Below are 121,896 nucleotides of genomic sequence, written 5' to 3' on the forward strand. Positions count from 1 at the left end.
AAATAAACTGAAGAGCAATGATGCAATCTGATCACAATACAATTTGTTTATAATATTGTCTTTCAGTATTGTCTTTTGTTGAATGTAGGGATAATATGTAACATTTTTTTAAAAGTGTTGCAAGAATTTGATGAAACCATTTTCTCTCATTGTGAAGCATTTAAACACAGACTTTCATTGCGATTTGTATACCTTATTTGAAACTGGAGCTACATACATACTTATCCATCATGATATTATCTTGAGTTAAGAAACATTGTGCAAAGAGCAAGAAATAATAAGCAAAATAAAATGTAATCCCAAAATAACATAATAAGACATACAGCTAAATCTAGTTTTCAACACCTCATTTATTATACCTTTCTAATCTTGCAAACCATCCATGTTTCCATCATGTCCAAGCACTGATTTATACAATATAGTGACCTTTGTTCTTTGAACTTCTCATATTTCCTAAGGATTTCTTCAAATCCATCCAACTGCAGGTTTGCTTTTTCCTTCTTCTTAGCCCAGTCACCCTTCTTTTTATATATAGTATTTGAGTTGCAATTAAGACCTCATTTTCTCTGTGACAAATATCTTCAACACAATTCTTTCATACTGTTCATTCACTTTAGCATTCAGTCTACATTTATGTATCATCCATTTATTCTTTAACCTGTCTCTTCTTTTATTACATTCTTCTTAAATAATCCATTCCCACTACTTCTAGTTTCTCCTGAAATACTACTTTTATATAACAAACTGAGCAGAAGTAAGTTGCTATATATAGCCATTTTGCTTCTTTCAAGACACATTCATTCCTTACAACATATCACAAATTACCCACTACTTTTCTTTCTGTAGGTACACATCTTTCTTCACATTTTAGTAAACATTTTAAAAATATATGCTTGTTCTATTTTTTCTATTTATGCATAGCCTAGAATTGTTCACTTCACTTTCTCTATCAAACAGAACTACCTTTGTATTCCACATTAATTTTCAGGTCTATACCTATTTCATCACAATCTTAAGAGTTTGCTGTAAACATTTGGATTCTAAAACATCAATATGGCATCATCAGCATTACAAAAATTCATGGACACTCTTGCTTCTGATCTATACACCTCTAATGTTACAAGTATTTATTATATGTTTATCAATTATGAAGTTTAAATTATTGATATAACAATGAGAGCTGGTTTTAGAAGGGGCCATTTTCTCATTATTACTGAGCTACTTAACATAAGCAAAGCCGTCACCTTTACATCTTGTCCATGAGATTTAACTGGCATATGATTGGCTATTATCTGGAATAGAATGCTGGATTATATGGGTCAAAGACATATTTATTTTCAAAGAACAGAGTATACAAAGGCATTGACTGAATTTGTTGTCATAATATTACTCAATCAAACAAGTTATATTTAAATTGATGTGAATTCTGTTGGGAATGGAGTATTTAAATACTGTGTTCACTGCAGGAGAGTAACTGATTAGTCCTTAGAAAAGACTAAGTCACAACCAAAATCAGTAATCTGGAACACTAAATATTTGCCCCCTCAGCCCGATCCTGTGAACAGTTCTAAAAATAGTTTGATTTCAGACGTAACTACTATCTATAGAATGCTGAATGAGCAAAGGAATTGTTGAATAATTCTAAGTCTAAAAGTACACGTCAGCCTATAATTTAAGCATATGTATTGCTCAGAATTAGAAAGTTAGTGAAACTAAAGACAGCTTTTAATATAAAATATGCAATCAGTACGATTATAGTTCAAATCATAATTGTGATGGCTACTGTCAATTTGCTGAAAGTCTAGTCAGAATCTAGTATTACTATTAAGAATTTTTAGAATATTCCATGGTTGCCACTGTCATAGGCAATTTATATCCCACTTTTCAGTATTTACTTATGAGACTCACAAATATAAAACCTACAATTTCATAATACAAAAAAATGAAACTTAGCTTTACATATTTATGAAAATGTCACATGATGATTTTGGTGCCTTTGAGTAAGTTTTGACTCCTGGACTGGTCTGTCCAATTTTTTTGGCAAGGTTTATTGGGAGTAATTTGCTATGATCTTTTTTCTAGGGCTGAGAGAGTGCCCAGTGCAAAGTAGCCCAGTTGGATTTGTACGTAAGATGGGACTACAACTCCCAACCTCTACTCTGGCATTTTAACCACTACCCCAACTCTCCTCAAATGATTATTACTCACTATTATTCGAACAATTTATAATAAATAAAATACTATTTATCTGATATCAAGAAAAGATAGACTTGAGCAGAAAAACAATAAACAGAATTATGTGGGAAGAATTTATTATAGTCTACACTTTTTGTAGCTAATTAGATCATACAGAGCTGATGATTAAAGAATCATCTTTATTTGTTCTAAAAACAGATAGCTAGAACAGTTTTTCAGGACATTGGTAATATTTTCCCCATAGCTAGTAACAAGTCATCCATTTGACCACAGCATATTGGTTTAGAAACTCTTATTTCAAAATGGATAATCAGGAGATATAACAGGAAATGATTGATAAAATTACTTCCACTAATATGACCTTAAATAAATTTCATTTTTAGCACTGATAATCTTTTATGTGCTTAATGCAGTAAAGTTAAACATATTTAATTGCAAAATATTTTTAATACACAAACTGTTGTAACAGCTCCCTTGAACGCTTTAAGCCAGTGATGGCAAACCATTGAGACTGAGTGCCCAAACTGCAACCCAAAATCCACTTACTTATCGCAAAGTGCCAACATGGCAATTTAATCTGAATACTGAGGTTTTAGTCTAGAAAAAACAACTGATACATTAACATCTTTTGTCTTGAAAAAAAAACCCACAATAACAAAGCTTTCAACAATACAAACAACTTTTTACTGAAAGGTAAAAATTTGCCTTTGGCATGCTTTTGAACAAAATGGGATTTTTGCTGTTGTATGCATGCTGATAATTTGTCTAACCTTGGCTTATACTTTGTAAGTTTGAGAGCAACACATGCAGCACTCAGGTCATCTGTTAGTCTGTTTCTGGTGTCAGATTTGATATAATTCAAAGCTGAAAATGGTGCGCTCGCTCCGGAGGCTTGTTTTGGCTAGGAAGGGGCTTGAGAAATGGCTTTTTCCTGCAAAAACCTAGCCAAAGAGTGAGGTGCACATGCTCACAGAGTGGGCTCCAAGTGCCCCCTCTGGCATGCATGCCATAGGTTTGCCACCACTGTTCCACCACCTCTACTCGAGCTTGCTAGTTGGCCGCTTCGCCTCCTTTGTGCTAGGTGGGACTGCTGCTCCAGGTGGCGGTGGCAGCAGCTTAATGCACCTGCACAAGCTGCTGGCAGCAGTGACACGCGTGCCCACAGAGAGGGCTCTGAGTGCTGCCTCTGGCACACATACCATAGGTTCATCACCACTGCTTTAAGCAGTTATGACATGGCAAACTATTTTAAAGAACAAGTATTTTGTTACCATATATCTATCCCATTAAAATAAAATGTCTTCAGATCCCCTCTTCTCTTTTCTGCTAATACTTTTGGAAATGATCCAGAAAACACTGAAAGAAAAAGCATGACACCTGACAAAGAGTTTACAGAGTCAATATTCTGTTACGTATTGTGTACTGCATGGCAATGAGTTATTCATCATGCCAAATGCATTTCAAGTAGCACCATTTCTGGAAAAAATAACATCTTAATAGTTCCATAGAATAGTGATTTTAATATTGCACATGCATTGAGCTAGTGTATTTTGGTATTCTTCAATTAAACAAAAGTTTCAAGCAGTCCAATAAATGAAGAGATGCGTACCACTTGCTTTAATTACTTTTTTCACTCAGCTGGCCCTGTTCAAGGACGCCCGACGCAGGAGGCAGTCAATCAGGAGTAAACAGAGGAAGGCAATGGGGCTCCTCAGAAGGAGGCAGAGAGAAGCCACGCCCTGAACTGTATTTAAGGGGGAATGCGTGGGAGGGCTGGTTTGCTGAAGGCAACCGCTTGAAAAGCTCCTGTTTCTTGGTTTGTGTCTTGTTCTATTTGTTTTTGTAGCAATAAATTTGGCAGGCGTAATTCCAGCCTCTTGCCTTCTGTAAAAGGGGTTGTCCCTGCCTTTTCTGCAGGGCCGGTAGCAGGCTGGTACAGAACACTATCTTCCTATCATATGAACTTTCTCTTTCTGCTGGGTAACAAAGGAAAAAAGGCAATCAGAATTTCATAATTTTGTTCCACTAAACCACTAGTAAAAAAAACCCAACAAGAAACACAATTGAAATTTGGATACAAGAAGTTTTAGTATTATATCAGAAAGGAATTGCCAGGATTAGAGGTAGCAAGCAGATCATATTAGCAGTGGACATTCTGATTTAACACATTGGGGAATTCTAAAAGCATTTTATATATATAATCCTTTCTGTGTTATATAGAAAACAAACTATAATTCTAAAAGTAACATTCAGGTTCATATTTCATGAATTAGTATTAATGAAAAAGAAATACAATACTGGGCTTGGTAGATTTCTACATTGTTAGAAGAGAGAATTACATTTAAAATTTAGATTATCTGAGAATGGTAACATTAACTGCAATTAAGCTCAGAGAAATGTGTCTCGTAATTATGTTTAAAATGAGGAAAGGAACTTGATTCCAAAAAGGAAACAAGAGCATTAGTGTCCATTCTCGTATAAAAGCTATTTTTTAATTTGCAATATAAATGTTAAAGTACATAACTAGTAATCATTTTTAAAGCAATCTACTATTTGAAGAAATATTTACTGGCATACAAACAGTATCAATACCTGTTGCTAGGAAGACAGATACAGAAGGACAGATACAGACAAATATAAAAATACACATTTATTCACAATCAGTAGTTGAATTTGCTTTGAAAAGGAAACACATCAGATATAAATCCCAAATTAACAATATTTTATATAACTTCAAGTTCATAAAAAAATAATTTATGTTTTTATCATCTCCATTGCAATTAAGCTGTGACCATTTGTTTTATTCACATTAAGTCAACTTTGTTCACCATATAAACAAATATATCACAGTGGCTTGGTTCAGAGAATAGTGAGCCACAAGCTAGTAAATCAGCACAATGGCTATGTAGTAGAGAACTCAAAACTCTCTTCCACCCAGCTGTCACGTTCATAAATCCCTCCCCTTACCACTATAAGCATCAATTTAATGCTGTTGCACTTCAAATTTTGAAGTGTCCTGACTTTCCGCCACCTTAAGTTAGTCAGCTCCACACTCAGTGAGGCATTGGGGAACTGCTAAAATGAGTACCTAGCACCCATTCTTCTGCCAACCTAGCAGTTCGAAAGCACATAAAAATGCAAGTAGAAAAATAGGGACCACTACGGTGGGAAGGTAACAGCGTTCCGTGCGCCTTTGACATCTTGTCATGCCAGCCACATGACCACGGAGATGTCCTCGGACAAGCGCTGGCTCTTTGGCTTTGAAACAGAGATGAGCACCGGCCCCTAGAGTCGGAAACGACTAGCACGCATGTGCGGGGGAACCTTTACTTTTACCTTTAGCAGCCATTATTTTCATGGGAACAGAAAGTGCAAATGTGAAAGACAAGGAGATAGTGGCAATGCAAGAAGTCCTGGCAATGAAAAAGCACCAGGCTTTCAGTTAGAGAGGAATTGCTGCAAAATAATTGAGAGAGAAATACAGGTGGTGGTGCCAATCTCAAGTCATATAGACCACGGCTTAAGCAATGACTGGATATATGAATATTCTACGACAGAAAATAATATAATCCTAAGTGAAATTGTCAAATTTGAAATCAAAGTATTTTAAAATAGAAATATAAACAACTACAAGTTTGAGCACAAATGTAAACGATCACAAATGAGTCCTGTGATGCTTCATAGAATTAATGGGCTTTTAAAAGTATTTGTGGAGGAGAAGTAAAGCTTGAAATTGTGCCAAGGACACAAAGATTTGAGAACAAATTAGGGAGAGGGGAATGATGAAGACATTCAGATATGGTAGATTTCCAAACTAAAGAAAGGCTGTGAAAATAAAGGATGCATTTTATACTCTGAAACGCCATGATGCAAAGAAACAAAAGCCATAATAATTAACTATTTTATTATGTTTCATCAAAACAAGTTTGTTCCTTTTTTAAAATGTGGCTGTTATTTCTGTATAAATGATTGGAAAATGTATGTGTACAGCTTTTTTATTATAATTGCATAGACATTCCTTCTTGTCTAAACATACACACCCATTATGCAACTCTTTTATGCTAAGCGACTTTATGCAAAGCTTAGAAAAAGTTTAAACATATGTTTAAACCATGTGCAAATATAGGTGAACTGAATATGATTAGGAAGCTCTAACATAGAAACAAGATACAGCTCTTGCTGAGAGCACAATATAGATTTGTTAATGCTCTTTATTTTTAGAACATACAAAAGCAGTATTAAAATTATTCTGCCACTATACTGTACTAAGAAGGACATTTGATTGCCCTTGCATGTAATCACACCATCCTCTTAAGGGATGTGTTGTACAAACCTCTTCTGAATCCATTCTATTAAAAAGCAGTTGCTCATTTAAATTTTCCTGGGTTTTGTTTAAATAAAGATAACTTTTAAAATAAAATAAAAATGAACATTTCCCCATCTTTATTTTAGAAGACTTCTATGACTTCTTTTCATCCAATGCTGCAGGTTTAATCTCATTTGATTATTTTTTGAAAGAAGCACTTTTTACAAAGTCTTTTACATTTTACCTACCCTTCTTCACATCCTACTTGAAGTAACTGCAAAAGCTTTTTACATCATTTTTACACATCCCCATTTATTTCTTCTCTCCATGTCTAAATATAGACTTTCTATACAAGTACATCCCAAGTATACAAAATCTTACAGAGGGAATTACACCAGAAAATTAAACTATATGAAAAATCTATAAAATAACAAGAACCAAACTAAAAATCAGGAGACTGTAAGTTCAAGTCTCATCTTAATCATGAAAGCCAGGTGGGTGACTTTGGGCCAGTCACACCATCTCAGCCCAACTCACCTAACAATGCTGTTGTGGGGAAAAGAGGAGGAGGAAAGTGTGTTCGATATGTTCCCCACCCCAAGTAATTTGTACAAAATAATAAAGGCAAGATACAGATAAATTAAATTTAAAAAAAATAAAATGTCAACTTGCTTTTCTCAACTACACTTTTTAAAAACCAACCCCCCCCTACAATACAACAAAATAGGTACAGTCACTAAAGATTTTTTTTGATGCAGCAAAGATATGCATACAAGTAGTTATGTCAATGCTGCAACTATTTTGGTTTTGTAAAAGTTTTGACTCTAGTTTAATAGATTTTGGGAATTACTTGTTTTACCCTTCCAGGGAAGGCCTACAGAGAATTTTGACAAGGGAATTTTTGTAGAGGGTTAGGCTCTTTTCAACAGTAACATTCCGTAATTCTGATAAAAATATCTCAGGAATATATTTTTGTTCTCTAACAATTGCAATGCTTTAATGTGGAGTAACAGGTAGTGAAGTTAAAGCACAATGACCGGAAAAGGTATTGCCTTCGTGATTAAATCTTTATCTAAGATAGGAAGAAATAAACAGGAGCACAACCAACACCCACTGCCTTCTCCTCACTTACATTTTCTAAAAGGTTAGCACTTTACAAAGGACATTTGGGGCTTTTGTGTGTGAGTGCTGCTTGTCAACTTGTCAAAACAATACATCTCCAAATTATGAGGAGGCCAGCAACTCTGGGAATTTTTAATCCGGGAATCGCTAACAAATCCTTTGCTAAATCACCAGAAAAGCTTGACCGAACCACAGAGATAAACCAGTTGAAAAGACTTTTAAAAGCGGGAGGCATCAAACCTTCCCCCCCCCCCCCCAGTTCACAAAACCTCCAACATTAGCCTGAGCCAGAGCTGGGAAACCAGGAGGAGGAGGAAAGAGAAGTAGGACTGATGGGCTAGGGCAGGGGTCGGCAACCTCGGCTCTTTTATGACTCGTGGACTTCAACTCCCAGAATTCCTGAGCCTGGCTCAGGAATTCTGGGAGTTGAAGTCCACGAGTCATAAAAGAGCCGAGGTTGCCTACCCCTGGGCTAGGGGGAAAGAAAGAAAGAAAGAAAGAAAGAAAGAAAGAAAGAAAGAAAGAAAGAAAGAAAGAAAGAAAGAAAGAAAGAAAGAAAGAAAGAAAGAAAGAAAGAAAGAAAGAAAGAAGAGAAAGAGAAAAAGAAAGAAAGAAAAAGAGAGAGAAAGAAAGAAAGAAAGAAAGAAGAAACAAAAGAAAGGAAGAAAAGAAAGAAAGGAAGAAAAGAAAGAAAGGAAGAAAAGAAAGAAAGAAGGAAAGAAAGGAAGAAAAGAAAGAAAGAAAGAAAGAAAAGAAAGAAAGAAAGAAAGAAAGAAAGAAAGAAAGAAAGAAAGAAAGAAAAGAAAGGAAGAAAAGAAAGAAAGAAAGAAAAGAAAGGAAGAAAAGAAAGAAAGAAAGAAAGAAGGAAAGAAAGAAAGGAGAGAAAGAAAGGAGGGAAAGAAAGAAGGAAAGAAAGAAAGAAAGGAGAGAAAGAAAGAAAGAAAGAAAGAAAGAAAGAAAGAAAGAAAGAAAGGAGAGAAAGAAAGAAAGAAAGAAAGAAAGGAAGGAGAGAAGAAAGAAAGAAAGAAAGAAAGAAAGAAAGAAAGAAAGAAAGAAAGAAAGAAAGAAAGAAAGAAAGAAAGGAGAAAGGCCTTTAAAACGACGGTTTGGGGCCGGGCCTAGTTAAGGACACCGCGAGGCTTCAGTTACCTGCTCTTCCTCGAGTTGCTGACTCCCCAAAAGAGAGGAAGGATGGGGGGGGGGAGAGGGAAAAATCCTGAGAAACTGATGGCGCGGATTCCTAACCGCGGGGCGGCATTCTTCTGCTCGGGCTGCTTCGCCGAGTAACGCGTAGCCAGGATCCTTGGCAATTACTCCCCCAATGTACACATCCAACGTCTCCTCCCCCCCCATACACACCACCACCCCAAGCGCCTATCACCCCCCCTCGCTTCCCCTGCGTACGCCCCCCCATTCCCGACAGCCTGGCCCACGCCTGGCTGCTCGCAACCGCATTGCCAGCCCCGGTCTGCCCCGCCGCCGCCGCCTCCGCAGCCCCGTCCGGCTCGTTCGCCTCAGCCCCTGTCCCGCCGCCTCCTTACCTGCCCGTAGTAGGGCTTCCTGAGCCAGGCCCCCGCAGAGACCCTCCTCGCCATGGCAATGGCACATCCCCGCAGCGGGCTGCAGCAGTCGGGAGGCTTTCTTTTCGTCCCGCTTCGGTCAGCCGGCCGGCCGGCCGGCCTGCCTGCCTGCCTGCCTGCCTGCCTTAGGCAAGGGCGGTTTGAACGACGGGCACCGGCGGTCTGCGGCTCGGCTGCTCGGCTCGCCCGGCCAAGGCGGCAGCAAATGTGCCCGAGCGAGGCGGGCGGCTCCTCTCGCGTCTCTCTTCTCCGCCCCGCCCCCTTTGGCAACTGTCAGAAAGCGCGGCTTTCTCGTGGCCTGAGCCTCTTAAACGGGAGGGGCCCCCGAAGAGCGGCTCCTCGTCCTGAGGGAGGAATGGTGGCACCTCGGCTGCTTCGGCCGACGCGCCAAAGCCCGCCTGCGCTCGCCTTTCTGCTTCCCCCTCATTCTCCTCGGATTAAAGGGGAGGCTTCCGGTTCTGGAAGGGCGGCTCGGTGGCGCGCCGCCCAGAATTTATCCGCCTGCCTTGCGCCTACCTCGGCAGCGTCTTGAGCCCTCCAGGGGGTGGGGTGGGGGGAGAGGAGGGCGGAGGGTGGGCGGCCTCCCTCGAGCCTGGGAGCGCTTAGCTAAGCGCTGCCGCTCTGCAGTGAGAGGGATCGTGCCCACTCGAGGGGCAGAGAGCCACGAAACGCGTGGAGTGGGGAAAACGAATCCCGCTGAAGTGGGGCAGGAGGTTCAGGTCCTGGGGCTCGTACCCCGATACGACTAAAGCTGGATCCTGAGCTCGGTAGATCCAGGGGTTATCCGGATGATGATCCGGGCAGTGCCACGTGCTGGTGATGGTCAAGAAGCAGGGGTCTTCAAACTTGGCCCTTTTATGACTTGTGGACTTCAACTCCCAGAATTCTTCAGCCAGGCACGCTGGCTGAGGAATTCTGGGACTTGAAGTCCACAAGTCATAAAAGGGCCAAGTTTGAAGACCCCTGGTCAAGAGGCTCAGGGTCCACGCGTGGAGTGGCGTGGGCGTGCTAGGGGGGGGTTTTGCTGTGATGCTCTCTCCAGCACTCTTTCTTCACTGTTTTTCTAAAAAAAAAAGATGACAACCCCCCCAAGTGCTATGTGTGTATCCAAATAGGGACATGCCGTACTGTACCTGCTTATAGATAACTTGTTTTAATTCTATTTTAACTCTTATTTTGTCTTTTTAACTTTGCCCTGTAAACTGCCCTGAGTCCTTGGGGGGGGGGAAATAGGGCGGTATATAAAACTAATTAAATAAATAAATTAAATAAACTTGTAATAGTTAAACTTTGCAGCCAAGTGGTGCTTAATTTCAAATAATCTATTTCGTGTCTCAGTGACAGAAGTAAATATCACTTTGTGATGCTATGTACAAACTGGCAGGTGTGGTTTAAAATGTCAGGTGAACATTTTTTTAAAAAAAAAAAAGACAAAGGCAGGTGCCAGGCACCCGTTTGTAGACTCTGTAGTACTTAAATATGTAATTTATACAACTGAATTGTATTGATATGATTCAATGTAGTTTATTATTGGACTTTAATCTATCCAACTGCAAGAGGCAGGGCAGATAATAACATTAGTTAATATTTAAGAAATCCAGAGAAAGTGACAATTTGCTTATGGTGAACACACTGTGAACTAGCCTCTTTTTAAATATTAAAAACATTTTGGTTTCCCATTACAGCCTATCGATCCCTCCACCTCAAAACCTATCAAATATTTCTTCAGACTACTGCAAATCTGATTTAATTTTGGTGGGTTAGAAACTCATGATACCCACTTTCAAAACAGTATTCTGGTCCCAGTATATTTTGTGTGTGTGTGTGTAATTCTTTCACTATTAATGAAATACTTCCGTTATTAGTGAAACAAATAGATTAAATCCAGTATTCTATAATAAAGCAACTCCCATGATTTAGTGTATCTGTCTCCTTTTGAATGTACTGAATGAATCTGCTTGATATCTGTCATTTCTTCTTTCATAATACCTGATGGAAATCCTGAATAACTGCTTTCTTCTGAGAACAGATGTAGGCTTCTTTTTTCACTCCAACAATTTTTGATTAATAATAGACGTTAGGATGATTAATCACAATGTACAATGGAGAAAAACAATGAGAGATTTACTGATGACTGAATAAAATCACACTCGTTTCCTTATATGTTCATGGCCCAAGTTTTTTTTTACATCATTAATAAATGCAATGACACTGACAGTTCACAACAGGCTTTATGTACATTAGCAAGCCACAGTGTGGTCTTAGTTTTCATGTCTTTCTGAAGACAACATGAAATATTTCTTGCTTTTAATAAAGATACATCAAAGGGAAAAAGGCATTCATGTTCATTTAAGTGGTGACTGTGAAGTTCATGTAAATATAATTTTATCTATACTTATAACCTAAGAAGAAATATCCTTCTAACCAATCAGAGTTTCCTTAGAGTGAAGTTTGAATCCTGGTTTCATGAAGAGGTCATGTTATTTTCTGGCAACAGGGTGAAAGTGGTTTGTTGTTGATTTCCGGAATGTTTTGTTGACTTCCAAGGCTTTGGAATTTCTTGATGGTATGTACAACCAGGTCCATCTTTTCTTTCCTTTTCCAGAATTACAAAGGTCAGCTAAATACCACTACCTATTGTTACTCAACACCTGTTATTACTAAATAAATGTAGATTTAGGTCAAATTCCATCAAGGTTAATGTAATTCACAGTATAGTTTCATCACTACAGGGCAAATGCATTAAAACAATGAGCAATTAAGGAGGTGGCACATAAAGTATTTTCCAGCATATCTTTTCAAGAGGAATATTAACAATTCCATTTTAAAATTTTCATTAAAAAAACCCCAAAACATACATGAAGCACAGAGTATTTACCTGAGCAGCTGTTGCCTGGAACAAACCCAAATAATTTAGCTACAGAGGCAGTTGGATTAGCAATTTAATTTTACTTTAATGTTGATGAAGCAACTGCAGAAACTTAGGTAACCCAGGACGGCTGCATAGAGGGATAGTATTAGTGTTAATTCTGATGTATTGGGACAAGGAAATTGCAAAGGAAAGCACAGTATTAATATATAGAAATGCACACCAAATATATATGTGAAACTACATCAAATTTTCACACATCTTTGGTGATGGATATGATCTCCCCTAAATATTTATTACCTTGTGCTAAAACTGTTTAAAATGTATGTAACACTGTCAAGTCAAATGAACAGTGTCACTAGGAAAATCCATAAAGATCAATTCATAAGTAAGATTAGAAGTACTTTATTGCTGGGTAGGTCTTTGAGTCAACTTCAATAAAGGGCAGAGGTTAGTCGTTGCAGTGAAACTGTGGTGTCTATGATGCAAATGTAGTAACCCAGGGTTCTAATAAATTCAATGCTATAATTTACAGAAAAAAGATCTTAATAGTGTATTTTTGTGGTTACCTTAAATCATGAGTTAATAATTTATACCCATTCCAGCCTTTCTGTGCAGTCCTTAAGATTCCTTTAGTTGCTGCCAATTTTTCAGTAAATTGAAATTAAATTTTTAATTGTTTTAGTACTGGATAAAGTGGCAGAGGGGTAGCAGTGGAAATCCAATAGGAAAGTCTATATTGTCCTAACGTTGTCCTATGAAGACCATCATTTGCAAGGGGGGCAATGCAGAATGAACATATTTACACCCCTGCACATAACAGTCTCTCAAATAAACATAGAGTTGCAGAACAGTTTCTACATTTTATGCCCTGCAGCCATCAGCTCTGATATTAGGAAGCCATAAATTGTATGGAGTAAAAAACCTGCGTCAGAACATTAGATTTTGATTTTTTTAGACGTTTTACACTTCCTAGACAGCTATTATTCAGTGAGACTTTATTATGATGATAACCTAGCATATGGTAGGGTATAATTGAGAAGTCGCATAAAAATCTAAAAATAGTGAATCTCTAAAAAGAGTTGCAAAAACATAAAAATGAGATAAATTTATAAAAAGTGTATAAATGAAAAAGCAAAAATCTAAAAAGGGTGGGGTCTTTAGATAGGGTATAGGAGAGCACAGTCATAACCAGAAAGCCAGTCACTCTCTCTCAGCCCAACTCACCTCGCAGGGTTGTTGTGGGGAAAATGGGAGAAGGAAGATGTGTTGGATATATTTGCTGCCTTGAGTTATTTGTAAAAATAAATAACAATAAATAAGGTAGCATGTGGAAGAATATATCTATTAGTTACAAAGCACCTTAATATGACAAACTCAGTTCAAACTGAAACCTAGTTTACAATGTTGAGCCCTAAACCCAAGACAGAAATCATCATTGATTGAATTTTAAGCTGTGCTGAACTCAGTTTAGCAATATCTCACTTGATGTTGAAGCAGATTAACATCTGAAAGCCACAGGCAGATATAAAATTTCCTATATGCCAGGGGTATCAAGCTCGCAATATTACGTGACGTGTTGCGACGTATCGCAACTTTTTTTGCTATTTCTGGCAATGGGGTGGGTGCAGTTTCACTACGATACATCCAGCCTGCGGGCTGGCAGTTTGACATCCCTGCTATATGCCCTGGTCTTTATGTAATAGTAGTAAGATGAGATTAGTGTGAATATTATATGTTTCTTTTCTGTATTTTTCTGTATTTATTTATCTCCTGCCTTTATTATTTTTACAAATAACTCAAGGCTGTGAACACATGCAGTATTCCTTTTTCTTCCTCCTATTTTTCCCACAACATTTCCCACAAAAATTTTCCCCGTGAGGTGACTTGGATTGAGAGAGAGAGAGAGATTGGTCCAAAATCAATCAACTGCCTTTCATGACTAAGATGGGACTTTAATTACAGTCTTCCACCTTCTAATCTGCTGCCTTAACCACTAGATTTGTGGTGGCGAACCTATGGCATGCATGCCACAGGTGGCATGCAGAGCCATTTCTGTGGGCACGTGCGCCCTCGCCCCAGAAGCACGAGCTTGGTGCGCCTGGCTGGCTGGCGACAGGCTGGAGAACATTGGACAGCGGTAGCTGCCCCAGGACGAGGGGTAGGTGGGGTGGGCGCTCCCGATGTCTGCAGGGGAAGAAGCGGTGAGGAGGCTCCGCATGTAGCCCAGTCCAGTCCAGCCCCAGCATGGCAAGCGAGGCAGCAGCCCCATGTGCGTCCCTGAGCACGAGCGTGCCCCCACCTTGCCAGGCAAGAGGAGCTGCGGCATCTGCGGCAAAAGAGCACAGGCGGGCAGCGGAAGGCACGAGGAGCCCCGATCCCAGCACAGCCACTCCCCACTCTCCTCCTCAGAAGAGCTGTGGGGCTCAGGAGCCTCCCCCCATGCCCCCCACCCCTCCAGGGAAGAAAATCATTGTGAGACACTCTTCTGTTTTAACTTTTTTTCCTTGTCACTTTTTGGAGTTTTCATCCTGCTTTCGTGAGACAGCAGCGTTTGGGAGGGGTTGTAGATGCCCCCTTCCCCCCCAAGCCATCAGCTGAGCAAGACGCCCTCCTGCCCACTGCCCCACCCTCCAGAGATCCCCTGGATCTCCCACAACCCTGCCCAGCCCCCACAGGCATCCCTCCCCAGGAGCAACATCTAGCTGGCCACACCCACCCAGTCTGCCATGACCACCATAGCCATGCCCACCCAGCGGGCCACGCCCACCCAGAAGGCCACGCCCACCCAGCACCCGGCAATACATAAGTGGGTTTTGGGTTGCAGTTTGGGCACTTGGTCTCTAAAAGGTTCGCCACCACTGCACTAGATCAAACTAGTTTCTAGTATTTATTTCTAGTATAGTATTTAAACCTCATTTTATTTTGTGTACATTAACTTCTTGCCTATTTGTGTGAACTTAAAAGTTTTGAACAGCATGTCCCACCCACTATGGATTAATATGCTGTTTGTAATTTTATCTGGGCTAAATACTTTATGTCAATCATTTGCAATTGCTGTGGGCATTTTGACTTTTTAAAATACAAACGCAGTTTTCCTTTTCATTTTTTTTAATGAATTGGATTTTTAAAATACTGTTTAGAATTGTTGCTTTGTTTCATCGCTATTTTAAAAGAAGTTGAGCCTATTTTCTCTAGCGACACACCTCAAAGCTATAAAGGCCAGAAAGTGATAATATAATTTTCTATCCTCAAAATCACTGGCTAGTTAATGTTTAAGGTTTTAAAATCTCTTTTTATCTCATAAACTAGAAGGAAGATGGATCAAGATACTCCCTTGCCTTAGGAAAGTAGGTGGTGGTAGCCTTAAATTACCCAAAAGTGGAACTCAGTGGAATTCTAGGAGACAAGGGTTAAAATACTTCACCATTCACATTAGGCACTCAGCCGTCTCTTGCTACACTTTCCAATTGGGAAAACAAAACAATTATTTTCTTGTGTGAGGAAAGATAATGCAAGTCAAAAGACAGGAAGGGCAGTACATGTTTACTTAAAGGTAAACTGAATCTTAAGTGCAATATCCTTCTGCATAATTGTATGTAAGAATGTAGTTGTAAATAAGCCTATTAAACTTAATAGTTTTATTTTGCAGTTAGACAACCCGTGACCAATTCGGTCATAGTCAGTGGTGGGATTCAAATATGTGAACAACTGATTCTCTGTGTGGATGCCACTTCCGAAGTCTATTCTGGGCCTGGGCAACAAAAACCTAGCTACTGGTTCTGCCAAACTGGCGCGAACTGGCTGAATCCCACCACTGGTCATAGTTTCAGAGATGTTTCCTTACCTAAACAGAGAAGCAAGCAGACTGAATGTGGGCAGGCAAAAATCAGGGGGTGGGATGGCTTTGGTGATCTCTGAGCTTGGTTGTTTTCTTGCAGATGGTTCCTTACCCAAACTAGGTAACACCATCAGTGGGGTTTTCTCTCAGTTTATATTCTAGTGGCTTACAATCAAGTAAACAATCCCCCAATCAAGGAGCTGCCAAACAAGTCAACAGTAAACACCCCAACTAAAGAACCTCTAAGGTCACCCCAGGGCAAGCCACTAGAACAGGGGCTCTCAAACTTGGCCACTTTAAGTCTTGTGGACTTCAACTCCCAGAGTTCTTGGCTGGCTGGGGAATTCTGGAAGTTGAAGTCCACAAGTTTTAAAGTGGCCAAGTTTGAGGACCCCTGCACTAGAATATAAACTGAGAGCAAACCTCACTCCTTACTACCACTGATAATATTACCTAACCCTAACCCTAACCCTGAGCTACAAATATTCTCCTTTATTAAAAAATCAGTGGGACCAGGAGAGACATTTAACTTCTTCCTGGTTCCCCATTGAATTTTCTTGTAGGAAGTGGGAAGTGTTGGAAAGGATGATCACATGACTGCAGCCCACTTTGGAGCCGCACAATTTTGCCAAATTTCAATCCTATGGCAATCACGGAACCTGGATTTTGAACACATTTTTTTAAGTTAGTCCATTTGAAGTACGTTGATTCAAATATTGTTGCCCTGTTGGTGCGTTGTTTTGGCCAATTGAAGGTCACAAACAAACAGATACAAGAGTTTTCCTGGTATAAATATAGATAAGCGTACATGGAACTTGACTGTACATTGCAGTCCTATACATGTGGTTTGCAGTCTGATGCATTTTAATTGAGATGAAACACCTTAAATATGTGCTGTCTTTTTATATCACTGAAGAGATTCCAGCACTAATAAATAACTTATTACACTTTAATAAATAACATATCATTTAAGTTCCTTTCAGATACAGTATTCTTACTTCTGTTACTTAATTATCCTGGCAGGGTTACATTCAGCCTTATTCTTAATATATCTAGGTGTAGTGAATTGAGTTAAAAATAAGTCATCCTGAGACCTGAGAGAGAGGCATCCTAGAACCATATTTAGAATTCATAAAACTTCAGAATATTATTATTATTATTATTATTATTATTATTATTATTATTATTATTATTATTAATTTAATTTGTATACCGCCCTTCTCCCGAAGGACTCAGGGCGGTGAACAGGGCAATACATAAAAACAAGATACAAAAATTAAAAATATGGCTTATTGATAACCGAAAAGCAAAGTTTACACATTTAAAGCAAAAATCAAAATTTAAAAATATAATAAAATCCAATTTCCTACGATTTTATTTATTTAACTTTGATCATTGTTATAAATAACTCAAGTTGATGAACATTCCTAATACTCCTTCCTCCTCCTATTTTCCTTATAGCAACAGCTCTGTGAGGTAAGTTGGGCTTAGAGAATGATGTAGGTGATGTTACCTAAGTAACTGAACCATAACTGTAAGATAAGGCAATTTTACTATATATTTGTGTATACCAGAGATGATAGGTTTAGAACTTGCCAGGTTTTCTTTTTTTTCAAGTAGAGATATTATTTCCATGTCATAATTCCGAAACAGCTGTTCTAGAATGTTTATGTCAAGTCAATCTTTATTGCAATTTTCTTGCAGGAATTCCAAGATAATTCCTTGATATAACTTTAAAAGCTTTTTTTTTTTAAATAAACTCGAGTTAGAATTTAGAAATTCAAATTTAAGTACGTTAAAAAGCAATATTTATTGACTTGTAGCAATTCTTTTTTCCATTATGAACTATATGACAACTATTGCTAAAACATAATCTTATTCCAGAGAATCCCAATAGCAATCCAGAGCAATTTTGAGAATGAGTTCTTCATATGTTTGAAATCTTGTTGCATCAAATAAAGCAGCTGTGGAAGAATTGGAAGCATCTGTGTGGGCCACTATATATTTTCCTGGAACAGACCACTCAAATTCTGTCCCCATAGATCAGAACAAACAATAATGGAAATTTTGTAATTCCAAGGGTTCTGATAAGTTCCAACTCATATACTCTCCACTAGTTCACTGGGCATAGGCTAAAGTGCTGCCTGTAAAACTTTGTCTATATTAATTATCTTTTTCTGTATATTGAATTGTTTAGAAAAATGAGAAGATGAGAATTTTATACAATAGAGTGTTTCAGCAAGACATTCAGTTTTGCAAATGGTTGCTTAGCAAAGCTGTGCAAGCCATACATAAAGAGTAAAATTGTAAAACCTCATGATATTGACTATGCTGCAGTCTCTTCATTTACACCTAGCCATTCTATAGTGCCCATTTCCATTATTATTGACACTTAATATTTTAGACAGACCTCCTTTCAGTGCACTGATAAATTTAATGGAAAGGCCTTCAAATACATTCTGCTCACTTATATTCTTGCATTACTCAAATTCCTGGTATCTTAAGATATCTTCAGCAGACAGTTATTGCAGATGTTACCAATATCCTGAGGCTGTACGTCGTGCTGGCTTGCAAAAATAGAACTATACCAAATTTATCTGGCCACAGAATGGTTTAAACCTGAATGTAGATAACTATTGAAGAAACTATATTAGTCAAATGCAGGCAAATTCAGTCGATCATTTATGTTCCCTGGGTTCATCCTATAAAGCTGTTTTGAAAAGGTGGGGGTGGGGGGGTGGGATTACAATGAATCACCATGAGAAGAACATGGCATATTTTAGAATTTCCTTTCTTAGAGTTTAATGGAAGACTGTTAAAGAATTCACAGATCCTAGCAATAACCATTTAAGTAAAACCTTGGGAACCAGGAGGCATAGAAAACTCTTTAATCAGTCCCATTTGCCTTATAGCCATAATGTATGAATTTAAGAGACTTTCTTCTGAGTTTTTTCTCTGTTTGAGCCAAGTATGCAAGTCTGTGTGCCTATCCAGATGACATGGTTTAACTTCCCCCTGCCCAGGTTTTAAAAATCTCTTTCCAGCCAGTTAACACTGCAGATTCAAGGTAAAGGTTCCCCCGCACATGCGTGCTAGTCGTTTCCAACTCTAGGGGCCGGTGCTCATCTCCGTTTCAAAGCCAAAGAGCCAGCGCTCGTCCAAGGACGTCTCCATGGTCATGTGGCCGGCATGACTAGACGCCAAAGGCGCACGGAACGCTGTTACCTTCCCACCGTAGCGGTCCCAATTTTCTACTTGCATTTTTACGTGCTTTCGAACTGCTAGGTTGGCAGAAGCTGGGACGAGTAACAGGCGCTCACTCTGTTACGCGGCACTCGGGATTCGACCCGCCAAACTGCCGACCTTCTGATCGACAAGCTCAGCGTCCTAACCCACTGAGCCACCTGTACCTTAATTATCCCAAACCCAAAGTTATGGTTTTTAGGAAGATCTAAATCTATTTGATTTACAAAGAATAAGCTCATTGATCAGTGCCATAAATATATAAATATATATTTTCTACCTTTGCAAAGCAGTAGCCCAAATTTTCTACGGTGCAGAAGTATGCAGCTGCAGTGATCCATCTATTGACATTACTAGTCACTATCCCCGTGCAGTGATTCAGACTGAAATCACTCTATACTAGTCAGTATGTGCTTTGCCCCCTCACTCTCCCTGATTTTACCGTAAAGCAGGGGAACCTCCCTCCCTCCTGCCCTACAGTTCCACAGGCCAGCTGCCAAATTGCTCCTCTTAGATCACGGGTGTCAAACTCAATTTCATTGAGGGCCACATCAGCATTGTGGTTGCCCTCAGGGGGCTGGGTGGGTATGGCCAGGGTGGGTGTGGCCTACTGGGTGGGCGTGGCTAGAGTGCATATGGCCCGCTGGGTGGGCGTGGCCAGCTCTACATCATTGGCATCAAGGGTGCCTATGGGGGCCTGGGCAGGAGTGGGACAGATCTGAGAGTCTCTGGCAGAAGGAGGGTCTCTGAGCCAGGGCCAAGGCAGTGGGGGCCATTCCCTCACTGTTTCCAGGATGGCTTCGTGGGCCACATGAAACCACCTCGCGGGCCGGATCTGGCCCCCAGGCCTTCTGTTTGACATGTCTGTCTTAGATCATTTTGTTACAGCCCCACTGAACATAGTCAGACTTAATTCTTAGTCTGGGTTTATGTTTTTTTTCCACTGGAGGAAAATGTATTATTTTAACAAATAGCTTGGAATTGCCATTATGTGCATGATTTTCATTATGAGATATGTTAAGTCGGGTTCGCGGATCGATGAGACGCAGGCGTAGGTGTGTGCGTAATCTTTATTGGATGATAGTGTGGTCTGAACAGGGGGACAACGGTTACCTGGGCATGCTTTATACCTGCCCAGGTGAATGCCTGGCCAATAGGTTTGAACTTTGGTTTCCCGCCGGCCAGGCGGCCAATCCCTTTAAATCCGGCGTTCCCGCCGAACGTAGTTCCTGCACGGAGCTGTCCAGCTCCGCGCCTCCTGATGCGGCTGCTACACGTGTATGCCAGCCCAGCATACACTACAAGTTACATGCACTGTTGGGGGGAAAAAAGCAGCCAATTCCACAGTGAATAGATAATGCTTAAATAGCAAAATGCTCTCATCAGCGGTTCTCTAGAGTTTGAACACTGTTGCAAAGCTGCACAGTACAAAGATTCTGCAGAATACGCACTGCCTGGCATTGATTAGGAATCCTGCGTGAAAGCTGGGAGCCGGCTGTCACTGCTGAAATTCCTCAAAAGCAACGTCAGTCAGTGTAGCTCTATGAATAAAATCTGGCACCCAGCAAAATTATTCTGCTGTTGGCAAGCCTCAGTAGATTTATTTTCAGTTATCCTTCTTAACTCCCCTGATTCCTTGCATTTTGCAGAAATGCAAGGATCAGCAGAAGAGCAAAGTAGCAGGACCTCCTTCCAATGTCCTTTTCTATAAGCTGTGAACCCTCACATCAGGTGAACTTAAAGCTGGGCAAATAGAAATCTTTCACCAGCATCAGATGTACTGTAGCAAAATGTGTGAATCGAGGCTCCAGCATCTTTCGCATTTCAGTTTGATAGTCTTGTTCTATATTAATTGAACAACCATAATATTGTGTAAAGAGTTGCTGGAAGGCAGGGAGGCAGGCAGGCATGAAGGAACCTGGAAATAAGCCTGTATTTAGTTCAGTAGCGTGACGCAGCCGATTACAAGTGTATCTTCCAGTAGAGAACTAGCTGAAAGAGCAGAAAAAGCCATTCTGTCACTGGATTCACACATTGCACTAAGCAATAATATGTTTAATTTTGGCAGAGCTTGTGTTGATTGGGTAAAAAAAAAAAGTCCTGGTTTGTAAATTATGGTTGATAATAAACCCAGCCAGTCGTTACTGCAACTTTTTCCAGCCTGGTAGGATATTTATATGGGCTGGGCTTCAAATTCCAACTTTTCTAACTAGCATTTGGACCCTAAAATATCAGGAGATCTGCTTGAAGAAAAAGGGGTTGACACCAGAATTTATTTCGCAATTAGGGGGCAGCTTTTTTATATCAGGTCAAACTATTTTTTTTTAATCCCGCCCTTCTCCGAAGACTCAGGGCAGCTTACAATCTAAAGCACAAATCAATGTGCTTAGCAATAGCCTTCATTCTATGTATATGCCTGCTTATTAGGGCTTTCACCCCCCCAGCGGCATTATTACAAAGTCAGCTTATTGCCCCCAACAATCTGGGTCCTCATTTAACCTACCTCGGAAGGATGGAAGGCTGAGTCAACCGTGAGCCTGGTGGGACTCGAACCTGCACTAATTGCAGGCAGCTGGTGTTATTTAAGGAGGCATTAGCCCACTGCTCCACCAAGGCAGTGTTCTTTGCTGCAGCCTTCTTCAAGTGGGTACTCTTCAGATGTATCCAGCTGTTAGAGCATTCAACTTGCCCAGCCAGTGTAGCTATACTGGCTGAGGATTATGAGATCTGTAGGCCTGTCAGGGCCCCATGACAAGGTTGGGAAAGGATGGGCTAGTACAGGGGTAGGCAACCTCGGCTCTTTTATGACTCATGGACTTCAACTCCCAGAATTCCTAAGCCAGCATAGCTGGCTCAGGAATTCTGGGAGTTGAAGTCCATGAGTCATAAAAGAGCCGAGGTTGCCTACCCCTGGGCTAGTAGGACTAACAAGGGTTCTCACACCAGATATTTCAAATCATGGTTACATGATGTTTAAAGTGGTGTTGCTAGAAATGGAACTGTAAGTCCTCTTCGTATAAAGCACATACTTTTCCATTGAGCTATTATTTGTTTCCAGTTATTACTGGTACAAAGAAGCAAAACACTCAGTTCTCAAAATCCTTTTATGGAGCATTTTCAAATTCTCAGACTCTTTTATGGAGGCATCTTGACATGGTGAGTGGCTGAAACTACTTCTATTTCCTGCCTTTCAATCATACTTCCCTCTTGAAGTATGCCAGACATTGCTGGGAATGAAAAAAAATCCTTATTTGGGGAAATTAAGTTGCATGATGTAATTGCATAATTTCTCCCGTGTTTTGACTTACACATCTGTCTCAAAGTGCTAACTGGGAACTCTGCCATCCATCTTGTTGTTTTCAAACAGATTGATTTTTTTTTTAAAAAAACAACCTTGGCTCAAAATTTGTAATATGAGTAAGTTCTGATCTGATGCTAAGTTAATTTTAGCTTGTTCTTGAATTACCCAATATATACAGAAAAAGAAAATCTTGGACTAGGTGAAGAAGCTAATATAAAATATAGACCACCCTAATACCATTTAGATTTGCAAAGTTGATGTAATTCTGCACATCAATCTTTCTGCTCAGGGTTCATTAGAGGAAGAAATTAGAGGGGGAAAGGAGTTTGTCTTCATGACCTATGATCATAATACTGAAATTTTAGAGAAGGTCAAATGTAAGTATAACTTCTATTGGGATTAGTGTTCAATGTTCTATGCCAGTGCTGGCTAACCTTTTAGAGACCGAGTGCCCCAAAACCGCTCCCCTGCTCTGCCCCCGCCCTGCCTGCTCCGCCCACCCCACCCCACACTGCCCCTGCCCTGCCCCTGCCCCTACCCAGCCCCCTGCCCTGCATGTCCACAGGGCCAGTCACCGCCTCCACGGCTTGCCGAAGATTGCCCAGGTGGCCCAGCAGCCATGCCCTCTGCCTGCGCCCTGCAGCATCAACTGCACACGACAGGGCGCGAGGGCGGAGTCTTGTCCCCGCTGCCCGACTGCCATGTCCTTGGCTGTGCTGCTCCGTGCGGGCCGTGCTCAGGGGCAGCACTCCTCCAGGGGGGCTGCTGGTAAGGAGGGGACACAGGAGGAGGTGGGGCTGGGGCGACAGCATGCGTGCCCACAGAGAGGGCTCTGAATGCCACCTCTGGCATGCATGCCATAGGTTCACCATCACTGTTCTATGTAATAAACACTTGCTCATGTAATAGAAGATACAGATCACAAGTTTTGGCAAATTGGAAATATTGAGTTGTTCCATGCTAAAGAGTTAAGAAAAGGAATGTGCCGAATTGTTCAATTTTTTTAGTGTGGGACTTTAAGGAATTTGGATACCAACTTTTTGTTAAGCAAGCCACTTATAAGAGTGAAACTTTATAATATTAACAATATTGCTATGTAACTTTAAATAGGAATGTTTAGAATAACTATTAGGGGTTCCAACAGAAATTTTTAGAACTCAAATGAAACAAACCTGCTTCCACAAAACAATTGAAAATGAAGAAAAAGAAAACAGGATTATAAACTCATGTATTGTATTCGGCTAAGGATATATCACTTTATGGATTTTTTCCCCTCCACATAATAAAACAACATTTCTAATGTTTACTCAGCAGTAAAGTCAACTCGTATCTCTATCTATTTGGGGTTATAATGTTGCTTTCCTGAGAATAAGTGGATATTAAATATTTAGAAAGTGGCCAATAGTTTGGGAATAAAATAACATGAAAAAACTTCAACTTGTCACTTCCAGGTTTAATATGCAAACACAGCTTCTTAAGAAAATGACAAAGCTATGGCTAAAATTATTAGTACAACTACGATTTCAAAATTAATCTGACAGCATTTTGCACATGATGTCCTCAATGCTTTTGCCATTGTCATTCTTAGTAGCACAGATTATACCAGCTTAAGAGACAACACAAAAATGTGTTTGTCATAAGCTAAATTGAAATGGATGCATACAGGACAGAGAATAATACTTATGCAGAACAAACATTCTTGGGAAGACCGGCAGTGCACTTTCAGATGAATATATCAGCATTTCTCCTGTCACACAAACACCTTCACAGATGCTATGAAGATATTTCTTTCTCCAAAGACCCAAATGGAAGAAGGATGTGGAGAGACATCCAAGGTCAATTGGGAAAAGGTATATAGAGTATTGTTTGTGGGTGTGTCCCATTTCTTGCCTGCCTGCAAATCCTTGCTATCTATAAGAACACTGGGAAAATTCACCTCAGGAGAAAATTTGGCTTTTCAGTGGAGAGTTGTACATCCATCAGTTCTCTACACTAGGCACTGATTCCATGTAGGTGTTTGAACTTTATAGATATAGATAAGAATCATTCCCTCAGTGCAAATTGTATAGGGCTATATGGCTTTTTTTTTCAAGCAACCTTCAGTTCTGAAATATTTCCAGTCTCTAGAGTGACAGCTTTTACTCAACCCCACAAACCTCACGCTTTCTTTTACCTCAGGGCCAAATTGCATATGGTATTAAATGTGCAGCAGCTGCTGAAGCCAGCAACTAATCCCTTTCCTCTGTTGTGCCTAATAGAAATTATCCTTGGCCTAAGTCGTAAGCTTCTATATGTCTGGGTCCACCAGAAATGTGGAGTGTGGAGAGAAACATAACAAACAACATAGTCACAGTCAGGGTGTCTCTTTCTTAAACAGAACAGTCCTGTATTTGAAGACAAAGATGTTTGAGAATTTGTTTATCCCAAACTCATTTTATCAATAATACAAGTGGAAACCAGCTGCTTGGAAGTAGTTATAAGTTGCAATAAAATGGGGAGGGACAGAGATAAGTCACTTGGTCACTGTCACTTGTTAGGGAAACCAATTCTATATTTGTACCCTAACACATACAAAATATTGACATAGGCCAACATTGGCATAGACCAGTATTGAATTAATGCTTATCCTTGGAGGAGATTAGATGTTTCCTTTTTTGGAATAATAAATATGTTCCAAGATTTTTAAGTGTAGTCAGCGTTAAGGAAGAAGAGGGACCCAGAGAAACTGCTGTTCCTTTTAGCAGTTGTGTTGTGCTTTATTGTTAACTTTTGGGAGATTTTGGTACTTGGTAATTTAACCAATTCAATCAATCAGTAATAAATGTGCTGGAGTCTAATTTGGCTGCAGGGCAGAATGAAATTGGTTCTTGACTAAGAAGGCCACACTATGCTATGATAAATGATAAATAGCTTGCCTCCAGAAATCGTGGGGGCTCCATCACTGGAGATTTTTAAGAAGAGGCTGGACAGTCATTTGTCTCAGATGGTATAGGTCCTCCTGCTTGAGCAGGGGGCTGGACTAGAAGACCTCCAAGGTCTCTTCTATTTCTGTTCTATTCTAAAAGGTAAAGGTAAAGTTTCCCCTGCACATGTGTGCTATTCGTTACCAACTCTAGGGGCTGGTGCTCATCTCTGTTTCAAAGCTGAAGAGCCAGTGCTTGTCCGAGGACATCTCCGTGGTCATGTGGCTGGCATGACTAGACACCAAAGGCGCACGGAACGCTGTTACCTCCCCCCGTAGTGGTCCCTATTTTTCTACTTGCATTTTTACATGCTTTCGAACTGCTAGGTTGGCAGAAGCTGAGACGAGTAACAGGCGCTCACTCTGTTCTAATGTACAGTATTTGTCTTTATCATCTACCAGACTCTCATTTCAGCTAGGTGCTCTTACAGACTTAAAAAGGCAATGGTGAGTGATCGGCAGAGGGTACCAGCCATTGACTGTGTATTCAGTGGCATCTATCTCAGGGGTCTGCAACCTTGACAACTTTAAGACTTGTGGGCTTCAGCTCCCAGAATTCCTCAGCTGGCTGAGGAATTCTGGGAGCTGAAGTCCACAAGTCTTAAAGTTGCCAAGGTTGCAGACCCCTGATTATCTCAGCCAAAAGAATTTAGAGAAATAAAGCATTATACTTTCTAGGCATATCAAATGGAAAATTTAACATTGCAATAAAGCAGTTGGTTTAAAAAAGAGAAGGTAATTAAAGTGAATGTTTCAATTAGTTTCAAACAGTTTTGGTTTGCAAAAAGTAGTTTTATAAAGTGTAAGATTGCAGGGTCGCACATAACAGGAACACTCAGGTGGGCGTGAAATGTTCTTTATTGAAATCAAGACTCGCAAGCTTACAAGGGGTTTACCTGGCGTGCTTTTATACCTGCCCAGGTGAATGCCAACCAATAGCTTCAAACCTGGGCTTCCCGCCAGTGCAGGTAGCCAATCGTTTTAAACCCTGGCTTCCTGCCAGGTCTGGCTATAGCCCGGGGTTGTCAAACTTGTTTAAACCAGGCTTTCCCGCCAAATGCGGTTATAGCCTGGAGCTGTCCATCCCCGCGCCTCCTGCTGTGCTGACAGTTCGTGTATGCTGGGACTGCATACACTACACCCCTTCCCCCATAGTGAGGAAGTTCATTTTCTTGACTAGTTCCCTTCCCAGAACTATATACAATATTTACATTTTTATTCTTCCCATGCCTGCCCCCCTCAAGTCCGCACGTAGTCTGAGAGGTAGGCTGGGGCCTTGTGTGTTCTGTTGGATCTTCTCAGGGTTAGCCCGCCTGTTGGTGTGTTGGGGTTTGAGTCCGTTTTATTGTTGTCCGGCCATTCCTGTTGGTTTGTTGGGCTGCCTTGTGTTTGTGTGGGTGACCCAGTTGCAGGGGGTTCTGTGGGCCTGACAGCTGAGGGACTGTCATTGTAGTGTTGAGGTGTCCTTATTGTGGTTGGGTCAGCTGTTGCCCTGCTCCCATTGTCCCTTCCCTGCCTGGAACAGGTTACACCTTGTGACCCCCTGGTGACTCTCCTGGTCTGTTGTGGTGTTGGCTCCACTTCCTCAGACCTCTCTTCCTGATTGTCCCCCAGGATCCTTTCGGGAGCCCTTGGTCTTAACTGGTCCAAGTGCCGTCTCCACTGGAGTCCCCCCTCCACCCTTAATTTGTAAGAAAGGGGACCAGTTTGGTCCACTACCTCCCCTGGTACCCATGGGTGGCCTGTGCCATAGTTTCTTGCCCAAATGGTATCTCCCTGGTTGAAATTTTTGTTGAGGTTTGGGGTTCCTGTGTCTGCAGCCACTCTATCTGGGTGAAGTCTGTCCAGCATGGTTATCAGACGCCTGCCCCATCGGAGTTCGGCTGGGCTTTTGCCTGTTGCAGTGCACGGTATGGAATGTTGATGGAACAGGAAGGTGGCCAGCCGCTGCTTCCAGTCCCCCTGGATGATGCGCTTGAGTGCGTCCTTTGTTGTGCGCACGAAACGTTCTGCCAACCCATTACTGGCCGGATGAAAGGGGGCAGAGGTGACATGTCTAATGCCCAAGGTCCTCAGGAACACCTGAAAGTCCGATGAAGTAAATTGTGTTCCATTATCTGATACTATTAAATCAGGAAGCCCATGAGTCGCAGAGTCCCCTGAGTACTTGAATTGTCCCTGCTGTGGTCATGTTACCTACAGGTACCACTTCTAGCCACTTCGAGTGGCTGTCCACCACAACTAGGAAAGTATGGCCTTGGAATGGTCCCGCATAGTCAATGTGTACTCTGGACCATGGGGTGTGTGTCTCTTCCCATTTGTGAACTGGGGCGTGTGGCTGCTCAGGCCGTGACCTTTGGCAAGTGTAACACCCTGCCACTAGCCCCTCTATTTCTTTGTCCAGGCCCGACCACCAAAGATAACTCCTGGCCAGTGATTTCATTCTGACTATCCCTGGGTGGCCCTCATGCAGGGACTGTAGGACTCTTTCCCTTAGCCCTTGTGGTATGATAACCCAGCTTCCCCATAATAGGCAACCCTTATGGGTAGATAGCTCGTGTCTCCTAGAGAAGTATGCTACAAACTCTTGGCCTGGTGATTTGTCCTGCCATCCTGTGCTCACCCATGACTGTACTCGACTCAGTATTTTATCTTTGGGTGTTTCTGCAGCCACGTCCTTGACGTTAATGGGGCATTCTAGTAGGTCTTGAATGGCCAGTATTCCAACTGCAGGTGCTGGGTCTGGTTCTGTGTCCCTTAGTGGGAGTCTGCTGAGGCCGTCAGCGTGCCCCATCTCCTTGCCTGGCCTATGTACTAGTTTGCATGAATATGCTGACAGGAAGATGGACCAGCGCAGCATTCTGGGTGACAGAATCTGGAGTGTTTGTTTGTCTGTTGTGAACAGACCTAGTAATGGTTTGTGGTCAGTGAAGATTATGAAATCCCTCCCATAGAGATAATCATGGAACTTCTTAACTCCAGCAACCACTGCCAGTGCCTCTTTGTCTATTTGGGCATAATTCCTTTCGGCTGCTGACAGGGTCCTGGAGTAATAAGCAATGGGGGCCTGTGTTCCGTCCCCTTCCAGGTGGCTGAGTACAGCCCCAATTCCATAAGGGGATGCATCACATGCGATGCAAATGGGTTTGGATTCTATGAAATGTGTGACTGTGGCATTTCCTGCCAACAGTTCTTTTAGAGCATTGAATGTGTCTGTGTTATTTGTAGACCAATTCCAGGGTGTCTGTTTGTCTAACAGCCTGTGCAGGGGTTCTGCTATTGTTGCCTTATGTGACAGAAAGGCATGGTAAAAGTTGAGCAGGCCCAGGAAGGCCTGCAACTCTGCCTTATTTTGTGGTATTGGAGCCTCCTTGATGGCACTTACCTTGGATGCTGCGGGGTGGATGCCTTGAGCATCAATCCTGAATCCCAGGAACTCAGTTTGTCACCCCAATTCTGCATTTGTCCTTCTTGAGCTTTAAACCAGCAGCCTTGGACCTGCTCAGTACAGCCTGCAGCCGGTCTGCCAGAATGTCCTCAGAATTCCCTGCGATGAGGACGTCATCAAAGTATGGGCAGACCCCTAGTATCCCCTTAAGGGTTCATTCCATGACCTCTTGGAAAATTCCCGGAGCTACACTTACACCAAATTGCAACCGGTCTACCCGGAACGCCCCCTTGTGGGTGACTATGGTCTGTGCTTCAGCTGCCTCCTGGTCTACCGGTAGCTGTTGAGAAGCTTGTGCTAAATCGAGCTTTGTGAATATTGATCCGCTTTGCAGGGATGCGAGGATGCTGCTGACCGCGGGGACGGGGTATGAGTGGGTGCTCAGTGCCCTATTAATTGTCCCCTTATAGTCCGCGCAGATCCTCACCTCACCATTCGGCTTGAGGGGTGTTACGATGGGGGTTTCCCAATTAGCTCCTTCTACCGGAGTTAATATGCCCTGGTCTACCAGCTTGTCGAGCTCCCGTTCTATCTTATGCTTAAGGGCGAACGGAACTCTCCTGGCTTTAATTCGGATGGGTGGAACCTGAGGGTTTAGCTTAAAAGTGATTGGGTGACCTGTGTATTTTCCTAATTTCCCGTCAAAAACGTCTGAGAACTCTTCGCAAATGGTCTCTAGCATGTGGCAGCCCTGCATCTGGTGAATCCCCACGATCCTGATCCCCAGTGCCTTGAACCAGCCCAGTCCCACAAGGCTGGTGCATTGCCCTTCAACCACCGGTACACCCAACACTCCCTTGAAACCCTTGTACTGCACCTCCACTGACGCCTCCCCCCGGACTTTTATCGGAGTGTTCTGGAAGTCAGTGAGGGTCAGTCTGGATGACCTCAATGGGACCCGCCGGCCGCTCTGTCTGCATACTGTCTTAAAGGTTTCAATGGAGATAATGGAGACGGCCGACCCTGAATCCAGTTCCATTTTGCATGGAAGTCCTTGCAGCTTTACTGCCAGCTTTATTTTCAGGGTGATGGGGTTCGGACCCCCCGTTGTAAGGACGGCTGCCCTGCCCTCCGTATGGCTGACAGTCACTCGCCAGTGCCATTCCCCAGTACCTGTAGCTGTCTGGAACTCTGCTTCCACCTCGTGCAGGTTGTCCCGTAGCTTACTTCGGCAAACAGACGCAATGTGCCCGGTCTTTCCGCATGCCCAGCACTTGGCTGACTTGAACCGGCAGGTAGACCGAGGGTGCTGTCCGCCGCAACTCGAACATCAGGTAGACCGGGGGCCGCTCGCACCGCAACCCAGGCACTGGGTAGATCGGGGTTGTCCGTGTCCACAGCCGCAGTGCTGGGTAGACCGGGGGCGGTTCGCTCCGCAGCCGGGGAACTGGGTAGACCGGGGGTTGTTTGCTCCACACCTGCATTCCGGACATCTCGGTTCCGTCGTTGATGGCCTCGTCTCCCTCGCGTTATCTCGTTTAGTGTCGGATGGTCGTGGGCCGCAGTGGATCGCATCGACTTCGATCGCTGGTCCCTCGTTTCCGCTGCAACCATTCACCTGATGGATGGCTCTGCCAGTGCTGCCACCTTGAGGTTCCTTCAGGTCCGTCCCTTCTGCAACATCCCAGGCTAAGAACTCCTCGTGGACTTCCCGCAGCGTTAGCTTCGGCCTGGCAAACAGCTTTTGCTGCAGTTTTTTTTCACGCAGGCCGAAGAGCGTTCCCTTAGCCTTACTTCGAGGTTCTCGAAGTTGCAGAGGCGGGCTACCTGTCTGAGTGTGGCCATATATTGCTTAGCCAACTCCCCCACCCGTTGGTCCTGCTTCTCGAATCGGTACCTCCAAGCAATTTCGAACATGTCGGGTCAGAAGTGTGTGGTCAACTTGTCCAGGAGATCCTTGTAGCTGATGGAGTCGATGTCCTCTGGTGAGCACAGACCGACCGCCAGTTGGTAGGTGTCCATTCCGCAGCTACACAGCAGTGCCGCCGCTTTCTGGCCATCGTCCACGACCCCATTTGCTCTTAAGTAGCATTCTAGCTGCCCTACGAACGATTCCCATTTTTCCGGGTGACCGCTGTTAAAAATGGTATACTGACCAAGCTGAGCCATGCCTCTGTCACGGGTTGTCCTGCTCCGACACCACTGCGCTTCCTCGGTTGCTGCAGCCGATCGTGATGTCCTCCGCTGTTATTTCTTGTCGGGGCAGGATCCCACCTTCATCGCCAGTGTAAGATTGCAGGGTCGCACACAACAGGAACACTCAGGTAGGCATGAAATGTTCTTTATTGAAATCAAGACTCGCAAGCTTACAAGGGGTTTACCTGGCGTTCTTTTATACCTGCCCAGGTGAATGCCAAGCAATAGCTTCAAACCTGGGCTTCCCGCCAGTGCAGGTAGCCAATCGTTTTAAACCCTGGCTTCCCGCCAGGTCTGGCTATAGCCCAGGGCTGTCAAACTTGTTTAAACCAGGCTTTCCCGCCAAATGCGGTTATAGCCTGGAGCTGTCCAGCCCCGTGCCTCCTGCTGTGCTGACAGTTCGTGTATGCTGGGACTGCATACACTACATAAACTATTTAGTGGGCATCCGAATTTTTGAAATCCAGATGTGTTAGCCTTTCTTTCAGCACAACCAAGGCATGTAAAAGCCAGGGAGACTTCCAATGTTTCTCATATCTGAGGACTCAAGGCTGCGCAATAAGAGATTATGATATATTAAAGCAAAAGAAGCCTTTGACCACAAGAAATATACCATCTTTTCAAATAGTTTTAAATAAAAGAAAATAAAATCATGTAAGTCTCAGGCCAACTCTGAACTGAAGATCAAATAGGTAAGCACGGGGTGGAAGCAGGTTGACTGCTCAGGCTTGGAAACTAAATAGGGTTGGGCTTGGTCAATATGTGGAAGGGAGACCTATGGGGAATATGTGGGCTGTAAGCTAGTCTCCACTAAATTCTCCATCCATTAAACTCTTAACAACTGCTTGTCATAAGAAGAGGAGATCCAGGAAGTTGTGGTTTTGAGTTCATAATAACAGCGGAGCAGGAAAATTTAATGTATTCTTTACTTACTGTGCTTCTACTCCAAAACAATTGTCTTCCCCTGAAAGCTGGAGAGAGGAAACAATCCAGAGTGATGTGCAGTAGAAATGTAGTGGAAAGGAGAAAATGTGGTGCTCCTTTCCCTCAATTTTCCTATCTGCTTAGTTCTGACATCATCCTTATTTATTTTTAAAGTCTTTCCCCCATATTAAGCTGTCAATTTAGAACACTTGACCACCTAAGTACCATTTAGCATTGTGATAATGGAAGAAATATGGGACATCTGCCATGACCAGACTCCTGCTTATCTTTCTCTCTCCTGAAATGTCTTTAGAATGAAACCATTAATTTTTTTTTAAAAAATTATTGATTAGACTGTTCAGGCTGTCAATAATGTCCCCAGTCAGGTTCTTTTTCAAGTCAGAATTTCCCACCTTTAATGTCTATGCAGCAGGAGATTATCTTTTATACTGCTGAGATGATAGTGAATAGAAGATGCTGACCACAATTCTTGGAAATCATTGCCATCATCAAATGGCAAGATGACCTATTCATCCATATTACCTCTATTGCGATGATTCAGTTTAGTTTTGCTCTGTGCCTCAAATCATAGTTCACTCAGTTAGGATGAAAAACAGTGAACTTGACCTGAATGAAGCCCTTTTTGATTTTATTCCTCTCTTCCTTGGGCTGAGTGGAAAAACAAATTGGGATTATTTGGCTCCTTAGCAACTCTGATGGCGTCAGAGTTTAAAAGTGCCACATGAAACCTGACTTATTTGCAAATATATATATATCAGTTCCGATTGGTGTCACCTGGAAAGCAGTTCTAGCTGATTTATATTGAAGGCTGCTTGCCATTCATTCATGTTCCAGGAATTTTGGCTTAAGGTGACCTGACATTCAGGTCAGTGTGTCTTTTACTAAGATAGAAGTGCTTCATAAACATTCACTTTAACAGAATCCAATGCAACGTCTTTCCGTTCAGAGATGAGAACCTATGATCTTTCAGGTGGCCATGCTGTTAGAAGCACACAGGGCTGGGGACATGCAATATCTGAGGGTTACAAGTCCCCAACTTGTTCATCTAAAGAAGCAGTCATCTTTTCTCTGTAAACAGAGCATAGATTCTAGAGTGGGCAACATTTGGGATTTAAAGGCAAAAAGAGCTTCAAAGTAACTGAGGTATTCCCATAACATTTGTATTCCCATAACTTCTTCAAATAGTAGGGATTGTAGGGTCCCCTCTACATCCACAGCATGAGCGAAAGAAAACATGTGTTTGGCTAAGGACCTGCAGATAGGTGCTATGTGTGCTCCTTATGCCCTCCAAAGCCTTCAAATGGAAAGTGACACATTTGAAATTGGGAGAACATGTCACATCTTATGAATATGTGTCATAGGGAGCTTTGCCTGAGAACAACATGGCCTTTTGGTGATTTGGAAAAGAGTTTGACACATACACACAAACGCTGTCTTTGTGGCAGCCCCTTGGATATTGGAACACTACTATCATGTCTCCCCTAGTTCTTTTTATTAGACTAGACATACCCAATTCCTGCAACCGTTCTTTGTATATTTTAGCCTCCAGTCCCCTGATCATTCTTGTTGCTCTTCTTTGCACTCTTACTAAAGTCTCAATATCTTTTTTACATTGTAGTGACCAGAACTGGATGCAGTATTCCAAGTGTGCCCTTACTAAGTAGTACTAGAACTTCACGTGATCTTGATATTATCCCTCTGTTAATACAACCTAGGATTTAATTGTTTTTTTAGCTGCTGCCGCAGAGTTACATACCGTATTTTTCCGTCTATAAGATGCACCCTTGTATAAGACACTCTGGCATGCAAGTTTCTCCGCGCTGATCAGCTGTTCGGTGGAGCACCGAAGAGCTGAGCCTGCAAATCCTGAAGTTCGGCCAGCTGACAATCTTGCCCCCTCCCCCCTCCCGTTAGTGGCAAGCCCACAGGGGCTTGACACCTGTACCAGATGGCATGGCAACCCACACAGGCATGCCCTGGACTGCAGAGATTACCATTATTTTTCCATGAATAAGACGCTGCATTTGTATAAGACACACCTGATTTTTGAACAGGGTGTTTGCAGGAAAAAATAGCATCTTATACACAGAAAAATACGGTATTCCTCACCATCCCCTTTAGCTCCTCATTCAGACATTCTCTACTGTGTTCTTCCAGTTTATTTTTCATTTTTTACTGGGTAGTTGGAAGAGATTCAAACAGTGACTGCAGCAATTGATTATTTTATGCTCACAGCTGAGAGGTATGTAAAAAAGATTGGATTGAGAAGCACCTCTCCACATAAAGGTGTTGGCAGAAGCTAGCATTTCATTTTGCAACATTCTGGGGTCCTGGTTTTTAAATTAGAAGAATTTACAAAATAGTGAGGAGGAAAAACATCCAAGGGGCTTTTGTAGCTAAGGATGTCTGTTGCTTTCTCTGTGCTAGACTAGATGACTTAGTCCTAGAGCAAGTTGGGAACAGTAGTCACAAAAAAGGAAGTTCCCGTAAGCAGCTTAAAACTAACATTTGCTGTGCGCAGAGAAATGAGATATTTCTCAGATGCATGAAGCTGGTTTGGGTATTAGTGTGCATATGTATGTGGGTGCATGCATTATGCATACAGAGACAGATATATAGATACACAGACACACACACATAGGAGCCAGTTTAATGTACCCTAGTATTTAAGAGTGCTGCACTGGAAGCTGAGAGACTGTCATTTCTCTTCTTTCCTGAGGGCCACACAGGATGGGCTTTGTAATACCAACAACATGGACTTTGTAGTATTGTACTTAATAACTAACATAGTTAATTCGTACTTTAATTTGACTTATTTTTCCCTCTTTTAAATGATCAAACCATTGCAGACTGGAATATAGGAAAACTCTTTATCCTGCATGGATTGATTGATAGCTACTAGCATTCCAAACTGAAAAGATAAAAACTATTTTTGTTCTCTAGGCGAGGGTAAGATGGGATATCTGGAGCTGGAGTTTGTCTTCAGATAAGAGAACATTTATTAGTGTTAATTAGTACCTGGTTTGTCTCTCCATGTATTCCAAACAACCTTATAAATTTTCCTCATTAAATTGTATGCCCCTTTCACCAGACTTCATTTACATGAACATATGTGTGGTCATATGTAATATGTGTAACTGATTTTCTATACAATGGAGGGGTTAGTTTTGTCCTGTCGATCAATTTTTCTTTTATAATTTTCTTTGATGTCTTAACTACAAAAGGGAATGTTAGATGGGTCTTGTGGGTTCTCTCTTTGTAGGAATCCTGAGAGGAATCCTGGTTCCTTTTTAATCAGGACGTTCTGAATAAATCGTAATATAACGATCTTCCTGTCTTAGTAAGTTTCATTGGAAAATATGCACGGATGTAGAAGCCATATTTTGGCCCTCCTTCCTAAGGACAGAAGTAGGTTGCGTACCTTTGGGCCAGTTATTCTTTTAGGCCAAGAATTGAAAGTTTAAAAAACTGTTTATCAACCTGCACTAGACCAGTCAGTAACAATGAGGCCTTCATCCTGCTGCAGTACCTTGATAAGGGCTGATAATTAAACACACACACACACACACACACACACACACAAACGGGGGGGGGCATCGATAAAGATCTACAGCATTATATGATCACCTCTCTGGAAACTGTTAACATAAGTGCTTGATAAGATGCTGAGAGGTGATTATTCTTTAGAACCCCATGTCTTATGAAGATTTTCCTGGAAAAGTATTGGAAAACCTGTACAGGTTTTAAAGAAGAGCAATGGAAAATATTGATTAATCATAAAACCTACTATATTATGAGACAGTGGAAGAACAGAGTAAACAGCTTATCGAAAGAAGGTGAAAAGGTGATCCATTAATTGCTCATGGGTTAAAAAGAAGATATCAGTTAGAATATCCCTATTTACACAACAAAGGACAGGAACTGTCTCTTAATGGCATTTATTATATATTAGTGATATCATTTATATCATATATCAACTGAAGTGGGTGGCCTATAACAGAGGTCCCCAACCTTTTGGGCACAAGGGACCTGTTCCCTGGGAAAGATTTTTCTTTTTTTTTCTTTTTTTTTAAATTAAAGAGTTTTACAAAAACAAGATTTTACAGTACATCCCCAAATCCCCCCCACCCCAAACCACCCCCCTTCCCCCCCACTTCCCAGAGCTAAATACAGGGTTATAGTTATAATAATCATATTCTAACTAAAGATTATCCATAATATAAAATTAACCAAATTCATAATGTGCTTTAACTCCCCTTTAATATAGATACATACAAAGTACTAACATTAAAATTAATAACAATATCCCTCTAAAATCTACTCATAAGCTAAATGGAACTTTTTAGTCCCATATTTATTCTGAATATAATCTATCCATCTCTTCCAAACTGAAATATATCTTTCTTGTGAATGATCCTTCAAATAAGGAGAAATCTTAGACATTTCTGCAAGATTTGAAACTTTAAACACCCATTCTTCTATAGTAGGCAAACTATCCTTCTTCCAGTATTGTCCCACTGGGAAAGATTTTTCCATGGACTGGAGAGGGTGTGGTTTTGTGTGCTGTCTGTATCCCATGGATGGGGCTTTGCTTGTTTGTGTGGACCGGTTGCTGGCATGCTGCCTGGTACCGGTCCATGGACTGGGGGTTGGGGACCCCTAGCCTATAAGATGTATGCTGCTATGTCAGCCTTTTTCAGCCTGGAGCATCTTGGATGGTTGAATGGCAACTGCCAGAAGAGAGATACTAAACAAGGATATCTCCCGGTGGGGCGGGCAGCTGTCAATGACATCAAAATGGTGGATGCAGCTGGTGATGGAAGAAGACCTGCTGTTTTTTAACATCTATCTCATACATCACATATTAAACCCAGACAGGGGGGCTTCAATTGCCTGATTTTGTCTGACATTTGGATGTTGTTGTTTCCATTCTTCCCAGTATTTCCAGACAATGAGACATCCAAGTGCTATGAGTTGAGAATAATTGGCCTGCTTAAGGCCACCAAGTATATGTCACAGTAAATTATTATTTGAACCTGGCATATCTCAGGTTCTGGATGGTTTTACACATCATGTTAACCCATGATTTGTTTTATTCATTTTATTTATAAGTCATATAAGAAATTTACATGACTGCACAACTACTCACAGTGACTCCAGGTGGCTTGCAATAATACAACCCCAATACAAAACTCAGTAAACCATCACCTCCCTGGCAACAACAATCAAATGAATCATTTGATAGGCTCCATCCCACTCTGGGATCCCCAGCCCTTTTGGCAAAACCATGTCTTCAGGGTCTTTCAAAAGAGTGTCAAAGTCAGGACCAAACTAATTTTTGTAGGGATGATGTTCCACAGGAAGGGAGACATAACAGAGAACACCTTTCTTCTTGGTCCCACCGAATGGACCTTCTTAATAGAGGGGACCTATAACATATCCCGTCTTCCTATTCTGGTGGGTCAGGTAGTTATAACTAGGATATGGTCTTTGAAATAACCTGGGCCCAGGCCAGGTAGGGCTTTAAAGGTGATACCTTGCATTGGACCTAGAAACAGCTAATGCACGTCCCACAAGGGTGAGGGGGGCACATGTGCAAATTGAGAGTTTAAAACTAATGGACAATTACTTATTGGACAATCCTACAGTGATTTCGTTGACCAAGCACATTATGACTTAATGCAAGACATGAACCCATGTCAAGTTGCCCTGAATCTTTACAGTTTATGCTCAAAGGAACCCTGATCTCCAAACTTTCTGCTAATGCAGAAACTGCAGTGAGTGGAGCCAAGTGAACTGATATGGTATTGCCAACAAGGCTAAACTGTCCCCTTCTGCTCCCTTTCACTCTTCATTTGCCATTTATGCTCGTCCCTTGCAAGTCATTCACAATACATTTCTGGCTCCAGTTTGCTTCTGCAGAATAAATGTTGCATCCTTCCCAAGAGGTTGCCAGTTTTTGTTCATCAATGATTTAATTCCCAGACACATAATTTAAAGGACCTTTGGGTTAATTCAGCACAGAAGAGGAAATAAATATAAAACATTAATAGAGTGATTATACATTTATGAGGCAGAGCGCCACTATGTTACCTGCTATAATCAGTATTACTACTAAAATTACCGAGGAATTATATGTTGCAAAAATGTCTATTTAATGCTTCTTAGAATTTGAAATCAAGGGAACTGAAATGCTAGTAGAAAGATCTAAATTCCTTGGTGTGTGGGAACATTTGGGCCTGGGTTGTTCACAAATATATGTGCTTGATCAAAATAAATCTGGGGAAAACAGGTAGTCCTCAGCATATAACTGTAATGTAATCTGCCCAGAACAGTCATAAGTCACAGTGGCTGTTCAGCAAAGTGCCCATCTGATCACCTCATTTAATGTCCAGAATCGTTCCATTGTGGTTGTTAAGCAGTCATTAAGTGGAATACTTAAGTGGGAGGGGGTTGGCAAGGCCCCAGGAGGTTTGATATGGGTTCAGGTGGGCATTGCAGCACCTCCCCAGTTCACCTGTGGTTTGCCCTGGCCTCCTGGAACCTCCCCCCAAACCCCAAAACACCCTGTGCCCCATGTCCCATGTTGTGGGCCCCATATCCTTGGGGCTACCCCTCTCCCGTCATGCCTTGGTCCACTTACTCTTTCTGAAAATTGCCTTCAGAAAGGCAGGCAGCCACTCTCCTGTGCAGCCTTTCTATACGGATGCCACATAACGTCATCTTGGAAATGGCACCATTTTGAAAGGAGCTGTAATTTTCATGATCCCAGTTGCGGCTGCTCCCACAATGCCTCCCACTTCTGGGAAAGCACTACACAGCCTCCGTACTGGGTGGATTTGCTGTCTTTCATTTCCAAAGATGATGTTGTGATTCAGCGTCAGCCTGTGGTTCCGGCAGCTGGGTTGGATGATTCTGAAGAGGAGGAGGAGGAGGGGTTTGGAGAGCCTTTGGTGTCAGAGGGAGGTTCTGATGCACTGCAGGACTCTCAGCCTGGCCCCTCAAATCTTGTTCAGACTCAACCGTGTGAGCATGAGGGATTGGAACAAGACGATCCACAGCTGGCTCTGTTCAGGGACGCTAGGAGCAGGAGGCAATCTAGTAGAGCAGAACAGAGGAAGACAATGAGGCAACTCGGGAGAAGGCAATGAGAAGCCACGCCTTGGGACTGCTGATAAAAGGGGAAGGTGTAGGAGGTGCTGGTTGCTGAAGGCAACTGTTTGAAGATCTTCTGCTAGAGACCTGGTCTGTTATTCTTGTTTAACTCTTGCTTAACCTGTTGGTTTAAGTCTTGTTTGAACTTTTCATTTAACTTTTGTTTGAACTCTTTGTAAATAAATTTGGTTGGGTTTTTTCCAGCCTGTTGATTATAAAAAGGGGTTGTCCCTGACATTCAAACAGGGCCGGTCGTACGCTGGAACAGAACAGATGATCTTCAGAAAATGTAAGTGAAGCAAGGTATGGTGGGGAAGAAGGTGTAGGATTCAATGGGATGGGAAGCAGGCCTTGGGTACCCAGCTAGGTTGGAAGTAGATTGGGGGGGAGGGGAGGCGCTTCAGCATCCCTGCAGTTGTTTGGAAGGGTGGATGGATTGCCAAGCACCCAAATTTTGTTCCCGTGACCTTGTTGCAGTGGTCACAACTTTGGGTACCAGTGATAAATACAGCATTGCTGTTATTTCAAACAACAATGAATGAATGAATGTTTGTAAATAGATAACTACGTTTATGTAGACTTAAACTCATATCAACCTATTGATTACAACCAGTATGTTTATTTATTTCTTAAATTTATATACTGCCCCTCTCACAGATAAGGTGACTCTGTGGGGGGCTTACTTATGGTAAAGTGATAAATATAAAACAATCAAAATTTTAAAAGCTATATTAAAAACTAGAAGCAAGGAGATGGATAGATGGGGATGAGATCTTCTTACGCAATTCACCTCCTCTAGTAATAAGGGTCCCCTTGGGGCCTCAAGCCAACCAACAAAATCAGGTTTTGATACCCTTCCAGAAGGTCAAAAGCGTGGAAGTATTCTCACTTCCAATAATAGGATGTTCCATAGGAAGGGGGCCCACATTGGCCCTTCTTGACTCCACCAGCTGGAATTCCTTAGGGTCTGCAGCAGGCCCTTTCTGATGGAGCGAATTGGATGGGCTAATCCCATTGGGGCAAGATGGCTTCTCAGATATTAATCTATTGAACCCCAGAAAAAAGCATCCACTAGAATAACAGCCAGTTATTCATAAATCTTCTGCATCCTAAAAAAATGGTCTACAGTATTAGATGTTTGAATTCAACAGGTATCGTTGTTGTTAGACAATGTGCTCCTAAGAATATGGAGAATGTGAAAACAATGCTAATTAAGTAACAGAAAGTCCCGTTGTATGTTTGTGTGTGTGTGTGTGTGTGTGTATGGATGGATGGATGGATGGGTTGAATTGGATGCAGACTATGGGCTTAATTCAACTCTTAGCAAATGCTTGCAGACATTCATTATATTTGGAGTAAAGTTTGATTTAGGAAGAAATATATAGAATTGGAAAGACTCAACCAAACAGTCCCTTAAAGTACAAAGGGGGGGGCATTCCTGTTTTGTGGGAGCTGATTGAATTGGTAATAGGCCAGATGAGACAGTGATAGTGGGACCATTCCCCAGATCAACTGCAGTTTGTTTGTCCTAATGATCAAAACAGTTCACTGGTCAAAAAGGGGGTGTAATCTCCCATAAGTTCATATTTCTTCACTTTAAAGAACTTGCTCCTAAAATAACTAAAAGAAACTACTGATGCCTGTGAATGATAACAGTACTTTGATATCAGTCCAAAGCAGGATGTTTATAAGAAAAAAATGGCAGGATACGATAATCTCAGTGAAAAGAGAAGGGAAATTGGCAAGTTCCCAGGATGCAAAGAAGCAAACTAGTGCTTCCTTCAATGGAGGCATTAGTGTTTTTGTGCACAGGAACAGGTATTTTTAATGGACAATGCTTTTCCATCATGGAAACTTTTGTATGTAATCCGGTGGTATTTGGGAGTTCCAGGATTTTGTGGCTCTTCATTTGGGATCAGGAGTGGTGGCTGCACCAGAATCCCCCATCCTTTTCCCACCAACAATCTGGTGATTATAAGGAGCAAAACAAAGATACCAAATCAAGTGAAACAATAGGAGCAGACAGAAACTGAGGGTGGAGTCAAGTGAGGACTCAGCCTGGAATCATTGTGTGTCCACAAACACTCCAAGTCCAGTCCCCCTTGAATTCCATTGACTCTTATTTAGTGCTGACCATTAGTTGACTAGATTCTGGTGTATAGGCTTGAGTAATAAATCTTTTTAACTGTAACTTAGGATATAGTCTTGATTCTTTGTGCTTGACAGAAACCTTGGATCTTCAGGATCCTAAATCTTCTCTTTCAAAACAGCTTGGGAAAGAACAAGACAGTATCTAATGTTTTCCAAAGGGGTTTGGTATTACATATTACTGATCTTGACTGAAAACAAGGTGATCTTTCTACCCCTGGCAAAGGGTACCCGTGTACATATTTGTGTGTCGGGGATGGGAATTCTGGGATTGGAGCCTAACACAGCTGGAGGTTGATTTCAGTGAGGTTGGGATATTCTCTGGAGCAATATGGCTATAATTATGCTCTGAAAATAACCAGTTGTGATGCGTTTAATTTTACATCTCTTTTTTCAGTAAACAGCTTGTCTAAAAAGCATCTGGTAATTTGTTTTGACAGAGATAATCTCAGTAAACATCTCTACAATTTCAAATACATGTGGTTCTTTTTTCTCCTTTTTTTCAGGACCTAGTGTTTTCTACTGAATTTAAATTCTAAATTTGAATGCTTAAACAAAGTATTTTTCAAAGTCACAGTGATTAACTTTGTCTGAATGCAGGAAGGCTTCAAAGAGAGAAATAAAAATGGTTGAATTAATGATTCTGTGCCAATGAAGGATAAAAATGAGATCAGCTATAGATCAAACATTGTAATTATATTGGAGGATCATGGATTGATCTTTTTCACTTGTTTATGGAAGTGTGTTGTTTTGGCCAAAGTATGACATTTCAGTGTGTAATGGGTAAATGAACGACAGTTGTGTAAGTTAAAGAAATGCAGCACTTCACAAACCAAATTAAAATTACCTTCTATAGCATCAGTTACTGAGTGCCATCAAGCAGATTATATTAGTAGCCTGGAGCATATTTCATTACCTTGATGAATAGTCATTTCTGTTTTAGAAATTTGCAAGAGAGACACTACATAAAATTAAAAGCCAATTAACAACTTAGAGCATTATATTACCCCCTCAAGTGGTGATGCATAGTGGGGATGAGAAAGTTGTGCTGGAACCATGCCCTTGATCTGTCCTGGCAAAGTGGCATGGTTCTGTGAAGACATCTTCAGATAGGAATGGCAATTGGTTATAGCCCCTATCAGCAGCAATCAAAGCAGACTGCAGTGGCCGTACTACAGCTTGTCTTACAAACATTTGTTTAGTGACTGCAGTTAACAATGGCACTGGAAAAAGTGACTTATGACCATTTTCCACACTGACAACCTTTGCAGCATTCCCATGATCAAAAGTTGGATGCTTGGTAACGTGCGTGTAATTATGACAGTTGCAGTGTCTGGAGTCATGCGGTCACCTTTGGTGACCTTCTGATAAGCAAAGTCAACAGGGAAGTCAGATCCACTTAACGGTGTCACTAACTGAGCAGCTGCAGTGATTCACGTAACAACTGTGGCAAGAAAATTCGTAAGATGGGGCAAAACTCACTTTAACAACTGCCTTGCTTAGCAACAGGTATCTTGGATTCAATTGTGGTTGTAAGTCGAGGATTGCCTGTATTAGCGTACTATTGGTAGACATCAACACTTTCTCCACCATCCTTCCAGAGGAGCTTGTTCAGGGTTTCCTGTTGTAAAGCTGGCTTGAATGACCAAAGCCAACTGTTATACCATGGTATTGAGCAATCTCCAGGAAAACTGGCTTCTGTGATCACACAAGGATTAGCTTTAAGCATAAACTGAATGGGTTACAGTTTAGGACTTCACAATCCAAAGGTGCCTCTGAATATTTCAGATTTTTTTTTATTCATTTGTTACAGTTTCACTATAATTTCATATAAAGCGTTAATTGGGGTCCCAGTTTGTGTTCATTAGTGTTTCTTATTATTTTATTGTTCGGTCTGTATACCTTCCTTCCTCTGTACACCGCCCCGAGTCCCTCGGGAGAAGGGCGGTTTATAAAAACTAATAAATAAATAAATAAATAAATAAATAAATAAAGAAATCTCTGTAAATTAAGTTATCCTCCATGGGTCCCATGACCTTTGTTTCTACAGTATGTAAATTCATACCTTGCATTCAAAAAAATTAAAGAATGATGGTTTTGCCAAAAGTCTTTATGGGTTTTTCTGTAACATTTTTGGAAGTAATTTGTCTTCGCCTTCTTCACTGCCTTCTTGCAAGGGCCAAGAGAAAAAGGTTGATTCAACATCACCTGACTGGCTTTGGGCCTAAAGTAGTAGGCCTCACAGTCCCCCACTTTCTAGCTTGTTGCATCTAATAATTAAATCATTTTTTATTGCTGGTGCACTGGGTACAAACTTTACAAAGGTTCAGAACCAGTTCTAGACGTGAGGGATTACTGAGTTTGCGCTAGCTTTGAGAAATGGGCCAGGTATATTTGAAAGCAGAATAAAGCTGGTACTAAGGAGAAATTTCTTGACAGAGCAACTAATCAGTGAAACTACTTGCCTCCAGAAGCTGTGGGTATTCTAACACTGGAAGTTTTTAAGAAGAGATTGGACAACTATTTGTCTGAAATGGTATAGGATTTCCTGCCTGAGCAGCAGGGGGTTGGACTAGATGACCTCCAAGGTCCCTTCCAACTCTGTTATTCTGTTATTGCCTTTGTAGTGCTGTAACTCTGAGACAAATGGGTGGTCAGTTTTCCTCATTAGTATGGACATTATCCTACCTTCCAACTGGTCTTTCTCCTTGCTGATTATTTTTGTTTTGCAGATCAAAAAGCAAGGAGTGGTGAAATGGCAGCACCCTTCTTTGCGGTCCCTTTGGTCAATTGAAACACTGATGATGTTCCATCAGGGTTTTGATCATCATAAGGTCAGCTTCAGAGTGTTTCATGAATGACAGTAAAATGGAAATGCTGTGATGTGGGTGCAGACTACACAATGTCTGCATATTTCCTGTTGAGGAATCCAGAATCTGATTTAGATAATACTCCACCGCAAGATGGAAAGACAGTTAAATGTAGGTTTGCCTTCTGTCATTCTACAGTATAGCTGTAGCTTGAGATCTGTGATGAAAATAACCACACATAGCAAAAATTGGAAAGAAATAAAGACATCAGTTGAAATCTGGGGAGGGAGCCTGTAGTGTCAAAGAGAGAAATCTGAGACTGGAATGCCTTCAGCATGTTAATTCACAGAAAATCCATTCTCAAGACAATCCAAGAGAGCTGAGGCAGGTATATCCGCGAGAACAGGCAATCATAGATCTGTTTTCTTTTTACAAAGCTAAATAACTATTTAGAAGGGGAGAATCAATACAGGGAAAAAAAGAAGCATTAATGGGTCATAAAAGCTTTTGGAATGAATCCACAGGCTCTCAATTTGCTAGTGTCTCTGTGGCTTTTAGCATTTTACTAAATAATTGTTTGGGCAAAGAGATACCATTTAAAACATCAGCCATACGAAAAGTTAGTCCTGTGAGAAATAAGCCAAGCTGATTTGAATGACATTATTTATGGTACGTCGTTTACATGATATCGAGGCACTGACATGAAATGCCTCTATTGAATTCATCAGTAATTAATAAACTGCCTCTTCATTATATTCCTGTATTTCATTTCTGTTTATAGCCAATTCAGTCCCTGTGCTCTGGGCAGAGTATGTAGTTCTCCTTATCTGTCCACCCGTCCTTTGTTCCACCTGTAATGTATTGGGATTTTTACTTGAACTGATTCACGTGTCTGTTTGAATGCTGCTTATGTTTGCTCAATGGTGTGTCTGTGTAATGGTCACTGACTAAGCCAGACTTCTTGTCTTCAAGAAGATTATTGGATGATTTGGGGTGGGAATGGGTTCCTTTTAAACCTATTGGCCGCCGCCTAGTGGCCAACCGTATAAGTAGCTGCACAGCAGCCTCTGTTTCAGTTCTGTTCCTGTTTACTTCAATAAAGCATGTTCCTGTTTACAACCTTCTGTCTTGCTTATTGCCTGCAAAGAACCGGCTACACAACACCACCCATCCCCTTAAAATTCATTCAAATGAACAAGCTTATCTCAATTCATAAAAGCAGGCACAAACATAAGTCCCAGCATTCAGATATAAAAGGAGGGGAGATACTAAATGATCTGCTAATAATAACATTTTATCAGCGCATAGTATTTATGAATTTGCGTAAGGTTCATTGTTAAAGATTGCGTTTTCACTCTCTAACATTATGCTTGTAATACCATCTCCATCTTTTGTTCTGGGCCTTCTGCTCTCCTTTTTCTTCTTCCTTGCAACCAATTATCTGTGCACTCACACGTTCCTATGTTGCTCAGATAGCAAGAATAGGAATCTGCAAAAGGAGGTCACAGAGTTTTGTGGATTAATCAGTTTTTGATTAATCTGGTCAAATCTGCATCCAATCCTATAATTGCACTACTTCCCCCCCCCTTAAATATGCAACTATATTAATTAAACTGGAGTCTGTTACTTATGGTGACACTGTACAGCATTAGTAAGAAAGGAAGAATAACACATACTCTACCTATTATATGTAATAGTATATGTAAGATGTTAAAGTATGTGAGCATGTCAATCTCAGGCACTTACATCTACTTAAAATCTTGGAAAAGAGTGATAAGTGAGTACATTTTCTTCTTGTGGTACTCAAATAACTACACTTACCACAGTGTTTTTCAACCTTTTTTGGGCAAAGGCACACTTGTTTCATGAAAAAAATCACGAGGCACTCCACCGTTTTCCACACCGTTGGACCTCCCCATGGTCGCTACACGAACGGTCGTAAGTCGAGGATGGCCTGTGTTCTCAAGGGGTTGGACTAGATGATCTCCAAGGTCCCTTCCAACTTCTTCTTCTTCTTCTTCTTCTTCTTCTTCTTCTTCTTCTTCTTCTTCTTCTTCTTCTTCTTCTTATTATTATTATTATTATTATTATTATTATTATTATTATTAGCCTCTTTATTTTATTTTATTTTATTTTGGGGCTTTTGTTTGTTTGTTTTTGCTGTGAAGGAAAAGGAAAGCTTGCATTTCTTTTTAATTTATCTTTCTGTATTTTCTTTTTTCTCTTCTTTTCTTTCTTCCTTCCTTCCTTCCCTCTCTTCCCTCCCTCTCTTTTCTTTCTTTATCTTCCTTCCTTCCTTTCTCTCTCCCACTTTCTTTCCCTCCCTCTCTCAATTTCTTGCTTTCTACTTGTTGTGGAAATTGGAAGCTACTTGCATTTCTTTTTAATTTTTCTTCCTGCATTTTTCTCCTTCATTTATTTTTCTTTCTCCTTCTTTCTTTCTTTCTTTCTTTCCTTCTTTCTTTCTTTTCTCTTTCTTTCTTTCTCTTTCTTTTCTCTTTCTTTCTTTCTATCTTTCTTCCTTTCTTTCCTGCCTTTCTCTCTCCCACTTTCTTTCCCTCCCTCTCTCAATTTCTTGCTTTCTACTTGTTGTGGAAACTGGAAGCTACTTGCATTTCTTTTTAATTTTTCTTCCTGCTTTTTTCCTTCCTTCCTCCCTTCCTCTCTCTCTCTTTCTTTTCTATTCTCCTTTTTTTCTTTCTCCCTCCCTTTTCCCCTTCCCCCTTTCTCCTTTTTTCCCTTCCTTTTTTCTTTCTTTCTCACCTTTACCATCAAAAGCACTTCACTCCAGAGGGGGAGGGGAACCCCAAAGGTTTTTAATTGCTTTGGTCCAAAGGACATTTTATTGTGCAACGTATCAAAAGGACAGGTTAAAAAAAAAATCAGCCATGTAATTTTTCAGACGCAAGCGAAGCCTCCAAGAGCGAAGCGGTCAGATCCCTCTATTTCGGGCTGGGGTAAGGGGTCGCGGCGAGCAAAGAAAGCGGAGCCAGGCAGCCGACCAGGCGGGAGTCTCGCATCCTCAGCCGCACGGGGAGTAAGGAGTAAGCGGCGCGTGCTGGGGAAGAAGAGCTTTTTCGAACGTTGCAGGCAACCAACCACGCGACAGCTCAGGCGAGCCGGGCTAGCCGCCCGTCCGTCCTCTTCCGATAAGCGAGCCGGTCGCCTCTCCCCAGCTTCTCTCTCTTCAGCAAGAGACCCTCCGAAGCCAGAGAAGGGGGCGGAGCTATGCTGCCGTGGAGCCCTGGTGCCTAGAGAGGTCGAGCCCACTTCCTTTCCCGGGCTTTTGCTTCCAGCGAAGTAGGGCCGTCAGCTTAGCCAAGGCTCCGGTGCCCAGTGCTCCCCGCCAGAGAGTCTTGCAGCGCTGCTCCGCCCGCGGCTGTTCCTCCTCCTCCTCCTCCTCCTCTCACCGCTGTCTCCTAGGTCAGTGTTTTTTCAATTTTTCCCACGGCACACCAGGCAACATCTCGCGGCACACTAGTGTGCCACGGAACAGTGGTTGAAAAACACTGACTTACCAACATGTATATGCAACTGTTTGGCTTTGCTCTGAGGCTTTTACATCTATATTACTTTGAAAACACCATTACATCATAGAGTTTTTTTTAATCAAGGAATCTATCCTGTTTTATAGATCCTAGGAACTTTATTTGAAAAGATTTTTAATTTATTTACCCAGCAAACACTTCTATCTTTCTGCCTCACATTGGATCAGTTTTCATGCAGCTTGCATATCCCTGTTGATTTACTAGTACAAATATTAAAACACAGTGATTGCTTGTGGACTTCTGATAAGCATTGACTGGTTCCTGAGAGAACAGAATGCATGCTATTTAACTTAATGCCTTGAAGGCAGTGCCATTGTCTTCTCCCTAGGGCTGACCTAGAGTGACTGGCTCTGCAGTTAATTTAAACACAAATAAGAGCGGGAAAGAGAGCTGGCAATAAGAGGTTGCCAGCTCTCTTTCAGTCTTTCAAAACAACAGAGATCGTGCATGCCTTAAAAAGAGTGCTGGGCCACTGCAATTTTAGCAAAATTCTTTCATCGAGGTGAAGGTAGCCAGTGTGGATTGAGTTGGGATTCTGCCATGTAACTGTTATTTAGAAAAGCAAAAGGCTGTAGTATCCTTATTTCGGTGAAAGAAATGTTATCTTGGTAGATGGTGTAAGACCGGTATATGGAAGCAGGAAAGAAAAGTCTAATAAAAATAAAATAAAAATAAAAATAAAATGGCCCTTGCTTTTGATCTGTATGTACTTACAGAGGTGTTTTACCATTTTTTTCTTAATCCACAAACACTTGTATACATATGTTTGCATGTACAAAAACATGGAATGCATTCTCCCTCCCCAAAGTTTTCAGATTTGCAAATTATATGTGTGGATGCAACATTGGAGATAAGTATTATTTAAGTATCAAGATGATACACCTTGTTGTTCTGAAAAGGATTGTACACTTGTGCACCTAAGTATTGTGAGTACTTCCAGGTCCTTTTTATTCTTTCTGATGATGCTTTAGCGGCTTTAACTGAACATGGACCAAACTGCCATTGAAAACGAACAACATCCTCCCCTTCCATGAGGAATGTGTTTGAATATATGTTTCTAAAATGCTGTTATGTAATGGACTTGTAAGATAGTATAATAATAATAATAATAATAATAATAATAATAATAATAATAATAATAATAATAACAATAACAACAACAACAATAATAATAATAACAACAATAATAATAATAATAATAATAATAATAATAATAATAATAATAATAATAACAACAACAACAACAACAACAACAACAACAACAAGAAGAAGTTGGAAGGGACCTTGGAGGTCATCTAAAGGTGAAACTCGAAAAATTAGAATATCGTGCAAAAGTTCATTTATTTCAGTAATGCAACTTAAAAGGGGAAACTAATATATGAGATAGACTCATTACATGCAAACCAAGATAGTTCAAGCCGTGATTTGTCATAATTGTGATGATTATGGCTTACAGCTCATGAAAACCCCAAATCCACAATCTCAGAAAATTAGGAATATTGTGAAAAGGTGCAATATTCTAGGCTCAAAGTGTCCCACTCTAATCAGCTAATTAAGCCACAACACCTGCAAAGGGTTCCTGAGCCTTTAAATGGTCTCTCAGTCTGGTTCAGTAGGAATCACAATCATGGGGAAGACTGCTGACCTGACAGTTGTGCAGAAAACCATCATTGACACCCTCCATAAGGAGGGAAAGCCTCAAAAGGTAATTGCAAAAGAAGTTGAATGTTCCCAAAGTGCTGTATCAAAGCACATTAATAGAAAGTTATGTGGAAGGGAAAAGTGTGGAAGAAAAAGGTGCACAAGCAGCAGGGATGACCGCAGCCTGGAGAGGATTGTCAGGAAAAGGCCATTCAAAAGTGTTGGGGACTTTCACAAGGAGTGGACTGAGGCTGGAGTCAGTGCATCAAGAGCCACCACACAGAGACGGATCCTGGACATGGGCTTCAAATGTCATATTCCTTTTGTCAAGCTGCTCCTGAACAACAAACAACGTCAGAAGCGTCTTACCTGGGCTAAAGAAAAACAGACCTGGTCTGTTGCTCAGTGGTCCAAAGTCCTCTTTTCTGATGAGAGCAACTTTTGCATCTCATTTGGAAACCAAGGACCCAGAGTCTGGAGGAAGAATGGAGAGGCACACACTGCAAGTTTCCACAGTCTGTGTTGATTTGGGGAGGCATGTCATCTGCTGGTGTTGGTCCACTGTGCTTCATTAAGTCCAGGGTCAACGCAGCCGTCTACCAGGAGATTTTGGAGCACTTCATGCTTCCTTCTGCAGATGAGCTTTATGGGGATGCTGATTTTATTTTCCAGCAGGACTTGGCAACTGCTCACACTGCCCAAAGCACCAAAACCTGGTTCAATGACCGTGGGATTACTGTGCTTGATTAGCCAGCAAACTCGCCTGACCTGAACCCCATAGAGAATCTAAGGGGCATTGCCAAGAGAAAGATGAGAGACATGAGACCAAACAATGCAGAAGAGCTGAAGGCCGCTATTGAAGCATCCTGGTCTTCCATAACACCTCAGCAGTGCCACAGGCTGATAGCTTCCATGCCATGCCGCATTGAGGCAGTAATTGCTGCAAAGGGGGCCCAAACCAAGTACTGAGTACATATGCATGCTTATACTTTTCAGAGGTCCGATATTGTTCTATGTACACTCCTTGTTTTATTGATTGCATGTAATATTCTAATTTTCTGAGATTGTGGATCTGGGGTTTTCATGAGCTGTACGCCATAATCATCACAATTATGACAAATCACGGCTTGAACTACCTTGCTTTGCATGTAATGAGTCTATCTCATATATTAAGTTTCCCCTTTTAAGTTGCATTACTGAAATAAATGAACTTTTGCACGATATTCTAATTTTTCAAGTTTCACCTGTAGTCCAATCCCCTGTGAAGGCAGGAAACCCTATACCATTTCAGGCAAATGGCTGTCCAGTCTCCTCTTAAAAACTTCCAGTGTTGGAGCATTCACAGCTTCTGGAGGCAGGTTGTTCCACTGGTTAATTGTTCTAACTGTCAGGAAGTTTCTCCTTAGGTCTAGGTTGCTTCTCTCCTTGACTAGTTTCCATCCGTTGCTTCTTGTCCTGCTTTCAGGTGCTTTGGAGAATAGCTTGACTCCCTCTTCTCTGTGGCAGCCCCTGAGATATTGGAACACTGCTATTAAACCAACTTATCTTGAAGTTGGTTTAATCAGTGTGTTATCTTCTTGCCTGTTCTTTAATTTCCTTGTCAATACTTTCCTCCAAATATAATTTTATCCTGACTTTATACCAACTAGGGTGCATCCACTACAGGTGGTCCTCATTTAGCAACCAGAAATGGGGCTGGCAATTTCGTTGTGCAGCAAAATGGTTGCTAAATCAGTGTTTCTCAACCTTGTCAACTTAAAAACCTTTGGACCTCAATTCCCAGAATTTCTCAGCTCTGCTGGCTGGGTAATTCTGGGAGTTGAAATTCACACCTCTTAAAGTTACCAAGGTTGAGAAACACTGTGCTAAATGACAGTATGATTGTGTTTACAATCTTACTTCCAACTGCCTTTGTTTACTGATCAACAAAGTGATAAATTGCCAGGATTTGCTGCAAAGTTACTTTTCCATCACTGTTATAACTGCAAATGGTTGTTAAATGAAGACGTTGCCAAACAAGGACTGTAGTTACAGTTGCTTACAAGCAGTCCAATAGTCATATTGCAGTATCACATGTTGCAAAAGTTATGCTTCTCTGGCTGATACTTGCTAATGATTTCTGTTATTACTCAACTTACAACCGTTCATTTAGTGATTGTTCAAAATTACAATGGCGTTGAAAAAAGTGACTTTATGACTGTTTTTCATGTTTGGCCATTGCAGCATCCCCATGATCATGTAATCAAAATTCAGACACTTAGCAACTGACTCATATTTATGATGGTTGCAGTGTCCTGGGGTCACTTGATCACTTTTTGCAGCCTTCTGACAAGCAAAGTCAATGGGGAAGCCAGATTCACTTTAACAACTGCATTATTAACTTAATAAGTACAGCGACCCCCTTATCAACTGTGGCAAGAAAGATCATAAAATGGGGCAAAATTCACTTAGCAACTGTCTTGCTTAGCAACAGAAATTGTGGTTGTGAATAAAGGACTACCTGCATTAGTTTTTATCTTGTTTAAAATTTTGATACAAATTATATTAAAAATGAATGTTTGTTGTTCATCCTAATTGCTTTTTCTTCATCGTTAAATGGTTTAAAAATTGGGGAAGGCCTGTAGATGCTGCCTCCCTAGACCAGAACTGCTTCAAGTAATAAGATCCCAACTAAAATGTAATTTTCACTTCGTAAGTCTGTAATTGAAGTTAGCAATGCATTTAGAGTATCCCTGAAATTAACTTTTAATGCCGTGTTCTAATTTGGATGAGTGAAAAGTTTGCATGCTCCTTTATTCCTGCTAATCTAGCTCATAAAAGATACGGTATTAGAAAAAGCATTTTCAAAGAATACTATGATTTAAAATTCAAATTTTTATTAGGTAGTAATGTACAGCTGCTCCCCATGGCATGCTTCTATCAGCTGTGAAAAGCTGTTTTAGAGTTAATCATGTTTCTTAACCTCAGCAACTTTTAAGATGTGTGCTGTTCTACTCCCAGAATTCCCTAGCACCTGGCTGTTGAAGTCCACACATCTCAAATTTGCTGAGGTTGAGAAACGCTTGAGTAAATGACACAAAAGAAGTTTTGCTGCTCGTTCTGGAAATGCCAATGAGTAGTTTCCTGCTGACGTGGACTTCTGCTTTGTTTCCTCTCTGGGAATTTCTCCCTGCTCTTTTTTTTAGCATCTTGTCTCCATCACTTGGTTACTTCAAGGTTTTGCTGCTCCAGCGGACAAGTTATTTTCTTTAAACCCCTGACAAAAAGCAAATTTGCTGAAGGATGAATAAGGTGAAGGTAAAGGGACCTGCTGACATTCTTGGGCCCTTCCACCTGCCAGCTGGAGGTATTTTATGGATCCTATAATTCCCCAGCTAGTTTGAAACCACTAGCAATGCTATTGAAAATGTGCCTATATAGCAGTGCTTCTCAACTTTGGTAACTTTCAGATGTGTGGACTTCAACTCCCAGAATTCCCCAGCCAGTGGAAAAACCTTTTGAGTTCAGAACATTCTGAATACCACTGCTTATTAAAGTATTGCACTAATATAACACAACAATCTTCCCTCATTTAGTGCCACATAAATTCATATTACTTAGAATTCTAGTCCAGGGCTTTTCAACCTGTTAACCCATTGTACCACTTTTAGGATATGGCAACATCTGAGTACCACCAGTCGCCTAGCAAGGTGTCAAAAACTTGATGACCAAAAAAAAAAAAAAAGGAAAAAAGTGATGAGGTACAGGTAGTCTTCGACTTACAACAGTTCGCTTAGTGACTGTTCAAAGTTACAATGCCCCCCAAGCCACAGTTGAGCAAGACAACTGCCTGCCTGCCCGGCGGCGCTCTTCCTCCTGTCCGAGGTTTTCATTGTTGTGAGCATTTCTGTTGAGGATTGGCAGTGGGGGTGGGGTGTGTGTGTGTGTGTTTGATTTTTATTCCCCGTCTGCTGGGTGGTTGCAGCAGGTTTTGGTCATTTCACATGACCCTGGGACACTGTGATCGTTATAAATATGAATCAGTTGCCTAGGATCTGAATGTAAATCACAAGACCCTGGGATGCTGCAACATTCCAACTGTTCGGCGCTTCTTCTGGGCTCAGAAGCACCAGGATCAGCGCCGAGCTCCAGCTGGAGCCTGGCGCTGATCGTGGTGCTTCTGCTGAGCCCTGACAGCCTTGCAGCTCCAGCCGTCTCTTGCTCAGGCTTGTCGGGTGCTGCCACTGGTTCAGCTCATTCCCCTCCCACGCTACCACTTTTCTAGGATGGTCACATACTATCTGCCAGGTGCCAATGTACCACAGGTGGTACCCGTACCACTGGTTGAAAAGCCCTGTTCTAGTCCTACTGATTACATATATAATACTATTTTGTATATACAGTACATGTTAAAAATCAATCTGTAACATAACGGCTAATTCATTAAGTCTTGGAATGTGCACAGCTTCTCCTTCTATTTTCCAAAAAACAGCAAAGAGCCCATTTAAGATCAGATGTTTGACATGCAATAGAAAACATAAATGTTGGCTTCAAACATGATGTGACTACGTACAAGGAGATCTTAAGTTTGGAGAGGAACGTATGGTGTTTGAAGCCGTATAATCTTTTACGAGATGAGAAGATTGTTCAAACTTGGTTTCAATATGGTCAATTATGGGCCAGGTGGAAAGAAGACCAGAAAATTGGTTTCTCAATGACTGATGAAAATTTGGTAAAGCAAATTAGAAATCAGGGTCCAGCACATATCAAACGGATATATCTTGCATTGATAGAAATTGACTCAGAAACAGAACTTGTTAAAGATTGTATGATAAAGTGGGCTCAGAATATTCAAGAAGTTATCACAATGGACACGTGGGAAAAGATCTGGGTGAGGAACGTAAAATTTACACAAGCTCAAAACTTAAGAGAGAACTTTTACAAAATGTTTTATAGGTGGCATTTAGATCCTAAAAAGCTTGCAAGTATGTATCCGAACTACCAACCTAAATGTTGGAGATGTGGTGGTGAAGATGCAACGTATTTTCATATATGGTGGACCTGTACAAAGGTTAAGGCTTTTTGGATTAAAATCTGGTGGAATATGCAGAAGATATTTAAGCAAAGGATAAAGTTTTGTCCGCAATTGTTCTTATTGGGCATAATTACAGATACTACTGTTGTGGACACCAAGTTGATGTTGAACTTAATTACAGCAGCAAGACTTTTAGTAGGTCAATACTGGAAGAAGGAGGAACTGCCGACTATAGAAGAATGGACTCTAAAAGTTTCTGATCTGGCGGAAATGGCAAAGATTTCGGCTTATTTGAAAGATCATTCGCAACAACGTTATATTATGGAGTGGAAAAAGTGGATTGATTATATCCAGAACAAATATGGGACTAAAAATTTTCACTTAGCATTTGAATAAGTTTTTTTCTTTTTTTATGTGATATTAGTATTGCTTGTAGTCATTTCATATGAGCTAGAGTGCGATAGACTTAATAGTTTATTGTTGTTAACATATGGTTGTTTATGATTTTTTGCTTTTATACCTTGTATTTAGCTCTGGGAAGTCGGGGAGGGGGGAGGGGGGAAGGGGGGGAGGGTTAGGAAGGGTTGGGCAGAGGGAGGGGAGAGGGATTGTTAAAGATAAAATGTATTGTAAAACTTTTCAATAAAAAAAAGATCAGATGTTTGAAAACTATTTGAAAACTATTCAAAGGTATTTAAATTCTTCTCATTCAATAAAGATTAAGTCTTACTATCCTCGTTACAGTAGCGTAGGATACTTACTGCTGCATTTTCTAGAATCGTACAATGATCACCCAAACTAAAATTTCTTGCCCTTGGACAACTACAAAACAAAAAGGTTGCGATATTTTGCCTGTATATTAAAAAAAAGATTTTTATAAACAACACTAACTGCTGCATTGTCAAGTATACAGAATAGCTAATTAGACTTTGTCTTATAAATGAGTTTCCCAACACTTGAACCTCAGGATCCTTAAATCATCAGGAACTTTTATTGGTAAAAGCCAAAAGTAGCCTTCCTATCATATGGCATGAACAGAATTAAGCTGAGTTATGTTCCTTTCAGGGACGCAGTGGCTCAGTGGGTTAGGACGCTGAGCTTGTTGATCAGATGGTTGGCAGTTTGGCGGGTCGAATCCCGAGTACCGCGTAACAGAGTGAGCGCCTGTTACTCGTCCCAGCTTCTGCCAACCTAGCAGTTCAAAAGCATGTAAAAATGCAAGTAGAAAAATAAGGACCACTACGGTGGGAAGGTCATGCCGGCCACATGACCACGGAAACGTCCTCAGACAAGTGCTGGCTCTTTGGCTTTGAAACGGAGATGAGCACCGGCCCCTAGAGTTGGAAACGACTAGCACGCATGTGCAGGGGAACCTTTACCTTTACTTTATCTTTATGTTCCTTTCACTACTTAGATTCATGGCATGGAAAATGGCAGTTATGAAGAAATAAATGCACGACAAGCAATACACCATTGTTAGATTTTTATTGAATGCCACTCACATATAGCTGCATAGTAGTCAATGTAACAGACAGACACACAGGACTCATGTGTGCAACAATTAAACTTCCTATGAAACAAGCACCATTCCATTATTCCCTTCTGCATTGTTTTCAGGGCTGATAAGCACTAATGAAGTGAATGTTACAAATTAGTTTGAACTGAGAAGCAGCAAACAAGATGTACAGATGTGATAGCCAGATGGCTTTGCTCCCTGGTTGAAAGAGAACAAAATGCTGATAGCTGGGAACTGCAGCAAGGAGCAGAGTGGGGAAAAATGTGCAATGGTTTGTTTGATCTGCCCACAAAAGTTTCATGAAACACAGTAGTGTACAACATAAGTCTGCCAATTATTTTGCCAACTAAATTTTAGTTACATATATATTACTTAAGTACTAGAATGGAAATTTTCGTCTGAAACTTTCTTTTTCTTTCTAATTAGGTTTAGGCTATAATGAAGGAACCGCGAAATGTTACAAGTACAATATTATTTTTTTTTACAAACACAGCTGTTATTCTTGAAATAGTTCCTAATTTTAAAATTTAAATCCTTTATATATACCATTTGAATACAGACACACTGTTGATATAGATTTAAACATTTTTAACATTATTGCACCAAAATAACTTGAGACATGTATACTGTATCCAGATAGGACTGTGAAATTCACAATTTTATCAGAATGGAAGAACTGGTAACAAGTCACTCTTCTGTCCTCAAGTACCTCTAAAATGCCAAGCTATGAAGAATATTGTGTAGGACAGGGGTGTCAAACTGAAGGCCCATGGGCCGGATGCATCATAGCAAAACCGTGCCAACCCCATTGCTGTCAATGGCAAAAAAGTTGTGATACATTGCAACACGTCAATTGACGTAGCGAGTTTGACAACCCTGGTGTAGGAGATGAGCAGGCTGAGCCCAAGGGAAGGGCCAAATGTGTCATCAGTCATGAGTCCCTTTGCATCCACAAGAAATCTAAGTCCATCCCTTCTTGAATTCCTATGAGAGAAGAAGGACTAGGGGTGACATGATAGCAGTGTTCCAATATCTGAGGGGCTGCCCCAAAGAAGAGGGGGTCAACTTATTTTCCAAAGCACCAAAGGGCAGGACAAGAAACAATGAATGGAAACTAATCAAGGAGAGAAGCAACCTGGAATTAAGGAGAAACTTCCTAACAGTGAGGACAATTAACCAGTGGAACAGCTTGCCTTCAGAAGTTGTAGGTGCTTCATCACTGGAAGTTTTTAAGAAAAAACTGGGCACTCACCTAACTGAAATGGTATAGGGTCTCCTGTTTGAACAGGGGGATGGGCTAGAAGACCTCCAAAGTCCCTTCCAGCTCTATTCTGATTGATTGACTGACTCTTATCTACCACTAGTAGTTCAGATTCTTGTAGAGAGCTTAAGCTTGTAATAAATCTTTGTACCCATTTGAACTGCCTGGATTTCCTGATTTCTCTAGTGCTTGACATATTTTCTAGCTTTTGAAGTTTTCTCAGTGAAAGTCCAAATTAATCCTTCTAGACAGACAATCCAAGGTAAATTTGGCACTGGAAGAAACAAGTGTTTTCAAAATCAGGAAAGAAAACTCAGTATTGGGACTATTTTTTATTATTATTTTGAGAGTTCTAGAACAGGGGTGTCCAACTTCGGCAACTTTTAAGGCCTGTGGATGTCAAGTCCCAGAATTCCCCACATTCATTTTCCACTGGGCTCCACCAGTCTGATGTTACAGTTTCCATACTAAAATATACCAACTCAGAAATCTTTACTTTTGAATCTAATTAGATTTTCTTCACACATATATGGCTCAAATCTAATAACTGCAAATACTGAGCATTGATAAGCAATCTGATAGGTAGAACTATCCTAAAGATAGTTGCTCAGTTGGCTCTGCTATTCTCTACCAAATCAGGTATCTCAAATAGAATCATACCTGATTTCCATGTATGTAGCATAAAAATATTGTATATGCCAACTCTAAAATCAGTAGAGTTGAACTAAATGCGGTATGGCTCCAGCTTACCAAGTTCAGGATCACAGTAATTTGTTTTTAATAATATGTATCCTAATCCCAAGAAATATATTAGACAGGTAAAATTGCTGACAATTAAGTTTTTTATTCTTGTTTATATTTCCTCAAACATATTAAGGCCACACCTGGAATACTGCATCCAGTTTTGGTCACCATGATGTAAAAAAGATGTCGAGACTCTAGAAAGAGTACAGAGAAGAGCAACAAAGATGATTGGGGACTGGAGGCTAAAACATATAGGGAACGGTTGCTGGAATTGGGTATGTGTAGTTTAATGAAGAGAAGGGTGAGGGGTGACATGATAGCAGTGTTCCAATATCTCAGGGGCTGCCACAAAGAAGAGGGAGTCAAGCTATTCTCCAAAGCACCTGAAAGCAGGACAAGAAGCAACGGATGGAAACTAGTCAAGGAGAGAAGCAACCTAGAACTAAGGAGAAACTTCCTGACAGTTACAACAACTAACCAGTGGAACAACCTGCCTCCAGAAGCTGTGAATGCTCCAACACTGGAAGTTTTTAAGAAGAAACTGGACAGCCATTTGTCTGAAATGGTATAGGGTTTCCTGCCTTAGCAGGGGGTTGGACTAGATGACCTCCAAGGTCCCAACTTATTATTATTATTATATTTTTAAAATAAATATAATTTTTTGTATCTATATTCCTAATGTAACTTTTTGAAGCCCTAACCAAATACATAGAATTTTAATTAGACATTCATTTTTATATCTGAAAATGGATAGGAATGTCAAAAATTGAAATGTTATAATAGAATTAATATTTTATTAATGGAAAAGTAGTTATTGGATGAGATTCACTGACAGTGATGTTTATTAAATAAAGTAGTGCAAGTGTCAACCGTTATAAATTATTCAAAGGACCAATGCAAACAAATATAAGTTTTGAAAGGCAATATACACAGCAGCATAGTAGAATCTCTAACCTGTTTTAGTAGCTTGTTTTACCACCACATGCCCTTACGTGAAAACTCCAGCTATGTGAATTTTAAGGGCAACCATAGCAAAGCTAATACATTGATGACTGTGAGATGGCAGCAGAGAGTCACTTTGTTGTATCTTTTTGCTGCCATCTAGTGGTCTGATGGATTTTTAAAGCCTAAATATGGTAGCCTTACTGATAAAAGTAACAGTGCTGAAATTGAGTATTATTAAATTGTATTGTATCTATGCATTATCAAAGCAGTAATTTTTGCCATTGTCATTCCACTAAGCCAGACTTGTCAAACTCGCGACATATCGGAGCTTTCCCCCCACTGCCGGCAATGGGGTGGGCACGGTTTATTCATGATGCGTCTGGCCTGTGGGTTGGCAGTTTGACACCCCTGCACTAAGCTAAAACTTGCTATTTCCTCCTGCAGTAGAAAGAAACATCATTGCCTAATCTGGCCTTTGCTGAATAATTGCACTGAAATTATGGTACAGATGAGCTCCGGCTATTGAGTTCCAGATGATTTCACTAAGCCTTAATTTAAAGTACTTAGAACAAATTGATTTAAATTGAGGGCTGGAATCTCTTCCAACCTTCTGCTCAAAAGCAATTGCCTTCCTATAAGTTCCACTAAGGGCTAATGCACAAACAACCGTCAAGTTGGGAGGCCTGTAAATAGCTTCTTGAAATATCTTTGGAATAGCAAACCTTTTATGCAGATGATCCCAATTCACTAGGTTCTCCTTTCACATAATTGTAGCAGGCCTCTACATTGAAGGAGTTCCACAGTTGTGGATAGCTGCAATGCAGCAAATTTGGTGCGAGTGCCTGTGCAAGTAGTGAATAGCTTAAACATTACTTGAAAGTCAACTTTTAAAAACTCAAGTTGTTGCTCCTTTCGACTTCTGAGGAAAGATCTTCATCTCACGGGCAACTGATTTTCCCCTCAATGCTGATTCATTTCAATTTTATATTTATACATTAAATTAGATTCCAAATACAGTAGATCTCCAATTACAACTTTTAAAAGTTGGGAATATGCAAACTTAGTCTATGAGACTCTTTTACTCCTACATTATAACCTGAGGAAGCTTGGGATTTTATTATACAGCATGGACAAACAATTACATGCTTCAAAGCAAGAATGTTTTTATAGGCATTCATTGTATGTTAAATTAAAGTACCCTTCTCCATTGGGTATGCTTTGAGATTTTCAATGATTTTGAATGAGCAGTGCAAGGACTCCCATATGGAGCGTATAAGCCACAGAAAACTAAAGTCTAGCTCCAAATTAATTATGCCCTATTGTAGAAAAATAGAGGGAAAGTTGTCTTTAAAGTTTTACAAGAAGGGAGGGGACAAAGGTTAGAGATATATTAAGATTTTTATGGATACAGTGGGAGAGATTCCTCCCTCCTTCTCTCAAAATACTAGCATACTACTAGGCTCAGCTAAATGGTGAGACATTACAGTAGATAAAGTTATTAATGCAGCATTGGATTAATCTATGGAATTTGCTAACAGGAGGTATAGTTTGGGCAAGTTTCTTTTGGAAGGGATTTGGCAATTCATCCAAGAGTAAGGCTATTAATAGTGACTAGCCATTCTAACCAGCACTTTCAGCAACGGAGACAATGGGCTTCTCTGGTTCCCTTCCCAATAGCAGGGGGATGTTATTTCTATAATGTTAGCTACTGGGGAACAGAATATGTGACCACTGGTCTGATGTATTATGTTTTTAAGGCTCTTAAATGTAAAATTTGGGTAGTACTCAAATTACAACTGTAATGGAGACTGCTCACCGTGGTCATAGCTCATGATGGTTGTAATGTAAAAAAAAAAGGCTGATTTTTACAGCCTTTTTTGCAGTGGGTTTTAAGGGAATGCGTGGTTGTTAAAGAACCAATAGGGCAACGTGGCCATGTGATTGAAAGACACAGCAAACAGCCATAAATGCAGCCCAGTTGCCAAGGACCTAAAGTGCAGTCACATGACTGTGGCAGGACCCATTGTCAGAATTTTGAATCTGGGTTATAAGTATCCCCCGAGTAAGTTCACTGGAACTAAGCAAGTGGTCGTAAGCCTAGGGCTACCTTTATGGAAGCACCTTAAACTGGGGCTGTCATTCTAAGAAATTTCTGAAATAGAACTCCACTTCAGGGAAGATACGTGGCGTTTGTCACATATCAAAGTCTAACTTGCTATGCTTTTATACTTGATTTACATATTGAGCATATTAATTTTAAACTATGCACACTGATTTTAAAAATTATGGTGTGATTCTCAAATGATGAACACTCATGTAGTCCTACAATTGCCAAGGAACAACAGGCATAAACAACTTCCATCGGTAGGATTTTTAACAATAAGACAAGCTACGTTATTTGCATTCCAGACAAAAGCTAGCAAGTTTTTCCAAGACAGAATAACTACTGTTATAAATCACAGAGGACCTCAAGGACCACAGCAATTGACCAAGCCTGGGTTTCACAGCTGAAGGGACAATATTGACCATTTTCATTAGTCAATTCTGGAAGCCCTTTCCAAGGAGACCTGCAGAAAAACCAAGTCAACATATTACTATCTGAATAACTGCAAATATATTACACTAAAATAACATATCTTAAATGAATACAAGATAATGTCAGGGCAGATATGGGTTAGACAAATTTACCTCTTCCACCATATTTCTAGTTAGCTGCTTATATTTATTAATTTGTATTTATAAGAGAAAGTGGAAAAATCCCATATTACAGAAAAAATAGAAGGGCTCTATGCAGACAAATTTTTACAGAGCACACATACATTCCTATGGAATTCTGAGGGATATTCAGTTGCGGCATTTTGGCTCTAAATGGAATAAGGATTATGATTTGAAATGGAGAACAGATGTAGTCCTTGATTTATGATCACAACTTCCACTGCCAAGCAAGGCGGTTGTTAAGTGAATCACCACTGATTTGACAAACTTTTCTGCCCCGTTGTTAAGCAAATCACTGCAGTTGTTAAGTGAATCACATGATCATTAAGTGAATCTGGCTTCCTTTATAGACTTTGCTTGTCAGAAGCTGACTAAGAAGGTTGCATGTGGCGAACCCATGACTCTGGGATGCTGCTACTGTCATAAGCACACATCAATTGCCAAATGCCTAAATCCTGATCGCCTGACTTTGCAATGGTTGCAAGCATGAGGATTGGTTGCAAGTCTTTGAACAGTTGTTAAGCCGAGGCCTACATGAGAGTGATATGAAGAACCCAGAGATGAAATTAGCTCAACCCAGTGGTTCTTATTTGTAGTTCAGGGGGCTGTTCAGGGTTAAAGCATCTGTAAAGCATGAAAAGAAAAAAGGTCTGTGTCCTTATCAATATATTTTCCTTTCCTATGCAGCCTAGAATACAGAAATCTGCTCGGCCAGTGCACTGGGTTCCCAAGTATACAGACCTCAGTCCAGCCACTAATGCATACAAGTTATTGAATTTGAATTCCTAGCCTGTTCAACTTACCTCAGAGGGTGGTTGTTGTGGGGAAAATAGGAAGGAATATTAGATATGCTTGCCACCTTGAGTTGTTTATAAAAACAATAAAGGTGGAAGATAAATAAATAAATAAATAAATAAAGGATAAAAAATAGTGTTCTCAGACACTACCCAACCAATAATGCAGAGCTATGCATACTAATCTAGTTTCCAGTCAAAAGGCAGCAACTTTCTTACTGAATAATTTTTACATCTAGAAAAATCATCCTCTGAAAAAGGAAGATAATATAGCTCAAGTTCTTGCTTTTTCCTAACCTATCAAAACATTGATTTTCCTCATGAGTTTCAATTCAGAGAAACTCTCTGCAGAACAAACTCTTATTAGGATCTGAAATAGAAAATCAGAACTGTATTAAGGCCCTTGTAAACCTCAAGCACATTTATTATTTCAGCAGCCATCCAGATGATTGTGGCTGAAAAGGTATTCCCTGAACTTATATTCTTCAATAAGTCGCAGGGAATTTTATTTTGTTCAAGAGCACAACTAATCTTTTGAAGATCAGCATCTGCTTTATTTCCATGTGTGACTGCAAGAAGTCAAATTTACTTTCCCTGATTCCCTAACTTCCTATTAGGTATGATTTATTGATATTCAACCTATTCTTCGATAGCCGACTGGCTATTGCATCTGAAAGCAAACTAAGTATCAGACTTGGTTTTATTTGCTGTGCAAAAAACCTTAAAAGTCCAAAATTGAATTCAGTTCTGCTTTCTACATGATTCAAGTTCAGTCAGCACTGAACTAAGATATCTGTAATAGCTGTACATGTACGCAAAATAAAATAGCAATAATATCCTACATACGTTTAATTTTAACATATACAAATTTTGATGTAATGTTACTTTTCAGATTTTTTCTTGTTCAAGTTGAAAAACACTGCATAGGCTGTGCCTAATGAATCATACAGGCATGTAAAACATGTAGGAAGTGTGATTTTGCTGCTTGTTTGGTGCCATTTTTTTCATTCCCCATTCCTGAGCACTGGCATGCATGGATATAATATACTTTCTTGATTCTGATTTTAGATTGCTACTAATGGTTATAATATAAATTTATTTTGAGTTGAGATAAAACACATTACAAAAGTTAATAAATAATGGCCGATAATGCCTTCTGATTATTTGTCACTAAAAGAACAATATCCGTTCCTTTTTATAGAAAATGAATAGCCTATAAAAGCTATTATCATTTTAATTATTTTATTATGTGTTTCAGCTATATCTTGAAAATCTGCAGTGTCTGTCTTTGGCTCTTTTTTAATTTTGCATCATGTATATGTATATGTATATGTATATATGTGTGTGTGTGTATGTGTGTATATATATGTATATGTATATGTATATATATATGTGTATATATATATATATATATATATGTGTGTGTGTGTGTGTGTGTGTGTGTGTGTGTGTGTGTGTGTGTGTGTATCTTTGGTTATTCGGGTTTTTTCCCGCGTAGAACTAAAGGTGTAGGGGCGACGTTTCGACGGAATCCCATCCGTCATCATCAGGCTGGTGGCTTCTGCTTTCTTCTTCTGGGAGAAGCATGTGGCTGTTTGTTCCTCTTTTTTAAACTACCAGAGGGGGTGTGTTCTGTGGGTGGAGGTGTGCTCTGATTGGGTGGGGGAGTAAGTGTGTTCTGATTGGGTGGGAGTGTGTTTTGAATGGTGGGTGTGTTCTGATTGGGTGGGGGTGTGTTTTGAGTGGATGGGCTGGTCTCAGCTGCTAGCCTTAGACCTGAGCTGGTGAGTTGTGCTGCTTTTGTTTGGCTTCGTGTTTGTGGTGGTGCCATGTTTTTATAGTGGGTGTCAGTTTGCTTATTGTGTGGTTTGGAGGGGTTTAAAGTGGCTGATGTTGCAGCTGTAGTTAGGTTTCTGTTTTGTGGTTGTGCCTCGTTATCATTGTGGGTTCGGATTTGCTTTTTGAATGGTTGTGTGGTGGTGATGTCATGTGGTGTTATCATGAGTTTGGGTCTATCCTTCTTGGTGGTTGGGACTCGTCTGTCAATCAAGGCGGGTTTCCAAATGGTTGGTAGGCGAGAGGTATCATCTCATTTGTTTATGCTGTGGGGGCGTTTTTTTATCTCAATGGCTTCTCTGATTATTCTGTTGTTAAAATGTTCAATTTTGGCGATAGTTTTGGGGGTTTTTTTTAAATCAATTTCATGTCCCGTGGCTTCAAAGTGTTGGACCAGGGATGAAGTTTGTTCTCCTTTTCTGAGCGAGTTTTTGTGCTCTTCAATGCGTGCACTTATTCTTCTGTTGGTCTGTCCGATGTATGTGGTGGGGCAGGTGGTGCCATGTTTTTATAGTGGGTGTCAGTTTGCTTATTGTGTGGTTTGCGTATTGTGTGGCCGAACAAAAGCAGCACAACTCACCAGCTCAGGTCTGAGGCTGGCAGCTGAGACCAGCCCATCCACTCAAAACACACCCCCACCCAATCAGAACACACCCACCATTCAAAACACACTCCCACCCAATCAGAACACACTTAATCCCCCACCCAATCAGAGCACACCTCCACCCACAGAACACACCCCCTCTGGCAGTTTAAAAAAGAGGAACAAACAGCCACTACCACATGCTTCTCCCAGAAGAAGGAAGCTGAAGCCTCCAGCCTGATGATGACGGATGGGATTCCGTCGAAACGTTGCACCTACACCTTTAGTTCTACGCGGGGAAAAACCCGAATGACCGAAGACCCACATATAAACACCCGCGAAAACCTCAGAAAACACACACACACACACACACACACACACACACACACACACACACACACACATATATATATATATATATTCATGTGGTGAGAGCTATTTTGCTATCAAAATATTAATATCAAAATGGATGTTCAACAGTAATATTTTATATTGTATAAATAAGTTACCTCTCAAGATGAACATAATGGCGAGAAAGAACATTCTTAATCAAAAACACAGTCTTTGCATAGATCTCTGTACCAATTAACTTGGAGAAGTATAGCTTGGCACGAAGGAAATATCCAATTGGCCAAAGCCATTCCTTAAAAAAAAACAGAATTTTAATATGTTTTAATATGAAAAATGAAAATCTGAAATCAATTGATAAAAATTAATAAAGTATAATGCTTACAGGTCCTTGATGGTAATTGAATCCTTTAGACACATTATAATTATCATTGTCTAAGGCATTATCGTAAACACCACAATAAACCATATCACTAGGGAAAAAAAATAAAAGAGTCAATATTTCTGAGAAAGAGACATTAGGTTTTATGAAATTACTTAGGACAAATATCATTAAGATGGCGTTTGCCATTCATTTTTCTAGGATTTTAGATCTGATGTTTTATATATTAGTGAATCTTATTCTCAGTGAAGTATATTTATTTATTCACACATTATTTACTGCAAGAGAGTGTAAATGATGTCAACATTGCTTTATCTGCAGTGAAGCTGCATTAACACAATAGTGTTGTTGCACTAATGTAGTAATGACATTTCTATGACATTATTGTTTAAAATGTTCAGTTACAATTAATTAACATCTCAGAATGTGCTCTCTTGATAAGGATCAAGAAAAAAAATGATAAAATGCTGCTTGACTCCCTTGTACAATATCTCAGACTAGACAACAGGATACAGAGGAAACTAATATAAAAAATAAATAGTTGTCAGCTATGATCTTTGCAAAATCAATCCCATTGCAATCAAAGAAAAGCTTTTAAGACTTAGGCCTCTGACTATTAGTTAAGTCAAATCTATCTAAGTCAAATCTATCTTCAATGTAATTCCCACTACAGAATTTCTTTAAATTATGGTGATGTGACAGGAAAATAAGTACATTTGAGGCAGACTAAAACTTAGCTACTACTAGAAGTACAGGCAGGATTTTGATGAGGCAGAGGAACTAGAGATCAAATTGCCAACATACGCTGGATCATGGAGAAAGCTAGAGTTCCAGAAAAACATCTGCTTCACTGACTATGCTAAAGCCTTTGATTGTGTGGATCATAACAAACAGTGGCAAGTTCTTAAAGAGATGGGCGTATTTGTCTCTTGAGAAACCTATATGTGGGCCAAGAAGCAACAGTGAGAACTGGACACGGAACCACTGATTGGTTCAAAATTGGGAAAGGAGTCCGGCAAGGCTGTATACTGTCGCCCTGCCTATTTAAGTTATATGCAGAGCACATCATGAGAAAGGCAGGGCTAGATGAATCAAAAATTGGAATTAAGATTGCCGGAAGAAATATCAACAACCTAAGATATGCAGATGATACCACTCTAATGGCAGAAAGTGAAGAAGAACTAAAGAGCCTCTTGTTGCGGGTGAAGAAGGAGAGTGCAAAACTTGGGTTGAAACTAAACATTAACAAAACTAAGATCATGGCATCCGGCCCTCTCAATTCCTGGCAAATAGATGGGGAAGAAATGGAGGTAGTGACAGATTTTATTTTCCTGGGCTCTGAGATCACTGCAGATGGAGACTGTAGCCAAGAAATTAAAAGACACTTGCTCCTGGGGAGGAAAGCCATGGCAAATCTAGACAGCACACTAAAAAGCAGAGACATCACCCTGTCAACAAAAGTGCGTATAGTCAAGGCTATGGTCTTCCCAGTTGCAATGTATGGCAGTGAAAGTTGGAGCATAAGAAAGGCTGAGTGCCAAAGAATTGAGGCCTTTGAGCTATGGTGCTAGAGAAGACTCCTGCGAGTCCCTTGGACTGCAAGGCGATCAAACTGGTCAGTCCTAGAGGAGATCAACCCTGACTGCTCTTTAGAAGGCCAGATCCTGAAGTTGAAACTCAAATACTTTGGCCACCTAATGAGAAGGAAGGACTCACTGGAGAAGAGCCTAATGCTGGGAAAGATTGAGGGCAAGAGAAGAAGGGGACGACAGAGAATGAGGTGGCTGAATGGAGTCACTGAAGCAGTAGGTGTGAGCTTAAATGGACTCCAGAAGATGGTAGAGGACAGGAAGGCCTGGAGGAACATTGTCGATAGGGTCACGATGGGTTGGACACGACTTCGCAGCTAACAACAACAAAAACCTAGCTCTTATTTACAGTGATACTTATTCATTTACACTAGATAAACCTTCTTATGCAACCATGTCTCCATCATACTTGGCCCTTCCCACTCACTCTGGTGGAATATGCTACTCTGGATCCTGTCAGCCAAGGAATTGTGACTGACAGGGTCTGAAAGAGGTTTTTTTTTGCCATGGCTCCTGCTCTTTGGACAATCATCCCACATGAGGCAAGATCAGCCGATCATTTCTTTGGTCTTCCAAAAAAGCCAGAAAATCTGTTTTTCCAACTGGCTTGGAGTCCTGATGTGGGTATCCTGTTTTGGAAGTGGCTAGTAAATTAGTACAAGATCTCACTTCCACCCGGTCTATGCACTGGATTTTTATCCATTTCAATATTAATTTTAATGTTTTAGCTTTTAATGTCTGATATTTTCATGTTTTAATCCTATAATTGTTTTATTCTCTCTTTTTTGGTAATTTAACAAATAATAAAATACTTACTCTGGGTCTAAGGTTTTCATGCCAAGTGGACCAAGTAATTTTTTCTCTAACATTTCAAGTGCTTTCCAAGCATGCTCAGGAGAGAACAATTCAGGTGCCTTGATTTTTTTTTTAAAGTAGAAAAATACATCACATATAAACAACGGAAAAATACTGAAAAATTAAATATAAAAGATATATTTTGCAGTGTCCTCACAAGATTGTCATGACGTTATATCCCAGGTTATAAATAACATTTCACAAACTTATTTATCGAAGAGCATGATCCATAGGCGTTCCCTGCTTTGTCTCTAGTCCCATCCATTCCATTGCTTCTCCCAGCAAACTATCATCTTTATATCTTCCAATAGTTTAACCAATTTTTCTACTGAAAAGTATTCAAAATTGCTAACAAGTGTTAAAAACATATGCAAAAACACCACATGTCATTTTAAAAACTTCATACGCACCACAACCATTGCTATAGGGAAATTTGGCCTCAGTTGATAATCACACCAAGGACTTGATGCTCCGTAGCTGTCTTTGTATATGCCCCTCTTATGAACCAGAGTTGGATGTGTCTCATTGGGATCATTTGGGTTTTCAGAGACAAAAAACAGCTTTTCGAAATGGGCTTGGATTTTTCTGTTCCACTGATTATATGTAAAGGTCTCATCTCTCCCTGGAAAATAGTATCAGTTTTGTGTAATTGACTAATACAATAAAAAGCATCATTAAGGACACATCCAGGTAAGACATAGCTATTCTGTAATTAGAAACATGATGCTACTACCGTACAAATATATTATCTAAAATTCTCCAGATTCAGTATTGCTAACTATCATTCTGAATGGGGACACTACTTCCAGGACAGAACTGAAGCCCATTTCATCTGGAGGACCCATTAATAATAACAATGGTTATTATGTTCATCTGTATGGAGGCGGCAAAGAAACAGCGGATGGAAAACAGAATTTTGGGTTGCAGATATATTAGGGTGGATGGAATTAGATGGATGAAGAAATCATATTTTTTAATAACAATACCCCTTCCCACATGTGTCCCAAAGGTGCTTTTCAAAAGGCAACTAGACTGTCTTGTTTTTTCCCCCTTGAAGATGTTTTGCTTCACATCCTGAAGAACTGAAGAAGTTTCTTAGATGAGAAGCAAAACGTGTTGAGGAAGATAACCAAGAAATTGCCTCTTGAAAAGCATCTTTAGGACAACCATGACCTGGTTGACGATTGAGAATCTCCATAGACCTTCCATATATGGTCATATCCATTTTCTCTTTCTTTGCAAGCATCCTACAGGTTTAGGAGGGAAGGCTTGCCTTGCTCCTATTGACACTATGGCAGGTACATCTCTTCCCTCTTCCTGAGTTACTGGCCACATATTTTTCAGGATCATTTGTTTTTTGGCAGCTGGAGAGTCTTTCACTGTATAAAAAAGTCAACTCTTCCATTTTTCTTGCCAACCCCACCGGAACCCAGGCTGCCGGTATTAGGAGGAATAGCAAGAGAAGGACGTTTGTGTGTGCCTTTTTATTTGCCTCCCCACCAAAGTGGAATGTTCACTCAGTGCTTGATAGGTGACGTTGAATGGGCATACCTTATGATGTTGTTACGTAAGACCAGGGCTTTTTTTTGTTATAGAACGCTCAGAACGGAGTTCCGGCACCTTTTTTGGATGGACCCTTGTAGGGTAGGCAAGGCAGGTTGTATGACATGTGTGAGTTCCAACACCTTTTTCTTTTACAAAAAAGGCACCGCGTAAGACTGTTGTATGCATGTTAAAAATTCACCCCTGTGGGCAAAGAGTTGCAGAGCCTAATCCACAGAAGGAATTTAACTGTGTGGCAAGCGCTATAGCTATAAAGAGCTACATCCCCCATGGGAAAGAAAGAGTTCTTCAAACATGATTCTTCTGCTGTATTTCCTGCTTTCCTTCCCATAAGGAGAACAGCTCTTCAACTACCCAGTCCACCATGGTTAACCACAGTCTTCCCACCCCCCTCCCATGGACTGAATGCTGTTTTGCCTTCTTCATTTGAAGGGTGCTTTTCTTAGAAGTTCAGTGGTCTTACAGAACACACTGGGTACAACTCATCCTGCTCCCTCATATGGAAGGGACACACCTAATCCTTGCAGTGATGGGGGAGACAGGGTTGGCTCATTTCAAGCAAATAAGACACTTTTCCCTGCTTTATTTCCCTAAATCAGAACAGAACAGAAGAGAATGACAGAGTTGGAAGGGACCTTGGAGGTCTTCTAGTCCAATCCCCTTCTCAGGCAGGTTTCCCCTTTATCATTTCAGACAAATGATTGTCCAATCTCTTCTTAAAAGCCTCTAGTGCTGCAGCATCCACAACTTCTGGAGGCAAGTTGTTCCACTGATTAATTGTTCTAACTGTCAGGAAATTTCTCCTTATCAGAATTTAATTATTTGGCTATCTGGCTGTATCTTCTTTCTTTCTTTTTTGCTTAGCTGTTATTATTGCTGCATTTGGGTGAGCCGAACGTCAACAAAGCATTCTGTTCTGACTTTAGCAACAGTCATTGGCTAACAATCTATGCTGTATTTGTGCTCTTTGCCTAATTTTTTTTTGGGGGGGGGGGAAGTAACAGGCTAGTAAGAAGTGAGGAAAAGAGCATTTCTCCACTGTTTATGGAGGCAGTAAGAAATAGCTGTGTGAGTGAGATTATTTCTTATCCTCTCTGTAAATCAGCACAAATGAAGGCTTAGGGGAAATGGGGAAGAAAAATCCTCGAAATTTCTGCTGCAGTAAGCAGCTTGTGGGCGTCTCAGAATCCAAATTAAAATAAGAGCATGCAAAGAGCTATATACAGCTGTACCGCAACAGATCTCCAGAAAACCCATCCACATGGTAATATGGAAAAAATAAAGTTCCCTATTCTAGAAAAAAAAAGCTGGAATGTAAAGAATGAAAACATGATTTTAGGATGTCTTGCTTAATCTGATGCTCCCCTTCCCAAATGTATTAAATTGTAATCCTAGTACAAGTGGTGGGTACTAGAATAGAAAAAAAAAAGTTCTAGAACCATGGACAAAGGTAAACACTGCAACATTTTAAAGAGAAATTCAAACCCACATGTATTCAATAACATCAGATGTATTTTTTTCTTTGTTCTACAGTGGAACAGACAGCCGATTATATAGCTTGCTCCCATTTAATCTTCAAAACAATCCCACTTAACTAGTTGAATTGTCCCTTGCTCTTCCATCCCAACCATTTCTTGATTTAGGGAGAACTGAAATCCAGCTGACTCCTGTTGGATGCCCTATCCTCCCTGTTGCTTTCTGAGTGTTATTCAAAAAAACATGTAGTGTAATGGACTTTATAAACTTAAAGTGAAAGTGCGTAACAAGTGAAAGTAAAAAGATGGCGGCTAAACCTCCCCCAAAAACTCTTCGGAGTGCTGGAACTTCTCCGGTGCAACAGACATCATTGCAAGTGTTGCTTCCTCCTGCTGCATTGACATCGAAGGATTTACAAGATGTGTTTAAAGTGCATATTTTAAGATAGGCATTGTTGAGAGTTTGGAAGAAGTATAGACATAAGTTAGATTGTAAGATATTGGAAGAAGGAGGAACTGCCGACTATAGAAGAATGGACTTTAAAGGTTTCTGACCTGGCAGAGATGGCAAAGATATCGGCCTATTTGAAAGATCATTCGCAAGAACGCTATATTATGGAGTGGAGAAAATGGATTGAGTATATCCAGAACAAATATGGGACTAAAAAGTTTCATGTAGCATTTGAATGAGTCTTCCTTTCTTTTTTCCTTTTTTTCTCTTTTTTTTATATATTTTATATTAATAGTGTTTGTAGTTATCCTATATGAGCTAGAGAGTGATAGATTCTAGAGTTTATGGTTGTTAGCATACGGATGTTTATGATTGTTCTTTTTGTTTTTTATACCTTGTACTTAGCTCTGGGAAGTCGGGGGGGGGAGGGGGGAGGGGTAGGGAGGGAGGGGTAGGGGAGGGGTAGGGGGGACTGTTAAAGATAAAATGTATGATAAAACTTTTCAATAAAAAAAACATGTAGTGTGGAACATTTTGGGCACTTTATTACTATTATTAGTAATATCACTTTTCTACCTCCATTTTACACTGGAGCTATATTTACTTACCATGTCTTCTCACAGTAACTCCAGGATATGGAAATAACTTCTTCTCTGACAATTCCTGTAGCCAGCGAACGGTTGATTTGCATAGACCAACAATTTCCACAGCAGAACCATCTCTAAAAGGACAGCCACAGCAGAAAAGTAAGTTTCCCTTCCGTTCCCAAATAAAGATTTCGGCTATTATATTTATTGGTCATGCCAATAGCACAGAACTCTGATTATATCCCTTGTAACTCCCTTGTATATTTTGGAAGAGGGCAACATTAGTGTAATAAGAGAATGATTTTTAAAAACTATTTTGATATTGATGAGAAATATACCAGACAATCCAGAGAGGTAATGTCAGTCAAAACAGGCAGTAACTGGCTAGTGATGCCAGGAGTTAAATTTGGATCTCAAGATTTTCATAAACTCCTTTGGATATACAGGACTAATTTAAAAAACAGTTGTGGATTCATGCAAATGTAAAGTCACAAGCATTGCTTCTGTTACCATCTCAAGGGCTCCAAGTCCCGTTGAACAATATGTGTTGAGAGTTACACTTCAAAATTGGACAGGGACAGAACTCAAAGTTGGCAGGATTTATTCATTTACATATCTACATGCACAAATGCAATAAATTAACCTTTGTTAATTTTTATTTTCACCTATCCATAGCATAGTTTGTTTCTCTCATCTCTCGTTCTCTCAACTCCTTTATCTCTATAGCAAAACAAGTCAACAGGAACTAGCTGTTGTCTATTTGTTCGCAAGTAAATGGTGCTACAGTCAGCAGGTGGGCAATGGTGGCCTTATTTTAGTCTCTGACTGCAAGAAAAGGAAGTGAGCTTGCACTTTGATATTGTGGTTTTCTTTTTGAATAACTGGAAGAATGTTTTCTTCCTGATCCAGAAAAGAGGAAACAAAAAAATAGCTATTTACATGATAGAAGAAGGAGCTATCTATGCCACAGCTGCTCCCCCCTCCCCCGTTGCTTTGGATTGGGGAACAAAATGGAGAAGATGCAGACAATACAGGAAGACTTAAGGAGAACAGATACAGAATGCAGACAAGGTGGGAAGGATCAGGCAGAAATGGGGGAGAAATTGAAAAAAAAAGAGAAATACTAAAAACAGGGTTAAAAAGGCAGGAACTGAAGAAATAAAAATAGGCTGCACCCAATCCTTGACTAGCTCCCATTTAGTACAAAAGCTGAATTTGCACTCCTGTCCTAGCCCATGGTTTAGCGTTAGATCATGTGGAAATTAGGCCTTAGCAAGTCTAGTAATCCTTCCTTTGAATCAGATCTGGATTGCATATTTAATTCATGTGTAAATCTAAGTGTTTGTATGTCGAAATGCCCAAATGGGTAATTTCATTGATGCTCATTTTATATGAAGCCAACCTTGCCATTTAGCTTAGCAAAAGACAGGTAAAATTTAACGATCCTTCTGCTGCTAGATGTTTAATGCAAACAGAATGGTTTAAATATCATTTTTCATAAAATACTTCCATATTTTTAATCCAGAGGATTTCAAGCAAAACTCCTGCCTAGAAATGCCTGCGTGTTTATAAGTCTTTACATATATTTTATACATAAATCTATCTGAACTGAATATGAATATGCTTGAGAGAAAACTGGCAATGGACAGGGGTTCCATGTATTTAATTTAACCAGTTTGTTTTTCCACTGAAATAGCATTTTCCACTGAAAATAGATTTTTTTTTATTTAAAAAGAAACTAGTTCAAGGCAATTGGACTTAATAATTGAACTTAAGCAAACTCTGAACGCTCTGGCCAAACACTACTCTAAGGAAGCATTTGATATCAACTGTAGTAAAATTGAGATCCTGATTGTGGCAGAGACCTAAACAGCACGCCTAGAGTAGAAACGGCAAGAGTGTTGAACAAGGGCAATCTTTTGAATATTTGGACATGGTTTTCCATAGCTCCATCAAACACAGTGCACACCAAAATTATGTCCTAGAAAATACTCAAAAACCTGGCCAATTCTTTTCACTTTACCAGAGAAGCAGCACAGTGTGTCCCCAGCAGCACTGAAGCTATTATTCAGCTAAGACCTGTGCACAACTACGTTTTGGTGTTCAGTTAGGACACAGGTCTGCAACCCGCAGCTCCCCCTGAGGCTCCCAGTCCTCTGCCATGTGCAGTCCCCCCCCCAAAAAAAAGTGGGACTAAAAAAGTTCAACCAATCAATTCAAATATGCAGGGTAGGTGCATATCTCGCCTTGGCTCCACTCTTCAGTCAAACCCTGTTCTGCACATGCGCGCATGTACGTGCATGTACACACAGTTTTTGCGGCTCCCAGTTTTTCCTTTTGTGAGGGAACTGGTTCCGAGTGGCTCTTTCACTGTTTCAGGTTGCTGACCCCTGAGTTAGGACCTTACATTTTCTTTACTCCTCTTGAAAAGATCCAGCCTAAATTCCTAAGGGCTACTTTCCAGGTAGCCCCTTGCATTCCAAATGTAATATTAAGGAAGGAGGCAGGGCTATTTAAAGTCAAAATAGATCTATGGACCTGTATCATTCATGGTGCCTGAAGTCACTGTTCTTTCCTATATGTTTGAGTTCCTTTCTTATTGAGGACTATTACAAATCAGTATGGTTCAAGACAATCTCACAAAAACTTCAACTTCTCAGCTTTTCCAGGGAGGCGTTCCTAGTGATGGGTTATGAGGATGCACTCAGCATATTTAAACAATATTATCAAAAATGTGAAAGCCCAACCAGGAGCAGTCTGCTCTATTTAAGAATATTTTTTCACAGAAGTTAATCCCCTTTCTATAAACCAGTGAGATACTTACACCACATAACTATTTTCAAATTCTGAAGAGCTTTACCTTTAGCACACTTCAGTGATCTCCACACAAACATTTTTGAGGGATGATACAAAAAGAGTTCCTTATGAGCTGAGAAGTTGCCACCATGGACATAGATCTGTTGAAACTGCAGCTCATGTCTTGCTATTTGTACCCTCTATAACAGGGGTCCCCAATCCCCGGTCCATGGACCTGTACCAAGCCACAGCATGCCAACCGGTTTGCACAAACAAGGAAAGCCCCACCCACAGGATGCAGGTGTTGTGATTCAGGGTCAGCCTGTGGGTTCGGCAGTTGGGTCGGATGATTCAGAGGAGGAGGAGGAGGGGTTTGGAGAGCCTGCAGAGGACAGTTCTGAGGCTTCGCAGAACTCTCAGCCAGGCCCCTCCCATCTGGTTATTACGCAAACCCAGCTGTGTGAGCCTGACAGCGTGGATGAAGATGACCCACAGCTGGCCCTGTTCAAGGACGCCCGACACAGGAGGCAGTCAATCAGGAGTAAACAGAGGAAGGCAATAGGGCACCTCGGAAGGAGGCAGAGAGAAGTCACGCCTTGAACTGTTTAAAAGGGGAATGTGTGGGAGGGCTGGTTTGCTGAAGGCAACCGTTTGAATAGCTCCTGTTTTAGTGGTTCGTATTTTGTTTTGCTCAGTTTGCTCTGTTTTGGATCTGTTTTGTGTAAATAAATTTGGCGGGCTTACTTCCAGCCTTTTGCCTTTTGTAAAGGGGTTGTCCCTGCCTTTTCTGCAGGGCCGGTAGTAGGCTAGAACAGAACAGCAGGCAGCACACAAAACCCTCCAGTCCATGGAAAAACCTCTCTCCACATAACCAGTCCTGGTGCCCAAAAGGTTGGGAACCTCTGCTCTATAAGGATTCAAGGACTTAACATAACTCCTTACCTGGTAAATTCTGACCTTTTTTTAATATACAGCTGTATATTAAAGATCGGCAAGAGTCAGTCTCCTTGAGAATAGCTAAAATTTGTAATACTTCTAATATAAAACTGAGCTTCCTGCTCTTCCCTGCCCATCTTTTAATCCATACTGTTGTACGTCCATTGTTTATTTTTATTGTTTGATTGCTTTACTATTGTTATGTTTACATTTTTTTTAATCATTTTCCCCATTTTTACTGTGGTAAGCTGTCCAGATGAGATGGTTGGCAAATAAATTTAACAAACAAATACTGCCTATAAAATTAGGCAGACTTTTATTATCTACTAACAAACCCACACCAATTGTATTTTACATTGTTTTGTTTTTACTTTATTTTTTTAATCCATTTTTGATTGCAATTCTGATCAGTGACTGCAATAAAAACATTCATTCACTCATTCATAGTTGACAGCAATATCTTTACATTGATTTCTAATTAGTCAAACAATTACATTCAGGCTTTTAATGTGCTAATAATGCTACAAGCATTTGTGTAGTACCTTGGAGTGGCTGGAATTCCTTTGTTGCGAGCTCTATCGCTCTCTCCCATTTTATCCATCCAGGTACCACAATTAAAACGGTTCCCTCCAAAGACAAAGCCCGTTTCCATGTCCACGCCTGCAGTTACGTTAAAGCCTACAAAGTACAAATATTAGCTTGTTTTCCAGAAAGGCCACATGAAAATGTTGCCCCATTTTTGAGCTTTTATGGCAGCCCAAATTAAATTGACTGACAACACAAGTCATATGAATGCTGTATTTTAAGTCATGGAAAAGTGTATCTTTAAGGGATTTAAAGAAAATCTCACTTTATTTCAAGATATTTTAGGAAGCTAAGAAATAAACATGAAAAAATAGTTACAAAATGTATACCTTCATCTCTCATGTTTCGATCTATTTGTGGGCCAGCATTCCTCTCTCGGAAATCTATGCCTTGGGCATGCTTTTGCATTGCTTCCTGTATCACTTCATATAATGGCTGATCCTGGATATCAGTAGTTTAAATATAGAGGAAGAAAGGAAAAAAAACCCTAAATTAAAAACCCACATAACAAAGAACATAGAGTTTGTAAAGGAATCTCCTATTCAGAGGCAAGTCTAATGGACTCACGCTCAAGAGAGTGTGTACTGGATTTATGTCCCACGTTTCCTCCAGAACTTCAAAATGATTACATAAAACTCATTTTATCTGTGGAAAACTATTATATGAGTTAGGTTGGGCTAAAAAAGACTGATGGGCCCCAAGTCTCCTAGTGCATGGATTTGCCTGAAAATAAATTTGAAACTGAATATTCTCACTTTACTCACTCCAACACATTAAACTCTGCAATTCATTCCCCCCCCCATTCAAACATGTCTGAATCTTGGAAACTCTTGAACAAATTCTTGTAATTTTCTTGACAAGGTTACCATTGCTTCCTTCTGAGGGCTGAGAGAAAGTGACTGGCTCATGGTCACCCAGCTGGCTTTGCCCTAAGGGAGGACTAGAACTCATGGTCTCCTGGTTTCTAGCCCAATGCCTTAACCACTACACCAAATTGTCTCTCAAAATTTCAGAGTGGTCCTCTGTACTATATGATATTAAGTGTAAATTTAAGTGTAAATTTACTATGTGATATCAAGTGTAAATTTAAGGTGCTGAAGAGAGATCCAGTCAGCATTTCTCCTTCCGATGCAGGTCAAAAATGCTTCAACACTACAGTGCAATAATATATACAACTGGTTTCTTTAGAAAAAATACACTTCCTTTTAACATTTGTCCCTTGATGAGCATGATTGCAACAATAAGACTATGTCAATGACAGTAATACTATAATATTGAAGTTCTTTGGGCAAGGATTTACATTTTATTTAAACTGCTGAACAAGAGTTTCTTGGAGAATTTCCTTCCTAACCACTTGTAAGGACAAAACCTTTTTACCTTATCAGAAGCCACCAAGCATAATGATCCAAGCTGTTTTTTGTACTCACAACAGCATCAGGCAGTTATAGGCACCACAACAGGATCAATCTACTTCAGCAATAGTCCCACATGAGCTAAAGTCAACTCCCAAACCTGGAAGATTCCTCTCCCAAATTAACACATCGATAAAAACATGTAAGAAATTGAACTGAGCTAAAAGAGAGAAGCTATAATTACCATTTTGCCTGCTGGCTGAGGTAGAGAATCATCAGTAGGATACATTCTAGATATTGGACAGTTGAGAATGTCTATGCCATTTGGAACGGTTTTACAATAATCTTGTATACACTGAAGCCACCACCATACAGCATCACGACAATTGTACCTGGCATGAGTACCTTGGCCAAGCAGATTAGGAATTAGACCATGCCTTAAGGTGCCAGCAAATGCTAATATTATGTTCCTGAAACCAGAGAGATGGAGAAGGGAGTGAATATAAAATGGTAGGCTTTCAAGTTGTCTATTAAATTTCACTAAAAATATGTGAAGTAAAAATGGCTTTAAAATCCCGCCTGGTCATAAGATGCTCACTTAACAACTGCATCACTTAGTAAAGAGGTTTCTGATTCCAATTGTAGTAGTAAATAGAGGACTGCCTGTATTTAATCTTGCATAGATTAAATCATCCTGTTTAATTTCCAGAGGATTGGCTGAAAGGCACTCAGGCCAGGAGTAAGGTGGGTTACACAAACAAATAATTCTATCCTCTCTATTTGGAAAACATTAACTAAAATGTAAGCATATAAGCATTGCTTTAAATGACTAGAACCTTATTTACCCCAATGCAAATTTCTATTGTTATTTTTCTGTTGGTATAAATATTTACTTTAGTGTGTGGATGGGTAGGTAGGTAAGGAGAGAGAGAGAGAGAGAGAGAGAGAGAGAGAGAGAGAGAGAGAGAGAGAGAGAGAGAGAGAGAGAGAGAGAGAGAGAAAATCAGGTACTATTGACATTTGTAACACCTTTACCTTGCTTCCAAGTAGCGTCCAGTAACTAACATCAGCCCTCTCAGTGCAATAAAGGTATCTCTTCCCCAGCAACGGAAAATGCCAGATGAGAAATGAGGTAAACCTGAAGAGTGAGAGACAAAGCAGATGTAAAGCGTTAGAACTTAATAGCTCTTTACCTTTCAAAAACAGCTTACTTTATATTTATGGCTGAGCCACACTCTGCTCCATTCCCTCTCAGTAACTCAATTTGGATGACGTCCATCTGCACAAAGTCATCCTAATTTATCAACAAAATGAAGACTGGGACCTTCCTTGTACTCATTAGCTAGCAAAACCTATCTACAGGATAAGATAGATGAACCTTTTGTTTCTCTGTTTGATAACGGTCACCTGGAACCAATACGAGTTCAAAAAGGAATACGAACTCTTGGGAGAAAGGTCCTAAAATATACAGAGGAAATACTAGGCCTTTATATCGTAATATATGAACACATTATTTTCTTAATACTGTAAGAAAATATATTTTTTTACTTTTTGTACTTGTATCTGACTATAACATTAAAATCAGCTCTGTCACACTGTTCTGTCAAGCTCTATTTAAATCACAATTTCTTTTGGTTTTTTGCTTGCCACTAGAGCACTAAATCTGACATGAGATTTGACATGAAGTTGATTCCAATACCTACATATTTACTTATATTTTCTTTTAGCACAGCTCATATGTACTATAACTCTCTGTATTTGTAGACTAGTCCAACCCAATGAAGAAAACAGAATATATAATTACTAGGTGACTAATAATAATCCACAAATATATAACCACCTGACTTCAAATGACCACTTGTACTGTAAACTATGCACTTGGTGTGCAGAACAATTACTGGAATTTTAATATTATATATCAGTTTGTTGGAGAAATAATGAGGATGATTCTTCTTTAAAACACATATTTTTTTACAATGTCCTACACTTACTAGTGAATTAAATATATTTGTGCAACAAAAGCTAAATTTTTCAGAGGATAATATTCTTTTGAAGTACATACCTAGTATATATAATTTGTCAATTTGACAACATAAATGGATTCTCCACACTTTACTGTGGACAAAAGACTGATACTGCAGCATTGAAAACATAAATTTATAGCACCTTTCATTCAATGAAGACTTGATTGCATTTGCTACCTGAGTGTTGCCTAACCAACGTAGACTTTGTATGGATTTTTTTTAAAAAAAGACTTTCTATCTTTCCCCCTCTTTTCTTTAACAATGTATTTATTTCTAACACAATTATCTTCATGTTTTGTTCTTTTTCTGTTTTTTTCTGTTATTATTTTAAAAGTAATAAAAATAAACAACGAATTACATAGAGCTTATGGTGAAGCACTGAAAGTTATATGTAAGTCTGAACTTCTGTAAAAACTGAAGAACAATTTTGAAGATGCCTTGAAGAAATCCAAGGCAATGATTACCAGAAAGCTTATCTCTAATTCTTATTATTTATATTTTTGGTAAGGGTATGTTTCAGCTTCACGGAATTTTAGCATCAATATAAATTTGATTACCAAGTACAAAGATACAGAATGTCAGTAGAAATTGATTTACATGAACTAATTTATTCAAACTTGTGGCCCTGAAAGATAAGCAAATGGACAAAACGTTAGATCAGACTGGCTAGAGATCAGACTTTAGGATAATGGAATTCTAGAAAACATGAGTTCTGAAGACCAGCTAATGAAAGAAGACTCTGAACCAACTACGGTAAGTGAGTCTGCAGAATCCATTTTTGTTAATAGAAGCTGTCCCACTATAAATGACAGATGACGATGGTGTTCTGGAAACATCACAATAACCATTTTTTCCAATATCTTTAGAGAACTAATGCCCTACCTCCACCCCAATGTTATCTCTTAATTCTGGATGGAGGAGAGAAAAATACTGAGCCTGGGTTCAGGAACTAACTAAAAAGATACAACTGTTGCTATCCACTCAGATTTAATTAGATTTATACTACACTGCTCCTTCTTGCTGGTAATGACCTACAAAGCCCTTCATGGCATGGGTCCGGAATACCTCAGGGAGCACCTGCGGCCGGCATCAACTTCCCTCCGCCCAGTGCGCTCCCACAGAGAGGGCCTCCTCAGGGTGCCACCGGTCAAAGAATGTCGACTGGTGGCCCCCAGGGAGAGGGCGTTCTCTGTGGGCGCGCCGGATTTATGGAACCATCTTCCGGTTGAGCTCCGGATGGCGCCCGACCTTCGCTCCTTCCGGCGTGATCTAAAGACCTACCTGTTCGAACAAGCCGGCCTGGCCTGATGGGTGATGGGTTTGGGTTTTATTGCTTTTTATGTATTTTAACTTATTGTTATAGTTTTTGGGCATCTTGTTTAATCTCTTTTAACTTTTGTATTCTTGTTTTTAACATGTATTGCCCTGTTCACCGCCCTGAGTCCTTCGGGAGAAGGGCGGTATACAAATAAAATTATTATTATTATTATTATTATTATTATTATTATTATTATTATTATTATTATTATTATTATTATTATTGCCTTCCCCACGCCAGATCTACATGGTTCTTGAGTCTGTTTACAACCTGAATCGCTTCAACTCTGCTAAGCAGAGACCGAAAACATGCAAAGTATTTTTAAACGTAGTCTCTTTCATGAACTAGAGATCATGCTTACCAGCTGCTAAAGAAACACAGCACTGTTCTTTTTCTCCCATAATCTCATTCAGCCTATAAGGGACATCCTTTAAGGCAGGAGACTGAGGTGGCAAAGAAGGATATTTTCCTATTCCACACATCTGGACTGAGCCCAAGGAAAGATGTTTAACAAACGTTGAACCGTTCTGGACAAAGCTATAATTTAAAGCAACAGCATTTCAAGTCCATACATTTTCAGATGTCAAGCTAGCAAAGAAGCACTGAAAATACAACCATAAAAAAGTACAAAAGATAAACTATAACAGAAAAAAAAAAGAAAAAGAAGAAAAAAAAGGAGAAAAAAAGGAAAAAAAAAAGTTTTGGGATGCTATGTATGGTAATAGATTTTTTTTTTTTTAATTTGGAATTAATGGACAACTTACTACAGAGGAAGAGGAAGAAAGTTTTGTGGGTTAATGTGGGTTAATTTGTGTAAGAACTATTTATTAATGTGCAAATCAGAATATGTTAAGGTAATAGTGAATTGTGGAAGAACATAGATGGGAATGATGCTAGTTTTCTTTTATTTTAGTTTTTTATATATATTTAGTATTATTAAGGATTGGTTTACTATATACAAACTAGAGAGTGATGGATTTTAGAGTTTATAATTGTTAGTATATGATTGTTTATGATTGCCTTTTAGATATATACCTTGTATTTTGCTCTGGGAAGTCGGGGGGGGGGAGGCGGGAGGAGGGGAAGTGGAGGGGGGGAGGTAGGGGAGGGAGGAGGGGGAGGGGGAGGGGGGGAGATAGGGGGGAGGTAGGTAGGGAGGGGAGGAGGGAGGGGGAAGGGGGGTTTTTTTTTAAAGGAAAATTGTATTTTATAAAACTTTTCAATAAAAAAAAAAAAACTATAACAGAAAAACCTGTATACCGTAATTAAAAAAAATGACACTAGAATTATTTTATTTTTATTTATTTTATTTTAATTCCATTTATATCCCGCCCTTCTCCGAAGACTCAGGGCGGCTTACAAGCTTAGCAGTAGCCTTCATTCTATGTACATGCCTGCTTATTAGGGCTTTCACACACACCCCAAGCGGCATTATTACAAAGTCAGCTTAATTGCCCCCAACAATCTGGGTCCTCATTGAAACTTCAGTTTTCTGGATCTTGATGCAATGGATGCTATTTACGCTGTGACTGACATGGCTTTTGTAATCATGTCAAATTAAATTTGCATTGATATATGTCATTTGCATAATATTGTAATCATATGCATGACTGCATGATAATGTTATCACAAAATGACACAAATATAGGTGATGACCTCTTTACGTCTTGGAAATTTATAAAGATATTTCAAATTTGTCCATTATAGAACTTTTGTATTATTATTAGAACCTTGGCAAAACAATATCGTTTGCCAATTTCCTAAGTGCTGTAAGAGAGGGTACCAAATACACATCATCCTTGGAGAGAGCATTCCATAACCACACCACTTGGGTACAAGATAGTTAAACCTCTGGCAATATGTAGGGCAGGCATGTCAAACTCGTGACGTAGCGCGAAATATTGGGACTTTTTCCCCATTGCCGGCAATGGGGTGGGCACGGTTTTGGCGTGATGCATCTGGCCAGCGGGCCAGACGTTTGACATGCCTGATGTAGAGGATCAAAACATCCTCTCCTTTAAATAACTGGGCAGATTCATAAGTAAGACAGTGCCCCAGATAATCAGGCTAGAAGCCATTTAGGCCTTTAAAAGCCAATGTCAACTTTTTAAACTGTGCCTGATAACCAGTAAAATTCTTTCCATGCAAGCTGCGTGTTATATTTGTGCCACTGATTAATAGCTTAGTCACTGCATTTTCGATAGACAGCAATTTCCAGTCACTTCTTAAGGGCATATTGTGCAATGAAGAGCTGCGGGTGGCACAGTGGTTAGAATGCAGTATTGCAGGCTAATTCTGCCGACTGACAGCAGTTCGATTTTCATCGCCTCAAGGTTGACTCAGTCTTTCATCATTTCGAGGTTGGTAAAAGGAGGACTCAGATTGTTGGGGGCAATGTGCTGACTTTGTAAATTTTAACTGGGGTTTTATTTTCAGGGATAATTTAATCTTTTAATTCTCTTTTAACTTTGTATTTTATATTGATGTGATTTTAAAATGCCCTGTAAACCGCCCTGAGTCCTTCGGGAAAGGGCGGTATATAAATCTAATAAAATCTAAATCTAAAATCTAAACTGCTTAGAGGGGCTGTAAAGCACTGTGAAGCGGTATAGAAGTCTAAATGCTATTGCTATTGTAAACAAAGTATGGAAAGTTGTCAAGGTAGGCCAACTTAGGATCAGAACTGATGCATTAACTATAGCTCTGCAACATGCTCTTCCTACAGGCCCAGAAAGTTGGAGACAAGGGAGGCCTGAATCAGGAGTTCCCAGTCTTGAGAAGACTAATATGTAAAAATAGCATCCTAAGGCCATCAACAGATTTATCATGTATCCATTAATTTGAAAGAGCAAAGTTTAAACTCTAAGAAACTACAGTTGGCAATCGTAATTTAGGTTTTTGGCTTAATTCTTATCTGCAATATAGTCTTTAATTTATCCAAGTCATAACTGGGAATATTCTGCCAAGTCCAGCTAAGAGAAGATTTAGGTATATGAATACCTAATTAACTGCTGCAACTGAGGCCTGACAGTTCCCAAATTATGAACCTAGAATGCAATTTCATTTTTGAAAATAGTTACTAAATCCAACAGTAATCTAGGGTTGTCTAGATTTAATTTCGGTTTGTTCCCATTATTAAGATTAAGATAACATTTAACATTTAATTGTTTTCATCTAGTTGTTGAACAGTATCAATGACAAAATAAATCTTAAGGGGAACCACAGGTGAACGAACAATAGTCCCCAAGAAGCATCTTCATCAGATGTTCCAACAGAAGGACAGGAACCACCACAAATAGTGTATCCTACTTATCTAATCCTTCCATGATAACACATTCACTGGTATCATGCACATTATATGATCTTAAAAAAACCTCACTAGTTATGAACAGTATACTGACAGTTCACTGATCACATCAAATAAAAGATGTGTGAATGAGTTATCACTTATTAGTCACCTTACATTAAGCTGACATTCTGCACCAAGTGAAACACATTATACTTGCATATACATTTGACTAAGTGTTACCAGGCAGAAATTAAGAGATGACTTACGGGAGATGTATGTAAAGTTGTTCTATTTTACTTTAATTAATATAGGAAATAAAGGAAATATTTTTTGAACGCAGAAGATTATCCCAGTGGCCATAATGAGTAACCTTGTGCTTTTAAAGAAAAAACAGATGAAACATTCAGAAGTATATACCACTTTGTTTTTGACACAATCCAGCAATATCATGTTCTAGCTTTCTATAGCTATACTAATAAAAACAATACCTGGACATCTGTTTCCACACCAAGTCAAGAAGTGTAGTATATGCACCCACTAATATGGCATCAAAATAACATGGAATGAGATAACGAGGGACCCGCTTCAAGTAGATAAACATTGCTTTCAGCCACTTCCCAACCTAGTAGTTGAAGGAAACAAACTGTAGTACTAAATTTAAAACTGTAATTATAATAACAAGTGCTGAAAGTTACATTAATCCTTCTTAGATAATTGTAAGCTTTCAAGGTTACAAGAAGAGTTCATCAGGTAAATTAATGTATAACAAATGAATATCTATTGACAAAGAGAATTATTTTTGTGAAGTTTAACTTACATCAGAGCAAGCTCCAGCACGGGAAATTAAGCGATTGCTCACATAATCAATCATCCAATCTCCAGCTCTCAAATTACCACAGAAAGGATGGCCCAAGTCATTATTTGGTCGTATTTCTGCCATCACTGACATTATTCCTGAGGATCCACAGAAATATGGTTTTGTAATACAGGTCATGACATGCATCATCATGTTATTTATTTATATGCCTTCCATCAGGGGCGTCCAACTTTGCCAACTTTATGACTTGCAGATTTCAACTCCCAGAATTCTCCAGCCAGCCAATTCTGGGGGTTGAAGTCCACAAGTTATAAAGTTGCCAAGGTTGGACACCCTGCCTTAATTCATACTGACTCATATTGAGATTTCAAAAACAGACAGCTTTGAAACTTATATATTTCTGAAAACGGTAAAGATTTAAATTTAATTCAAAGAAAAATACATTAGGACGTTTATATAGACTTAAAAACACCCCTCTTTTAACAGTGTATTTATACTGCCTTCAGATAGCCTACAAATTTATAAAAATCTTAATTTCTAAGGTGTAGGATTACAAATATTCTGCAAAATTATCCTATATTCAGACATGACAACAAAAAAAGGTCATGGTTCTTAGACTTATGTCTGAATTTCACCACTTTATACTGTGATTTATGAGAATTTATCAAACAGGGATATTAAATCACAGTTTGAAGCTATTTTGAAAACTCACATTTAAGCTTACAAAAATTTATAGTTAGTATGAAAAGTTTAAATAATCAATAATATATCATTCTCAAAAGAACAACTAGGGTTTACTATGTGTTAGCCCAGTAGCTTTGATTAATGTTCCAGTATTTTTCTGTTTTACTAACTTCTAGACAGGGCTTTTTTTCTCATAGAATGCTCAGAACGGAGTTCCGGCACCTTTTTTGGATGGAACCTTGTAGGGTAGGCAAGGCGGGCTGTATGACACGTGTGAGTTCCGGCACCTTTTTCTTTTACAAAAAAAGCACTGCTTCTAGAGATCCTAAAAACTGAGAACTAAAACAGGATGGAAGTATCAAATATTGACCAAAAAAGATTGCATGGATTTTATTGGATCTATTTTACTTATAGCACAATACGTCACATGAGTTCCCCCAAGATACTTTTTTGGCCCCTGAATCTGTGACCTAAGATTTTTGACGGTTTCTGCTGTTTTGAGAAGAAACATTTAAGAACTATAACACTGGTTTTAAAATAGGTTTGATGCAGTTTTAAAAACAATGTTTTAAAAAAACAAAACCCCAAATTCACTTTCTCACGTACAAAAGGGGAGGGGAATCAAAGAAGTTCCTGGCCCTGCTCATCCAAAAAAATGTGGACCTTGGCTAAGAATAAAAGCATACAGAAAGTTAAAGTTTGAAATGAAATAAAAAATATATTAATTATCAATTAGTTTGAGACAAAAACATGTAGATTGCTTACCTTGAAGGCCTGCATATTTAAGAGGTGTCCAGTTTGGTATGTCATAACATCCTCCACCATCTTCTTGTTCTTCTGCATCACAACGATACAGTACCTGATTTAGGTCTGCTAAGCTTAATTTTGATGCAATACTGAGAAAAAAACCATAAATTAGCTGTTACCAGCATGCAAAAGTGGTTATAATGTATGACTTACAGGTAGTTCTCAAATTATGACCATACTTGAGCTCAGTCATAAGTTGTTGTGGTCATAAATCAAGGCATCATATAACTGGACCTGAATTTTCAACATTTTTTTTGCAGTGGTCATTAAATGAACACCATGGTTGTTAAGCAAATTAATTTTCCCCTATGGGCAGTTTTTGCCAGAAACTGGTAAAAACTGTTGCAAATTGAGGTCATGTGACTGTGGACATTGCAAACAGCTGTAAAAGTGAGCCAGATGCCAAGCACCCGAAATACAATTGTGTGACTCTGTATTTGTATATGTGTGTCTATCCTAACTTTAAAAATGGATGATTAGTAGCTTTTGGAGTGTCTGTCACAACTTCCAAGGGTTGTTAAGCAATTGGTCTTAAGTCAAGGACTACATATATGTTGCTACATAATATCTAAGCCATAGTTCACAATAAAATGGATGAAATGGTATAGGGCTTCCTGCCTGAGCAGGGAGTTGGACTAGATGACCTCCAAGATTCCTTCCAACATCATCATCATCATTATTATTATTATTATTATTATTATTATTATTATTATTATTATTATTATTATTATTATTATTTATTCCTAAGATGTGGTAACAGGATGCATTCAAGACATAGGCACACTGCCGAGCTCTCCAAGAATTCTCTCACCAGGTTTTATTCAACTCTTATCAAGAGCTGATTACAGATTGTCCATTACAAAGGCATGAAAGTGAAATCTTACTTTGTCATGCCAAAGTAAACATTTTAATCTCTTTATTCAGCTAAATCACGGATACATATTATAATACAATCCATCAACAAAGGACAAAATAATGTGCCAATCGTATGATTATACTAAAAATATTGCCTCTTGCACTACGGCTCCAAAAATATAACCTCTACCTGTTATTTGTTCAGGAAGAAAATGCAAAAAGAAGCTTTCCTCTGGGACTGAATTTGGATAGATGGATTTCCCAAGGATTGCAGTGGGGAGAAGGGAAGATAACATTTCCACTCCCTCCCTGCTGTGATTGTGCGTTGGATGAATACATCCTACCAGTGACATTTAATGAAAAATACCCACATTCCTTACGCACAACTGTGATGACACATTCAGCATAATATGTAGTTCAGTCTGAGAGACAATAACACTCTTTGAACAAGATTGGCAAGAGGTCATTGTTAAGCACACTAATGCCAAAGTCTGAATCATCTGAGTGAGACTTCCTTTCAAGAAAGTGTGCACAGAATGTCCTAGTAACCATTACCTCTTTCTCTAAGGTCTAAAGCAGGGGTGTCAAACCTGATCACATCACGGGCCGTATCATGATGTATCGAGATTTGTTTTGCTCTTGCGGGGCCGAGGTGGGTGTGGCGTGTGTGGGCCAGATGCGGCCCATGGGCCGCGTGTTTGACATGCCTGGTCTAAAGGATTAAGGGCCAAAAGTAAAGGTAAAGGTTCCCCCGCACTCTAGGGGCCGGTGCTCATCTCCGTTTCAAAGCCGAAGTGCCAGCGCTTGTCCAAGGACGTCTCCGTGGTCATGTGGCCGGCATGACTGGATGCCAAAGGTGCATGGAACGCTGTTACCTTCCCACCACAGTGGTCCCTATTTTTCTATTTGCATTTTTACATGCTTTCAAACTGCTAGGTTGGCAGAAGCTGGGACGAGTAACAGGCGCTCACTCTGTTACGCGGCACTCGGGATTCGACCCGCCAAACTGCCGACCTTCTGATCGACAAGCTCAGCGTCCTAACCCACTGAGCCAAACATGCTACTGTCTTACTAATTCCTCATGGCTGTTTTGAACACAGAGCAAGCAAGGAAGACACTTGCGTAACTTTTTGTTAAGCTTCTTGTTAAAGTTTCAACTTAATTCTTCTTGTTAAGTTTCAACATAGAGACAAGCTTACATTGAAAAAGGGGTTTTCAGTATAGCTTCTGAACCATCATCAGGCAGACTTCCGGATTTAAAGTGAGGACTGAACTGGATTAGATGATTACGAAGTACTCCTACAGCATCTTGTGCCTTTGGATCAAGGCTAACTCTACAACAGTAGCACCAAACAAGAGATGTTAGTCTTCCATTCCAATAAACTCCATACACTCCATAAAATATTTTGTACAATGGGTAGAGATAACTGCTATTTACCTAAATATGATCACGCTCCCTGGTGTAAGCTTTTCAAATTCTATTTCTTGAACAAATTCATTAGGACCTTTTGTGGCAACTGAAGCTTGCTTTATTATTTTACTTTCCTTGAGCTAACAAGAGAAGAAAATCAGCCGAACGCAGGTAACTGTTAAAATTGCAGGGAGGGAGGGAGGGAGGGAGGGAGGGAGGGAGGGAGAGAGAAAGAGAGAGAGAGAGAGAGGGAGGGAGAGGGAGAGCTAACCTGTATGTGTTCTCTGAGTTCAACTGTATAGTCAGGCAACCCATTGATTGTATGATCATCCTTTTTATAAGGATCTGCATTTCTCTCAACAGTCCTAGCTTCAAGAACTACTTCTTCAATTTTGCCTACAGGAACAAAAAAAAGCAATTCGTATGCCACAGTGGGTAAAAATGTCGTAATTACAATTAGTAAAGGACTTGAGTAATAGCCAGCCATACAATACAAGAGTTCTTTACTATTCATTAGCCACAATGCAAAATTGTCTGATTTCAGTTTCAAGAAGTTACTTAGTATCAATGAAGAGTAATCATAGACTGTATCCAGGATGTGAGAGAGGTGGTTATTATTGAACTCCAGGTCAAGAACAGAAGTAAGAATTGAAGGTCATACAAATCCTATTGCATGGTTATTTGGCATACATTTGTATTTAAGTGTAAAACATCTATTTTTCTAATCTCATTACTGTTTTATCCTCCTTACATTCATTCTACGCTCAACTCTATAGTCCAAAATATTAACAAGCAGCAGAAGTATTTAAAATCATTAACACAGAGTATAAATAAGGAATTATTTTATTTTAAGCTATCCACCTTCCCTTAAACTCTCAGAGATATTCCTATATTACATTACATCATGCTGCCATATAAAGGGGTGTACATTACTTCTACACCATCTGAACTATTTTGGCTTATCTATACTTGCTTAATACTGTGCTGTTAAAATTTAAAATTTTAGATACCAGTACTAAAATGTTTTTCCAAAGGATGTTCATCCAAATATGGGTGATTGATGAGAAGTCCAAATGTCAAAGATACTATATCTCAGTAAGTTGCCTCAATGTACTAAATTATCTCTACTGATTACAGATAGTCCTTGACTTATAACCATTTATTTAGCTTCTGTTCAAAGCTACAATGGAACTAAAAACTAAAAAAGTGACTTACAACCAGTCCTTGTGATTACACAATTGTTGCACCATCCCCATAGTCAAGTGAACAAAACTCAGGCATTTGGCAACCGACATGTATTTACAATGGTTGCAGCATCCTAGGATCATGTGACTGCCATCTTACCAGCCAGCTTCTGACAAGCTAAATCCAACGGGGAAAGCCAGGTTCGCTTTACAACTGCACGATTCAATTAACAACTGTGTGATTTGCTTAACAGGCATGGACAAAAAGGTAAAACTGAGTATGATTCGCTTAACAACTGCCTTGCTTAGCAATGGAAATTGTGATCCCAATTCTGCTCATAGGTCACGGACTATCTGTAGTAAAGTAACACGTGTGTCTGTGCACATGTTCCTGAGAGATGGCTCATTTATTATTATTTATTTATTTATTTATTTATTTATTTATTTAACTTGTATACCGCCCTTCTCCCGAAGGACTCAGGGCGGTGAACAGGGCAATACATATTAAAAACAAAATACAAAAATTAAAAGCGATTAAACAACAATGCCCATGAATAAATTAGTACACATTAAAAAAGTTAAAACAGATTTATAAAACCCAACCCCATCCCATCAGGCCAGGCCAGCTTGTTCAAAAAGGTAGGTTTTGAGATTGCGCCGGAAGGAGCGGAGGTCAGGCGCCATCCGGAGCTCGACCGGAAGATGGTTCCATAAATCCGGCGTGCCCACAGAGAACGCCCTCCCCCTGGGGGCCACCAGTCGACATTCTTTGACCGGTGGCACCCTGAGGAGGCCCTCTCTGTGGGAGCGTACTGGGCGGAGGGAAGTTGAACTCTAGGAAGAAGGATCATAATGCGTAATATGGCCAACCATTAATACGGCCTGACAGTATTGTACCAGCTGCTACCTTTTAGGCTTGTTGGAAGGACAGAACAGAGATAGAAATAGCTGCTTGGGATTGATAAGGTTACCTGGAATACACATTTGAGGAACTTCTTGACTATAGGCAGAAGTCTTAGGGTTTCTGAAAGCTGTTCGAGAAACAGCCACAACAGACTGATGTGTATTAGGGCAATGTCTGGTCACAGCCACAATATCTTCATCAACTTGGTCTACAAATACCTAAAAATGTATTTTGAAAAAAATAAATCAGATGATGAGTATATTTTAAATTAATACTAATGTCACAATTCTCATTTAGGGCATCTTAAGGCAGTTGTCATAATTTTCAGAATCTATGAACAAGAGGACATTCATGATTTTAATGTGAAAGAGAGAAAGGTAGTGAGATACACAATAAGAAGAAATAATCATAGAGTTAGTTAATCAGTAACATCATTTTGGCTTTTGGCTTTCAGTGAACATTTAGAATCTCATTCCTTTAATTAAAATCATAAGAATTCTCTTTCATATAACTTGTTCCTAGTCATGGAAAAGCCAGTTACAGGCTTTCAGATAAATAAAATAATCATAATTCATTCAATATTAATAATCGATTTCTTGATTTTCTTTGCTCATAGCTGGACAAAAATTGGCAAAGCAAAAAAATCAAATAAATCAGGATTCTGGTTTCCAGCCATGATTGTAATAAGCCAGTACTCATAGAGAAGTAATTGTGGATTTAAATTATTTTATTGCTGATAATTAACTACAGTATATTCTTACAATCAGTCTACCCATCTCATTAAGCTGACAATTATTTTATAATTTAGTCTGCTACATTCAAAGAAGGCATCAAGCCATGGTGCCCAGCTCAACTGTTTCCAGTCTCCCATTTCTCCTAACCATAACACAAGCTGTCCCAGTTCTTGCCTGATTAAATCCTTTAGCTCCCAGTTCTTGGTGTAATCTGTTGATAGCTAGCCTTCCTGCTATGATTCCAGTCTTAAAATTAACTTCACCAGGTTTTAACTGTGTTGCTGCTGGATTCCACTTTGCATAAAATCTTTCTTCAGAGACCACGGATATCTGGCAATAAACAGAAAAACAGTAATTCATCATCTTTTCTTTGCTCAAGCAACTTCTTCAGACCATATTGTACATGTTTCAACATTTAAAACTTTTCTACATTGCTTCTTATAATTTAAAAGACAATTACATTTTTTTTAAAAAAACGTTCAGTTAAAAGTGAGGATCTTTAACATATGTGAAAGATGTTTCTAAGCACCTGGTTCAATAAAAATTGCTTTTGCTTGACATTAACAACTTGAATGCTAATCATTTCACTCTGAAGGATGCCCATCTGCCCATGACTTTAGATTGATCAAATTATGAAGTGCTGGCATATCAGAATAAACACTCTGTGGAATCCCTGGTGCTCTCTTGAGCTTGGAGCTTTTCTTAGAGATGTTTCATTAGAGCTGTGGTAGCACAGTGGTTAGAATGCAGTACTGCAGGCTGATTCTGCTGACTGCCAGGGGTTTGATCTTCACTGATTCAGTCTTCCATTCTTCCGAGATTGGTAAAATGAGAACCCAGATTATTTGGGGGCAATTGCTGACTCAATAAACTGCTTAGAGAGGGCTGGAAAGCACTGTGAAGCGGTATATAAATCTAAGTGCTACTGCTTTTACCAAACCAGGTAATATTATCAAATAAGGGTGAAGTTTCATTCTCCAAGCTTGTGGGTTTGTTTCCGAACGTTTTGTTACTAGGCTAGGTAACATCTTCAGCCGAGCTTAGGGAATGTCAGTGTCAGTGTTCTGTTTATAAGGGCTTCAAGTGTGGCTGTGTCAAGTGAGGGTCTTGTAATAAGTCAGGTATGAGTCATCAGTGAGAGGCTTGTGATGGGTCTTACGATAAGGAAGTTACCTCAGGTCAGGGTCACTGGGATGGGAGGAGGACGTGGGCTTGAATGGGTTGGTTAAGGGTCGCTGCTCTCTCTGGCTGGCTGTGCGGTTGATCTGGATTCTGAGGGGTTCATAGGCTGGTTGTAGGCCGATGTGTCTGTTGATGGAATTGCTTGTGGAGTGCCAGGCTTCGATGAACTCACAAGCGTGGTGGGTGGTAGCGTGGCCGATGATTTTAGTGTTGCCCAATCAAACGGTATTGTCTGGTGGGTAGAGATTAAAGATTCAGGTTTGTGGCGTTTTGACTGCCAGCCGGTGTTTGTGGAACCTGTTTTTTAATTGACATGATGTTTGTTGGTTGCAATCATTACAGTTTATTTTGTAGATTACATTGTTTCTTTCATCCTTCTGTAACTTGTCTTTGGTTCTGGATAATTCCTGGCAGAGTGTGGCTGTGGGTTTGTGTGCTACTGCTATGCCTATGTATTGCTATTCCCATTTTATGTATAACATTTCATGATGTTACCTAATTTGGTAATAAAATGTCTGCAAGAAAACAACCAAGCTCAGAGAGCACCAAGAACCCTGAGCTACAAATATTCTCTTGTGATCATCCCAACATGTACAAGGAGTGCCCTGTTTAAAAACACACCTGATGCGGCACTAGTTCATCGTACCCTCTAGTGCTTCCTGTAGCACAGCAAGCCATGGAAACGATCGTTGAGCTGGGAAGGGCATCATAAGCAGATCGATGCTAGCAATAAGAAATAGGGATACAAAGGTCAAAGCAGTTCTGAATTCCAGGATATACCTCTTTCTGCTCTAGGCTCTAGGCTCCATCCCAGGACATTTCCTTAAGAACTTCACAACATTTGGGAGTAGAAGGAATCCCATAACAATAAAGTCAACTCATGCTGATCATGAATCACAGGATTTAATTCAATGCATCCAAGAATGTGGGTTGAGAAAGGCTGCCATGTGTAACATATAAAAAAAGCCGAATACTGGAAAAGAAGTGAAGTGGTGTTTTTTTTTATGTTCGTGAATACATGCCATCCAGCAGAGCTTGGAAAATAAGCCAAATTGATATCCTAAAGTTCCCTCAATCCTTTGCCTTAGGTAGCATGCTTGCTAGGTGATGGGAACTGATGTCCAGGTTATTTATACATAATTTTACTAATGCTGATTTATAAATTTGGCACCCAGGGAAGTACACGGTGGAATGCAGGAGTAAGGTAATAGTCTATAGCTTTCATATATCTCATTCACATGAGACTTAAGACACATTATTTGCTGCTTCAGTTCACATGATATATCCTATCTGTATGCAAAATAAGGAAGATATCTCTTAAGCTTTGTTTCACAGAAATTTTGTATGCTGGAAATCTAGAATCAACAAGGCAATCTACTCTGGGCTCCAGATCAATTAAGAAATCTAGGCTTAATTCTGTTGGGTATTATTACAGATTGTACTGTTATAGAAACTAAATTGATGTTGAATTTAATAATGGCAGCAAGACTTTTGGTTTTGCAATACTGGAAGAAGGAGGAACTGCCTACCATAGAAGAGTGGACTTTAAAAGTTTCAAACTTGGCAGAAATGGCAAAAATTTCAGCATATTTGAAAGAACAATCGGAACAGAGATATATTTCGGAATGGAGAAGATGGATCGATTATATTCAGAATAAATATGGGACTAAAAATTTTCATTTAGCATATGAATGAGTATTAGAATTATAAGATGTATTATTATTTAGTTATGTTTAAGTGGAGTTAAAGTGTGATAGTATTTATAGATGGTTAGCATATTTTAGCTCAAGTTTGTTAGAGGCAATACCCTGCATTCAGCTCTGGGAAGTGGGGGGGGAGGGAGGGGAAGTTGGGGGGAGGGGGATGGAGGGGAAGTTGGGGGGGAGGGGGAGGGAAGGAGTTTATGCTTAAAATGTATTGTAAAACTTTTCAATAAAAAAAGAAATCTAGGCTTAATTGATCTGGGCTCCAGATCATTTAAGAAATTAAGAAATACAGAGGTAGACCATTTTCACTGAGGACTGTGCAGCCTCTGCTTGAAAAAACCCCCCAACAAAACAGCTGTCTGCATTGTTTATTTGTTATAAGCTGAAAAAGCTCACAGGCTATTAAAAAAAGAACTAGAAGATCTGAAAGAAGGCTATAGTAAAACCTATTAGCCAGATTGCTATATAAAACTTTCGTTTGTTGCTCTTGTAATAGGGCAAACCATTTGGACATGTAGTAACCCCAGTACCAAACAGCTTATTAAACATGAAGAGGCAGGAGCCCCAGGAAAGGAGCGCAACATACTACTGGAGGGTGGGTTGCCATGGGCTAATGCTGGGGACTGTGGGCAGACTGTTGGGTGCATGTTGCATAGCATGAGTGTCTAGGCACTTGGACTAGACACGCATTATTGGTGGAGCAGTAGGCTAATGCCTCCTTAAGTAACACCAGCTGCCTGCAATTAGTGCAGGTTCGCATCCCACCAGGCTCAAGGTTGACTCAGCCTTCCATCCTTCCGAGGTAGGTAAAATGAGGACCCAGATTGTTGGGGGCAATTAAGCTGACTTTGTAATAATGCCGCTTGGGAGGGGTGTGAAAGCCCTAATAAGCAGGCATATACATAGAATGAAGGCTACTGCTAAGCTTGTAAGCCGCCCTGAGTCTTCGGAGAAGGGCGGGATATAAATGGAATTTAAAAAAAAAATTATAAAGTGTGGACAAGTGCCATGGACAAGGGATCCCTGGAATTTCAAACTCCATCGTGGGGATCCTTGGAAGAAAAAGTGGTGCAAATGAAAAGTCCCACACTGACTTTGTTTATGGGAAACTGGCAGGGAAGGTCACAAATGGAGAACATTACACTGCACAGTGTTTAAGCTTTAAGTGTGAGCTGGTTGTCAAGTGTCCAAATTGTAATCACATGATTATGGGGATGCTGTAAAGGCCAGAACTTTAAGGACCGGTCTTGGGTACCATTTCTTTAGTGCTATTCTAACTTTGAAAGATTGCTGAAACCTGAGAACTACCTTTATTTGTGTGTTTCAGGTTTAATTTGCGTTCATCATTCACATTAAAACATAATTTTTAGTGTAAAATTAAAAGTCCACTCATATTAAAACAGGATTACGTCTTTATGAACGTCTATATGAAGGAGTCTTTATGAAGGAGTCAAAACATGGATTATGCTACTCAATACATAATATTTATCAGAACTTTAAAGTTATGCCTTAAACAACCAGAGCACTACAGTGCTAATGCTTACCTGAATTGGACATTCATTATCATGTGTTATGTCCATGAAGAGTGCATGTGCAATAGCAGGTGTCAAAGGCCTCAAACGTGGCTGGACAAAAGATCCAACAGGTTCTCCACCAAAGCGGTAGACTAACCTGCCCTCCTCCTGGCTATTGTAGGCACTCATTGCTTCTGCAGAACAACAAAACCAATCCCTTTAAATGGACACTGATTTCTAGAATCATTCATCAGAACATGAAATTTTCGGAACTTATTAAGTCATGTTAATAGTCATTCAGGCCATAAATCCCAATCTGTAATCAGCCAACGGAAACATGTATTCCACACAGGTCATATGGAAGCTCTGAGTCCCAAAACATGCACAATCCAAGACCTTATCAAGTCAGTGTATGCTATGTTTATGATTTTCCTGATTAAAGGATTTAAAGAACAATAAAATATCTTTTAGATGGGATTTCCACTTTGGGCATAACTGGTAGTGACGCGGGACTTCATGCAGACTATCTTGAAGTTAAAAATCTATGGGTATTGGAATGATAAAAGGAAGCATCTGAGCAAGCCTAAAGCCTCATAGTCCAACATGACTGTACTTATCAAACATAACTATCATGTAGTTTAACATATCTCAAAAGCAACATAGACAGTCTTTTGGTCATCTTAATGAAATGGTTGATAATGTGCCACATCCCTCCCATTTCCTACCCTATCAAGCATTTAGCAATGTCAACATGAAATTTAAATGTGGTTAATTCCATGTCCCTTGAGTTATTTTTAAAATTATAAAGGCAGGATAAAAATCAAATGAATGAATGAATGAAATGAATACATACATAGATACTCAAGCAGACTTTGCCTTTTTCAAGCCTTCATTAACAGTGAATGTGGCACAGTTCCAATATATCCTAACCACTATAACACGCTTTACAAACCATGTTAAAGTAATGTCTTATAATCTGTGAATATAGTCAAGTATCTGACCCGACCAAATACCTTATTCCTTATCTTTTAGTTATGATTAGGGAGATAAAGCACATCACATCTGCACCAAACAAGATATACAACACAAGTTGTTCATATGAGATATAATACAAATAACATTTATACAAAGTTATCTCCCTATTCATTATTTTGTTGAGTTATGAGAAAGTGGTCACTACTTCCATTTTCTTCTAATTTTCATCTATAATAATGATGAAACAATACCATCACGTTTACAAAAAAGGAATGCACGTTCACGTTCTTCACTCACAGCAAATCATGTATAGTAAAAGACTAAATAAAACAGCAATTTAAAGCAAGCCTACCTCTTATTAAAGAATTAATGCCCAATTTATTCACAAAGAAGTTGTCCAGCTCTTCACTTCCAGTGAACAGTTCAGCCACTATATACAAGTTGGGGCGTAATTTTCTAGCCGTGTCCATCATATACTGCAAGAAGCGTAGCCAAGGAAGCCACAGATAGGAAAATGCAGAACAGCAAGAAAAAAAGAATGCAAAGCTAGGCATGGATTTGGAGATCAGGGAAAAATGCCATGCGGCAAAACCAAATTAGGTAGCCAAAAGGTTTAAAGAACCAAAAAGGTTCAGTTTATGAAGATTCAAGAAAGTTAGCCCAAGGCAATGAATGAAGAATGAGATGGAAGAGAAAAAAAATCAAAAGGAGAGAGGGAAAGGTGTTTGAATTGGCCAAGGATGCAAGAATACATACAAATAAAAAGACAAAATTAGTTCCACGTGGAGACTTTGACTTTATATAAACACAGCAATCCTGCAACAAACCTTTCAAGCATTTTTTTAGGGGTACCTCTAATCAGACTGGTAATTCCTAGGCAGTTGACAAAGACATTGTCAATGACCTCGCTGCCAGTGAAGAGTTCAGCTATCACATAAAGATTAGGTCTGACCGACCTGGCTGCTGCCAGCATTTCCTATAGATTGTAACACATATTTTTTTTAAAAAAGTATCTCACAGCATGTGCTTTTCTGACAAATATAGGACATCCGGTCCATTATTCTCTAATTACTATGGTTTTCATAATAATAACATATAAGCATCATAAAAACATAAATTAAAATGGGAAGAATGATAAGAGACATATTCTACATAATTCTTTTGATTCAAACAGTGCAGCACAGGCAGTCCTCATTTAACAACACTGATCCAGTGACTTTTAAAATCTTGTGACAGTACTGAAGAAATAGTACTGATGACCAATCTTCAAAGTTTCGACCATTCCAGTGTCCCTCAGTCACGTGACTGTGATTTGCGATGTTCCCTGCCAGCTTCCCTCAAGCAAAAATCAATGGGAAAGCTGACAGGAAGTCAGAAGGCCTGATTCTGACTTGAGGTTCTTGCTTAATGACTTTGCAGTGATTCGCTTATCAATGGTAACTGGGATCTTCCAGATCTGCCATTGCTAAGTCATGCAGTGTTGCTTTTTATAACTGGATGCTTAGCAACTGGAACTCCAGGCCCAATTAATGTTATTAAGTGAGGACCACCTGTATAATATAGTATTCTAGTTATGTTTAAAATTAACCAGGCCTTTTAGAATCATAATTTGCATGCCAAGGTCAAATTCTGCTTAACCTTAATCCTAGTTAGAATTTAAATATACATTTTCATTAAATAACTTACATCTGCAACCCGATTTCTTCATAAAAACATCTCAGCAGTAGCATCCCTATTTATCCTGACAATAACCCACTGAACTGACAGTGATAACCCAACATCATCTATTCAGCACCATTCACTAAGCCAAAGGTTAGAATGCAGTATACAAGGTTAAAGGTAAAGGTTCCCCCGCACGTGCATGCTAGTCGTTTCCGACTCTAGGGACCGGTGCTCATCTCTGTTTCAAAGCCGAACACTGTTACCTTCCCACCAGAGTGGTCCCTATTTTTCTACTTGCATTTTGACGTGCTTTTGAACTGCTAGGTTGGCAGAAGCTGGGACAAGTAACAGGCTACTCTGCTACGCGGCACTTGGGAGTCGACCGCCAAACTGCCGACCTTCTGATCGACAAGCTCAGCGTCCTAACCCACTGAGCCACCGCGTCCCTATACAAGGTTAGAATGCAGTAAAAAAGGTAAAGGTAAAGGTTCCCCCGCACATGCGTGCTAGTCATTTCCAACTCTAGGGACCGGTGCTCATCTCCGTTTCAAAGCCGAAGTGCCAGCGCTTGTCCGAGGATGTCTCCGTGGTCATGTGGCTGGCATGACTAGACGCCAAAGGCGCACGGAACGCTGTTACCTTCCCACCGTAGTGGTCCCTATTTTTCTACTTGCATTTTTACGTACTTTTGAACTGCTAGGTTGGCAGAAGCTGGGACGAGTAACAGGCGCTCACTTTGTTACGTGACACTCAGGATTCGACCCGTCAAACTGCCGACCTTCTGATCGACAAGCTCAGCGTCCTAACCCACTGAGCCACCATGTCCCTTTAGAATGCAGTATAGCGGGCTAATTTTGCCCTCTGCGAGAAGTTCGATCCTGATGGGCTCAAGGTTGACTCAGCCTTCTATCCTTCTGAGGTCAGTAAAATGATGACCCAGATTGTTGGGGGCAATATGCATACCCTGTAAACCGCTTAGAGAGGGCTGTAAAGCACTGTGAAGTGGTATACAAGTCTAAGTGCAAGTGCTGTTGCTATTCAGTGAAAAGAGTACCTGGGTCTTCCTATTCTAACACGGAAAGTAGAGTTCTTCAGATGTTTTGAATTTCAAGCTATTGCTACAGATCATGCTGGCCTTGTTTGAAGCCTAATGAACTTGAGGACATTAGGTTATCTTCCCCTGTTTTAACTTTGCTTCATGGAAAAAAAGCATTAAATCATGGTTAAAAGCAAGTTATGTGAAGCAGACTATAAGGGGAAAAAAAAGAAGCGGTTACGTCTGTGGCACAATTTGCACATGAGAAAGTGAATTTGCTAAGGTCAAATTAGTTGGACTTATTTTACGGTACACTGCTTTCAATAGCATTTAATCAGGGTTAATTTTTTAGCCAAGCTTAATTTTAACATTTTAGGTATATCCAAACAGGTGATCTTCTCCTGTAAAAGCCTCATATTACACTAGTTTCATATTCTTTTGCTCAAAAATGTGAGCACTGTTAGAATGATACCAACATAACTGAAGTGGCATTTTACTATTGCAGGATCACTATGATGTCTCAGATTAATCTATTACCTAATAACCATTTTACCTTGCATGATTACTGTAAAAATGACTAAGGAAGATGCCAAAGTTATCATCTCCATCAGCTATGGATATATTTTTCTAATATCACAAATAACTATGTATAAATGTATTTTTCTATACCTCAGCCACATGAAGAGGAGTAGAGTGGCAATTGTCAAGACGTACTCCGTGGAAATATTTGGCAGTAATTTCAGTATATTTTTTCATGTGAGCCCAAAGATATGGGCAGTCTTCTGGTTTATTCCCATAGCGCAGCTTGACACTATCACCCCAGCAAATAAGTTCTCTTCTAAGGTAGACATTTGAGCCTATATAAAGGAAACTCTAATTTAGGTACAACATAGTAACTGTGGTTTCAATATGCTTACTCATTTTAAATTATTTTAATTGATTTTTATAGTAACTTTATGAAAAATTACAATTGTAACAATAAAAATTAACAGCCCATTCAAATAATATCTTAGAACTTGACTTTTTTTATTTTGTTCTCACAACATTCTTAATGTTCTTCTATGTTCTTAAAAACTTTTAAGAAGTCTCTTTTGGAAATCCAATGTAGAAAAATTTATCCAGATCATTCTCTTGGTTATTCTTTTTAATTAGAGACATCGGTACTGGGTAGGCAGAAAAAAAAACCAGAGAGCCTTTCAAAATCAATTCAACTGATACACAAATTACAAAAGATGTAATTTGTGTGTCAGCTGAATACACAGCTGATTTTTTTTGTAAATTATCCTTGGAAAATTGATACACACAAAAGAACACTATTCACTTAGGTCTTTTATGCACTCATGGTTTTTTATGGGGAGTTGTTATTGGAACAACTTGCCTCCAGAAGTTGTAAATGCTCCAACACTGGAAGTTTTTAAGAAGAGACTGGACAGCCATTTGCCTGAAAGGTTGGTTGGACTACAAGACCTCCCTTCCAACTGTTATTCTGTATTCTATGTCCCAACATCAAATTGATGCACCAAGATGAAATATTGCTTCATTAAAATTCAACTGCTATCCTAAAGTTAAGATTTTCTTACATTTGTTAGAAACTAGTTATGATGATCCAGAAGATCCTCTTACATTAGATCTGGACATTTTATTTTTACAGGAACATCTTTTTAGTAAGAAAGATAACCCAAAGACCAGATACTGCATGAGTTTTACTTCTCCCTTTCCTTGCCCACAAATGAAATCCTCAATATATTTTATTAAGAATTCACCTTATCATTCCTAAACGCTTCACATGCTTATTTTAACCTACAATCATTTTAACCTTGAGCCATTTTGATTGCAATTCTTTTCTTCAATATTAGGTGGATTTACAAATGTCATGTGAGTCTATTTGAAAATTAAATATATAACGCCTTTTACTGCTATCAGAAAGATCACAGGTTGTTATTTATTGAATGTTAAGAGAAATATTTTCAAGAAAAGACCAATTCAACACAAGAATCGATGGGCAATCTGTAGGTGTGCTACAGATGCTATGCCACCAATGCTTACAGAAGCTTTAACTGGATTTTCTGTATAAAGCAAGAACTTGGACCAAATGCCTATAAAGCCTTTTCCTACTCCATGACTCTATATTTCCATATCTAAAATAAATATATTTTTAAATGCCCCTTTTGGATTTTTCAACAGCACTAAGTATGAAATCAGAATATCCAAAGTTAATGTGTGTATTTGATTTAGGAAATCTGGCAAGTTGCTTTTCCCTGTGGAGTTTCTTTTCTGATATTTATTTTATTTTTATTTTATTAAATTTATATACCGCCCTATTCCCGGAGGACTCAGGGCGCTGTACAGGGAAGATTAAAACAAACATACAAAAATTAAAATCAGATTAAAACAATTAATTAAATAAAGTCCCCGAAATTTAAAACTAAAGCCTAATAAAAATTAAAACCCCTCAGCCTGGGCCAGACAGCTCAAAGAGCCAAGTTTTCAGGTCCCTGCGGAATGAGCGAAGGTCAGGGGCAATCCTAAGTTCCATGGGGAGCTGGTTCCATAGGGCCGGCGTGCCCACAGGGAATGCTCTTCCCCTGGGAATAACCCGCCGGCATTCCCTAACCGGCGGTATCCTGAGAAGGCCCTCCCTGTGGGAGCGCACGGGACGAAGGGAGCTTGATGCCGGCAGCAGGTGTTCCTTCAGATAACCCGGACCCAAGCCATTTAGGGCTTTATAGGTCATCGCCAGCACCTTGAATCTCACCCGAAGGGCAACCGGAAGCCAATGCAGCTCGCGGAGTAGAGGTGTTAAATGATATCATGGTATACAGTACAATATATATTTGTATTAATTTACATGGTTAAAGAAAAATCTCTGAAATACCAACCAAAATGTACAGCAGGCAACATGAAGGGCTGAAATTAATTAATCCTTGGCGGACATCATCTAAACTAAATCATGGATGAAGGCTATTTTAAAACAAAAATTGCTTTATTCGAGCAGTTCAAGCAACCAAGAAAGATCACAAACCTGGTTCAGCAAAATTTTTCAGAGGATCATCTCCCATCACCCAACCATTATGGGCCATAAAATAACTTGCTTTGTCAGGCTGATGCATCATAACTTCCTCTTCCTCCAGGGTTAGTTCTTTAAATGGGTAAGTAAAGTACCTGCAACATGCAATAATTACCTTGCCGAACAATGAAGTGGATATTGATAAATAACTAGTAAATTTCTTCCAAGAGGAATAATTACATGTATAATATTGCAAGAATACACAAGTACTGTTTTTTCCCTAACCAACTTAATAATGTTGATTTTTTTTCTTCCAGCTTATCTTTCTACAGCTGAATTATGAATATAGTTATCTACATCCTGATAGATATCATCACATACAATAGATCTAAATGAGTATTTTAATAATAATAATAATAAATTTATTTATATAAAATTTTATTTATATATTTATATATTTGTTATTGTATTTTAACTTTCAAAACTAGAAACATACTATTAACATGTTTTTGTTACTTAATTGTACAGGTCACCCAAATCTGTTCATGAGTTTAATTTCCCCTATGCATTCAAACATTTTTGTTTTATTGAAAGAACCTGAAATCATTACTAAATGTCCGTCAAATAGGCCATCATCACAAGGAATGTTGAAAAAAATCATATGAAAATAATATTAAATAGAAATTTCAAAAATAAATTACACACACTTAATAATATTATAATATTATTTAATTTCAAATATTTAAAAATGCACTATTGGATATTATCAATGCAGTTAAGATAGCTGTCTATTTTTTACAGGTACAATATCTATGATCACATCTTCAACAACATTGAGAACTAAATTCTAACTTCACCAGCTATGTTTTAGTAACCATATTATCAGAAGTTGAAATTTTAGTTAATTAAGATGAACTAGAATATAAAACCAAGGTTGAAAGCTAAATTAATATTATGGCTTGTTTTAAATCTGATAATCCTTGCTTAGAAACATTGCTGGTTAAGGTGGAATAGACCTCCTCAATGGCTGACCCTACCCACTGGAATAGCATTTGTATGAAATCTATGGGTTTTTTTTTCAGAAGGACCTGGAGCAGAATGATTGTGATGGGCTTATGCTATTCCCTGTTATTTGTTATTTGTACAGTAATTCTCGATTTGTCACCATTCGTTTAGTGACTCTTTGAAGTTACACCAGCACTGAAAAAAGTGACTTATGACCATTTTTCACACTTATGAGCATTGCAGCATCCCTATGGTCATGTGATCAAAATTCGGATGCTTGGCATCTGGATGCAGTATGATGTGATGTCATGTGATCACCTTTTGAGTCCTTCTGATAAGCAAAATCAATGGGAAAGCCAGACTCACTTAACAACTGTGGTCCCAACTTAACAAATGCAGTGATTCACTTAACAACTGTAGCAAGAAAGGTCGTAAAATGGAGCAACATTTGCTTAACAACTGATTTTCTTAGCAAGAGAAAATTTGGGCTCAGTTGTGGACATAAGTCAAGGACTACCTGTAATGTGCTGTATAATTGCTTGATTTTTTTCTTTTTTCTTTTAAATCTGTATTCATTACATTGGTACATGTAACCTAGAATTGCTAAGATGATTAAGTAATTTCATAAATGGGTTAAATTAATAAATGAATTGCATATGTCTTTACAATTCAGATATATATCCTAGGTAAAAAGAACCCCAATTACTTTTATGTTTATACCACAATTATATTATCAAGCTTCCCTTTTAAGGGAGCATAAACAATTCTTATATATCATCATTCAGGAAAACATGCATTTTAAAAATACTTTTTATTTAAAATAGAGAAGATACAATACCCTGTAACCAATGGATATTTTCTACTTATAGCACCAAGCTTAGGACCATGACCAGCCAGACGTTCGTAGCTCACTGTTGCCAAAACACAGTTGACAGCCTGGAAGCCATTAAAAGGTTAATACAATCAATATTTAAGTGTTCAGCATAAGTATGCAATAAAGAGTACAAGCTACAATGTTCACATGACCCATGATTGTTACAACCTGCTCCTGATGGTAATTTGTTTGTCGGAACTTTTCATCATTTAGCTCTTCAACTCTTTTGCGGAACCAGTTGCAACACTCTTCTATTGCAGCTGGTCCATTGCTAAAAAACGTAAATGAAAGGGACTATCTTTAGAACAAGTAAAAATGTGAGTTTAATGTTTGCATAATCAGGAAGGAAACTGATGTATTTTGATTTGACACAAAGTTTAACTAACTTTTATATTAAGCATGCTTCTTAATGTAAGCTATGGTCTTAAAAGTGTTTGCAATATATTGTATTTTTTTTTAAAAAAAACTGTTTTTCCATTAAATATACATGCACCAAGGACAGGCCAGAAGACCTGCAAATATAAGCAATTCTAAAGAGTTTCTAAATAAATAAAAAATGAAGTGTAGAAAGAAAGCATGGCCATGAACTGCAGCAAGCTAATTCTAATAGTAATCATACATTTCCGAGATTCCTCCACATCTGTAAATGATATATTGACTATGATTTGATCACCAAATGACAAATTTAACATTGTCTTTAGAAAACACATACCTATGTGGTATGAAGGTATTCAGTGCTACGTTCATATCTACAGTACAGCCAAGTCTTTTATATTCAGGATCTTGAATGATTGCAAGATGTAGATTGGGATCAGTTTTAACCTTTGAGCTACCTGTTGCAGAGAATCTGTGATGAGTTTCAAGGCGTATATTGTTATTTAGGACAGCAATTCTTAATTTTCTGAAAGCTCAAATGCAATCAGACATAGATACAACCCAGGTTTAAGTACTGTTACCCAGGTTCATTGTTCCTGACATCCTGTAATAATTACAATAATCCTACAGGAAGACTAGTTTCCAGTTCTGTTAAAATATGCACACTTGGCCACTTTTTCAGAATATGTGCTAGATCAGGGTGTACCAATTGGAACTCAAAGGGGATTGCTACCATCAGTCCCTCTCACAATAGACAAGACAAAAACATGTGATTGATGTGGGATAAGTGATTCCTGAAATCAAAATAATTTTTCTCCATGTATCCAGAAAAAATGATCAAGCATTTCCCTTTACTGCAAAAGTATTTTTTCATACCAATCATTGTTTCTTTGATGATTATACTATAAAGAATCTGAGTTATTTTGTTTACCTTTCGTTAAAAGAGTTTTAAATTGCTGCACTGCTTTTTCAGCATCAACTTGGAAGAATTGCCATAATTTTATCTTGGGAAAAATATCCTCCCAAAAGATTTTACGGATACACTGGAAAAATAAGAAGCATATCAAGTCAGTAAATAAACAATATTTAGCATTTCAAACACTATTCACTAGTCTATAAATATATTTGTTTCAAAATTGTTTTGAAATATCATTACTCTACAATATGACTCTGTTATCCTTTCAGAAGAAAACAAATAATAGAAAGTATTTCTGATTATTTTTAAAGCACATTATGTCAATAAAAACTACAGTGGAAACATTACTGTATATGATGCCTTGTGTTGCCATCTATTTTTATTTTTATTTATTTTTTTTATTTTAATCCCATTTATATCCCGCCCTTCTCCGAAGACTCAGGGCGGCTTACAATTTAAGCACAAACCAATGTGCTTAGCAATAGCCTTCATTCTATGTACGGTATATGCCTGCTTATTAGGGCTTTCGGCCCCCACCAAGCGGCATTATTACAAAGTCAGCTTATTGCCCCCAACAATCTGGGTCCTCATTTTACCTACCTCAGAAGGATGGAAGGCTGAGTCAACCTTGAGCCTGGTGGGATGCGAACCTGCACTAATTGCAGGCAGCTGGTATTACTTAAGGAGGCATTAGCCCACTGCTCCACCAAGGCTCTACAAAGTAACGATAAATAATTCATGGCAAGCAGATTGTAATGAAACAAAATATTAGTTTTAAGAAAACATGCTGGAAATGTAATTTTAAAAGCACATGAGAATTATTTAAACATATGACAGAAAACATTGCACAAACAATATATTAAAAATATCCTGGAAGAAACTGTTTGAAAGATGAAAAAGGAGACAAGGCCGGAAGCAAAATTAATAATTCCAAACCCGGGCTACATTAAAGTAGGCATAATAATTGCTTTCATTCTGTGATGGCATGCACTATCAATAATTTTTGTGTTTTCTCACATTCAAATGTTGGTCATTTTCAATAAGTGGTGGCAGTCCTTTTTCACTGTATTTGCCCCCAGATATTTTACAGGTGAAATGCCAAAGAGCTCGGTCCAAAAGCCAGGCTGGTTTCAAGTGAGGGGAGTTTATAAGATTGTATCCACACTCAGGATGCTGAGTCAGCCATTCACTGTTTGAAGCTTAGAAAAACAAGAAATATACAATTAGTAGCACACCTAGCTGGAAGATTTTAGGCACTTCACCAAGGTGACCATATTTTCCTAGAAAAAAAAATTAAAGGACAAAACTGAATAAGGAGCAAATCTGAAAGAGGTTCATAAGGATGAAAAAATTCTTTATGTTTATAACTTTGATTTACAAAGGAAAATTCAAGAGCAAAACCAAAAAAATTTTTACAACCAATTTTATAATAAAAAATTCTAAAATCAAACCTATATGTAAATTTGTTTTTTAAAAGCCATTCAATCTCCATATTTTTTTACATGAATGTGAAAGACTACACATTAAATGGTACCACTTGTATGGAAAAAGTTAAATGGTCAAAAAGCTTCCTGAAATAATTTAGCTTTCCGAAATTTATTTATCTTTCTGTTCTATAGATTTTAAATTAACTACAGGTAGTCCTCAACATACAGCCACAGATGGGACCAGAATTTCCACTGTTAAGGAAAACAGCTGTTGTGCTTGATTTTATGTCCTTTTTTACCAGTTAAGTAAATTACATGGTAGTTAAGTGACTTTGCTTGTCAGAAGCTGGCTAGGAAAGTTGCAAAACACATGACCCCAGGAAGGTGCAACCATCATAAATGCATGCCAGTTGCCAAGCACCTGGAGTTTGATCATATGATTGTGGGAATGCTGTGATGGTCATTAGGCAAGGAATGGTGGTAAGGGAAATCATGATTTAACCACAAGTTAAAACTGTTTTCAAAAGTCAGAGATGAAATATTGATTGGATTTTTTTCAGTTAATATCAACATGGGGCCACTTTAAAAAAAGAAAAAATCAAATGTATGTAAACTTACATAACTTTTGATTAACGGTGTCCTTGTTCTTCAAACCAGTATAGTCAGTGCCAAAAGGAACTAATTCTGATGCTATTCATATAAATAAATTCACATGCCTATATACATTAAAACCAACAGAATTTGGACACATGAAAATGATTACGCGATGGCAGCCTCTTTGCAAATCAGCAAGCAATAAATAAATAAAATGAAAATAAGCATACCAGTGTGATTGTAGACTACATCTGTAATGCAAAGCATATTCCATTCGTTTTTCATTTTTTCCACCAGTTTTCCAATTTCATTCCAAGAACATTTTTTGCTGGAGGATGAAAAGTCAGGATTAACTTCCAGCTGATCAGCCAATGAGTAACACGATCTAGACAGACCAAGTTTCTGCACTGGGGTTAGGTGAATCATGTTATAACCTGTAAAATAATGAAATTTATAAACAGATGCTTTCCACTTTCAAGTGGGTAAGAGGACAGACATTGCAAACTAGGTAGTATTCATGATCTGAAACTATAAAGCAAAAAAAAAAAAAGTGGTTAAACCAGGTAGGCCTGAGGATACTCCATTTTAAGATCAGAGATTGCCTGGAATTTTTAGTGCATGTCAGCCCCCATTAGACAGACCAGAACTGTGATCTCCACAGAAAGACTAAAACTTATTGAGAGTGACTGTAAAAAATAGAACCCTGCAAGTATGATTGTACTGTATCTCCTCCCATTCTCATGTGAATTACTGAAACGTCTATCTGAGCAGCTTCCACATCTTTTCTGCTTGCTTGGGACTTAAGTTATGTTTCCCCTGATTACTTTGGTAACAGATCTCTGCCTATCCCCATCAATGTCATCTTCCTCTCTCTCTTTACAGTATATTACTAGAATAAAGATGATAGATAAATATTTATTTATTTATTTATTTATTTATTTATTTATTTATTTATTTATTCGGTTTATATACTGCCCTATTCCCAAAGGACTCAGGGCGGTTTACAAGGCAAAATTTAAAAACAATCCAATATAAAATTAAAATAAATTAAAATAAATTAAATTAAGTCTAGCCACAAAAATTAAATCACAATTTAAAAACATTAAACCCCTCAGTCCAGACCAGATAGCTCAGAGCCAGGTTTTTAGGTCCTGGCGAAATATAATGAATGGATGTCACAGTCCAAAAGGTGAAAATACACAATTGACTTTTGAAAGTAGTATACACTTTATATCTCAAGTCGAAATTTGGCTTGGGGTAAATGGGGCTATTACCAGATTCTTTTGCAACTTTAAGACGATCTTCCCATCCATCAAATGGTCCCAGACACTTGGCTAGGAATGTCTGGAGTGTAATACAATCCAAGGGCAAGACATGATTGTCAGCACCAACACGTAAAATAGGATCCACAACTAGATAACCTCCACCACCTTTCTGATTCCTGGAATAAAAGACACAAGTGTTGATTTTATATCAATACAAAGAAAATAGACATTATCTTCACTCAGTAAGATAATTAATATTTACCCAGAATTTGTTTAGCTTATTTGAAAATGCAATTCAACTTTTTTTTAATTTTCTAGCTTACAGATCACAAAATAAATAATTCAAGAAAACCTACTTAAGTCACTTGGACTAATGCAAAAATAAAATCAGACACAAAACAATCTAGATTCAAGAATATTTTCACTTTGATCAAATGCAAATGTAAAAAATCAATCATGTTGTTGCCCTTTATAAAGTATTTTCAATCCTTTCAACCTAGAAGATTTCCCTTTAAAAGAAAAATATAAGACTGTAATCTTATGCCTTGGCACCAGAGTAGAAAACGCTATGAATGTAAAAAGGCCTGCAATATTTTAAGGATTGAGGGCTGCACTTTGTCTCTGAGTAGTGTGACAGGAGCCAAAGTTCTCAAATAATAGAAGAGGCTAGAACAAGAATATTATATACATTTAAATTAGTTGATGTTTTTTCACACTAAAAGCTATACCTGGATAACTTTTGAAAGTCTATGAAGCGCTGGGACTTAGGCTTATTTATTTATTTATTTATTTAGTTATATTTATATACCGCCCTATTCCCTGAGGACTCAGGGCGGTTTACAGGGAATTAAAAATCCAAAATACAAAAATTAAAAACCCAATTAAAAAATATTAAATTAACCCTGTAGTCAGTTAAAAAACCCCAAATTAAAATTTCCTCCTCAGTCTGGGCCCGAGAGCTCGAAGAGCCAGGTCTTCAGGCCCCGGCGGAATGATCGGAGGTCGGGGGCAGTCCTCAGCTCCACCGGCAGCTGGTTCCAGAGGGCAGGCGCTCCCACCGAGAAGGCCCTATCCCTGGGTGTCACCCGCCGGCAATCTCTCACCGGCGGAACCCTGAGAAGACCCTCCCTGTGGGAGCGCACAGGGCGAAGGGCGTTTGATGCCGGCAGCAGGTGTTCCCTCAAATAACCCGGACCCAGGCCATGTAGGGCTTTATAGGTGATAACCAGCACCTTGAATTTCACCCGGAGGGCAACCGGAAGCCAATGCAGCTCGCGGAGTAGAGGTGTTACATGGGAGTATCGGGAAACCCCCATTACAACTCGCGCGGCCGCATTCTGCACCAGTTGAAGCCTCCGAGTGGTCTTCAAGGGCAGCCCCATGTAGAGAGCGTTACAGTAGTCCAAACGGGAGGTCACAAGCGCATGAGTGACTGTGCGTAGGGCGTCTCGGTCCAAATAGGGACGCAACTGGCGCACCAGGCGAACCTGTGCAAAAGCCCCCCTGGTCACGGCTCCTATATGATCTTCAAAATTGAGCCGTGAATCCAGGAGGACGCCCAAGTTGCGAGCCCTATCAACGGGGGGCAACACCTCACCCCCCATCGTTAGAGGTGGAATAACATGGTTAACCCGAGACGCCGATATGCACAGCCACTCAGTCTTGGCGGGATTGAGACGAAGCCTGTTTCTCCCCATCCAGACCTGAACCGCCTCCAGGCACCGGGACATCACGGAGAGGGCATCACTGGGTTGGTTCGGGGTGGAAAGAAAAAGTTGGGTATCATCAGCGTACTGGTGATACCCCACCCCAAAACCACGAATGATCTCGCCCAGCGGCTTCATGTAGATGTTGAACAGGAGAGGCGAGAGAACCGACCCCTGAGGAACTCCACAAATGAGAGACCTCGGGGCGGATCTCTGCCCTCCTGTCAACACCGACTGCGAGCGGCCCTGGAGGTAGGAGGAGAACCACCGTAGAACGGTGCCTCCCACTCCCAACCCCCTGAGACGCCGCAGCAGGATACCATGGTCGATGGTATCGAAAGCCGCTGAGAGATCTAATAGGACCAGGACAGAGGAACAACCCCTGTCCCTAGCCCTCCAGAGATCATTCACCAGCGCGACCAATGCCGTCTCCGTGCTGTGTCCGGGCCTGAAACCCGATTGGTACGGGTCCAGATAATCAGTTTCCTCCAGGAACAGAGGGAGCTGATGCGCCACCACACTCTCAACAACCTTCGCCAGAAAGCGAAGGTTGGAGACTGGACGATAGTTGTTTAAAACAGCCGGGTCCAAAACAGGCTTCTTGAGGAGGGGTCTCACCACCGCCTCCTTCAGGGCGGCAGGGAAGACACCCTCCTTCAAAGAAGCAGCTATTACTGCATGGAACCAGCCTCGTGTTCCCTCCCGAGCCGCATAAGCTAGCCAGGAGGGGCACGGATCCAACAAACAGGTGGTGGAGCTCAGTCTCCCCATGATCCTGTCCACATCATCAGGGGAAACAGGGTCGAACTCAGTCCAGATAACATGCTCAAGACCGCCTGATTCCTCCACATCTGACTCTGCCCAGTCAGAGTCCAGGCCGGTCCGGATCCGAGCGATTTTGTCCGCCAGATGATGACTAAACTCCTCGGCTCGTCCCTGCAAGGGATCCTCTCTCACCTCCTGGTTAAGGAGGGAGCGAGTCACCCTAAACAGGGCAGCCGGGCGATTATCTGCGGATGCGACAAGGGCTTCACTCCTCTGATAGGCAAAATTGCACTGCTGAACTGCGAGAAATGCAGGTTAGCAATAGAATCATTTTTTGCAAAAAAAAAAGCATATGGATTTACTTTAAGGCCACAAACAAATTTATCTTTGTCTTTTCTGATGCCATAAGAATCTTTAGCTTCTTGCCTTTTATTATTTGTGGTTTGGGTTTAGCCCTTTGAACCCTCTCACCTGCTTTACGTGCTTCTAGGACCACAAACCTATAGTAATGTATCTGGGAGGAAACCCCACTGAGTCAGAGTGAATTATTTTCAAGTAGAAAAATGATGGGTTGCTATTACCCCCTATTTATAGCAGGCAATATTGAGTTATTGTGTCAGCCATTAACCGTAGTCTAGATAACCATGAGTGCAGTATTAACACTACTTTTATTGTTAAGGTCACAGTAACAGAACCTTGTGAGTCTAAACATACATCTGTTCTGGACCTTGCCTTTATAGTCCAAGAAATCAGGGACAACCCCACCTGAGACATTTGCCATGCCCCCATTGTTTCCGCAGGGTAAGCCATCAATTTTCTGACCATTGCCTAGTCCAGGACTTTTTAACCTTCTCACCCATTGTACCACTTTTAGGATATGGCAACATCCGAGTACCATCAGTCGCCTAGCAAGGTGTCAAAAACTTGACGACCATCTTTTCTAAGATGGTCGCGTACCACCTGCCAGGTGCCAATGTACCACAGGTGGTACCCGTACCACTGGTTGAAAAGCCCTGGCTTAGTCTGCTGCTGGTGCTGCTCTTCCTTCCGTCTCCCAAGAACATTCTCACACACCATTATGTTACGATTCACCCTCATGAACAAAAAATGAGTACACATGTTCATCAATACCAAATATGTGAAGGGACACTATACAGCAAAGCAAATACATGTAGTAACCTCACTGGAATGAAAATGTCAATTTCTAAGCATGGGGAACTGTGTACATCAGTCTGAGGTATAGACTGGGTCTTCATGGACTGTTTTCTTCATGTATCTCCTTAGGTGAACCTGACACAGCTGAAGATTTTCAGACACAGGAAGCTGCCTTTGGTATATGGCCTATTCCACCGCTACCGGGAAAAAAAATGTATCAAGACAAGTTTCATGCCCCTGTTCCCACAGAGAAGACAACTGCTTATGGTATCTCTCCCAGAAGTTTTTAGCTTTTGCTTACTCATGAGTGAAGTAATATTGATATGATCCAGAAATCTGGAGTTCTACTTTACAATATTTGTCAGAATCATCTTCTTTTCCTGTTGGGTTGTGCCAAGTTAAGCATCTGAACTTGTGGCGATCAAACACTTCTCCAGCAGCTGGGTAGTTAGTATACACTGTAACATGCTTGCCTTGCAAAGTAGGGCCCAAACGGAACTGTAGCTCATAACCTGAAGAAAGCAAGACAAACATTTATTAGAAAAACCTTGTCTTGGGTTCCTATCATAAGGCTGAACCAATCTGGGTTCACTGCCACATTTGTGTCCCCACAATGCTGTGCAAATTGTGAGGGGCTCTGTAATTTGAAACAGAACCTACTCCAAATAAACACTTGGGGTCCCTTGGATTTCCTTCCCCTGCCCGCCCCCCAGCCAAGGTATCACGATCCCATTCTTGTCTAGCAATCTGAGGGGCATCTACCCATTATCTATACAAGCAATGTTTCCTCTTCCCTTTGCTTCCCACCCTAGGAAAGAGAAGGATGGACCATAAGAGACAGGCTACTTGTAAAAGAACCTATTTTTCATCACCTTCCATTAGCCAGTTAGATGCCCTTCCTCATTTTTCCCAACCCCAGAAAACTGCATTGAGGACATTTTAAAATGCCTACTAGCCAACATTTAAAACAAATATGCTTACAAGATGAAAGAATATTTTATAATCAATACATCCTTATACATAGTGCATCCCAATCAGGACAGATACAAAAAGGAATAATTTGTAATTACAATATTTTAATATCATAAAAAATCAGGAAGAAAAGTAACTTTAAGTCTAATCCTAAAGAAGTCCATTTTCATAAGTCTTACATATGATCATTATGCTTTTGCTAAAGTTTGACAGGTCTGTATTAATGGCATCTGCTAAACATACTCTGGACTACAAAGATATTTGCATAACTTATTTCCCAGAAACTGTGTCAACTTAAAACCTATATTATTCAATTTAGCTACATATCCTTCATAGCTTCTTTCTGTGAAGCAATAATTTAATGCATGTGACAATAATAATATTGTCATAATCATTCAGGATCACAGAATAATCGCAGATTTCTAATTTTCAAAACAAAATGCATTCTTTTTTAGTATTCAGATCTTTCTAATTTCAGGAAAAGATTCACAAATAAGTCTTATAATTTCTTATGTTTACATTCATAGACATTTGTTACCTCAGATAGAATCATTACTGTAACAGTTACAGAAAGTAAAGATATTAATTTCATTTAAATGTTGCAAATAAAGCATAAATAGCTTAAAAACTTGTTTTTAGACAGTAATCCTGAAATATAATTTTAGCATCTTTCTTGTCCACAATTAAAAGAAATATGAATGTTTTATTTTGGGTGTGACAGCGTTGATAAGATACTATAGATGCATAGAAGCCACCTTCCTGCAAATAGCTCCTCTGTACTTAGAATAACATTTAAAGCAATCCAACTATGTGGGTGAAGTTTAGCTTCATTGGCTGCACTGTGAAATCAGTATCTCTCTTTTGGAGAGCTGCCAACTTGGCTCAAGTAGAGTTAGGAAAACATTTGAAAGGGTTCCATATTGAGGAATAGGGTTTATGGCTTTTCACTGTAGCATCACATCCAAAGTTGCTTTTTCTTTTATTCTTTGCATTTTTTATAAATTTCAACCGTAATGTGCTTCAATAAACTCTAAAAATACCAGGCATTCGTTCTTCTTCCTCTTACTATGAAATTAACTCCTTATACTAAAAACTGTAACTGTATAATCTAAATATTTTCCCCAAATGATTTGTAGATAATATATAAAAGAACAGAATGTTCTTCTTGCTGTAGAAGATGGCCCATCAATCTTAAAACCATTTACTTGGAAGGAAGCCCTTAAATTGATGCATTCTTTAGCTTAAGTATCTACAAATGTATGAAAGATTTATTAATGAAGCCTAACCACTCAGCAAAATGATTCCACAATAACTGGAAGCTTTAGAGAACAGAAGTTTTCTATCAGTGAATTTACTTGCAATGCCATATCTACTGCCTTCAATAAGGCAAATACTACAGTACTTCATTTATTATATGATCGTTTGAAAAGGGAAACATATCCCATTGAATTCACCTACTCTTTATTTTTCAGTATGCATTATGCAGCTTAATGCAGCTTAAAATAATTCCACCAATTATGCCTCAACAAGTGGTGGCACCACTTTCTGTTCCTTGAAATCCTTCCTCAATAGGCATCTTCTTCATAAGACTGTAACTTCTCACAATCAGATGCACACAATTTATTTTCTCAACCCCTCCAAGTATTAAAATGCAAGCTTTTACGGTGCTCATGCTGGGATCCTTCTAATCTAAAGCTTTATGTGCAGAGAACATAAATCAACAGAGATATGTCGACCATTTGCATTTTCTATTGCAAAGAGGGATAACTACTAGGACTCCAGTAGGCTTGCACAACAAAAAAGAAAAGATGCAGGCAGCTGCTTAGGGATACTAACCTTGTTCCAGCCGGAACAGGGTTTTGTCCAGCTTCTCCATGTCGTTGAGAAGAAGCACCCGGGTATGCTTAACATGATGGCTCATCTTCACTGCCCAGACTTTTCCACTCTTGCAGACAGCAGCAGAAAATAACTTCAGAAAGACTGAAGCGATGATCCCTAACAGGGAGAAGAAACAGATACACAAAAGCAAAGGTTAAACACACAGAGAGTTGTTTTTCCCCCCACCTCCAAGCAGAGAAATGAAGAGATGGGTTCAAGCCTCGGGTCACCTTGAAAGCCGCCCGTGAGAGAGATAACACACTTACATGTTGCCCGTCCTCACAATCCACATAAAACCACTTGGCAAGAGTTGAAGAAGGATGGCGGAGCGGAGGGGGCAGCTTAGGGGCGCCCAAACTTTCTCCTTCCAGCCACTTAGTCGCGGCTGCAGGCAAGACCCCCGAGCTCCGCGGGTCTGCAGCCCTAGCCTTGGGAGAGGGCGCTCTCCCTTTGGGACCGGAGGGGCTGGCACCTGTCACTCTTCGTCTGAACAATGCGACCTGTCCAGCCGCCAGGGTGCAACCCAGCCCCCTCCCCTCTCTCGCCTTTGGGACCGGAGGGGCTGGCACCTGTCACTCTTCGTCTGAACAATGCGACCTGTCCAGCCGCCAGGGTGCAACCCAGCCCCCTCCCCTCTCTCGCCTTTGGGACCGGAGGGGCTGGCACCTGTCACTCTCCGTCTGAACAATGCGACCTGTCCAGCCGCCAGGCTGCAACCCAGCCCCCTCCCCTCTCTCGCCCCCATTATCCCCGACTGCTGTTGTCTATAAATATAAGGCGAAGCCTGGCCGCCCTCGATTCACTCACCCCGGGGCTCCGCAGCGGGCAAAGGCGGCTCGGGTGTTGGCACAGAAGGGGAGCTGGAGCTGGGCCTGGGCGGCCGGGCGGGCTGCCGAGAGAAGGAAAGGAGAGAACTCTTAGAAGGGAAGAGGTTCAAAAGTGCGGAGGGAGGAACTGGATTGGGCAACCGAGAGCTCCGCCTGACGCCCGAAGGGTTTGCAGGAAGAAACGCGGCTTGAGGCTCAAGGTTGGGGCGCAGGCCCGGTAAAGCCTCTCTTTGGCTCCCTCCTCCTCCTCCTCCCACAGCTTGCACGACGCTGCAGCCGTAGACTGTGGCCGCCGCCGCTTCTGCAGCAGCGAAAAGCGGAGCGGAGGGGAAGCGAAAGCAGAGGCCGGGCGCCAAGCTTTGGGTTCAGCGGGGCGCCGCAGGCAAGGTGAATTGCGAGCCGAAAAGAGATATTGCTGGGAAGTGGTTGCACAATGGATGAAAGGAGTCGTTTGCTTTCGCCTCGGAACGCCGCGTTTGAACGGTTGGCCGCGGCACCTCAGCAAAAGCCACGTCTCCTTCCGTTACAGTTCAGACACGTGTAATTCTCAAACTTCAATCAGGGTCAGAGTCGCAAGCCCCGAGGAGAGGGATGAGCTACACCAGGGGTAGGCAACCTCGGCTCTTTTATGACTCATGGACTTCAACTCCCAGAATTCCTGAGTCAGCTATGCTGACTCAGGAATTCTGGGAGTTGAAGTCCATGAGTCATAAAAGAGCCGAGGTTGCCTACCCCTGAGCTACACTTTTTCCCTGATGGCAATAGAGTGACTCCTCGACAGGAATGCCGGGAGTTGTAGTTCGTAAACATTGGGAGGACTAACAAGGTTGCCCAGCTTGAAATGACAGTGACTTAAATCAGGGCTTTTCAACTTTTTCACCCATCCTACCGCTTTTAGGATATGGCAACATCCGAGTACCACCAGTCGCCTAGCAAGGTGTCAAAAACTTGATGACCAAAAGAAAAAAAAAAGTGGTGAAGTCCTCGACTTACAACAGTTTGCTTAGTGACTGTTCGAAGTTACAATGACACTGAAAAAAGTGCCCCCCAAGCCACAGCCGAGCAGGACACCTGCCTGCCTGCCCAGTGGCGCTCTTCCTGCTGTCTGAGGTTTTCATTGTTGTGAGCATTGCTGTTGAGGATTGGCAGCGGGGGGGGGGGGGGGTGTTTAGTTTTTATTTCCCCCCCCTCTGCTGGGTGGTTGCAGCAGTTTTTGGTCACTTCACATGAACCTGGGACACTGTGACTGTCATAAATATGAATCAGTTGCCAAGCATCTGAATGTAAATCACGAGACCCTGGAGATGCTGAAACATTCCAGTTGATCAGCACTTCTTCTGGACTCAAGTGCCAGGATCAGTGCTGAGCTCCAGCTGGAGCCTGGCGCTGATCCTGGCACTTCTGCTTTGCCCTGACAGCCCTGCAGCTCCAGCCATCTCTCGCTCAGGCTTGTGCGGTGCTGCCACCGGTTCAGCTCATTCCCTTCCCCCACTACCACTTTTCTAGGATGGTCACGTACCACCTGCTAGGTGCCAATGTACCACAGGTGGTATCCGTACCACTGGTTGAAAAAACCTGACTTAAATGGCTTGTGCTAAAAACCATCACATTATTTTTGGCACATCTTTTCCTATTAAATCTAGCCGTTGTAGTGCATCATGTTAATATTGCATGAGCTGAGCCATTTGGAGTTTATTTCAGTAAACCTTGGCTGTAGGATGTTAAAACCAGGGTATTCAGTTTTCCTGACAAACCTGTCCCGCCAGCAGCAAATAGTACTATAAAACTGGTGCTCTGGGAAAAGGAATTTGGGTACATGGTTGTCTGGGTATGTAATTTCTTGGCTAAATTTGGTCAAAAAAATTTTTTTTAAAAAAATTCTGGTATTCAGATGTACTTAGCTTCAATGTGAACAAGATGCATTCTCTTCTGATTATTTATTTGGGGATTTTAAAATTATGTGTGCAACAATGTAAGGGTGGACTTCTTCGAAAGAATACTAGATTTATTTATTTATTTAGATCATAGCCCCAAAAGTTGACAAGAAATTAAAACACGCTAGATGAAGGTAGTTTAACAAAGACTGCAAATCAGCAATAGAATACTACTACTAAAAAGAATACTACTAAAGGACCAATATGCAGTTATTGTAAATATTATCCTTTAAGTATCCAGAGGTTTTATTGTTTAAATAAAAGTAATGCTAACATCTAACTTTAATATTTGAATTGCTACCTATGTCTTTGTGTGTGTCTTATGTCTGACCTGACATGCTAGAATACAGTTCCACAACCTTTCCAGCTTTGTGGATCGGCAGGAGGGGGAGAGGGCATGGTTCTGCACGAGTGGCGGGCACATGTGCCTGCCGCTTGCACAAATGGAGTGTGCATGCACTGTACTCACCCGATGCTTGCACAAGTGGGGATGCACATGTGCACTTGCCCAACACTTATGTGATCCGGTTCCAAACAGCTCAAGGCCTGGTAGTGAGATGTGGCACGAGGGTTGAGGACCCCTGTGCTAGAACATCTGATATTTATCTTGGTAATGCTTACTGCATCTTTATAAAGCAGGCCATAATAATTATTCAGTTTCTTTGGTGAAGTTTGGAAAGGTTTTCCACTATCCAACTATGTAATAAAAATATATCTAGCAGTTGCATAATAGAGTTGCTGCACATATAGTATGAAGGCTTCCACAAAATGAAAATGGCACACTGCTCTGTGTGTATACAGAATGTGACTGCTGCTGAGTTTGTATTGCTATTTTGTTTATCTGAATCAGTCTAGATCAGTGATGGCGAACCTATGATACCCCACAATGTTTTGGGTGACATGCCCACATTCACCGATATTTGACAACAACTATTTTTGAAAGTTTGCCCCTTTCTTGTGTGATTTGTGGAGGCCTCACAAAAATTCAGTGAGTTCTTGTAAGGCTTTCAGATGCTCCGAAAATCACGCAAGAACAAGGCATGGTTTTGCACAGTTTTTGGAGGTTGCAGTAGCCATGGATGAATGTTCCCTGAAGCCCCTTCAAGAAAGAAGGCATTATGTGACCTGGAACTGCCTTCAGTAGGCCTCAGAGGCCTGTCAACAGAAAGAGAGCATCACCTGAAGATAAGAGATATGTGGCAGATTCTGGGGATTCCGCATATGGTTATACTGCACTTTTTTAAAAAATGAAATAAAATAAATGAATATGTAAAGAATTGTTTGTTTTTTGGTTCAGAATGTGTATGTGACATGGCAACAGAGCCAACTCAGGAATTTTCCAAATTTTTGACACACTGAACCCAAAACATTCACCACCAGGTCTAGATCACTGATCTAGTGTTTCAAGATGTACTGAACACTACAGCTCCCGAGATCCCCATCCATCACATTTTATAGTCTTAATACATTAGGGAGTTAAAGCACATTATGAATTTGGTTAATTTTATATTATGGATAATTTTTAGTTAGAATATGATTAATATATCTATAACCCTGTATTTAGCTCTGGGAAGTGGGGGGGAAGGAGGGTGGTTTGGAGTGGGTGGGTTTTGTGGATATGTATTGTAAAATCTTTTTTTTGTAAAACTCTTTAATAAAAAAAATACATTAGAGGTGGGAACAGCCATTTGTGGACACTCTTCCCAAATGGGAAACTTGCCTAAATATAAATACACAATAAAATTATTTTCAATGTGAAAAACAGAAGTGCTGTGCTACTTTACAAACAACCATTCTAAAAATCTTGGAATGGCATTAATAACAAAATGCAAAAGAAAATGTTAACCAGAACCCGGCCAAATTTGTACCACTAGAGATTTGCCTTTTTTGATCAGGGTTTCTTTCTTTTTTAACCATCTGATTCCATGGCTTGGAAAGGTTTGAAAACCCCTAGGCAAATGCAGGGATTGATTTTCCTTTGGCTGAGAGGACACTGATTTAAAAAAAAAAATTCAGGGGCAACCATAACAACAGCCTAAAGAACTCTGTGTATCTCAAATATTAAATATGCTCACAGCATATTGCAGGAAAAAAAAGCTAGGAGAGAAACTGAATGGGTTATTATGAAAGAGAATCTGGCTGGACTACAAATCCCAAAGTACAATATTGGTTTACTTCATAGTGTAGGTATAGCATAATGCGCTACTTAAAATATTTAACAGCTTGCTTATTTATTTTTATCCCACCTTGCTTATTTTTTTTTTACAAATAATGCATATCTAATACTTCCTATTTTCCCCATAACAAGAACCCTTTGCAGTGAGTTGGAATAGTCCTAAGAGAGGACTAAAATTCAGTCCCTTGCTTTCTAGGCCATAACCACAACATTACACATCCATTTTGATTAATCATTTTTTCCTCAGTCTTAGCATATATATTATAACCCACAGGATTTCTATAAGAATGAAAGAGGAGGTGCTAGGGAAAACCTTGTAAGGCACCTTTTGTTCCTGGAGAAAAAATAGAAAACAATTTAAGACAGAATTGAAGGTATTTAGTCAGAATAGTCATCCAGAAAATTTAAAGCATTTTTCAGAAATAGATTTTTACCTAATCAAAATGAGTGGACTGAGGGGCATCTAGCTCTCCAAACTTATTTTTACCATGTTAATTTTAATATTGTTGCCATAGTTACTGTCTCAGGGCGTGGGCCAATATGTGTGTTCAATTCTTTATATATGAATATTCCTTATATATATATATATATTGACAGTTTATGATTGCAGTTTGCTTAGTTTCTGAGTTTTACATCCGTGGTTCCTAATACTTTATCCACCACTGAGACAAACAGGCTAGCAGCTTACAGAAATATATTTAACTATGGGCCTCAGAAAAGGTCAGGCCTGTGGTAATTGAAGGTCAGGCTATTTTCAATGGTCACAACTGTAAAAAACACACACAGATTCTCAGATTACAGGAATGAGCTGGATTTTCAGGAATGTCATATGGTGGCATGAAGATGACAGCAAATTCAGAACACTGGAAGTAAGATAATATTTTAAATGGCCCTGCATGTTTACTGACATCAAAAAAATACCTCTAATAAAAAATTACTATCTTTGTAAGACAAGACCAATTTACTCCTAAACAAAATGTGGCATATTATATACTTCAGTTTTAAACTGAAATGCTTGGAGAACTGGGAATATTGATTCCACCTTGGTGCAATTTTACTTCTGCAAAATTATAATAAGAATTATAATAATGTCTATTAGAATAGCAAATTGTTTCCATTTGATTAAAAGTATTGAATATCCCTTAATTAAAAAAACAGGATGGTTGGAAAGTGAGGATGGGCAAAGAAAAATAGTATTTATCTCATAGGCTGATCATGGCTACAATGAGTCTTTGCAGCAAAGATAATGGAAATTGCATCATAGTTTATAATACTGTACAAAATGTTTTTAATGTGCATTGTTCTGAAATGTTAGTCCCTGGTTTGGAATAGAAAATTTT

General features: G+C 39.9%; 2 protein-coding genes across 3 annotated transcripts in view; both read right to left on the reverse strand.

Moving 5' to 3' along the window:
• DIPK1A (divergent protein kinase domain 1A) overlaps positions 1 to 9,613 on the reverse strand; it is a 27,381-nt gene extending 17,768 nt beyond the window's left edge. Inside the window, exon 1 of the mRNA XM_083359329.1 lies at positions 9,166 to 9,613. Within this exon, the coding sequence (XP_083215455.1) occupies positions 9,166 to 9,219 (54 nt within the window). The 5' untranslated portion in view covers positions 9,220 to 9,613. The remainder of the gene's footprint in view (positions 1 to 9,165) is intronic.
• Positions 9,614 to 55,739: 46,126 nt separating this feature from the next.
• On the reverse strand, positions 55,740 to 115,725 carry AGL (amylo-alpha-1,6-glucosidase and 4-alpha-glucanotransferase). 2 transcript variants are annotated; one of them, XM_083360481.1, is made up of 33 exons: positions 115,578 to 115,725; positions 113,071 to 113,281; positions 109,153 to 109,319; positions 108,109 to 108,312; positions 106,875 to 107,056; positions 105,873 to 105,984; positions 105,279 to 105,399; positions 104,735 to 104,837; positions 104,531 to 104,628; positions 102,703 to 102,842; positions 100,350 to 100,537; positions 97,335 to 97,458; positions 96,038 to 96,201; positions 93,409 to 93,510; positions 91,780 to 91,935; positions 90,939 to 91,089; positions 89,055 to 89,179; positions 88,811 to 88,923; positions 88,572 to 88,706; positions 86,476 to 86,606; positions 85,027 to 85,163; positions 84,698 to 84,831; positions 81,282 to 81,457; positions 78,614 to 78,716; positions 77,823 to 78,048; positions 76,556 to 76,667; positions 76,184 to 76,319; positions 71,931 to 72,043; positions 68,244 to 68,455; positions 67,795 to 67,892; positions 65,393 to 65,480; positions 65,169 to 65,302; positions 55,740 to 61,298 (listed from the first exon to the last, which is right to left on the reverse strand). In XM_083360481.1, exons 1-33 carry the CDS (start codon positions 115,660 to 115,662, stop codon positions 61,181 to 61,183), a joined length of 4,599 nt encoding a protein of 1,532 aa, XP_083216607.1. In that variant the 5' UTR covers positions 115,663 to 115,725; the 3' UTR covers positions 55,740 to 61,180. The 2 variants fall into 2 exon arrangements, with proteins under 2 accessions (XP_083216607.1, XP_083216608.1); XM_083360482.1 differs by lacking the exon at positions 97,335 to 97,458 and adding an exon at positions 97,835 to 97,958.
• Positions 115,726 to 121,896: the final 6,171 nt, after the last annotated feature.

Source organism: Vipera ursinii (genome assembly GCF_947247035.1).
Source record: "Vipera ursinii genome assembly, chromosome: 3".
NCBI classification, from domain to species: domain Eukaryota; kingdom Metazoa; phylum Chordata; class Lepidosauria; order Squamata; family Viperidae; genus Vipera; species Vipera ursinii.

Excerpts from the sequence above, each read along its gene's own strand:
- AGL (XM_083360481.1), bottom strand. The coding sequence starts at position 115,662 with ATGAGCCATCATGTTAAGCATACCCGGGTGCTTCTTCTCAACGACATG. Across the intron at positions 113,282-115,577 it reads CCTGTTCCGGCTGGAACAAG|GTTATGAGCTACAGTTCCGT; the intron begins GTTAGTATCCCT and ends TGCTTTCTTCAG. Across the intron at positions 65,481-67,794 it reads ATGAAAACCTTAGACCCAGA|TGATATGGTTTATTGTGGTG; the intron begins GTAAGTATTTTA and ends TTTTTTCCCTAG.